The sequence below is a fragment of the Diadema setosum genome, chromosome 6, assembly GCF_964275005.1.
Source record: "Diadema setosum chromosome 6, eeDiaSeto1, whole genome shotgun sequence".
NCBI lineage: Eukaryota > Metazoa > Echinodermata > Echinoidea > Diadematoida > Diadematidae > Diadema > Diadema setosum.
This window is the reverse complement of record NC_092690.1, coordinates 26900390-27016390: the sequence shown is the minus strand read 5'-3', so window position 1 is coordinate 27016390 and position 116001 is coordinate 26900390. Positions and strand designations below refer to the sequence as shown.

Here is a 116001-nt window from a genome sequence, read left to right as displayed (position 1 = left end):
AATTTGGAGTTACTGTAACTCACTTTGCAATTAATCTGTTCTTTTAAATATGTTACAAATATATATTAGAGTAAGACAGGGAAAGAAAAAGAAGATTCATTGTATCAAAGGACACTAAAACCCAAAGAGCAACATGGATTGAATGAAAGCAGCAACATTAGTAGAACACATCAGTGAAAGTTTGAGGAAAATCAGACAATTGATGCAAAAGTTATTAATTTTCAAAGTTTTGGTGTTGTATGACTGGATAGGGAAACTACTAGAGTTCATGATGTCATGTGTGGACAACAATATAAAGAAAATAATATACAGAGAATTTTAAAAAAACATCATTTTTTCATGAAAATTACACATTCCATCAACTTGATAGGTCATACTGACATAAATTATGTTGAAGGTAGTAATTATTCCCCCTGCTTTCTAAAAGCGGTTGGTCAAGTGTTCTTTTATTACACTAGAAAAGTGAAAACATCCAGTGGGTTCCAACACCAAAACGTTGAACATTCATAACTTTTGCATTGATTGTCTGATTTTCCTCAAACTTTCACTGATGTGTTCTACTATAAAAATGTTGCTGCTTTTACTCAATCCATATTTCTCTTTGGGTTTTGCAGGTCTGCCAACATTCCCACATCCAAATCAGGGAGATTCCACACAGCAATCAGGGAGATATCTGTGTCTTACATGCATTTCAATGGGCATAAATAATTCCCAAATCAGGGAGACTTTAATATTCTCTTAATATTCAGACATGAACAGATTTTGATATTGTAACGAGCCAACCTCGTTACGGTCCTCTACTAGTAGTTTTATTCATGCCTCCTTGTTTGTATTTCATTCATCAGTAACGAAGCAGCGCCTTATTCTATTTCTTCACCTATTCTCTCACTCTATATCCTTCCGCCTGTTGCTATGTCTACTTTCTTCTCTTCACTCTCCACCTCTTCTCTTCTCTCACTGCTTCAAAATGTAAGATGAATTGTAAAGTCGCTAGAAGTTTATGCTTTGACTGTGAATGGTCATAGAAGTCATTAGAGTTGCTTTAGTCACGACAAGCATATAACTCATAGCATAACTGATCCGAGAATAGAAATCTGAAAATTAGTCATTGATCGGTATTCCAATATCGAAGTTTACGGCACTAATGACCTACAGTTGACCTATCCTTAGCTGAATTTGTTTTGCTTGGATACGTGTTATAAGTATAGAAACGGTTAATGCACATTGCATTCAGCAACTTCACACATTCTATAAGGCATTTTAGAATATTTTCAGGGAGAATCTTGCAGAATCAGGGAGACTTGGCAGCTCTGGGTTTTGGTTTCCTTTAAACTTTCCTTTTTACCTTGAGAAGTCTTATGTTATCGCGGAGCATTTTCAAAAGTGGGGGCCCACTTCCGGGTGTCATGAGCTAACAAGCAAAAAACAAAAAACAAAAACAAAAACAAAAACAAAAATTACGCCCCTTCCACTTCCTAGTTTCTTCCGCTGACAAGCGCAAAAAAAAAAAAAAGTCTTCAAAAACATAACCTTATCACGCTCACACTTCAAGATCTCTGTCGACATGCGTATTTCTTTTTAGTGCCACTTACATACTTCTGGGTTAAAAAAAAAGTGGGGGGCCCAATGTGATGACACCTTCTGTATTCCTTTGTATGGTGCACAAAAAGTGGGGGGGGGGGGAGGGAGGAGCCCCCCGGTTCCCCCTGTCCCCCCAGTTCCGCCAGCCATGGGCCCTAAAGATTAATCCCTGATCCGTGCATGAATCATGAATGGAAGGCATGCGTGTGCCTATACAGTCAGTCATGAAGACATAGACTGCTATAGAATAAGTATGCTTCATTTGTATAATAGTCTTCATTCTTTATCTTATGTATTTAAGCATTTATCTAGTGATTAAATCAAACATTCATTTTATACTCTTCTTACCCTTAACTTCACTGATGAAATGTATCCACTGTCATCAACAAAACATCCATGATAGTCCCCCGAAGTGTAAAACTATTCATTTATCAAACATTGTATTTGTAGACTACAACACACTTCTTTTTTTTTTTCTTCTTATAGAATCACAACTGCACAGTGGATCTTACGGTCAACTTTTCCCCCCACAACCAAAGTGAATATAATCATTATAAGTTTGAAACTTCATGCATCTGGTCATTCACAAGCTTAACCCCCCAAATACAGCCCCTTTTCACTGACACATTACATACCCCTTATCCCTCCCACAGTTTTCATTGTGATTTTCACCCCCCCCCCAAAAAAAAGAAAGAAATACAATAAAAAAAAAAAATGATTTCCATTGAATAAAATTGTTTGCAAAAAACTATACTAACTTATTCAAAGACAGAAAGAAAGGGACCGTTAATGGAATATACAGGATATTGGGAGAAATTTGAACAATACTCACTTAAGTCTGTCAGACTCTTTTTAAAACTACCCAGTAAGACTTTTCTCATGTTTTTTTTTCTTTTTTATCAACTACTCTAGTATCACATATTTCCACCATCTCCCTACCCCCCCCCCCACACACACACATTGCATACTTGCACTAGTAGAAAAAAAAATCAATTTTAAAGAGAAGTATGAGCATACACACATACACAACACACCCATATCGACACACCAATTCATATATATAGATATGTATATATATATATGTATATATATATATAGTATATGAAGGGTTTGTTTGCAAAAACCGATAAGTCCATTTTTTAAGATTTTGAAGTACGATCTCTGTCATAAAGTACAAAATAATACCTTTTAAATGATATATCGGGCACTACATATAAAGGTATAGTTTTAAAGTTATGGTCAAAAGAAGCAAAAATTTTCTTATTATTCTCTTTATTTTTCTTGACCTTTAATCGCAAATATCTCAATTTGGCAAATATGGACTTATCGGTTTTTGCAAACAAACTCTTCATATATATCAAATATAAATAAATACATATATATATATATATATATATATATATATATATACATATATATATATATATATATCAAAATATGAAAGTTCTGCGTCGGTGTGCAATAAATAGATATCAAGAGTAAAAACAGTCATATAAACACCGCAGGAGCCAAAAAAAAAAAAAAAATATATATATATGTATATAAAATACTCTCTCTCTCTCTCTCTCTCTCTCTCTATATATATATATATATATTGTATATATACATATGAAGAGTTTGTTTGCAAAAACCGATAAGTCCATATTTGCCAAATGGAGATATTTGCGATTAAAGGTCAAGAAAAATAAAGAGAATAATAAGAAAATTTGTGCTTCTTTTGACCATAACTTCAAAAATATACCTTTATATGTAGTGACCAATATATCATTTAAAAGGTATTATTGTGTACTTTATGACAGAGATCGTACTTCAAAATCTTCAAAAATGGACTTATTGGTTTTTGCAAACAAACCCTTCATATATATATATATCAAGAGTAAAAACAGTCGTATAAACACCACAGGAGCAAAAAAATTGGACTGACGTTTTTTTGATGAAGTTCTTTGACCGAAACGTCGGTGTTTATATGACGTTTATACGACTGTTTTTACTCTTGATATATATATATATATATATATATATATATATACACACACACACACACTGAAACACAAACATACATAAACACACACAAAGGATCATCCCAACTTATCACAATAAACACTCTGATGTCACCATGGCAAAGAACTACTGCAACGTGATAATATGTTATAGATATATTTCATTTTTGATCATAGAAGCGGAATTGTATCATGTGCTTTAATACACGTGTTACCATACAAACATATAATTTTCTTATTCATGATATAACATACAGGTGTGTACATGTTTACTTCAACTCACTTAGAATCAAACTGTATAAATTTGCTAAATATCTCTTTCATCAAAACAGACATCCATCATAAATTTATGAATGAAGATACACATTTGCCACACAGCGATAAGGTCATGTTCTTTGCGCATATGATGATCAACATAATAGCCTCTGCATCATTTTTGTTTGTTTGTTTCTTATTCTGCTTCATACATCATATGCACAAAGCAAAAACACAACTGAAATAGAAATAATTACTGTTTTTTGAAGAACATAACAAGAACTTGGCCTTTGAAGTTTTTGGTTCTTCAAAGCCGAGTGGCTACACAGGCACAAACAAATGGTGGCAACAACGTAACAGGAAGCAAACCATCAGTAAATGTACCCAAGATGATGCTAATGCCACAACCTTTCAGTACTGCCAGGATTAAATCCTTGCTGCTACAACAGAAAGGGTAGAAAAACCTCAAACAAACAAAAAACAACAACAAATAAAAACAAAACAAGCAAAATGGAACACATATACAAAAGAATACAAAAATCAATTATCCTTTTCAGAGGATGTTTGACATGATATATATTCAATATCAGTAGATGTGTATCACACATAATCATCGTTGGATGTACAGATGAAACACAAATCTAAAAAGCTTTGGCTGAGCAAACACAAAAACAAAAAACATATGAACATTGTTCATGAACTGATTGGGTTGTTAGGGTCATAGTAGGATAAGGGGAAAAAATGCTTTTAGCATCAAGAACAAAGATGTAATAAATAAGACATAATAGGCTTGTAGCAAGAGTATCAAAATATCTCAAACGACGGGAGATGCATCATATAATGATAAGGAGACAGAGAAAAAGAAGACAAGTATGAGAGGATTAGTTTCAACATGTGAAGAGGGATGGTCAACTCTTTGCAATACAACACAATGCAAATTAATAATCGCCCACAAACGAGGAACACATATTCACCAGGCAGCATCGTCAGGCCAGTCCATTCCCCCCGTTCAAGCCACTTCCAGCCCTCCCCCCGAAAGGGTCACATACAATGTTGGTCAGTCAGCCTTGGGGGCCATCAAATCACCAGCATCACCCAGATGCCCCATCTTAACTCTACAAGGCATGTTCCACCCAAACTCCACTGAAACACCTGCCAACATGATTACCAAATCTACTACACATTCTTCTTCTTTGAAAAAAAAAAAATCATGATAAAGAAAGTGACAATAAAAATAAAAGACATCTTCCACTTCTTTCTAGCACACATGAATGAATTTGTACAATGTACGTTTTCGAACAGTTCAGTGCCATTCTCATTGCAAATTTGAAATTTGGGTCGCGATCAGGGTCGCGTTTTTTTTTTTTTGATTCAGTGTTTTCACTTTAAAAAAATGTCAAAACTTTGGAGTTGCGATTATTTGCAAATAGTTGACCTTTGCATGTTATGAATGGTACAGTTAACTAGTTTATGTCACATGGCCAATTCCATACCTGGTATACTGTGGTGTAAGGTAAAAATATCAAAGAGCGACACATGCTTTGCATTGTGGGATACAGAATTTCGAAAGTTCTTGTGGTCACCATTCTCACTGCACAACTTTGCTTCTTTTTGCAAAACAACAACAAACAAAATATTGTGATTTGGATCGCAACGCAAATCTCCCGAATAAACACATTTCTGTTCTCACAGTAAAAATTTCAAAATTTGGATCGTGATCCTGGTTGCGACCCAAAATAGCATGTTATTTGGAATGCAATGAGAATGATACTTTGTCTCCACAATTCTGACAAAAAAAAAATATCACACCTGTCAGGACAGGATTTGGGTATGGTATTTTCTCGCTGTACATTTTTCCTTATAGATATCATGGTACGCTTAGTGTAAAGGTCCAGCACGCGCACAACGCACTCGATCCCGCTAGCTCGCGCAGAGCCAAATTCACTGTGCGCACGGGTATTTGTTATGTAAAATGTTTTCCCATGGGAGAACATAACAAGAATGTTCGCCCATGGGCGAACATAACGAACATACCTCCATCACGTGACTGTGTTTAGCCAATCACTAACTGGTATTTGACTAACCCATTTAATATAACCCATTGTGTGTTCTGCGCAAGGATTGACACAGAAACCCCATAGTGTTGTACACACTTTTCAAAATCCCTAGTACAATAGGGGTTAAGCCAGTCTCCTAACACACAAGAAAAATGCAATACTGTAAAAGTGGATATTTTCGCGCGACTAATTTTTCGCGCTAGGCCGGGTCAGAAGAGTTTCGCGTGTTTTTAATTCCGCGGAATCAAGACATCACGCACAGGAACGTATGGCAAGCAAAAATATTCGCGTGTTTTTATTTTCGCGCTAGTTTCTGGTTGCGCGAAATGCGCGAAAATTTCAACACCGCGAATATTTCCACTTTTACAGTATACGTGAACTTTTTATCACACATGATCATAAAACCTAGTGAGTGAGCATAATGCAGCATTGAAACTATGTATGTACTCAGCAACTTTTTTTTTAACACATTCAGCAGCGGAAACATCTCTACTCCGTCATTACCAATGACATTTTCATTTAGCATTGACACATTGGACACAACCAAAACGAATAAATGGATGCAAAATAAAACACGAAAAAATATCTGTCAACCCACGTCGGGATCATAATACTGATAAAATCTGAATGTGCATTCATAATGTACAAATGCACTAGCTTTGTGCCTTTAATCAACAGATGGGACTGGGTCAAATGATTGCAAATTTACAGTTCCGCCGGTCGGTCAATTGCCGAAACTGAGTGAGCACAAGCCTTGCGTACTAGTGTCTGTCGAAAACGCCTACGCGATAATTAATCCAACAACACATACCACGTGCAGACAACTTTTTCAATTACTAACGACAAATACACCAGCAACACGCAGGGAGAAAATACAAGCTAAACGCTGATAGCACAGTTGGCTTCTGGAGTCTTCAGCATTTCTCTGACCTGGCCAATTCACTCCACGGCATTGACCCTTTGTGCGCTTTGTGTGCCAAGTGGCACAGAAAACCCCATAGCATTGTACACACTTTTTAAAGTTTCTGGCACAGGAAGGGTTAGATATTACACATCTTATCTCTCCTGTAGAGCCTCCATAGACTCAAATGCATTCTTCAAAAAAAAAAAAAAAAAAAAAAAAATCACAATCAGCTGACATACACGTATACAATGATGTAGATTTTCTCCCTGATACAAAACCTGTTCTCACTTCATGAACACATTTTCTTTTTCTTTTTTTTTTTACTCAAGATATATCTCTCACTCACTCTCTCTCTCTTTTTTTTTGTTTTTGTTTAATATCGGTCTTTTTTCCAATATCAAGAATCATACTCTGTAACAATCACACGATTAGTGAACTAATATCTATAATCTATCATACACATACAATTTATTTCTTTTTCAATACAACATTTATATGGTATTTACAGTAACATGAAGACACTTAACAACACACGACACAAAATACAGGCATCCATGAATGTATGCTACACATAAGCTACTTGTATGGGTGATCAAGCAGGACATCCACTTATCAAATCACTTCCAACGCCTGATAAATTCTCCAAACATTCATTTCTGAGTTTGGTATCGTCACTTTTCCCAGACTCCAAGCTTTTTAGAGACATGTGACTTGCTCTGCTGGTACTCTATCATGAAAACCGTATGCAAAAATGATAAGCAAGACAGAAACCAGATAAATACAGTATGAAGATATGACCTTCAGAGTGAAGGTGCAGTCAAGTATGTCTGGGATCAGGTTTAAACACAACATATCAATTCAAAACGCTGTCGTAACAGGCATCATAAAAACAAAGCAAAAAGTTTCCAAATTATCAAAACAATCTTTTCAATATAGGCCTTGAACTGCTGACAGGAGGTAGTTCGAAGATTTCAAATTTTCATTTTCATTTTCAAATAAACATCAAAACGTCAGTCAAAGCACCAAAGTTGACAGTGTTCAAGGCTTAAAGGCAAAACATAGTTCTCAGAAGGGCTCAAAATAATGCTTCCACCATTGGGTATTTGCTTGAAATATATGGAAAGGGTCTAACAAGTAACTTGTCTGACCAATGCGATTTGATGGATAGGCCGTATGAGTTGTTCTGGAGTTTTTTGAGAGCCAAAGTGAATAATAATTTTGTTTGTAGCATAACAAGTAAAACCTTTATCGCTTTGAAGCATTCTCATAGTTCAGTAGTCGGCAAGTGTAGAATGTTTGTTTGCTAGCAGTAGTATTCAAACTGCATACAGCAAACAAGCTGCATGCGATTCAATTTCGCCCAATGGATACTGCTATGGCCCAATATTATGTCATCTATGTAATCAATTACAAAACATTACATAGCAATCGCAGCCCGGTATGCTCCCATAATCGCAATACTTATGGCGTACTTTTTGGGGGGCAATATTTTGCATTTTTGCCACTATCCAACCCAAATCATGTTAAGACAACATGATTTCACACATTTCTTGATATGCATAAGTTTCAATTTTAGTCTAAAAATCAGCAGTTTTTGCAGTCACATGGGAACTATGTTTTACCTTTGAATGCTTGCAACTTTGTCAATGTACACTTTAAATACAATAGTTAGGGAATCACATAATTGTGCGAGGAAAGTGAAATAATTTGTGATACTTTTTCAGAGGTATTGACCTTCATTGTCAAAACATTCCACCATGTCCTCATCCCTTACTCTGAAATATCTACTCACAATATTAAGCTACTATCACCTATTTTGTTGGCTTCCCATCGCCTTTAATATTTTCAAGCACTATTTGTGTTTGCTTTTCTGTGACTTAGTGCATAGAGATACATGTATTCCTTGAGCCATTAAACTATTCACTGGCTTAATTAAGAATGCATGTATGTCCATGCACTAAGTCACAGAAGCCTAGAGAGGGAGTTCAGGTTTCCAGTTTGATGACAGTCTAGTTTTGGGGTGTGTCAGAAAACACGCCAATCAGGACAGAAAACACACATTATGTATCAGAACATGATCATATAGGACAACACTTCTACATTATATGCAGGTAATCATTTTCTGTCTCTTTCTTTCTTTCCTAGGCTGAAGAGAGCTGCTTGCATATTCCAAGAACGAAGAAGAAAAACGGAAACAGCATTTTCATTATCAAATCCACAGAATACCATAGAATTTCAAACTACCGTGTAGACAAGTTGAGCAGACATCCGACATTAATTTCTCTTTAAAATCTTATTCCTGTATACAGGTTAATGGTATGGCGATGTCAGAATGGACAATCAAATCAATCCCAAGGGCATCATGCCTTTGCTTATAATCAAGCAGGGTGATGACAAGTTTCCCCCTCAGCTTGGTATTATTAGCTGAGGACCGCACACACTGTGACGGCTACACCTTGACCAAATCCAGCTGCTTACGCAGTCAAGAATTTATTACCAAAGCCGATAACATTGCGAATGCATGGATCAAATTTAATATTTTTCATACACCCATTACGGTGATTCCCACAAAAACTAAGCAATGACCAGTATGGCTACTGTATAAGCTGTTATTTTCACGTATAGATATTATCCTGAATGAGGAGGTCACAGACATTTTCACAAGATGTTTTTTTCGTGAATTGACACCAAAACATATCTTAAGTGCACTATTACCCGAGCGCATGGCAACATTTATGTGTGCTGTTAAATTCCTGGTTCAAAAGTGATTCACAAAATTTGCAAAAATAAAACCATCTTGAAAATAACAGCCTATACAGTAATGTGCAACATTCCAGCAAAATGGCATGTTTAAGCTTTCACATACAGACAACTTATTGTGTAGAACTGCCTATACCCACTGCTCTTGGCAACTTGCAGTTGACAGATTTTATTGTGTAGTTTATGTAGTCAATCCCACATACATTGTAGATTTAAAGTCTTTTGCTGGAGACAACTAGTGACACTTATCCCAAAATTTCAAACTACTCTCACAGTGGCTGAGAATTCAGACGGCATAATAGTTATATTATTCAGGGTTAAAGCAGATAGGTGTGACATTTGACCGACATGTTGCACTACTGATGTCAAAGATGACATTAAGACCTGGTTTGGAGCATTACCTCTGGTCAATAATGCCTTTCATGATCACAAATTTTCTTCTCTTTTCTTTTTTCTTATTAAAGAGAGAGAGAAAGTTTTCATAATTTGCTCCTCAGATGAAAATTGTGAAATCACAGATTGGAAATGCAAAGGTTTATGTGAAGCCTTGCACACTTTACCTGTTAACCCGTTGAGGACGAGTCCTGAGAATACTTGGGCAGGGAAATGCGTGTTCTAGCAAAATCAGTCCGTCCTCGACGGGTATGGGATTAACATGGACAGTAGTCATGTGTTCTCACTAAACATGATTTCAATTCCGGTATTTTTCTCCGCTTTTACGGAGTAAATTTTCACTGTTCTTTGACTGACACAAACACTCATAAACTACCGAATAAATGCTACATCACATGATGACATGAAAACTTGCTACAGATTTTCACAGGGAATCTTACTCTACAGGCATTATGTCATGCCTTCTCCAACATTAGCAACTAGCAGCAACAAAAGCATCTTGGACGCTGACAAAGCTCTGTCTTGTGAAAGTGTTTTAATGACCTGATTCAGGACAATCAAATGACTTTGTTATTATTATCTTCTTCTTTTTTTTTGGTTACATCTGAACCACACTGACACAGACTAGGAGGCTCATACATTTAAATATGTTTCCGAAATAACGTTTGGTCAGTCATGGTCTACATATTGTCTTGCGATCAAGTCTTATCTGATTGTTGGTGTATCTTTGTAGTCTGGATGGTATAAGCTCACTTCTGCCACTGAGTAGTAATTTGAAGTCTGTCTGTTTCCTCGCTGGTACGGACTTCAGGACCAATTTCTACGGTTGCCCGCATCATCCTCTGTGTTTCTCCTATAGCTATGATGCATAGCAGGGCACAGACAATAATGGGAACTTTTCTATTTCACCTCCTGGACGTGGACGTCGAGGCAATGACGTAATTTTAAGGAACTGCCCATGCTCCAGGTTCTCCAGCACGTCCAATGCCAGAATCGCGAACACATCTTCCAAGGATTTCACTTTCCCCTAGATTCACGACGTGAGTGATGCCATTGCTTTGTGCACCAATTGCCAGCCCACGGGAGGGGAAGTGGCCATGTCGTCATAGCAGTACGTCATGAACGGCGTGCACTGAAAATTGAAATGGGTGATAACACCGCGGACGTAACAAGTGGATTGCACCAATTTGGAACCGCTCTTGTACGAGAAAGGCGTCCACGTCCACACAATTGAAAAGTCTCTAATACCTCAAACAGCACATGTACCTCTTTCTCTTTTGCATGTTGATTGCGGCAGGGGAACAAGAGTTCGAACTCGGAGAGGTCACATTCTTTTTTCTTTTTTCTTTTTTTTTGCAGCATTCACATCTAAGACACGAATAATATCAGACTCTGAGTCACGAAAGCTGGCATCACTCAGTAATTACTGGCAAAATATTATCATCTCTTTTTTTCGAGCTTCGCACTCCACGTATGCTGCCGAGCAGTTGACATTACACATTGTTTTCGACACTGCGTGACACAGATTAACTATTCACAGACAAGAGATAGGAATACCGGCCAGGCAAATGGCCAAAAACGGGCGTGGCTCTTTAGAAGGGGGGAGGGGATGGGGGTGTGCTGTGGTGAACAGGTGGTAGGAAAGGGTGGAACCAAGGGACAATGGGGAGGAGTGGTGGAAATGGGGGGCGGGGAGGGGAGCCATAAACATCTGAAGAGGTCAAGGCGTCCTGCTAGGACTCCTCCTTCTGAATGAGCCGGCCCATTTTGGGGATGAGGTCGGCGAACTTTGGTCTGTCTGAGGGGACCATGCGCCAGCACTCCGTCATCATGTCGGCGATCTCGAGCGGGCACGAACCGGGCGGAGTCAGACGATGCCCCTCCTCAAAGAAGTCCAGCAGCTTGTTGGGCTCAATGGCCCTGCCATCGTAGCCAATGCACCTGTGGTGAATCCACAACAAGAGGAAAACGTCATGATAAAACTAGAAATGTCGCTACGGCGACTGGTATGCCTCCGCCATAATGCATGATTCTCCTAATACATGGCTCGACACTAACTTTTTTTTTATGGTGGCCCGATGGGGCCACCAAAATCCTAAATTTCAAATTTTTGGTGGCCCGAGAGAAAAATTTGGTGTCCCGAAAAAAAAACAAACAATAAAAAACATTAAAAGTCCTTTTTTTTAATGAGTCAAATATTTAAGATTTGGGTCAATCCATGTCAAATCATCCAGTGCTTGTCACCAGACCCCTCCGATTTTCTTAAAAATCGCACCAAATATTCCCCAAAGTGTCTGACAGAAAATCCCAAAATATTTAGCCCCAAGGTCAATTGGTTGCTAAGATACAGCCTCACATAGCAACCGGTGCGCATTCCAAAAAATTAGTTAAAAGAAAATTTGGCATTTTTGATTGACTGTTTTAGCTTGGATATTTATGCAAAAGTGTTCATTATCTGGAAATTGAGAGAACTTTATAGTCTTTGCAAGAAAAACCGACTGTGACGCGAAATTGACTTTTCATTAACGTGCACGAGGTCACCGAAAATGGTGTTAAATGTTAATTTTGAAAATTTTAATGCATATTCAGAAGCTAATATCTTCCACATTTCATCACCTTAGGTTCTAAAATATTATGCTGTTGAAGGCTTTGACTTGCTCAGTAATTTTGAAAAAAATCGGTGCATTCATGATCACCGTTTTTACGGAGAGCGCCCTCAAAGTTGACAAAAATGAAAAATGTGCCAAATTCAAGGTCACGGATCACCCTTCGTCCCACCTAGGAATAGCATCAATTTTTGTATATTGATAGACATTTACCTATATTATCTTGGGTTACCAAAGAAATTTTGCTCCCGAAATGTTCAATGGCAAATTTACCCCACTGAAAATGGTCGTAAACGGCCAAATTCCCACGTAATATCACATATTGGGTTTAGAGGACATTTCAAATGTCCACACTTTCAAAATGAAAAGCACTAGCCCTGTGATATTTGCAGTAGGGATAGTCTGTTATACATATTTTAGTAATATATACCACAAAACACTTTTATTACATAATAATGACCTTGAAATTTAATCCAAAATTTGATAAAAAACAATAAATCGCTCCATTTTCCTCATTGCACTGCATGTAAAGGTGTTTGGAAAGACTTTTCACAGAGCAATATTTCAAGAATTATGAAAGCTGACATTCTACCATATTAGGGTGCTAAACTATTTCTGCTCATCTTCCAGATTTAGTGTCAATTTGATCATGAATGTTATATCTTTGACCTTGAAGTGCTTCTAAAAATAGCTGTAAATTTGTTAACTACAAATTACACACACAACAGGTGTTTTATGGCATGATACATGTACTTGTTATTCTTCCACAAACACAGAAGCTTTTTATGATGTAATGTTATATACTGGAATTAATCTATACGTGTTTGCGAGATACGTTACAATTAATTACTCTGTTCTGACAATGACCCTCAATTTCAACCAAAAATGGGGATGGTAATATTTTGTGATTTTGTGTGCATTTCCTAAGGAAAACAGTGTTTTTTGTGGTGAAACTCATAAAAACTTGACCATTTTTACTATCTATCACTTTGATTGGTTAATTCTATTCTAGTTATGGTAGAAAAGTGGGCTGTGACAATTTCCAATAAAAAAGCAAAACATGGTTATGCTGCAGAAAATAAAAACAAAGAAATACATAAGAAATTCCAAAAACAAGAAAATACATAAGAATTGAAATGATTTTGAAAGTTTTCATTAGGTACAGAACAAATTCCCCGAAAAAGAAGACTCTCAGTCCTTTTAATGTGCGTTTCACAGGCTAGAATACGAATTTTTTAATGACCATATTATTATTACGTACTTTAATACAGGTCTTTATGGAGAGGAATAGGCATTTCTCATGATTTTGAAGGTCATAAATTGAGGGTCATTGTCAGAACAAAGCAATTGATTGGAACATATCTTGCAAGCATGTATAGATTAATTCCAGTATATAACATTTACACTATAAAAAGCTTTTGTGTTTGTGGAAGAATCACAAGTGTATCATGCCATAAAACACCTGTCGTGTGTGTACTTTGTAGTTTACAAATTTACAGCTATTTTTAGAAGTACTTCAAGGTCAAGGGTATAACATTCATGATCAAATTGACACAAAATCTGAAAGAAGAGCACAAATACTTTAGAACCTTAATATTGTAGGCTGTCAGCTTTCATAATTCTTGAAATATTGCTCTGTGAAAAGTCTTTCAAAACACATTTACATGCAGTGCAATGAGGAAAATGGAGCGATTTATTGTTTGTTATCAAATTTTGGGTTAAATTTCAAGGTCATTATTATGTAATAAAAGTGTTTTGTGGTGTACATTACTAAAATATGTATAACAGACTATCCCTACTGCAAATATCACAGGGCTAGTGCTTTTCATTTTGAAAGCGTGGACATTTGAAATGTCCTCTAAACCCATTATGAGATATTACATGGGAATTTGGCCGTTTACAACCATTTTCGGTGGGGTAAATTTGCCATTGAACATTTCGGGAGCAAAATTTCTTTGGTAACCCAAGATAATATAGGTAAATGTCTATCAATATACAAAAATTGATGCTATTCCTAGGTGGGACTAAGGGTGATCCGTAACCTTGAATTTGGCACATTTTTCATTTTTGTCAACTCCGTAAAAACGGTGATCATGAATGCGCCAATTTTTTTCAAAATTACTGAGCAAGTCAAAGCCTTCAACAGCATAATATTTTAGAACCTAAGGTGATGAAGTGTGGAAGATATTAGCTTCTAAATATGCATTAAAATTTTCAAAATTAACATTTAACACCATTTTCGGTGACCTCGTGCACGTTAACGAAAAGTCAATTTCGCGTCACAGTCAGTTTTTCTTGCAAAAAATATAAAGTTCTCTCAATTTCCAGATAATGAACACTTTTGCATAAATATCCAAGCTAAAACAGTCAATCAAAAATGCCTAATTTTCTTTTAACTAATTTTTTGGAATGCGCACCGGTTGCTATGTGAGGCTGTATCTTAGCAACCAACTGACCTTGGGGCAAAATATTTTGGGATTTTCCGTCAGACACTTTGGGGAACATTTGGTGCGATTTTTAAGAAAATCGGAGGGGGTCGGGTGACAACTTTTCTGAAAATTGGATGATTTGACGTGGATTGACCCATTTATGATAGTAAGAATTAGAAGTTGGACATATCTACTCATAAATAAACTTCAACAAACTTGCAACACTCACTCTCAGGCATTCATTCAGTCCTTTTCATCCATCCTTTGAACAAATTTAACTGCTAATTTCCCGCCCAAAAAGTTACGAATTTATTGACATACTTTTCAAAAAATTTTGGTGGCCCGAGGCGGGCCACCAAATTTGCCCTTTTTTGAAATTTGGTGGCCTGACTTTCATTTTTGGTGGCCCCGGGCCACCGGGCCACCGTTAGTGTCGAGCCCTGCCTAATAGGACTATATCTATAGTACATACATGTGGACAATGTGTGATGGCTGTTCCACATAATTGACAAAATGTGACCAGCTACAACAAAATGGTCCTAAAGTCGCGCACGGTCGAAGCCGTGAAAATCGAGTTTGAAGTTAGAGCATCAAAATCGGTCAAAACTTACGATTTTCTGAATTTGACATATTATTAGAGTCTGACATGTCTTCTATCATCTGTCGAAATTTTGAAGCAAAATGATGAAAGGAAAGACCAAAAAATAGCGTTTTTCTGGGCCATGTTTTTTTGGCGTTTCAACGAAGCAGAAACTGGTTCGAACATTTGGATTGAGCGCCACACATAGGCTTCGCCCCTAACAACGACCAGAGTGATCTCATTGGTCAGTTTGCTGCTTGCCGCTAACCGAAGCGTGAAGTTCGCACACTGCCCAGTCGACTGGTGCGTGCGGGCGGGTTGCGCTATGCCTAGCCGCTTCTCCTGACATCCTGGTCACTGATTGGTCGGTGAGGAGACCGCCGACGCTGTGTTTGAATGAGCATTTCGGGGGTTGCTAGGGCTTAATGCTTGCGTGTCTCTTGATTGTGATTGCGTCGCAAGGAGAACTATTAGGGCGCTTTTCTCGAAATAGTGATTTCCCAGACGTCTTGACATGCTCTCTTTTAAACATCGATATCTCCGCAGCCGATTATTTTTATAAGACGTGTTATATATCAATTTAAAGCAGAAAGATTAGGAAATTGTGTCATGCAATTTTCAAATAATCGACCTCGCCCGACTTTAGGATCATTTTGTTGTAGCGGGTCACAAATATTGAAATGACATGTTTGTCACAAATGTGTTGAATGTTCACCTTCCTTGACTAACTTTTTGTAGGTTTAATTGGATAAACGGGAGAGCATGTGTTTGGGGATTTGAGGACTTTTACTTGACTTTGATCCCTTCATAAGTTTCTGCATTGAGTAAGTTTTAAGATATGGAGAAAAAGTGTGATATCTGTATTGAATATAATTGTTACCATTTTCACCTGGCCTTTGACCTTGAACTTTGACCCTAAAATTCATAAGAGAATCACTGTCAGGCAGAACATGCATGAATATGTACTAAGTTTCAAGATAACTTGAGCTACTTCTCAGATATGGAGGACGAAGTAAAGTTCAGCAATTTCACTTGATCTTTGACCTTTTCACCTTTGACCTTTTTTTGGCAAAACAACAAACTTCCCAGAGAATCTCTATTGGGTAATAGGAGTATAAACCAAGTTAAAAAAAAAAAAAATCCTGCAGGCATTGCATAAATATGAGGGTAATACAAATATAGTAAAATTTTGAAGAGTTGACCTTGACCTTTGACCCCTGACCTTTGACCCCATGAACCCAAATTCCCTAGAAAATCACTGCCAGTCAGTACATGTATATATACTATGTCCAATGAAGACAGTTTGAACCATTTCCAAGATATGGAGAAAAAAAGTGAAATTTTAACATTTTCCCATGACCTTTGACCATTGATGTCATGACCCGAAATTCTCACCAAATTCCCTAGAAAATCACTGCCAGTCAGTACATGTATATATACTATGTCCAATGAAGACAGTTTGAACCATTTCCAAGATATGGAGAAAAAAAGTGAAATTTTAACATTTTCCCATGACCTTTGACCATTGATGTCATGACCCGAAATTCTCACCAGAGACTCTTAACTGGGTAGTACATGTATACACTAAGTTTCAAGAAAATATCTTCACGCATTGCATAGATATGTGGGAAATAGTGAAATTTTGAGCATTTGACCTTGACCTTTTGACCTTTGACCTTGAGCATGTGCACCCAAAAGTTGATAGGCACAACTTCACCCTCTCATACACATACATGCCATGTTTCATTAGGATACCTCAAAAGGTTTTTTAGTTACGCAGTCCACAACATTGATTACGGACGGACTGATGGACGGACGGAAGGACGGACAACCCGAAAACATACCTCCGGCACCACTTCGTGGCGGAGGTATAAAAACAAAACAAAACAGATAAGGGGGGGGGGAAATTAAAATAGTTTTAAGATGTCACTTGATGCACTTCAATAAAACAATTCTTCAAAACACTGTGGAACTGTGTTACAGTAGAAGGATTCAAGCAGCTGAGCGCCGATCACAGTCGACCGGCCAACTTACACTGGGTCCTGGCCATATGAGAACATCTCCCAGAGGACGACTCCAAAGCTCCAGACATCGCTCTCTTTCTGGTATTTGTTGTGACGCAGCCACTCTGGAGCATACCTAGGAGGAGGGGTAGGAGGGAGAAGAGTCAGAATGGGGACATACCACATTTCACCAATTTTAACAATAATTGTTGAAAACTGGGGGTGTTTCATAAAGCTGTTCGTAAAGTTACGAATGACTTACAATGTACGAGCGACTGGTGATCAGTTCTTGTGCTGAATTATGGAAATTCTGATAAGTATAGCACATCAGAACTGATCACCAGTCACTTGTAAGTTGTTCGTAACTTTACAAACAGCTTTATGAAACAGGGCCCAGATCTCTTTCCAAATTCATAACATGCTCTCCCTGTATTGTGTGTACTTTGTGTGTGCTGTGATGTAATATTGAACATTGCAGAATGTACAATAATGAATAGTATAATGATGATGATGATGATAATGATGCCCGCATGAGGGGTACCCCTGGATTTGCTATGAACAAACTTGAAACTACAGTCATTAATGTACTAACTAATAGTATTAACTTAGCTCTATCACTTCTGATTCTAGAGAAGATTTTTTTTTTTAAGATTCCTTAATTTTGGATTAGGCCTAATCCTAGTCATTCCGCTGTAGATACTGCATTTTTCCTTGGGGAAATTCATTCCATTGTAGATACTGCATTTTTCCTTGGGGAAATCAGTCAATTGCATGGGGTTTCCCCAGAGTATCTACATTTTCATCAATAACTTAAAAACAAAACAAAAACACAAAATGATATTTTCCAGGAAAATTGGTAGCTAGATAGACTAAAATTCCACAATGAAGGAATTTTTCAAAAGAGTACATTTTCCAGGGGCTTTGGCAAAAATATAAAATGGTGAATATCTCGGTTGTTGAGAAATAGAGCTGGATGCAGATACTACGTTTTTCCTTGGGGGGGGGGGGGGGGGCAGACTACACCAAGGAGGTACTAGGCAAGCTTGAAAAGTACCTCCTTGACTAGACTCTACATCTGCACTAATTCTGAAGAAAATCCATCAAGAAATGTGACCAGTATTGCGCAAATAAGTATGACATGGCAGTGGCATTAACACTGGTGGCGTAACACTGCTAAATCCAAAGTACCATCCAGTACACATACCAAGGAATTCAATGATAATAAGTGGTGATGATTAGCATGATATGTCTCTTACTACTAACATACATACAGCCCAAAATCTTGGAGCCACCATCTTCCGCATCTTACCATCGGATGGGCACCTTCTGGTCCGCTTTTCTCGCTCGGTAGTAATCCTTCTCACCGAAAATCCTCGCTAGACCGAAATCTGTGATTTTCACCTCACCCTCGTTGGCCACCAGGACGTTCCTCGCTGCCAAATCCCGATGGACCATTCTCTTCTCCTCATGCAGGTATTTCATCCCCTGGAGGACCACGACCAAGGCAAGAGACAGAGGCATGGAAAAAAAAAAAAAAGGCAGGGTCAGATCAAGACACCAGATAGCAAAGAGAGTGACTGGTCTTCACAAGATTCCACACAATTTCTCGGCATTATCCCTTGAAAATAATCCTTTATCCCTTGAAATAAAGTGTTGTGATGAAATACCATCTCCAGCATTGTATGTTTATTCTGCTGTGATTAGCAATAAATTACTTCACTTCAATTTTTATCTCATTCACACAATTACAGGAAGGCTGCTTTCCATTTGAATTTGCAACATCTGCATGTCCAAAAAAGCATTGAGAAGGGTCTGTTTTTAGACAAAGAGCCTCATTTTCCTCAAAAAAGCTCTCTTTTTTTTCCTTTTTATCAGCGCCACTTACGGGTCCTACTTCACAAAATAGGTTTTTGACATTCACTATCTTGTTGTACTGTACATGCAGTATCGTGAATCATATACAATTAAATCTGACATCACTGTATTAAACTGAATTCCTTACTGCATTGCAGGAAAGTTTTACTTTGTTATTTACAGTACCAACTGGTGTAGGCAGCATTTATTACAGATGCTATTTAGAGTACTGTACTTGGTATCATGATGAAGGGTGTCTTTCAGAGTATGAGACATCCCCATTGACACCATTTACATACTTTTACAGGTCTTTTGAACTTCCCTGGGTGTGACGCTGTTTAGGGGTGCAAATTTGATGTCCCATATTACCAGCTCTGCCCCCCCACGGAGGAAAGCAGTAACTGCAAAGCTGCTGAGCTGAGATAAATGCGATTTTGTGTTTTTTGCAGATTCTTTAAAAACACAGAAACATTCAAAAATAATTTTGTGGTATGATTATGCACCATACCTAGTTGTCTAACAATACCTAGGAAAAAATTATGTTTCCGTTATTTTTTAAATGTTATTTAGGAAAATGCAGTTACTGCGGTGGCTCACCCTTGATTCTGGGTAGTTTCCCCACGGAAAAAAGCAGTAACTGCAGACGGCCAGGAGTCTGCTGTTTTCCCCATGGAAAAAAGCAGTAACTGCACATGTCACATGACCATAGGAGGAGAATTGTTACCACCACCAGGTTATAAAGTTCTTCTACTTTCTGGTTAGTCTAGATCTATAAGATCTAGGACCTATCGCTAGACCTAGACTAGGTCTTGTCGATTGAATGACATTCTGTGTAAAAATAAGGTAGACACCTATGTACCCTAATTGAACTTTGGAGTGCCCGGCCTGGCCCCTGACACATGACCCTGGACTAGACAATAAAGTCAAGTCTCTTCGTCTTAGATCCTAGTCGAACTCTGACGTTACACTTAAGCTAGACTACAGGGGGGTGTTTCATAAAGCTGTTCGTAAAGTTACGAATGACTTACGAGCGACTGGTGATCAGTTATTGCGCTGAATTATGGAAATTCTGATAAGTATAGCACATCAGAACTGATCACCAGTCGCTCGTAAGTCGTTCGTAACTTTATGAACAGCTTTATGAAACAGGGCCCAGATCTATGCCCAATGTTAGTGCTAGACCTAGATCTATTACGTTAGATTAGGCCTACTGACATTTTGTCTAACACTAAACAGTTAACAATAGATTAGAATCTAGATCTACTCTGTAACGTTAGAATACTTAGATCTGGTAGACCTATTCTAAACTTTAGGGCATACTAGTGCTCATCTCCCTTCAATATATTTTCAGCTCACCTAGATTTTCTGGTTCTGGCCAAAGCCATGGCTACCATGACTTTTCCTCTGCAATTCATGATAGATTTACAGGCATGCCTGGACCGCAGAAACTGTGTGACAGCATGGTTAGCACTGGCATGATCACTCAGACTGTACCAGACCTGCAATACTGTGCATGCAAGTGATGACTGTGATGTGATGCAATGTTTAGCTAGTTACTGTATGCTGCAGAATTTATGCGCATGCAGCTGCTGCTGCACGCGTATTCTGCACTCTGAGCGCGCTGAGTCTGCCAGGTTTGCTAGTCTCCAGAAATAAGCTTTTTCTACAACTTGTCATATGATTCCCTGCGGGCAGAGTCAAGTTACTGGTGAAACAATCTTTTTATATCTACTCTCCTAAATTATGGGAGAAACTGCTGTTTACATTGTTTAAAAAAAAAATAGTAGAAAAAATAAATGGTATTAGGGAAAAAAATATACAGGAAGGACTATACAGAGTCTGAATGATAAAGACTAAATTGTTAGTTACTGCTTTCTTCCGTGGGCTTTGTTAGTTACTGCTTTTTTCCGTGGGGAAACTTGCAAAGTTGAATCAACTGGATGCAGTTACTGCTTTTTGCAAAAGTGAAAAATTGTATTTTTGGTCACTTTCATTTTTCTTTTTGCAAAACTGACCTATTAACATTGGAGAGCATTGGGTAAACTATTCATTTTTGCAAAAAAGTAAACATTCATAAAAATGTCAGTTACTGCTTTTTTCCGTGGGGGGGCAGAGCTACACCATTTAGGGTCCATTTCTGACGTGTTTTGATGTGGGCGGATAGCACCACTGTCTGGGAGCAACACCCTGAAACTGGGGATGGGGGTGCGAGCTGTGGATCTATCTACACCCACCTGACATATCTGTTGGCCAAAGAGGTAGAGTGTTGTGTGCCCCATGCGGTCCTTCTTCTCCTTGAGGTACTTCTCCAGGGAGCCAAGGGGGAAGTACTCCATGACAAGGCTGAGCTGATTGGTGCTGTCTGCAGGGGGCGTGGTGGGGGGCGTGGCGGGAGGAGTAGGGGAGATTGGAAGGTAGATGAAGACAGTAACTCACGAGGGCATTGCAGACAAATTTACGTGACAACAAAACAATGCAACTGAGTGAAAACAAATTGCGTTACATCGACGTAAATAAGCATTGAATTGATCAGTGTTTTAGTAGTAGCCATGATAAAAAAATCAAGGGTGTATGCCGTGTACATTCATTTCATGAATTTGAACAAAATAATGGCTGCATTTAGCAACTTTCGCTTGATTGAAATGCATTTCAATACCCACTTTCAAAATGTGTTTGCAAATAAACGCCCTTCGGATCAGGTTTCTCGAATTGTTGTGTTTATCATCTCTGTTGTGAGTTGATTGTGAGGCCTTGTCACTGCGCAGCTCCACTGCGCAGTTTGACCCAAAGAGCGGAGATGTGCAGTTGGCAGTGGTCCACAAAAATGCGTTTCTGGCTCAAATGTGTTTGCGATCGCACTTTTCTTGGTGTTGTAGAAACGGATAAGTATTGCACCCCATAATCAAAACAGCTTTGCATTTATCAACTGCCCAAAATTCCATGAAAGTGCTCCACTAAACTCTCCACTCCTTAAAATTATGAAACCTCTACTCAAGTTACTGTAAAAACAACAATTTTCACACAAATATTTTTGCATTCAGGCTGTGTAAGATGAACATAACATGATTTTAATTTCACGGACACTCACGCCAAGTGCATGATCACTTTAAAAAGCTCAATGTTGCTATGGCGGTTAATGGTTTTAGCAGCACATTCTATGGTGAAAGGTAACTGTTAGAGCAAACTCACTCACGGTACAGGACAAGAACAGTGACATCCTTACAATTTACTTTACTTTGAAATCAGAGATACAAAATTATATTGCATATTGCACTAAAGTAACAAGCAGAAGATCTGAGTGCTTTGCACATACAATTTCAGGGTATGAAACTACAACTTGTTACCCACATCTTACAGAAAACCCCATCCGATTTGCTTCAGTAATCAAAGAGAAATGATGATCTTTGTGAAGCAGGTTAGGAATCCCTTCCCTCCAAGTTCTGTCGCTGTGTCCACACATTAATATGCAATTCCAAGAGCATCCATGTGCTAAGCTTGGAAGAAACAGACCCATGGCATGCTTTACAAAGATCCACATTTCTCTGTGACCACTTTAATAATAACCAAATTGAATTTCTGCAAAATATTAGGTAAAAATAATACATTTTTAGATCCTGAAACAGCATTCAGACAGTTTAATCATATTGAAAGTCATCAATGTGGAAATCAAATAATAATTTTTTTTTTTGGACAAACTATGCACGGTATTTCCTTCTTTATTCCTTCTCTTCCTTGACAATCCCTTTTACCTTCACAGTAGCCCAGCACTCTGACGATGTTCTTGTGGTCACAGAATGCCATGGCCCTGATCTCCACCTGGAACTGCTCTGGCCGGCTGTCCCGCCGGTTGGTCTTTATCACCTTGACTGCCACGTCGTCATCCGGCCGCGGGGAGTGCAAGTGCTGCAGCTTTGCTCGGTACACCATGCCGAAGTGACCCTGGAACAGTTTGGGGGGAAAAAATTACGGCAACACTGAAATCCACTAACAACTATGGAACACGATCACGCAATCTTGAAACTGATTATGTAGATATTTTCTCTGTTCCTTTACATTACTCCATGTTGAAAAAGGAAGTCTATGATTCATTTTTACAGTAATAATGAAACTTATTACAATGTTTCCTTTGAAAAATAAAAAATAGTAAACATAACCATACTTCTGTAATTAATAGGTTCTTAATTTGTATACTTTAGAGTTGATCGTTTAAATGAAGATATGAATGCATCACTTACCTGCTCTAAGCTTTCTATCAAGGTCATTTTTCTTTTTTGTCAGCATAACACAAATAAATATGACTTTAGGCCCTAAATGTAGATTCTCTTGTGTACATTTTGGGAAGCTGGTATCAGATCCTGTCAGGAACAGGTTAAAGGGGAAGGCTAGTAACTGATCAGTGGGAATCAGTGGAAATGCTTGGAGATGATTGTTCCAGTCCTTATGGGATTCATTCAAGAGTTCATTGTATATCTATTGTTGTGTGAAAATGATTTGCTTCAGAACGGTCTCATATTCAAGTAATGTGCAGATTAATGCTCCGTCACTGACCAGGGACGCTAACCTGGAAGCATTAAACTGCACATTACTTGAATATGAGACCATTCTGAAGCAAATCATTTTCACACAACAATAGATATACAATGAACTCTTGAATGAATCCCATAAGGATTGGAACAATGATCTCCCAGCATTTCCACTGATTCCCACTGATCAGTTACTAGCCTTCCCCCTTAACAAAGCTGTTAGTAGGCTGTTATTTTCGCTTTCAGATTTCCGTGAATTGAGGAGACCACAGACATTTTTGCGCGATATTGTTTTCGCAAGTGGACATGAATGCTAACATAAGTGCACTATTACCCTAGCGCAGGGCGACATTTTCATGTGTTGTTAAATTCTCGGTCCACCAGTGATTTGCGAAATTCGCCGAAATAAAACCCTTGTGAAAATAACAGCTTATACAGTAAAGAAAATAGGGTTAAAACATTACTCTGCAGACCCGAGCATGTCCTCAAAGACACTTACCACTCCAAGTGCCCCTTCCCACGTCAGCTGACTGGGATGAATCCTGTCCACACCATAGATTGTTATTTCATCCTCGGGCAGAGAACACAGAAGAACAAGAAAACGAAAATAACTTTATAAAAATTGAAAAAAGAAAATCATTGGAATCACAAAGAAGCCTCAAAATGCAACATGCTGGCATACTTGCCTAATTCTGTGTGAAATTATGTATAGCATACCTCTACATATGGGTACAGTTTGTTATTCTGACAGTTTGTTAGTTTGAAGATGAAATAAGGTTTGTTAAATCCAAAAATGAAAACAGATTCCTGATTCTGAAGGCTAGTTAATCTGAAAATGAAAAAAAAAAAAATGAAGTTCATAATTTCATAGATTTATCATCATGCACTGCTGTTACGTTTTCACATGAGCGAACCTCATTTCATTTCCGGATTAACAAACCTTATTCCATTTTCGGAAATATGAACCTATGGAATGACAAACGTGTATAGGAATAATGCCACAAATGCTCGGAATAATGAACCTCATTCTATTTTCGGACAAACAAACTATCAAGCAAATACAGACGATACGGCGTCAGTGTTCAAAATCCATGCTCTTCCATTCTTTACCGTAATTTGTCAATAGCATCTCTTGTGCCAATCAAAAATGTGAAGATGGTCTACACCTGACTGTTTCATTGAATTTCAAAGCCAATAAGAGAAATGAAGTAGGTTTAAACTTTATCTCAAAATATGCCTATCATGGGTTTGTATTCACTCCATGTCAGCCACTAAACACCCCGATGTCCGACCGATTTCAAAGCCAATAAGAGAAATGAAGTAGGTTTAAACTTTATCTCAAAATCATGGGTTTGTATTCACTCCATGTCAGCCACTAAACACCCCGATGTCCGACCAAGAGAATTAACCCGTTCCATACTAAATTCTTAAATCCCCATAGACTTAACACAAAGGTAACCAGGTTCAAGTAGGGAATGGGTTTAAGGAAAGCAGCTTCACTCACAAGGTCATTATAGTCCTGGTCGGAGCCTTGGTTCAGAGCCTCTTTGATCTTAGAAAAGTCGATGACTTCCGACGCCATCGCCACATCGGACAGGCCCTCTCCCCGCATGTCGCGGCTTGGCAGCAAAGAGGTCGCGTCTGTAAAAAAACAAAAACAAAAACATTATGCCTTGACACTTACACTTTAATGACTACATACAACTGTAGCGTAAGAAATCATGGTTCGGTGTTACAATCGTTACCAGTTTGACCAACATTGCAAGCTACAAGTCTACTGCCTGTGTGATAAAACTGAGGTGGGAGTCAGTGAAAAGAACACTAAAAACTTCATTTTGAGTGGCTTCACACTCACATCAGAGATGTTTGGTCTCATGTGTGCTATGCATTTTGTCGCATGTAATACCCATTGACTTTGGAAAATGTCCAGTTTTAACCCAAACCAGGCCTAAAAATGTATTTTGAAGTATTCTCAAGGCTAAAAAGAGGTACAGCTGTATGTTTAGGGGAAGAAAAGTATTTTTACCTTTCCTGCAAAAGCAACAAACATGTGTAGTAATACAATATGAGAAAAAAAAAGAGTCAAAATACAGCAAAAAAGTAAAAGTTGACATTTTTGCTACATGTGCACAAAACATGTAGTGCATCATCATGTTGTCCACATGAATGTGGAGATCATAAAGGAGAGAAAAATGTGTTGAGAGCTGATTTTGTCCATTTCATTGAATACGTATTTGGTAGTTGTTTTTTTCCCCAGAAATCAAGAGTGTGATTTTTTAACTTGCACCTGTTTCGATTTAAAGTCTAAAACCATATGAAACCATCCATCTGCCAAAATAAAAAAAAATATATACATATTTTTTTCTACATTGCATATGTGGTTTTCATGATGATTCATCACATCCATGTACAATGTATGCAGCTGGTGTGACGGATGAATTGCACTTGCGATCAATGGACCTATCGCCACTACTATAAGACATACCCAACCGCTCATTGGTAGAGTTCTGCGCCCCTGTGTGTTCATCCTCCTCCTTCTCTTCCGGTATTAGCTGTGGTTCCGCATCCTGCAATACCATCATGTACCCGTGGGCCTGCTCTCCATATGAATCTGGATCCAAAACACACCGTAACAAATGGTGGATATCATGGCTGCCCACCTTTTTCACCCGTTGAGGACGAGTCCCGAGTATACTCGGGTAAGGGTCTATGACCCCGTTTACAGTGCAGGGCTGGGCCGAGCCGCGGCTGCCGAGCCCAGCCTCAATTGCAGGGCCGAGCCCTGCACTTTTGTCCATTTACACTGCCAGGCTCGGCCGCGCTTTTAATTCAAACCTTTCAATATTTTGTCGTAGTGGCGCTCTACTTGTAAACAAACGCAATTTGGTATAGTCTGGTTTTAGACCCTTTGCCAACTGGATTCCGTGGCAATGAAGTCGCCGTTTGGGCAAAGACCTTTTCTGAAGGAAAAATCCTTTGCAGGACAAAACCACTTTAAACTATTAAATACTAGTTTTCGACGTTGAGGGGGTTAATATCCTGAATAGCGAAATAGTACGGGCAGAAGGTTTGGAAGCCAGACTAAAATTGGCCGCCCATTTGGCCCAGTTTGCGTTTACACTGAGAAAAGGCCGGGCTCGGCTGCGGCCAAACCACCTCCAGAGACCACCTCCACAGCATGGCTAAATGCGCCGCCAATTTTGGCCCCGCATTTGGTCTTTTGCGCGTTTACACTGAAATGAAGGCGGGCTCGGCCACAGCCGAGCCGCGGCCGAGCCCCGCACTGTAAACGGGGTCTATGGGAAATGTGTGCTGTAACACTAACAGCATTGCCATTATTATGAGGGATGGAAAGGTGTATTATTGCTGGAAAAACATTTTTTCTGTTCACGAAACCTGCAGTATTTTCAGTAAAAACAATACAAACTAGAATTATCACTGAAGGTGATTAATACCCCTGCCCCTAGTGTTGCTTTATAGTATGTGATATCATGAGGGCAATGATGTTAATACCAAGTTTGTGCACTTATCGAATTGGAAACAGAATAATTTTAGTTTACTGTACAATTACAGAGTTGACACTGAGTATAAAACTTACAGCAAATGGAAACATGCTTTCCCCCACCATCACTACACTTAAAGACCATCATACACACCAAATTTGACCTTCAGAGCTTGAATGGTTTATTTTGATACAAAAATGAGTGGTTACCATGGCAACACATTGGTGTCTTGCAAAACTACACTTCTAGATCATGATACATACTAAATTTGACTTTAATTGCTTGAATGATGGAAAGTTATTTGATCTGCAAGGTTTTGGTAAAATTGTGGTTACCATGGCAACGATTTGTGTGACAAACACAAAAATTATGTGTTCCACATCTATACCTCAGGGCCATAATGCCTACCAAATTTGGTTTCAATTGCTTGAAAATTGTGGAAAAAGTTCACTCCACAGGATAAAAAAAAAAAAAAAAATAGAAATGTCGCTATGGCGACTGGTATGCCTCCGCCATAATGCATGCTTCTCCTAATAGGTCTAGATAGTACATATGGACAATGTGTGATTACATTTTCACAAAATTGGCAAAATATTAAAATGATGAGTTTGTCACAAATGTGTTGAATGTTCACCTTCCTTGACCTAGGTTTAATTGGATGATTAGGAGAGCATGTATTTGGGGATTTAAGGACTTTAACTTAGACTTTGACCCATTCATACGTTTATGCATTGAGTAATTTTCAAGGTATGGAGAAAAAGTGCAATTTCTGTATTGAATAGTAAATTGTCCCTAAAATTCATAAGATAATCACTGTCAGGCAGAACATGCATAAATATGTAGTAAGTTTCAACTTGAAGATAACTTGAGCCACTTCCGAGATATGGAGGAAAAAGTTAGTTCAGCACTTTCACTTGATCTTTGACCTTTTGACCTTTGTGGCAAAGAAAAAGAAAGAAAAAAAGAACTTTCCAGAGAATCTCTATTAGGTTATACATGCATACACCAAGTGTAAAAAAAAAAAATAATCCTGCTGGCATTGCATAAATATGAGGGAAAAAGTAAAATTTTGAAGTTTGCCCTTGACCTTTGACCCCATTGCATGAACCCTAAATTGTCTAGATAATCACTGTCAGTCAGTACATGTATATATACCTTGTTCCATGAAGATACCTTGAACAATTTCCAAGGTATGGAGAAAAAAATGAAGTTTTAACCCTAACTAGGCCGGGGGGGGGGGGGGGGGGGGGGGGGCCTCTGAGGCCCCCCCCCCCCCCTCGAGGTTCCGCGCGATGTATCGCTAACGCGAAAAGCTATCGCCGCGACGTTTCATGACTTTTTTCTTTTGAGTCTCCCGCATCTTTTGACACCAAATTTGCGATGTCCGGGCATGCGGTTCCGAAGTTGCGCATAAATATGTACGTGCATGTCAGACCAAAAATTGCTCAAAAACGTGAATTCATGTACAATTTCAATGCAAACTGTGCTTACAGGAAAATTTCATAAAAGTATGATTATTTTTGGGTTCTATTGATTAAAATCAATTAATAACATATTTTCTTGATCGGAACAATGTCGTGGACAAGTTTCATCGAAAAAACAATGAAAAACATAAAGTCGAAAAAACAAAGAAATACATAAGAAATTCCAAAAACAATAAAATACTTAAGAAATTTTTTCTGACGGCACAATTTCTTTCACTTATATTTGCTCACTACACTAAAAAGAACATTTACACAAGGAATGTGCCCATTTTGAGCTTTATTTAGTGATTTATACCAAATTGTCTGATTTCATGCATCATTATGCATAAATTAGCATAATTTAGTGTAAATGATAATTTTTGAAAAAATTAACTTCATGGTACTTTAGATTACATCATAGGCAATGCGTGTGCCAATTTTCGTCGCGATTGCGCGGTCGACGGCCGAGATCCGGAGGGGGGGCCTGGGAGGCCCCCCCGGCTCTATCATCTACCTGAATAGCCCGGCCTAGTTAGGGTTAATATTTTTACTTGACCTTTTGACCTTTGACCTCATGACCCCAAACTTTCACCAGAGAATCTTAATTGGGTAACACATGTATACACTAAGTTTCAAGGAAATATCTTCAGGCATTGCATAGATAATGTGGAAATTTTATGTTTTTGACCTTGACCTTTTGACCTTTGACCTTGAGCATGTGCACCCAAAAGTTGATAGGCACAACTTCACCCCCTAATACACATACATGCCAAGTTTCATTAGGACACCATAAAAGGTTTTTTAGTTATGCTGTCCACAATATTCATTACGGACGGATGGACGAACGGACAACCCGAAAACATAATGCCTCTGGCACCACTTCGTGGCGGAGGCATAAAAAATACGTTTACCATGGCAACGCAATGTCCAATACAAATACAAAGGACATTTTGCAAAACTACACTTAAAGAGCATCATACACACCAAATTTCACCTTCATAGATTAAACGGTTCAATTTGATACAAAAATGAGTGGTTACCATGGCAACACATTTTTCTTATATTAACACATTGGTGTCTTGCATAACTACACCTCCCGATCATCATACATACTAAATATGACCTTAATTGCTTGAATGATGTAGAAGTTATTCAATCCAGAAGGTTTTGGTAAAATTTTGGTTACCATGGCAACGCTTTGTCCGACAAACACAAAAATTATGTGTTCCACATCTATGCCTCAAGCCCATAATGCCTACCAAATTTGATTTCAATTGCTTCAAAACTGTGGAAGTTGTTCACTCCACAAGATTTCAAAGAAAACATGCGGTTACCATGGCAACGCTTTGTCAAATACAAACACAAAGAGTGTCTTGCATAACTACACCCATAGATCATCATAGATACCAATTTTGAAAATGAATGCTCAAATACTATGGAAGTTATTCAATCCACAATGTTTTGGTAAAATTATGGTTACCATGGCAACGCATTAACAGTGAATTTGGCTCTGCGTGAGCGATCGAGTGCGTTGTGCTGGTGGTTGACGTTGCGAACATGGCTTGGTATTTGACTAACCCATATGATATAACAGATGATGACTTTTGTTGTCGGGAACATGTACCAAACGTCGGACACCCTCAGGGTTGAAATGCTATTTCAGGAGGCTATAAGTCCCTTGACTTCATCTCGGGACTTATAACCTCCCTCAATAGAATTTCAAACCCTTCGGGTGGAACGTTCGGTATGTTCCCTCCCCCGCCAGTCATCATCTACATAATGAGCCCTCGACATACTCCCGGTCAGACTCTCACCATAGAGGTTAGTGTAGATGTCTCGGAGCACGCCGCGGCAGGGGGGCCTGTTCCGCGCCTCATGGCACCAACACTGCTCCATGATCCTAAAGACACTGTCGGGGCAGTCAGGTGGTTTCTCCAGGCGTATGCCGTGGCTGTAATGGTCTCTCACCTGTATGCACACAGAAAGAATCAATTGTTGCGTGTATCATAAATTGTGGTGTCTGCAATGGGATATAGCAGCACATGTTCACTGGTTTCTTCATTTGTGCAAAAAGGTGTCAAGTGTGTTTGCCATCAATGTAATTACACGGGGTATTGACCGATTCTGTGACGCAATATGTGTATTTTTGGCATGGGCAGCGCCATTACTGCGGTGTATCATCCGACCCCCCCTCCTCTCTCCCCACCCCTCTCACGCGCGCAGAATGAAAAACTGATGCATGGTTGTTTTAGCCAATGGGCATCTCGTACTGAGTGCGCGAATGCTTGCTTAGTGCGCGAACCTTTGTTACAGTTGCGCGATAAACATGTTGCCCGTGGGGTGGGGGAGAGCAGGGGGGGTCGGCTGAGACACCGCAATTTGAGCTCATGGCTGCGCCCAGTGCCATAAAATGTCTGCTGCCCTCAACGAACCCGAATCGGTCAATACAGTACATTCCATCAATTTCACAACTAAACTCTGAGGCCCGAATTCACGAAGGTGGTACAATTGAAACCATGGTTTAAACCATGGACAAAAACCATGGAGCGCCACGTGTTGCACAGAATATTTCGTTACGAATTCTGTCATTTAACGAAATGAGTATATTGTAACAAAATGACGTTTTTCATTTCGTTGATGAAATAATAATTTCAACGAAATGGCCATTTTGTCAACAAAATGACTGATTTCATAACGAAATATTCCATGCGACACTTGGTGCTCCATGGTTTTTGTCCATGGTTTAAACCATGGTTTCAACTGTACCACCTTCATGAATTCGGGCCTGAGCATTACTCAATTTCAGGATAGGCCTATCCCATGAAGATTTTCATTTGGCTTGGGAACGGAAAACAATTCAGTGGACACAAGAAATTGGAGCTCACCAAGGGCTCTGGCCCTAGATATTTGGTAGGATGTTAATAGTTACTGTTAAAGTAGGCCTACATCAGAGGGATAGTTTGCCATTTGCAGATGAAACAAAAACCCAGCATTAGTGCTTTCACCCTAATAGGGCCGGGGGGGTTGAATCACCCCCCTCGAAATTTTTCGCGACCATTCTGCTGCGCGAATTTTTTGACCGCGCCGCTTGCTGACTTTTTACTTTGAAGTCTTGCACATCTTATGACACCATTCTCGCAAAAATCGGACATACCATTACGACGCTGCACGACCTTTTGAACATGCTTGTCAGACCAAAAATCATCTGAATCAGAGCCAAATTCATGATTTCACGCATATTAATTAATATAAAATATAAACAAATGTAAAATTCAATTTTTTCTTCTACAGTTTGGTAGATTACGCGACAGGTAATGTATGTGCCAATTTTCAGGGCAATTGCGCGATCGACGGCCGAGATCTCGGGGGTGTTGAATCAACCCTCCCCCAGCCACAGAACAGGCCAAAAAGCCCGGCCTGGTTAGGTTAAGGCCTATGTATTGCCCCTATATTTTTATCCAGGATAATGCACAGAGTTGTTCCTGCACGGCACTAGGGCAGGACAATAAAGCACTAACCCTTTCCGAGGGCAGACTCGCGAGAGGTATTGCACCGTGCGACATTATCTCCCACAACGTGATTGCATAACTGAAGATATCTCCGGCAAGTGTTGGCTCCGAGTTGGTTGCCAGAAGTTCTGGGGCAGTCCAGCGGACTCTGCGGAATTAAAACAGAAGAAAAAAGCAGAATTCATTATAACCTCGATTTTCAAACCATTATTGTCACCTGCTCCTCTCATGTTTTTGTTTTACACTTTTGGACCACAGCAGCAGATTCGACTTTATAACACTGTAACTTTAACAGCATGACGGCCATAAATGAATTGGCTTCTATTAAAAATAAGAAGGAAAGATGGTTCATTGGTGTATGCAATGAGCCAGGTGCATTGCTATGTCAGGGCAAAAGCTATCAAATTCTGGTTGGACATACTGGAACTCCCCCCTCCCCCCCACCCTCCCCCCCATGGTAGAAATAGACAGCAGCAACAAATCGTTTGCGAAACTAATCATGTCACTGACATGCCTCAAGAATTTATGCTGATGATAACTGGTGCACACTGAAAACAAAGCACTGGTGAAAGGAAGCAGTAAATTTCCCACACATGTCACATAATGAACTGGAAGGTGGGGTGATATACACATGTAGGGATGATATGAACCAAGGAGGTTCAACAGCTGAAGTTCCAACTGGTTATGATCATTCAAACAGCTGTCAGTTTTAAAAGATATTCCACAGGTGCATTTGTGCTTTTCATGATCAAGGTTGAATGACATCTTCTCTACAAACGTAGGGATGATATGAACCAAGGAGGTTCAACAGCTGAAGTTCCAACTGGCTATGATTATTCAAACAGCTGTCAGTTTTCTTTTGAATGTTCAAAAGATATTCCACAGGTGCATTTGTGCTTTTCATGATCAAGGTTGAATGACATCTTCTTTACAAAGCAATCTGGAGATTCATTTTGAACTCTGGCATACTTTGCTTATTTATATTCCTTCAATGTGATCCTGCATTCTAAAAGCACAAAAAAGTTGTCAGACATGAATTCTCAGTTGGGGACAGGCTCTGACCCTTAATTCAGACGATCCCCCATTTCACGGGGGCAGTTTGGAGAGTTTTACGGTTGACCATCCACACATGCATTGAAATCCCCAGACGAAAGGCTGGTGGTTTCAGCTGTGTGTTAGGTCACTGTACGTGGCACTGTAAGGCATACGATTGTTAAAATTGATAGGAATGCCTGATTCGCCACCACATTTCGAGCATGCGCACTTATGAGGAAGACAGCTGCGTAAGAGATCAAGGCAAGTCCCCTGCCAGAATTTTGTTGCCGGACTCCACAAGCTTGCCGAGGGAGCAGAGAATGTCCCATCGAGCGTTCACATGATGGGATTGCTGGGAAAATTCCTGGCAAACGGGACATTCCCTGTGAAGCAGGGGACCGTCTGAATGCAGTGAATAAGAACAATCTCTAAGCTTTAAAATGACATACATCTCAACACAAATGGACTTTCGTATGGACATCTAAATAATGGAAAGAAAGTACACCCTCTGGAAAAGTGCTTACTGAGAAATGAGGCTTTCCAGTTCAGATTCTATTCAAGTGCTTAATCTTGCCTAGCAGTGCCTTGGGCAATGAATGAAACAAAACTCAAGATGTAAAATTTCAGAGAAATTACCTTTACAAAATCATCAGATTAGCTGACATTTTGTGAACACATTAAAAGTACATTCTATCATGACTTTCACTAATTTTCAGTGCAAAAGGATCATCGCTTTAAAAGTTATTGGAGTCGAAAGTAAGGAAAAGAGTAAAAGGCCTTTTAAGAAACCTACTTTAAGAATTTATAAATCACACACACTGAAAAGGAATGTTCTAGAAAAAATGCTCAGGAGAATTGTTGGTCCAGTGAGACAAGTTGAGCAGCGTTTTTTTTTTACCAAGTCATCCCGTCTTGTAAAAACCATGAAAGGGACTATTGCATAGGGCATCTTTTGCTTTTGTCCTTCACCAGTAGCAATACATACATGCAGTCCAACAGACAAGGGAGGTGTTACAGAAGGAGAGGAAACAAGAATCTCTCCTTTGTACCTGCGCAGAATGCCGCCGAGAAGTTATACATGTATGCTCTATGGTACAAACTGCAGTTCGACCTTGATTATCCGGCCATGTCGGGACCGGCGATCATCCGGATAAGCGAATTGACCAGATATGGTCATATGTATATAGCTGCCGTCCAAGCTGCCGTCCCAGTGCACTGGCAGCTAGGCAGGTAGCGTACCCCGCAACGGTACGGTCTTATGAAATTAGTGAAATATATCCATGAAAAGATGTTAAAGTCACTGTTTTTTCTCAATTTCTGGATGAAAAAGAAAAATCCTTCACTGCATGAATGCGTCCGGATAATAGAGATTTCCGGATAAAAGGAGGCCGGATAATCGAGGTCGAACTGTAGGTGTTTATAAACTGCTTCAATATGACAAAAGACATCACTTATATTTGTTTGCATCATTCCTAAAATACAACATACCTAAAGGAAACAGCAATTTGCTGTTCCCTTTAATATATATACAGGACCCACAAGGAGAAAAAGAAAGTAAAAAATGTTGTTCCTTAAACGGTAAAATGCTACTAAACAAGCAGAAACACACATTAATTATAGTTAAAATGATTTAACATTCAAGTGCTAAACCTGGCAAACAATATTAAGCACAAATGTGTGCAAGATGGTTGTATCCTAACTTTCAAATTAGATATCAAATCAACTTTTTCAGTCCAGGGGTATTAATAAGAAGGAGATTTGACGGGGGGGGGGGGGGGGGGGAAACTTTAAGTAGTTGTTACGTTCAAGATTACCACCAAGTTCCACAGGATTTCAACATTTCTCCTGAAATTCAGTTTAAAATTTATAAAAATCAAGATCCTCTTCTTTGGTCTCTGTAACCAAACTCTATGAAACAGCAGCTTGGAGCATGGAACATCAAAGCCAGTGAAATGATAAACATTAAATTGTCATGCTACAGAACCTACTTAATACTATATTTCTGCACAAATTGCGAAGAGATTCCACTCCTCTAACATCTCTCTGGACAAACAACACCAGCAAACAAACAACACACCAGATCAGAAAATGGCAAGTTCAGAGATGCCAAGTTCAAAAAACTTTTATGAGTGAGATTTTTATGACTCGGAGTTTCGGCGCTCGCGCGCATGCGCACGCGAACGAGGAGGGTGTCCCCCTCCCATGGTAGGGAGCTTTTTAGAATTATTAGCTCTTAATGATGCGATCTGGTGCATACTTAAGTGACTATTTTTTACTAATTTTGAAAGGCAAAAGGGAAATATACCTTCAATTGCAACTATCACTTTCATCCTTTGAGCTATGCTCCTTATTTTTGGCCCAAATTGCAGACTTCACCAGATGCGTGAGAAAAATGGGTGCCATGCGTGAGATCGTTAGACAGACCCTAAATGCTTGAGTCTCACGCAGAATGCGTGAGACTTGGTAGCTCTGCAAGTTATTCAATTTTTTGAGAGAGCCCCCAGTAGAGTCAGGGAAACTTGGTACAATGCAGCTCTGGTACAGTGTAACAAACTCTCAGTGTGCCGTGCACATGTCTGTGTCTATGCATGGCTGAGTGTGTTGTGCATGTGTGTGTGTGTATGTCTACATGAGTGAGTGAGTGAGTGAGTGAATGTGTGCGGGTGTGTGTGTCTGTGTGTACATTCTATATCAGGAAGTCGCAAGTGGATGTTTGGATAGTCTCAACTCTAAACTCTTTTCATAATATCTTTATTTGAGCTGCTAAACATGTACACGCCAAACTGAGTGATGGTGTGATCCCGAGAATTAGAGAAAAATGAGTCCTGATAAATAGCTCTCTGCTAATGATAGAGGTCAAAAGTTCACGACTGCCCACACTTGTAATTTTCGCATGCTCTCCCTGAAAATTCTGCGATCACGTCATGTATCGACTTGGCGCATAAGGGTTTAGCATCTCGAATAAAGATAAGCATGCAAAGAGTCCTGAATCTGAGCTAGCGTTTGGCTGACAATGACTGGGTGCACTTACCGTTTTAATTTGGCCCTTTCGTTCTGGTGAAGGCTGTGGTAGTAGATGCTGAACATCGGGTCGCCCAGCTTAATGTGCAGGTCTGGCGTCCCCCTCACCACCAGAGTGTTGTGGGCACTCACGTTTCCATGCACAATCCGACGGGATTCCTATCATGTGGATAAACAAAGCAAGGTACAATAAAGTTCAAGATGCAGTTAAACACTTCAGATCAACAGGATGTTATATAATGTCATAGAATTCAAACCTAAAAAAAAAAAAGGTATTTATTGAATTTTAACACGTTGACGACAGACTGACTTTGCTATAACAGGCATTTCCCATAGATAACTGCCCAAAGTTAGTACACTTGGGACTTGTCATCAACAGGTTAAAATTGTACACATTTTTACAAATAATAGCATTTTCACTAACTCGTTTTTAAAAAAAAAAAAAAATTTCTAGAGTTCAATCTATAACTATATAGTGTGTAACATACGCAACATGGACAGACAAAACTGACACATTTTTGTCTGTCCATGTTATGTAAGTTCCCCACTATTTAAGTTTAGGTATTGAAATGGTATAAAACAGTGTTCAATAGACATTTAGGTCTAAAAGCCTGCTATCATCTTTTCCGATCAATATTAGGCTATTAAGTTGAAAAACAACAAAACACTCACTATTTGACTTTAATGTTAGTACATAGATGTCTGTCCAGTGTCACATACACTATCCCCCAAATATTCGTTTTGGCAAACATTTCTAGAGATTGCTTCTTTGAAACAATTCTAAGGCAAAGTTATCTCTCATTCATTCAGTGCTCCTAAGGATCATATTGTATTAAAGGTAGGGATACCTTTTACAGACCTCCCAAAATGCAGCAAAACATTAAATATGAACCTCAGGGGACTTATCTAGGCCACTGCTGAGAAATTTGGAAGTCAACAGTTATCTACAATTTGAATAATGCACAAAACTCAACTACTCAGTAGTTCTGTGTGTCAGCCACACTTAAGCCTTTTTGTTGCAGTCTTCTGTATTTTTTTTTTAATCTATAAACACAAATCTACAAATATAAGAGCTGATGTAATAACATATAGAGTGTGTGGCAAGAATGTATATAGAAATGCTTGTAAGTTTTGATGAACTTTCTTCACAAAATATACATGATGGACACACATGCAGTGCATGGGTCTGCAAAGGTAGCCTAGTAATGTATTGGAATTTACGGTGAGCCCCGAAAAAAAAATCAATTCAAAATCTAACAGTCAATAAAAATGTACTAAATGTTACCTTCCATTTTCAATACTTTATGGGAGTTTCTAAAATGATACTCTCTTCAACATACCATTGTATTTATACAACTCTTCATTTAAGGCATGCAAATGGGATTCCCTACCTTTAAGGGTAATGCACACTGGAAACAGAAAGTGCCCTGACATCCCTGAAATGTATCATTTTGAATTGGACATACACTGTATCTATAGCATTGTTTATTTTCTATTTATATTGATGTTGTTGTTTTTGTTGTTGTTGTTGTAGTTGTTGTTATTGTTATCATCATTATTATTATGATTATAATTATTATTGTTGTTGTTGCTATATTGTCATCATCATCATTACCATTATCATTATCATTTCATATCATATCATATCACTATCATCATCATTTTTTCTATGGGTGCTCTTGCATCGCAGACAAATTACCAGGTACTCCAAGGCTCGGATGAGCTGGGTGGCTGCAAGAAGCTGCTCAGTGAGTGTCATACCACTGCCACCATGCTCCATCAGGGCTCGCAGGTATTTGTCCAGAGGTCCCTGGGAGGCGTATTCCATTACCATCATGTACCCCGCCCCGATACCTTCAAACTTGATGATGTGTGAGTGCACCCACGACGACATGCGGTCCACCGACTTGCTGAATTTCTGGATGGGGAAGAAAAAGGGAGAGATGAATACTACAGATACTTTAATAAATAGATAGATGGATGGATGGATAGATGAGTGGATAGAGATAGAGATACATTGTAGATAGATGGATGTGTGGACAGATAGGTAGATAGAGATAGAAATAGAAAGAGACAGATGGGTGGATAGATAGGTGGAGAGAGATAGAGGAAAATGGATGAATGTATAGATGGATACACAGAGATTCAGATAGAGGGAGATGGATGGATGGATAGATAGGTAGATAGAGATAGAGATAGGTAGATAGAGATAAAGATAGGTAAACAGAGATAGATAGAGATAGAGATAGACATAGAGAAAGGTAGATAGAGATAGGTACATAGAGATAGGTACATAGAGATAGACATAGAGATAGGTAGATAGAGAAAGGGAGATAGAGACAGGTAGATAGAGATAGAGATAGATACGTAAATAGAGATAGACACAGAGATAGGTAGATAGAGATAGACATACAGATAGGTAGACAGAGATAGAGATAGATAGAGATAGACATAGAGATAGGTAGATAGAGATAGACATACAGATAGGTAGACAGAGATAGAGATAGATAGAGATAGACATAGAGATAGGTAGATAGAGATAGACATACAGATAGGTAGACAGAGATAGAGATAGATAGAGATAGACATAGAGATAGGTAGATTGAGATAGACATACATATAGGTAGACAGAGATAGAGATAGATAGAGATAGACACAGAGATAGGTAGATAGAGATAGACATACAGATAGGTAGACAGAGATAGAGAGAGATAGAGATAGACATAGAGATAGGTAGATAGAGATAGACATACAGATAGGTAGACAGAGATAGAGATAGATAGAGATAGACATACAGATAGGTAGACAGAGATAGAAATAGATAGAGATAGACATAGAAATAGGTAGATTGAGATAGACATACACATAGGAAGAGTTAGACATATAAATAGGTACAACCGTAGATAGAGATAGACATAGAGATAGGTAGATAGAGAGAGGGAGATAGAGATAGGTACATAGAGATAGAGATAGATATGTAAATAGAGATAGACACAGAAATAGGTAGACAGAGATAGACATACAGATAGGTAGACAGAGATAGAGATAGAGAGAGATAGACATAGAGATAGGTAGATTGAGATAGACATACACATAGGAAGAGATAGACATATAGATAGGTACAACTGTAGATAGAGATAGACATGGAGACAGGTAGATAGAGTTAGAAATAGAGAGAAAGATAGGAAGATAGAGATCGAGATAGAGATAAAGATAGACAGAGAGATAGACAGAGAGAGAGATGGATGGATGGCTAGATAGGTAGATAGAGAAAGAAAGAGTAATGGGATTATGGGAAGACTTCAAGGATGGTTGAGAGAGGTTAATAGTCATTTCTCTTGAGGTAGTAATTACCAGAACAGTGTTATATGACAATATAATGTACTTCATCTAAAAGTAATTTCAGTCAAGTGAGGCTCCTGTTTTTCGTCAAGGTGCACTCTTAGCTCAGGCCTCTGGTACACAATTTGGGCATCCACTGCTCTTACATTGCAAACTGGTGCTGTGTGCTGCTGCAATACAATCCTGAATATTGATAGTTAACCCAAAAGCCCCAACATAATTTTGCTGTAGGCTTCATCTTTACATCCTCATTAGTTTAGCAGCTCTCAGTTTCAATGCATATTCTACACCATATACTGGAGAAAGACTGGATGGAATTGGATTAGATTAAAGGTGCACAATTTAGAGAAAGGTAACAAATTGCAAATTTGAGATAAAAATTATAACCTTATTCCTCTAAATTGTGTTGTGGTAGCTAATTTCAGGATCAGATTTACATTAAATGCAATTTAGTCAGAGGCTTTTGACAATCCAACAACTGAAATAACAATACATGATCAAATTGGTTCTCCAACGAATGATAAATCTTTATTCTACCATTTGAAAAACCAGTGATGAATGTTAAACATAGAACAGGAATAAAGAGAATCAAACCAAAGAAATACAAACCAGAGAAATATATTGCCTGGAAACTAATGAGATTAGTGAATGCACTACTCGTTATGGTCTGCTGGTAAGTGCTAGAATCTGGCATGGAATGCAATTACTTGAATCCTCAGTATACATTTGAGATGGACAGCAAACTACTGCAAAAGTGGATTTTTTGCATGAGGAATCTTTTGCACTCAGTCGGGTAAGATGAATTTGGCATGTTTTACACTTCTGCAGAACATATGAAATATTCACATAATTACTTTCGTGCTAGTTTCTTGTTTCCCGAAATGCACAGAATTTTCTCAAGTTGCAAAAATTTCAATGTTTACAGTACTCTAATAAAGCACAATCTAATTCACAAAGGATGTTCTCACTAAAACCTCCTCCTGCACTGCTATGCTTTATTGTCTCAATGACTATCCTTAGGGGCTATTGCTGCAGGGCATTGGGGATTGAGCCTACATACCACTAACCATTTTAATAACCATTTGTGTGGCCGTGTGCGTGAGCTTCTATGTCTTTTCATAACCTTGCATTTGTTCGTTTCTTCTTTTGTAAGTCCAATTCATTGAGTGGCCCATATCTCTACAGCTTGTCCTTTACAAAGGCCTCTCATTTCCCATAACAGAGTGATTTTGAACAACTATTGCCATACAGATGTTTGTTCATTTACTTCTTCCCTTTCAAATGTGTGTATAAAATATATTTTACATTCCGTTGATTTTGGGGGGAATTGTATGTGGGGAAAATATGTGATAATGGAAATGAACATTTGATTGAAGATTTGACGTTTTGAACCTTTTTGAATGCAAGGGGCAGGTCACGCTACGAGACTGACCTCTTGGATAATGCGTGAGGCGTCCTGCTTCGGCCGCTTGACAGCGACCCGCTGCCGGCACGTCCTCTGGTCCACGCGCTTCTTGAGGTCGGCCGCGTAGACGCGGGTGAAGTCGCCGTCTCCCAGGTGCCGCCACTCGCTCTGCAGCGAGAGGCTGTCCTCGGGGATCCAGGGGACGTGGAGCGTCATGTCCGGCTGCGGAGGAAGCTCCTCGTTCAGGGCGGAGTTGTCGAGGAGTCGCAACGATTTGTCTGTGACAGTCCAGAAAACTTCATCTCATTTCATATCATTTCCATACCTGATAAAAAGCATATCGTCATTTGGGTGACAAGACCTCGTATCTACAAAATTTCAAATTTCCAGGATGGCAAAAAAACCAAAAATACAAAAACAAAACATGGCAGCCTAAACACTATTTCAAATGGGATAGCCTTTCTTTTGACATGCCATGGTGGCTTCATTTTTGGGGTAGGACAGCTATGATTTGGACAGGACATTACTTGACTGATTATCTATTATTTCAAAAAAGTCATTTTCACAAAAATACTAGATACGAGGTCTTGTCACCCCAGCAATGATATACAATGAATGCAAGAACTATACGTAATAATTATACACTGAACAAGTATAGGAGCAATACAGCAACAAGGCAAGTGCCATAATTGTCTCACCCATTCGCGTAAAAGAAATCGTACGCGAATGGGATATAATAGATAAAAAGAGATATAAAAGGGTAAAAAATTATGGCAAAAAAGAAACGTGCCATAAAAACTTAACATTTGGCCCTTAAAGTTCGTTAACCCCTGCCTGTGACCTTTGACCTCGTGGTGACCATCCACACCCCATGGGACATCTACCATCCAAGTTTGGTCACAAACAGACCTATGGATCAAAAGTTATGACCCATAATAAAAACGCGCCATAAAAACTTAACATTGGGCTCTTAAAGTTCGTTGACCCATGCTTGTGACCATTGACCTTGTGGTGACCATCCATTCCCCAAGGGACAGCTACCATCCAAGTTTAGTCACAAATGAAGTTATGGATAAAAAGTTATGACCCATAATAGAAACGCGCCATAAAAACTTAACATTGGGCCCTAAAAGTTCGTTGACCCCTGCCTGTGACCATTGACCTTGTGGTAACCATCCACTCCCAAAGGGACATCTACCATCCAAGTTTGGTCACAAATGGAGTTATGAATCAAAAGTTATGACCCATAACAGAAACGCGCCATAAAAACTTAACATTGGGCTCTAAAAGTTCGTTGACCCATGCTTGTGACCATTGACCTTGTGGTGACCATTCACTCCCAAAGGGACATCTACTTCCCAAGTTTAGTCACAAATGGAGTTATGGATCAAAAGTTATGACCCAAAATAGAAATGCGCCATAAAAACTTAACATTGGGCTCTAAAAGTTTGTTGACCCCTGCTTGTGACCTTTGACCTTGTGGTGAACATCCACTCCCCAAGGGACATCTACCATCCCAGTTTAGTCACAAATGGAGTTATGGATCAAAAGTTATGATCCAAAATAGAAATGCGCCATAAAAACTTAACATTTGGCTCTATAAGTCCGTTGACTCCTGCCTGTGAGCTTTGACCTTGAGGTGACCTTCATATATGGTAAATTGTAAAACTTTGTATGACCCCTCTTCCCTCAAAGTTTGATTGGAATTGAAGCCCAGAGTAAAGAGTTATTGAAGTTTTGTAGCGTTACAGACAGACGACGGACGGACGGACGATGGACGGACAACCGACGGACGGACGACGGACAGACAGATGCCGCAGGCGATCCCTTAGTCTCCCCTCACCTCCGGTGGGTGCAACAAAAAGTGTACTATAGGCGCGGTCAGACTAGCAAAAGATCGCGAAGTTTAAGATCGCGATCTTTAAGATCTCGAAGTTTTGCCAGTGTGACCGCAAACTTCCCGCGAATCTTCTCAATCTGTTTGCGGGCAGTGTCTCCGAAGCGCGAGGCCATTGTCATGTACAGATGTGCATTGTTACATCACAATCACTAGCCATCGGACGGCCCACTCTTGCTTGCGTGCGTACGAATGGCCCAAACTTCACGATCTTAAACTTCTCGATCTTGTGCCAGTCTGACCGCACCTTATGACACTCTAAAAAGACAGAACACCCCACGAGATAATGTAAATGAAGAAATATATATATGTGAGTCTTTATATTTTAAATGTTCCAAAAATAGTTTTGTCTCATTCTGGTTAAGGTTTCATTGTTCTGGTTAACTTCATTCTGTGGAATTTATCAATCAGCTTGAGCAAAGAGTGGATTTATTTTTTCACCCCAAGTTCACTCCATGTTTTTGTGAGGCTCTTGGGGCACTGAAAGCTGAATTCAGTACCAATGCAAGAAGAGTGCATGTAATAGACACACCTTGCCCATGGTAATATACCAGCACCCCTACAATCTGCCCTGCCCCTTCTCACCAACCATTGCCCCATCCCCCCTTTTTTCAGCCAGCTCTTCATACCCTGCTGTCACACTGGGTCCCCACAATGCAGGGAAAGTCCCGTGTTGCAAGACTTTCCCCTCAAAAACCATATTGTGGATGCTCATCACAAGGACTTCTCCCCTCGTCACCATGAAGCAAGTTGGGTCCCTCAGAATTTGGAGGAGAAAGTGACCTTAGGTCATAACTGAGAGCACCTAGCTATAATCGTCAAATATGGGCATGCACAAAGTCTAGTGTCAAGTGGCAGGGGTCACCCCAAACGCGACTGCCCTGCAGCTTAGTGTAGGGCTAGTCAAGAAAGCAATGTGGCTGGTTAGTCCTAACCTCACTGTCCCCACTATGCAGGTCTTGTACCCCATTTAAAGTTCCCCTGTCTAGGAGGACATCTGAAGGACCTCTGGAGGACCTCTGAAGGACCTCTGGAGGACCTCTGGAGGACCTCTGGAGGACATGCCAGACAAAAATAAGCATTTTTTTAATACTAACTCACCGGAGGCTTCATAGAGAGAATCCCGTTTTGAGTGACCAGGGCCCCATTTCGTTAAAAAAAGGTTAGGATGGCAACTCTTGCTGGAATGGCAATTTCCAATGGCAACAGCCAATCAGGAAGCTGGATTCTTGTTGTTACCTTGACAACTGCCATTCCAGCAGGAGTAGCTATCATATCAACTTTTTATGAAACAGGGACCTGGTCATTTACAACAATGTAGCATGATGTCAGCACACGTTTCTATGGAAACCAGTGGGTGTGCCTTTCTCCTAGAAAGAGGCAGCAGTTTCTGGTGTGCACATAATGCTCCCTCAGCCACAAATTACAAATTTCACCTGAGTGTTTGCTGTGCTCACGCTGAGACCATTTAGAGTCCCTTCATCCAGTGTGAGCATGGTACAACCTCTGGAGGTTGTGCTACATGTAGACTTGTGCCAAGCAGTCTAGCACAACATTCATGCCAGACTCATGCCAGACTCACTCCAGACTCATGCTAGATGCTTTGTGCTGTGACCATTTAGAGTCCCCATCGTCTGGGGCGAACAAAGCACAACCTCTAGAGATTGTGCCTTGTTTCGGGGGATTCTAAACGGGGTATTTGGTCCAGTTGGAACACAGGGGCAGTCACTCACCCTTTGGCTCGATGGGCACAGCCTTCTTGAGTTGACCCTCCAGACACCAGCTGTTCTCTCTCTTCCTGTAATACTCCACGAAAGAGCGCAGGCTTTTGAATTTTGGTTGCTGGTCCATCCCCACATGGTCATCTGGAGGTGGGTTAAAAAAAAAAGAAAGAAGAAAAAAAAAACTTGTTGATGAAAGAGAGGAACTTTATGCTACACAACTGATGAATAATAAATACATGCAATGAAAAGAGATAACAGTGCCAAATAACCACAGAAATGTCGATGTCTGGGACTAAATAAGCCATATCATTAAAACTCACTGCATATCTCAGCCCTTTAATTACCTCATAAAACCAACACAAGGTTCCTCAATAGGATTTCCGAATTTACATCAAATTGTAAACGAGCAGATTTCCAGGTGTATTAAAGAGATCGTATCATTTTCACTGCCGGTACTCAAAGTCACAGGTTCTTTATCATCGTGAATGATGGAAAAACCAGCGCATAGGATGTCGGTTTCAATTCTTTGTTCAAGTGCACTGAGTAACCCCTAATTGTGCGTGGACCACAAAGGAAGTTATAAAAGTCTACATGACAACTATTGTGATGGGATTAACTTGATAAACTCATCATTGCATTCATGTTAATGTCAAAGTAACTGCTGCAGCATTTCCGATTCATGATTACATAATGTATGTCAAGTATCAAAACTGCTCCTGACTGATCTGTAGTTTTGTATGTTTTTTTTTTTCCCTCATACATCATATATACTTCACAATAACATACCTGCCCAATTACTGTTAATTACAGACAGACCAAACTCATCATTGCATTCATGTTAATGTCAAATTTAACTGCTGCAGCATTTTTAATTCATGATTACATAAAAAAAAAATGTATGTCAAAGCATCAAAATAGCTGCTAATTGATCTCTTTAGTTCTGTGAGTTTTTTTTCCCCCTCGCACTTTCACAATTTATAACATACCCAACACAGTTAATTACAGACAGACAAAAAAAAAAAAAAAAAAAAGCATGGTCTTAACTATCTTTTTAGTGCTAAGAAATACTCATTGATATGCTACAGGGTTTGTTAGTTGTTGTTTCTTTTTTTTTTCTTCTCCTGGATGCAACAAAACATAAATCTGCTAAATTGAGCAGAAGTACATGTACACATCCTCAGACCAAGTGGAAAATCAACAAGTGTGACTGGCTGTGGGAAATAATGTTGCAGGGTCACATTTGATTTACATACATTATTGTGTGCAATTTGCTTCCATATCACCATCAAGCTATACGAGGAAAACAAGTACCTGGAAAAGGAAAGAAAATCTTCTCATTGTATAATCATGTCCGTCCTAAAAAAAGGTAAACCCAATAGCAAGTTAGTAAGAACTTTCAAAAGACAGGTGCCTGCCGAGAGAGTTTCTGTGAAACAGATACCCCATTTATACCATTAAAGCAAAAAGGAAGTTCTGAAACCTCCTATAACAGCTTCAATCAGCCTTTCAACTCAGTATAAACAGAAAGAACTCAGAAAAGGAGATCGGGGGGGGGGGGGGGGTCATAAAGCTGTTCTTAAAGTTATGAATGACTTAAGAATGACTGGTAATCAGTTCTTGTGCTGAATTATTGAAATTCTGATAAGTATTGCACATCAGAACAGAACTGATCACCAGTCTTTTGTAAGTCGTTCGTAACTTTAAGAACATCTTCAGAGCTTCTTATAACATGCTAGGGGGTTATTGGGAAGCTGCTCTTTTGTCGACCCAGAAGTTAACTGAAAGCTAGCCAACTAACATTCTAATTAAGTTAGTAAGTAAATTCTAAGTTTCTGTCACTGTTTTATGTACAAAAGTCATGCCTTTACAATAATGTAGCTACTGGTCATTTGAAAGAAAAACAAACATATATTTGTCATACAATTTACATCAAAGCAAAGCTTGCTATTTTCTTTGCAACTTTGCTCACCATATGTCCAGCTTATCAGAAATCTGTAAAAGTTTCATAGATTTGAAAAAAAAACAAAAACAAAAACAAAAACAATGTTTGCCAAGGCATGACTACGTTGGTGTCTCAGAATAATGTGGCACACAGGGGGTTTCCACCGTGGCACATTAAGAGTTACAAAAAGAAGATACTTCTATTTAATACAGTCACAGAAAAAAGACACACTTGTGCATCCATGTGATAAAGCCACACTCTATGTTTCTGTTATCCATAACACCAGACATGTCTGGTCATTGACACTGCTGATGGTTTAACCATAGCTTACAGATGGAATACTTCTGTGGTACAGATCGAGAGTTATGGTGCAACTTTTTATCTGCTTGAAAACAAATGCACACTCACCCCCCAGCACAATATACTGTAAATCTACATAAATGTCACTCTGGGAACATCTTTTTTGTTTGTCTGTTTGCTCTTGAAACGGTGAAAAGAAAGTGTAAAATTATTATATAATAAAAAGTCACTTTTCACTGCAGTATTAAGAAAGAACCTACATAAAGGACAGGCTTCTCAACAATGATGCGCAGTGGTTCAATGACCGAAACATTATAGCACCATCAGACTGTCCACGAAAAGCTGCCCAGGGAAATGATAGCCTCCCGTCCACTATGTTTACGTAGGCACAGATTTGCGCCGGATATCCTCTGACAATGAAAATGTCTGATATATTACGCATGTTTCATATTTTTCTTGTATCAAAATGCGCAGGAAACACAGAACGTCCCCTCCAGGGCATTGTCAAAATCTCTCCTCTCCCTTTCAATCATGTTCTCGAGGCTGAGAAGAAACCACAGTTCTTTGGTGTCATTAAGACATTAAGACGTCAGTCGTTGTCGCTAGCAGAAATCCTCATTATAAATAGGCAGGGGCAGGTGAGGCGTATCATCGCTGGGCCTCTCAGAGAGAGCTATGTAACATTACACCAGCCTTATACCCTCGAGGTATACATGTTGCTTTTATTCCACGTACATTAATCCTCCATCCATTCTTTGTTGATGCCAAAGCCATTATGAAAATTTAGCGGCCGACAGGAAATGATGAATGAATCAAGCGAAACACAGGGGAGAGGGAAAACGAGGAAAAAGAAATCACATAGAAAACACATTAAGAAATGATGAAGAATACAGTATTTACGACTGACAGAGATTGATTGGTACAGAACTTATTCCCACATACACTCAGCACATTTTCTTTCTTTTTTAACCATTTTGTTTAGATAAAGTCTGTAATACAGGAGATTCAAGCATCCCTTGAAACACGTACAAAACAAACACTGGGACCACTCCCTTCTTCTTCTTAATACAAATAAAGTGCGCTTTTAAAACTTGCAATGTTTAGCCCTGCCCATTCTCATTGCTCTGAAAACTCACAATGTTTAACCTGTTGAGGATGGTTTGATTTTGCTACAACACGCATTTCCCATAGACACTTGCCCGAGTATACTCGGGACTCGTCCTCAACGGGTTAACAGCTAAAGCAGAAAGGGGAACAACCTCGTAAAGTTTCTGGAAGTATAGTCAAGTATGTTTATTGTGGCCATTGAAGGGAGATAAAAAAGTGGCTGTCATAGACAGATAGTCGCTGTAGACAGGTACCTTAAAGGGATGGTACAGTTTTGGTTCAGAAGGGGCTGGAGGTTTCTAACAACATCTTTTGATGACGATTTTGTAAGATAATGAGAAATTTCTTATGAAATATAAAAGAGCATAATCAATTATAATTCTAAGAGGACTTCAAAGTTTATTTGATGAAAATCGGATTTGAAATGGCTGAGATATCCAAAACAAAGCAATCCTAATAAAGGTGGGACCCATCTTTTTATTAGGATCATATGTTTTAGGATATCTCAGCTCTGATTTCCATCAAATAAGCAATGAATTCCTCTTAGAATTGTATGCATTTTAACATTTCATAAAGTGGTTCTTAAGTATCATGCAAAAAGTTGAAAGCTAAATTCTCACATCAACCAATACTACACCATCCCTTCAATATGACTTTTCTCTCAGGAGGAATTGTTTAAACCTGTTGAGGACTGGCTGACTTTGCTCTAACATGCATATCCCATAGACACCTTCCCGAGTATACTTGAGACTAGTCTTCAACCGGTTACGTAGCCATACACGGTGTACATGGCAGGTGGCTGCTACAGACAGGTAGTCACTAAAAGGCAGGTTTGACTGTACCACGCATGCGCTGTTTAATCCTTCAACCATTCTCAACACGTTTTTCAATCGCCATTCAATATACATTGTACTGGTGAATTAAAGGACAAGTTCACCTTCATAGACAAGTGGGTTGAGTGAATGCAACAATATTAGCAGAACACATCAGTGAGAGTTTGAGCAAAATCGGACAATCCGTTCAAAAGTTATGAATTTTTGAAGTTTCTGCTCAGTCAAGGCTGGATGAAAAGACTACTATAGCTTGTGATGTCACATGAGTACAACGATATAAAGAAAGAATAAAGAAAATTCAACATATTTCCATTTTTCTCGCATAACAAAAGAACACTCGACTTCTCTCTTTCAGAAGGCAGGGGGAATAATATTTCCCTTAACATACGTCAGTAGCAAGTCAAAGAAATGTGCACTTTATTCAAAAAGTAAAGTTTTGTGAAATTCTCTTTTTATTTTCATTATATAGTTGTATGCATGTGACATCATACACTGTAGTAGTCTTCTCTTCCAGCAGTGACTGCGCAGATACTTAAAATATTCATAACTTTTGAACGGATTGTCCGATTTTCCTCAAACTCTCACTGATGTGTTCTACTAATATTGCTGCATTCACTCAATTCTTATGTATATGAAGGTGGACTTGTCCTTTAAATGATGCAGGTACACTACCTCGAAGTGCATGCACCTGTCGTACAGCTACTGTGCATGGCACGGCCGTACACACATTTCTCGCACTTGAGGAAAAACGGATCTGGAAGTCATGGGAGTAATAGCACAATTTTCTGCGGCATGCCTTCTCATAACAGAAACCTTGCCTTACAGAATACCTTGCCAAAATTTGCTCAAAGTTAGAACAATCATACTATGACTTGCATTTCTGCTTTTCAGAAGTTTTTGGGTGGTATGAGTTTTGTCCAGATGCTACACAACTTCCACCTGCAACTCTGCGATACACTGCAATCTTTTATTCCCAATGAGAATGACCCAAATGTATTTAAATGCATGTTGTAAAGCTACCAGTCTTGATCCTAGGCGTAAATACTGGCAGTACCATGTGCTTCAGAAAATAAGAGTGGGTTAAGTTTATGAAACATTGCATGCTGCACAGTGCTACATAACTTTTTTTTTCACCCACTTGCCAAGTCAGGCAAGAGACTTTCAAATTGATACAGAGCACTTGCCTGAAGAGAAAGTCCAAAAGAATTAGAAAATGATGTAATAAATCACTTGTAAGTCAAGGACTTGATAAAAAAAAAAAAAAAAAAATCATTACATAAACAGTAGGCCTACACATTAGCCATGGCCATATTGGCAAAATATTGTGAAGTTTTAAGATCACAAATTCTTCGGGAACTTTGGTCGTCCATTCACACTGGCAGCCAAACTTCTCAATCTTTGGATCTTTGGATTGAGAAGTTTGGGTCACTCGTGTGCTTGCACAAGACAGAAGAAAGAGTATGCCATCTGACAGTGATTGATTGTGATGTAACAATGCACACAGGTGTACCCCAATGAGGCAATGCCTTAAAACCATTGATCAATGCCGCAAACAGGTGGTGGACTGGTCATGTGGCAAACTTTGTGTGAAATTTCAGTTGCAAGCATTGAAATATCCTTAGTTTGGGCGAGAGAAGTTTCGTGAGAAGTTTCAAAGGAAGTTTTAAGGTTACACAGGCAAAACTTCTATATAAGATGTTAAAGATCATGATCTTAAACTTCTCAATCATTTGCCAGTGTGACCACAGCTACTGATTCACACACTAAAGCACTCTGGAACAGACTTGGTTCGAATGAGCAGTGATGCATAGGGGCTTCTTCACGTACAAGTGTTGGAAAAGTTGCTGAAATGAAATGAAAGTAAGTTGAATCACTAAAAACAGTCTCTATCTTTGGGCTATTTGTATGGTTGACTTTGTGGGTTTATGGGGGGGGGGGGGGGGGCAAAGTGAACAAAAAAGGTGGCTTGAAATCTTTTGCTTGCCCAAATCAGCATTGCTTCAAAATGCTTGCCTGACTTTGAGTTCCACTTCCCCGGGAAGTTGGGCAAGTGCTTATGTTGCACCTTGTGACTGGAAGCAGCCTCTTTCTTTCTTTCTTATTTTTCCTGGCATAACTACAAGTCTATCATGACTTGGTAAAGATTGATATCAAACTACTGTTCTGTAAAGAAAATAATAATAATAATAGATGAAATAAAAAAAATAATAAGAAGTTGTCCGGTACCGGTATCTACACAAATTCTGAATTATTTCTTTCGATATCATCTGATACTTCTACTTTTTAAATCCTGGTATCTTTTTCCTCCCTCTTTCACTGACTGATCCATTGTAATAACTCTTTGTGACCTGGTAAAGCCTGGTATAAAATGATGCGGGTCACTGTTTCTAAACATAAAGAGAACAAATGGAAAGGTTAGAAGTAGCCTGGTAGCTGAACACTTCTTTCATTTCATTTACTGGTATTACTTTTCAACTCTTGATTTTTGGTGTTGCTTTCAGCTGACATGTTTTGACTTGACCTACGAAAGCTTGATGTGAACTACTCCCCAAAAAACAAAAACAAAACAAAAAAACAAGAAAATAAATAAATAAATAAATAAATAAATAAATAAATAAATAAATAAATAAATTAATTAATTAATTAATTAATTAGTTAATAAAAAATCGAAAAAGTATGTGAATAAAGGTAACTGTAGCTGGTGATATTTGCGTGCTTACATCATTACACTTGTATCTACAGATTCTTTGCCACATTTAATTCCTAGCCTATATATCTCAGACATACTTTGAATATACTGTAAGCAACAATAAGCAACATGCAACATCAAAATCTTGAGGTGCAGTGGGTCCGGGTATAATGATTAACCAATTTTGAAATGAATGAAATCACGACTCCTATAAAATTGTGAGTGTATTGCTATGGACCATCTGAAAACAAACAAACAAACAAACAAACAAATTCACAGTGGGTCAGCACAGTCAGATGCTCATGGTCATGTTCCGGTCGCTGTTTATTTTACCAATTTTTTTTTTTTTTTTTTCAAATTCTCGCAATAATTTGCCCTGCACAGTGTGTGTGAAGTAACACTGGCAAATAAAATCACTTTTTGCTTCCTGATGCAACACTACAGATATTTTCCTGTGTGTGAATGCAGTTTCTGTAACTAAGAAAAAAACAAAACTTAAAAAAAGTGAACTTTAAATAGCAGAAGATTGATTCCAGTGTGAATGCGGCCAATATGTTTACCGCAAACAATTATATTAGCTTCAGAAAAGAAGCCCATCTTGCTGCTGCAGCATTAAGTTTGAGGGGAGAGAAACCAGTAGCAAGATATGATTACAATCCTACAGGCAGCTAAAATCTTCCATCTCCCATTTTTTTTTTTTTTTTATTTGTGGTCTTCTTCTTTGTCTTTTTTCTTTTGCCTCCATTTATTCCTTTCTGATTTTTCTCCAGGTACAAATTGCATCTTCCATCACGTCTGACTTTATCGTCAAATTGATATATCTTGTGCTGCCTATTCTCATCGTTCCTGACCTACTTGCATTGATTACAGCCACTGGCATGTACACTTACGTCAAAAGACCATGTGTATTTTTTTTTTCTTCTTTTTTTAACCACAGAAATGGAAAAACATGCGGCTCCTCTTTCATTTCACAACAGTACTGAGAGATAGAAAGAAGAGCTCATGTGGTATAGAAACACTGCGGCTACAGTTCTGGACTACAGACAAAAAGCAAAACCTTGATCAAGGACCAACATTTTGACAAACGATCTGAGTAATACTAACAAATTAGAATTCGCAGAAACCCTTTTTGCCACCCCCAAGCCCATGACTTGGTCTTATCATCTCTACCAACAGGGTAGTGAATAAAATGTAAAACTTAACGGAATTCAGCTGAACTCGCATATTATTTGTTGCTTGATTTAAAGTCATGCCAGCTTGGAGCATGCTTAATTGGGGTTCTGAGCAAACACTTTTTAATCAAGCACGTACACAAAATCTAAAGTATGTTTAACACAGGTATCAAACAGTAAAAAAGGCCTAAATTAAATAACATGAACCCCTTGTCTGCATATATTACAGAGAATATCACACCAGCATGTGTGCTCTATCAAATGCAAAGTTGTACAGTTTTGTTTCATGAGCTACCATTTTTGCCAGTCCAGAGGACTCACATGAATAATCTGTGTAATGACCCATTTCAAATATGAAATATGAATCTCTGCATTCGTGCATATCTCACCTCCACATACCAATTTCTGACACAGACAGTCAATGCTGTTCAGATTTGGAAACGATTCAGAGTTAATTGGATTTTGAGGACAATTTTAATAGCTTTGATGAGATTTATAGCTTAGTCATTTTATGTGTTTGGCCAATACAAGGAAGACCGAAAAAGTGTTCCAGATTACATCCTCCACAGGTGTAAAGCATCGGGACTTGTAAACAAGCTGAATTTCAAATGCCATACGAAAACAAGGATCTTCTCAAATTTGACGCCCTTGACAAGTTTTAGAAGCCCCGCAGGTGCTGGTGGACAGAAGACAGTGGAAAAATAAAAAGAAGAAGAAAAAAAAGACGAACAGGAAAACATTTCCAGGGTGCAAACTGGAAGGTTAGAATAACGAATTAAGTATGGATGATACCCTAGGCCCCGCGGGAGAATGCAGGGATGGCACTCGCTGGGTCCGTGGAGATTGCTTGTGTATCAGATGAGCAGAATCAATTGGATCTCGTGAGCCAACAGCGCCCGGCCAGAGATAATTTGGGTGATATCAGACACGTTTCTTCGCGCTCATCCTTTGTTTTTCTTTCATTTCTCTCACTCTTGAGGCCTTTTTTTTTGCTAGCCCGATGCAAATACGTCGGCTTTGAATGACAAAAACATCCAAACAAAGGGTTGCATAAAAAACAAAACAAAATCAGACCCCTCAAAAAAGAAAGAAAGAAAAAATGAGCATATCGGCAAGTTTTCAGCTTTCACCGTCAGCCTTTTACTGCTTTATATCCTGTTCAAATTTTTTTTCCCCCCTAACTTCCTGCAATTTTCTCCATCACCTTCTCAAACAAAATTTGCCCTAGTGGCACAACAACACTGACAAAAGCCTTAAAATTCAGAACACCGAAGGATATAAATATGGCCTTGCCGACTATATCATACGGCATTTGCTTTCAGAATATTAAACTTGTACGTTATTAGTGCCTGGTGCAAAAGTAGAAAATTGGTCATCATCATGTGTCTGAGCACAGAATTCTAGAATAATATACAAATAATGACTGCCATGATTGGCACAATTAAAATTATGGGCCCAAGGTGATGTGAAAACCGTAACTATGCCTGAAGCGCAGCTGAAGGCATGGTTATGCTTTTCACATCACCGAGGGCCTACATGATTTTAACTGTGCCCCGAATATCAAGCAGTCATTATTTGTTTTATATACCGAAAAAAAAAAGATTCCGAAATATTGATACCGAAGTTAATATAGATTCTAGTCTCTTTTACAGCACTCATAATCAATGCTGATCGACAGCGCGGCGGTCGTATCATTGGTGCGTAGCGCGTACATGATGAGTGATCATCTATATGTGTACAGTGTACGGGGTTGCGACTGTCTCCAAACGTATTTACAGGGCACAGTAACCGCTAGTCTCTTTTACAGCACGCTGATCGAATGCGCGGCAGTCGTATCATTGGTGCGTACATATGAGCGATCTATGTGTACGGGGTCGCGACAGTCTCCAAACCTATTTACAGGGCACAGTTGATTTACTGTGCCCCGGTGCCGGGCACAGTAAATCAAAAATGGGACACAGCTATTTTCATGACTCCACTTTTAACCAATCAGATGAGAGGATTCTATATATGAGGTATATAATGTCAAACAATGACCGGCAGTTTCTGGGAAAATCGCTGAAAAGGATGCAGTGATTAGAATGCCAATCCAACAATCACTCGAAACAAAGATCTGCAAGGATGAAGAATACAGGCTAATGTGTCACTCCACAGAACAATGTCATTCCATGATTGTGACCTTGAACAAGTGTAAAGTACACTGTAAATTCATGCTTGAGCAAGCAATTATTGCATAAAGGGGGAAGTCCATCCAGGAAATCACTTTGTGCAAATAGGAGCAACAACAACAAAATATATTGTAATTTTGTGGACACTGAGGCAGAGCTTACTACTCTCCTGGCATGTAAAAGAAGCACTAAAACAAAAACATATACTTCGGTCAATTACTCAGCAAATAAGTTCCCTGCACAGTTCAAAGTCATCAAAATTGGTCCACTACAGCACAACCTATACATGTAAATGCAGAGGATTTGTCTAATTCTAACTTCTTTTGCTTGAAAGAGACTTGTGTGCCAGTGTACACTGTACATCCCTGTGTGCCATTGTCATCATTCTTCTGGCTATTCTGTCTCCTTCAATAAGCTGAAGATTCTTACAGACTGTGTTACGTGTATTTACATTATAATACAGTTTATTTACAGACATTTACAAGCACATATCAAATATTTGTGTTTGAATTCAGTGCATTTTTTGTGTAATAATGTATTATTTGATAATGTTTGTAACTGTTTTACATTGATATAGCAGATGGGTTACGCCATTTCCTGACCCACTTCATCTGACACACTCTTTCTGACACACTTTTTTTGCCATTCATTTTGTACACGGGGCAGTTTTCATGAGACGGCCTCTGTTATTGGCAACTGTGCTAATGAATATTCATCAGCCTTGCGATAATTTTTTCATAATGAGTCACTCGGTCTGATTCTGTGTCTGTGATTGGCTTTTAGCTATTGACTTACGCGTGATATCGATCTCCTCAAGGGGGTCCATGACGATATCTGATTACCAGTGTGCGTGTGTGTGTTGAATTGCGTTTTAATAGGGAGTTTTCGATTGGGTGAACGAGAAGGACGTGCCGCCGAGCGCAACCGTACGTCAAGGCGTCACGTCTGTACGTTGACCCGCTGCTAAAACACATTTCGATTTCGGGCGCCGGCGTCACGTCTCGTGGCGTGTGCAGGAGGTAACCAGGCCCTGTGCCTTGCGTGCATATAAGCGGAATTTGTGACTCGTTTCTGTACTTGTAATATTTATTTTGTCTTTGACTAGATGCGTATCCTGGGAGGAATTATGTGGATTTTAAAACATGATGCATGGTAAGACTACTAGGCAAATGCACTGCTGCACTGGCTAGGCCAAAAGCACCAAAATCTGTTTGCGTACAGCATTACGTGTAAATGCATGTGTGGGACTACGGTAGGCAGTTGCAAAGTGCGAAACAGTGAAAACGGGCAAATAAAGTAGGTACCAGAGGCTGTAGTTTGTATGTCAGCGATACTGCTGTGACGTATCAAGATCATAAGCTTTCATGTAATTAGAATATAAATATTCTCTCGAAAGAAAAAGGAAAACAGGTGAACTGAGCACGGATTTCCCGAGAGTCATCGTGCTCTTTCGCACGATACCCGAGAGGAGTGTGACGTCATAGCAAGGTGGGTTGAGCGCGGCGCAACCGATTTGGGTGGACGGTGATAACCGGGGTGAACGCGTTCGAAATTTGTGCGATGAGCCGAGGGTCGACACTCGCGCATGCGCAGTACGTAAAAACTACGTCATAACAGGGTGACGCCTGGCTCAACGTGCAAATCGAAAAGTCCCTAGTGCCAGTGAGTGTGGCATAACTTCTGCAGGTTTCCTGTCCATTTCTCTCTCTTTTTCTCTCTTTTGCTTTCGTATCATCTTATCTCTGTTATTCTTAGAGTACAATCGTACTACCACAAGTGTTTTCCCCCATTTTTTGAAGTGATTATCTCGTTTGCAACAATTTAGAGGTGAGTTTTTGTTCGAGTGTTTGTTGAGTTTTTTGATTGAACACGATGTAGATTATCTACGTGTGTGCGAGAACATTCATGGTACCCACTCGTTTGTTTCCGTGTGCATTTTTACCGTACAGTGTCTTCATCGTTCGTCTTCCAAGCAGCGAGTTTTCACACTAGTTTTCCTCAACGTAGTTTTTTACCTCAATTTTTTTTTTTTTTTTTTTGCGGTGCAAGATGTTCAGTGTATTTTTTCTACGGTAAAATGCCATCGTTGATGATCTCCGTGTATTCATTACTAGTTTTCCACCTCCGTTTCATTTTGTGTACAACTAACATTGATCTAAAGTCTAACGTAGTTAGCTACAAAGTCTGCGATGTCTGTATGCTGATTAGCCCGACCAGACACCGTTACGTACCATGTACAGCGACTGGGCTGTGTATAGTTATATGCTGATGTGTTTTTGTGAGCTGGGAGTGACTATGGTGGGAATGATATTCAGGGTTTTGCTGTGGTTGAGATGATAGTGATGATGATCATAATGATTCTGGTGATGATATACGAACCCTTTTGATGATGCAATTTATTTCGTGTGACCATGACGTTGATCATTGATGGCGAGAACGACACGAGTAGCCTAGCCTAGGCCAAGGACGAGAGTGACACTGTCCACGGGGGCTGTTGCTCGCTCATGCACAGGAGTGGTCTAGACCTAGAGACCTGCATTTAATCAGTTTTTTTTTTAACCTTTTGGTTGTTCACTTGGGTTAGTGCTCTAAAAATTCGTTTCTCTAAAGAAACTCGACCAAAAGCTTGACAATAAGGTTGCCTCAGGGCTATTCTTTAGTAAATATTAGATCTAAATGGCGATGCTAATTTAGTTTTCATTTTAAGAACTCGATTATATCCCATTTTCTTTGCTCATTTTTCAAATGATAAATTATTTAGAACTGTAAATTTACTTAAATTCTGATGTACTGCATTCACCATTGTAAAAATCAATAAAAAAGAGCCCGCTGAGCAGGTGTTTCATTCTATCCTTTTCATTTCCTTCTTATCGTGTTGGTTTCCTTCCTGTCACTTCCTTCTTTGACCCTGGACGGAAGAAAAAAAAAAATCCCATCTTGCCATGTAAAGACAGAACACATACCATCATGAAATATTATGACATTAGAATAGTTTTAAAAGATTATGTAAGTCATCAAAATTCTTGTGTGTGAAAATAGATAATAAATAAAAGGTGATTTCTTACAAAGCAGTTCTTTCAAATGTCCAACAGCCTCAGAACAGCTTCGATAATGAAGCTAGTGAAATCTCAAAACTATCGTGGCAACAAGTGATATTGATAGGAAATTCTGACAAAAACTGTCACAACATTTGATGTTTAAATTTGTCTAGTTTTATTGGATTAGGTCATGAAACTATAAATGCCACCGATAAAATCACAATCGCTCTCAATTTGAACAGAGGCAGTAGGGTAGGAATGACTCAGCAAACAGCTGATTATTTATGCGTCGTATCCATGGGCAACTGCGGGGTAACTGGAAGAAGACGCACGAAGTTTAGACTTGAGTCAAGAACTATTATTTATTATCAATTTTTTATTCAAAACATTTATTTTCTTTGGATTTCAAAAAAAAAGGTCAAAATATTTCATATTACGCTTCTTAAATGTATTATGAATATAAATATGAAGAATTTTTATCGTGATTTCATGAAGAATTAGAATTATTATGAATATATAAACACTAGACGGGCTGAACAATGAAGTCTAATTTTGCCCCAAGAATTTGCAGCCCACCGTACGTGCTGGTGGTGCATTCCTAGCGTTCTTGCCGCACTCTCCCAGCCACGTGCAAGCATGCATGCAACAGTCACCAACAGTCACATAGAGTACATGTTTAGCTACTTCACCGATCTCACTCCTGATCTCTTGCAAAGAAAACCTTTACAAGTGTAGAAAATTCTCTCGAAACTAAGCCAGACGTGAATTTGGAACATACATTACAGTGTCAAGACCTTTTCAGTGGACTTTGTTTTCGCTATTTGTCTGTTTAGCTCTCGAATGTACGACTTCTTACGTCTGATTTGTTTTTTACCTCACAACGTGGTACTGTTTTTTCAGCCCCATGCTTCCTCCATATGCACACATGTTGTAAACACACACAAGCCACCGGCACCGCGATCGAAGTTTGAGCGATAGCGATAACATGTGTGGAGCAGACATGCGGATTTCAGCACAGATGAGTAGTTGAACGTATCACGATTGTAAAACAAATATTTTTCTATGTCTCTGCCAATTTGAATTAGGTTATCTAATCATAGATGGATTACGATTTTATTCTAAAATAGATTAGCTATGGCAAGAATTTGCTTACATGAGAGTTATTTGATAACATTGCAAAATAAAACCCCCGTCATTGAATGGAATGTTCCAGAGCTATCTCGGGGGGGGGGGGGGGGGGGGGGGGGGGGGTTGGGAGCATGAATACCCTTCGCGTGTAGATCGCGCCGTAGGGAAGATCGCGCCCAAGTTCACTGCCGACTTACTAGGCAGGCACGAAGATTACTAGTACACAGAGGCCCGTACGTGGATGGGTTAAGCAGCTGAAAAAAAAAAAGGTACTGGAAGCCCACGTAGTAGCAAGGCCTACACGTGGATGAGGTTAGAAATTGCCGCGCGCCTCCAGCTCACCAGCTCCTGGCCGCCTCTTATTGGCCGGCCTTGAGCGCGACGTTCGACAAGCCATACCATAGTCTTGAATATTCATTAGCACAGTAGCCAATAACAGATGCCGTCTCATGAAAACTGCCCCGTGTACAAAGTGAATGGCAAAAAAAGTGTGTCAGAAAGAGTGTGTCAGATAAAGTGGGTCAGGAAATGGCGTAACCCCCCAAGTTCACTGCCGACTTACTAGGCAGGCACGAAGATTACTAGTACACAGAGGCCCGTACGTGGATGGGTTAAGCAGCTGAAAAAAAAAAAAGGTACTGGAAGCCCACGTAGTAGCAAGGCCTACACGTGGATGAGGTTAGAAATTGCCGTGCGCCTCCAGCTCACCAGCTCCTGGCCGCCTCTTATTGGCCGGCCTTGAGCGCGACGTTCGACAAGCCATACCATAGTCTTGAATATTCATTAGCACAGTAGCCAATAACAGACGCCGTCTCATGAAAACTGCCCCGTGTACAAAGTGAATGGCAAAAAAAGTGTGTCAGAAAGAGTGTGTCAGATAAAGTGGGTCAGGAAATGGCGTAACCCTATAGCAGATTCTGGGTACATGCACTGGTCGGAGAGGAAGGCCTTGAGCCTCGGTGATTAAGTTTGCCTTTTCCTCCCCTGGCAAACAGCGACATGCAGCGGGGATCACCACAATTTTTATATCATGTAATACAAATTTCTGTTTGTATTCTATGTCCTTTTGTATGTTGAATTGCCAAATAAATAATAATAATAATAATGATAATAATAAACATGAAGAACAAGATAGCGACTGTGATCAACCATTAGTTGGTTATGGAATGCTTCCATAGATGACGCTGCAACAATTTCTGACGACAGGGAATTCTAGCTCCTTACTGTTCTCGGAAAGAACAAATGGCGTTGCTATTCAGTTCTCGAGTATGGTATCTGATAGGAATGCGGTTGCGTGGCTCTCATCACCTGAGTAACCCGTTTGATACTATAGTCCTGTGCCGAAAGATGAGTATTACAGATTATTGTGTATTTTGTACATCATGAGTAGCCTGTCATTTTCTCTGCCCTCGCTGTTCCAGAATGGTCCAATCAAGTATTCTTGCAGCATTTTGGTGACACTTGAGGTATTACGGTAGCGATTCAAAGTGAATCATTCATCATTCTGAGACTGGGAGGCAGGAGCTCTTTTGGAAAACTTGCAACATGAGCCCTTCTGCTATAAATACAGTACAGCTACATGAATTTGTACAACTATTGAGAAAATTGCAAGCTTTACTGTGATATAAATTTTGTGACAAAGCTATGTTTTATTTTTTTTTTTGTTGCAAATGGTCAGTATTCAAAAGGGGCACAGTTAGGAGTTTGATGAAACTATGCAAAGTTATCGAGTTGTTTCACAAATTGGGCCTGCATGCGATCATGGCACACAAAGAGTTGAAAACATGAAATTCTCAAAATGCCACTGGTTGCTTAACCCCTTGAGGACGAATCCAGAGCACACTCAGGCAAGCATCTATGGGAAATGCGTGTTGTAGCAAAATCAAACCGTCCTCAACAGGTTAAAGAGATGATGTAGTTTTAGTTGAGATAGGAATTCAGGTTTTAACTCCTTACAAAATAATTAGAAACTTCTAAACATAAAACACTGCAGAGCATACAACTCTAGGAGCAATACAAAGTTTATTCAATGAAAAATTAGTTTTGAAATAGATGAGATACCTGTACTTTGTTTCATGATATCTCTGCCATTTCAAAACCAATTTTCATCAAATAAAACTTTGAATTCCTCTTGGAATTGTGTGCTCTTTGATATTTCATATATTTAAGCAGACACATAAAAACTTAAAACCGGAATCCCCATCACAACCAAAACTATACCATCCCTTTAATACGATGTATCAAACTGAAATTCTAAGAAACTTTTGTCATTCTCCTTGATTTTTTTACACTCCATCAAAGCCAACTTAGTATGCTGGAGTGTACAATTATGCAATGTCATTGTACGCTGCAGGCAATGAGTAAGAGCCAATAATCTCATTAGGTGATACGCTATCAGCGTATCACCTATTGTGATTGTCAAAATCTCTCTTTATTTCTTTTTATTAGGTGATACGCTTTTAGCGTATCACCTATTGTGATTGTCAAAATCTGTCTTTTTTCTTATTCTTCTTTCTTTCTGGCCTATTTTGTGTCGTCAATATCTCAAGAATGACATTACGGAGTAACATGACATTTTCAGTCAACATGTCTCATGACAATATCTAGCCACAATAAGGTTTTCATGACAGTAACGTATCTATGACGTCATCTAGGCGCCATTTTGTGATTTTCGGACCATGTTACATGATCGATCATAACTTCATAACTAAAGGTCCTTTCTGTATCAGTTTTTGTGGACATAAAGTTCAGGTCACGCTCAATCTTTCTTTCTCTGATGCTAATTACCTAGGACGTCATCTAGGACGCGTAAGCGCGCGTCAAACATTTAAAAGGCTCAAAACAACTTTCCAATGGGAAATCTCGAAGTTTCAGACAATTTTAAGCGTTTCAAACAATTTTGCGCGTGCGCGTCCGTCCGCGCATTTTCGCGCGCACAGCGCGTCAGTAACATGAAAATGCACATTTTTTGACTGATCTGGATTCCTGATACTTTGAGTAACAATATCCATTGATTTCTGATCGATTTTGACAAATAACAAAGCAATGCACTGGCGTCAAAGTTGAAATTTCGCGTGCGCATCTATGTGCAAATATAGTGAAAAAACATGTCTTTGTTTATTTCGCCATAGCTCTTTAAAACGTCAGGTGACCCTATGTTTTTATTGCATATTACAAAAGCATATGAATTGAAAATAACGTTTCAAGTATCATTATTTCCATAATTACAATATGACGTCATCATATCGTCATCTGAAATCAAAAAAGTGGAATTAATTTTTTTAAGGTACTGTTTCTGACATTCATTTGCTCGTATCTCTCTTGTTTAAGCTCAATATTATCCCAAATTCAGATATGTTGTACTTTGAACATTTGCCTTTTAAGTCCATGTCATGCTTTTGATATTTGATGACGTCATCATACCTTAAATTGTGATTAAAGGTAAAGACGCAAAATCGGACAAGTTTACGTGTATTGTCTATGGGAGGTGATTTTTTTTAAAAGCATCAATTGACTTAACAACGTTTAAGCACCTTTATCTCAGCTGATTTTGCTTCATTTCCTCTGAAACTTTAATATGTTGTAGCTGAGACAATAAGCTGCAGTAATCATGCATTTTATTCTTTGAAATTTCCTCATCAGATTGACAATTTTGCAGTTTAAAACTGAAAATGAAAATGGAATGTGGACAAAACGATTCCCCATGTATCTTTCACATACATAAGTTTACGTTCCCCATATTTTCTCGTCGAGACGTATGGCCGAGTGGTTAAAGGCGCCGTCTCAGAGACGTGAGATTGCGGGTTCGAACCCCACAAGATCACGAACATTTTTTTTTGTATTTTATTTTTTTCTTCAATTTTGTATTACATATTCGTCCATGTAGAAATCACGTTCGTATATAAACGCACCTATACACACACAGAGACACACACACACGCCATATCCCTCTTTTTTGTGTGTTGGAGACCACATTGCTTCGACTGCAGCAACATTTTGCAGGTTGACTTTGTCAAACCGATCATAGTATGTAATGACGACGACTGAGGTGTTGTACTTTGAACAATTGTCTTTCAAGACGATGTCATTGTTTTGTAATTTGATGACGTCATTACACTGAAAATTGTGATTAAAGGCAAGGTATCAAAACCAGCCGATTATAGATTTATGTCTGCGGGACGTATTTTTCCCAAGTTGCCAGAAATGGCATAGTGACCTCAGTCGTTACAGGGCCGCTTCTCCGTCTAGCAATGCAATAGATGTTCACCAGGCCACGTTAGTTGAGTGGGCATTGACTTTCCCCCTGTTATATCTATACATTGTTTTTTTTTTGTCTTACCATTTCCGTGGATGACCCGTGGCCGAGTGGTTACAGAAACGGTTTCGCATGCACGCTCAATATAACTTCAAGGTGCCTATATCACATTCTTTTCTTTGTCGATCACAGATGACCGTCATCTGATGACCACAAGCGTATCACCTAACTCGTCCTCAATGTGACGAGTTTTCATGTCTCGTTCTTCTTTCTTTCTGGACAATTTTGTGTCATCAATATCTCAAGTGTGACATTACAGAATGACATGACATTTTCAGGGAACATGTCTCATGACAATATCTAGCCACAATAAGGTTTTCATGACAGTAACATGTCTATGACGTCATCTAGGCGCCATTTTGTGATTTTCGGACCATGTTACATGATCGATCATAACTTCATAAATAAAGGTAATTTCTGTATCATTTTCGGTGGACATTAAGTTCAGGTCACGCTCTATCTTACATTTTAATGCTAATTACCTAGGACATTATTACGCGCGCGTACGCGCGCGTCAAACTTTTAAAAGGCTCAAAACAACTTACCAGTGGGAAATCTCGAAGTTTCAGACAATTTTAAGCGTTTCGCGCGTTCGCGTCCGTCCGCACATTTTCGCGCGTAGTGCGCGTAAGCAACATGAAAATGCACATTTTTTGACAGATTTGGATTCCTGATACATTAAGCAACAATATCCATTGATTTCCGATCAATTTTGACCTATAACAAAGGAATGCGTTGGCGGCAAAGTTGAAATTTCGTGTGCGCGTCTATGTGCAAATATAGCGAAAAACATGTCTTTGTTTATTTCGCCATAGCTCTTTAAAACGTCTGGTTACCCTATGTTTTTATTGCATATTACAAAAACATATGAATTGGAAATAACGTTTCAAGCATCAATATCTCCATGAATACATTATGACGTCATCATATCATCATCTGAAATAAAAAAAGTGGAATTAAATTTTTTAAGGTACTGTTTCTGACATTCATTTGCTCGTATCTCTGTTGTTTAAGCTCAATATTATCCCAAATTCAGATATGTTGTACTTTGAACATTTGCCTTTCAAGTCCATGTCATAGTTTTGAAATTTGATGACGTCATCATGCTTTAAATTGTGTTTAAAGGTAAAGACGCAAAATCGGACAAGTTTACGTGTTATGTCTATGGGAGGTGATTTTTTTAGAAACCATGCATTGACTTGACAACGTTTAAGCACCTTTATCTCAGCTGATTTTGCTTCATTTCCTCTGAAACTTAAGTATGTTGTAGCTGTGACAATAATCTGCAGTAATCATGCATTTTATTCTTTGAAATATCCTCATGAGGTTGACAATTTTGCAATTTAAAACTGAAAATGAGAATGGAATGCGGACGAAACGATTCCTGATTCATCTTTCACGTACATAAGTTTACGTTCCTCTAATTTTCTCGTCGAGACGAATGGCCGAGCGGTTAGAGGCGTCGTCTCAGAAACCATGAGGTTGCACACGTACGGGTTCGATCCTCACAAGAGCACGAAAGAAAATAATTATTTTTTTTAACTTTTTTTTTTTCTTCAATGGAGTACTACACCTTCATCCATGTAGAAAACACGTTTGCATGTAAACACACCTATACGCACACACTCACACAGTATACCTTTGTTTTGCGTTGGAGACTGCATTACTTCGACTGCTGCAAAATTTTGCAGGCTGGGCTTTTTAAACTGATATAGTATATTGTAACAAAATGAAATTTGTTCATATTAATTCAGTAACACAATGTAGTCGTGGTTACTTTGTGCTGATTTACACATGTAACAAGCTATACATTGTAAAAAAGGTATTTGCATTGTTCCTTTAAGTCAGTCTTCTGTATTGATGATTATTTGTCAATTAGTGGTTTTTGTGGAGTTTCAGATGGTGATAAAAAGTATGAATGATAAGTGCAGCGATAATTCCTACAGTAAGTTCAAAGTTGTGTTACAGATGTTTGATACATACATTTAGCATTGTGTGTGTGTGTGTATACGTGTGTATACAGGTTGGCCATATGACACATTCTAGACAATTAATCCTAATTAATTAGCAAACGTGATCAGCTATGGAACTGAATATGGTACTAATGTATGATGTTAATGACTCTAATTAAACTGTGACGAGTTTAAAGGGATAGCATAACTGTGTGTAAAAATAAGGCAATTATAAGGAAATTTTAGGGGAATTTGATAACCATGCCTATAATAATTTCATACAGGTTATAATACCTGCCTCATATTCATGTGATAGATCGTCATGTCAATAGCAAACTGACAACATACGATGAATGTGTTATATATTGAACAACTGTCTTTCAAGTCCATAACATTCCCCATATTTTCTTGTCGAGACGTATGGCCGAGTGGTTTAAAGGCGACGTCTCAGAGACGTGAGGTTGCGGGTTCGAACCCCACAAGATCACGAAACAAAATACTTAGCTATTTACTGTTTTTTTCCTCAACTTTGTATTACATATTCGTCCATGTAGAAATCACGTTCGTATATAAACGCACCTATACACACACACAGACACACACACACGCCATATCCCTCTTCTTTGTGTGTTGGAGACCACATTGCTTCGACTGCAGCAAACTTTTGCAGGTTGACTTTGTCAAACCGATCATAGTATGTAATGACGACGACTGAGGTGTTGTACTTTGAACAATTGTCTTTCAAGACGATGTCATTGTTTTGTAATTTGATGACGTCATTACACTGAAAATTATGATTAAAGGCAAGGTATCAAAACCAGCCGATTATAGGTTTTATGTCTGCGGGACGTATTTTTTCCAAGTTGCCAGAAATGGCATAGCGACCTCAGTCGTTACAAGGCCGCTTTTCCGTCTAGCAATGCAATAGATGTTCACACGGCCACGTTAGTTGAGTGGGCATTGACTTTCCCCCTGTTATATCTATACATTGGTTTTTTTTTTTTTTGTCTTACCATTTCCGTGGATGACCCGTGGCCGAGTGGTTACAAAAACGGTTTCGCAAGCACGCTCAATATAACTTTAAGGTGCCTTTATAGAATGGGTAGCGAGAATCCTGCAATCTGATTGGTCGAGAGCTATGTGCTCATTTTTACTGGCTGCACGCTGAGTCACAGTGGTAAACATGTTATCGCGCACTTAGCAAGAGTACGCGTACTTGTAACAAAGGTTCGCGCACTAATGCAAGCGTTCGCGCACTCAGCTTGGCCATGCATCCAGTAAAAACTTATGCATGGCTGGCCATGCATCCAGTAAAAACGGTAAGTACGGGTATGCATGCCCTTTACGGAAAGCCAAAAGGAAATGCATCCAGTAATTTTGTCATCGGGTAACACGATAGAAAACTGGGTTTTTGACAAGAAAATTACCCATTCTATAAATCAAATGACGCACATGTCTTTTCGTGCGTCAGTCGGAATATAGTGTGCATGCGGTAACTATGGAATTTAGCCTAAACCCACTCGGCTTCGCCTCGTGGGTTAAGCATTCCATAGTTACCTTATGCACACAATTCCGACTGACGCACTCAGACCTGTGCGTCATTTGTATAATATCACATTCTTTTCTTTGTCGATCACAGATGACTGTCATCTGATGACCACAAGCGTATCACCTAACTCGTCCTCAATGTGACGAGTTTTCATGTCTCGTTCTTCTTTCTTTCTGGACAATTTTGTGTCATCAATATCTCAAGAATGACATTACGGAATAACATGACATTTTCAGGGAACATGTCTCATGACAAAATCTAGCCACAATAAGGTTTTCATGACAGTAACATATCTATGACGTCATCTAGGCGCCATTTTGTGATTTTCGGACCATGTTACATGATCGATCATAACTTCATAACTAAAGGTCATTTCTGTATCATTTTCGGTGGACATTAAGTTCAGGTCACGCTCTATCTTACATTTTAATGCTAATTACCTAGGACATTATTACGGGCGCGTACGCGCGCGTCAAACTTTTAAAAGGCTCAAAACAACTTACCAATGGGAAATCTCGAAGTTTCAGACAATTTTAAGCGTTTCGCGCGTTCGCGTCCGTCCGCACATTTTCGCGCGTAGTGCGCGTAGACAAAATGAAAATGCACATTTTTTGACAGATTTGGATTCCTGATACATTAAGCAATAATATCCTTTGATTTCCGATCAATTTTGACCTATAACAAAGGAATGCGTTGGCGGCAAAGTTGAAATTTCGTGTGCGCGTCTATGTGCAAATATAGCGAAAAACATGTCTTTGTTTATTTCGCCATAGCTCTTTAAAACGTCTGGTTACCCTATGTTTTTATTGCATATTACAAAAACATATGAATTGGAAATAACGTTTCAAGTATCAATATCTCCATGAATACATTATGACGTCATCATATCATCATCTGAAATCAAAAAAGTGGAATTGATTTTTTTAAGGTACTGTTTCTGACATTCATTTGCTCGTATCTCTGTTGTTTAAGCTCAATATTATCCCAAATTCAGATATGTTGTACTTTAAACATTTACCTTTCAAGTCCATGTCATAGATTTGAAACTTGATGACGTCATCATGCTTTAAATTGTGTTTAAATGTAAAGACGCAAAATCGGACAAGTTTACGTGTTATGTCTATGGGAGGTGATTTTTTTAGAAACCATGCATTGACTTGACAACGTTTAAGCACCTTTATCTCAGCTGATTTTGCTTCATTTCCTCTGAAACTTAAGTATGTTGTAGCTGTGACAATAAGCTGCAGTAATCATGCATTTTATTCTTTGAAATCTCCTCATGAGGTTGACAATTTTGCAATTTAAAACTGAAAATGAGAATGGAATGCGGACGAAATGATTCCTGATTCGTCTTTCACGTACATAAGTTTACGTTCCTCTAATTTTCTCGTCGAGACATATGGCCGAGTGGTTAGAGGCGTCGTCTCAGAAACGTGAGGTTGCACACGTACGGGTTCGATCCTCACAAGAGCACGAAAGAAAATAATTATTATTTTTTTTACTTTTTTTTTCTTCAATGGAGTACTACACCTTCGTCCATGTAGAAATCACATTTGCATGTAAACACACCTATACGCACACACTCACACAGTATACCTTTGTTTTGCGTTGGAGACTGCATTACTTCGACTGCTGCAAAATTTTGCAGGCTGGGCTTTTCGTCCATGTAGAAATCACATTTGCATGTAAACACACCTATATGCACACACTCACACAGTATACCTTTGTTTTGCGTTGGAGACTGCATTACTTCGACTGCTGCAAAATTTTGCAGGCTGGGCTTTTCAAACTGATATAGTATATTGTAACAAAATGAAATTTGTTCATACCAATTCAGTAACACAATGTAGTCGTGGTTACTTTGTGCTGATTTATACATGTAACAAGCTATACATTGTAAAAAAGGTATTTGCATTGTTCCTTTAAGTCAGTCTTCTGTATTGATGATTATTTGTCAATTAGTGGTTTTTGTGGAGTTTCAGATAGTGATAAAAAGTATGGATGATAAGTGCAGCGATAATTCCTACAGTTAGTTCAAAGTTGTGTTACAGATGTTTGATACATGCATTTAGCATTGTGTGTGTATATACGTGTGTATACAGGTTGGCCATATGACACATTCTAGACAAATAATCTTAATTAATTAGCAAACGTGATCAGCTATGGAACTGAATATGGTACTGATGTATGATGTTAATGATTCTAATTAAACTGTGACGAGTTTAAAGGGATAGCATAACTGTGTGTAAAAATAAGGCAATTATAAGGAAATTTTAGGGGAATTTGATAACCATGCCTATAATAATTTCATACAGGTTATAATACCTGCCTCATATTCATGTGATAGATCGTAATGTCAATAGCAAACTGACAACGTACGATGAATGTGTTATATATTGAACAACTGTCTTTCAAGTCCATAACATTCCCCATATTTTCTCGTCGAGACGTATGGCTGAGTGGTTAAAGGCGACGTCTCAGAGACGTGAGGTTGCGGGTTCGAACCTCACAAGATCACGAAACAATATACTTAGCTATTTTACTGTTTTTTTTTTTTCTTCAATTTTTGTATTACATATTCGTCTATGTAAAAATCACGTTCGTATATAAACGCACCTATACACACACACAGACACACACACACACGCCATATCCCTCTTTTTTGTGTTGAGTGGGCATTGACTTTCCCCCTGTTATATCTATACATTGTTGTTGTTTTTTGTCTTACCATTTCCGTGGATGACCCGTGGCCGAGTGGTTACAGAAACAGTTTCGCATGCACGCTCAATATAACTTCAAGGTGCCTATATCACATTCGTTTCTTGTCGATCACAGATGACCGCCATCTGATGACCACAAGCGTATCACCTAACTCGTCCTCAATGTGACGAGTTTTCATGTCTCGTTGAATTTGAAATGGTGTTGCTTTCAAAAAAGGAACACTGGAAGAATGTGACCAGGGTCCTTTTTCATGAATTTATTATTATTTTTTTTCTTTCTTTAAAAAAAACAAAAAATCAGGAAAACAGACATTTCTTTTCCTGTCAACTTCAGCTTGCTTCAAACCAATCTGGTAGATTAATATCCGGGCGTGATGCTACATTGTAGGTAGTGGTCCTAGCCACAAAAATAGATAATATTACATAGCGCATTATAGGATGAATTTAGCTATTTAACACTTGGGCTGCATTTTATCAACTTTCCCATGTTTGAAACCTGTTTCAATACCCACTATCAAAACACATTTGCAAATGCTTTTTGGATCGCGTTTCTCGAATTGTTGTGTTAATTAACTCTGTTGTGAGTCAACTGGGAGGCCTTGTCACTACACTGCTCCACTGTGCAGTTTGACCCCAGGAGCAGAGATGTGTAGTTGGCAGTGGTTGGCATAGGCAGGTCCAAGCAGCAGTATATAAGGCCGTGTTTATGCTTCCCCTTTTCGGGCCAGAATCAGCGTTTTGAAACGTGATTAGTGCAAAACGCTGTTGCGTTCATGCTCACTTCTATAGAAATGCTGATTAAAAACGCCGATCCAAAACGCACAAAAAGGTGCGTTTACGATCGGCGTTTCTGACTATAAATCACGTTTGATGGGGAAGCATAAACGCAACAGTGTTTCTAAACGCGTTTACAGTGACGTCATCTAAACGCCTTTCCGGTTCACATGAAAAAGCGCGCGCCCGGCCAGCCAGCTACCCTTGCCTGTGCAGTTTTCCCATGTACTGTGCATAAGCATGTCTTTCCCAGCTGCTCTCCCAGGCCAGGCCACCGATCGCAGCGTGCGCAACAATTTGACCTGCCTCTGCTGAGGTCAGCGAAGCAATCGCAAACGCTCTTTCCAAGACTCGAAGAAAGTGAGCATAAACAGTGCTCCCGTGAACGGCGTTTTGAATCAGCATTTTGAATCAGCGTTTCAAAATGCTGATTCTGCCTTCGCAAATTGAGCATAAACACACCCTAAATGTATTTCAATGCGACTTCGTGTTTATCAACTACAGAAACATGTTTCTGGCTCAAACTCCTCTGCGATTACACTATTTTGGGGATTTCAGAAATGTGTTTCCAATCCCACAATCAAAACAGCTTTGCGTTTATCAACTGCCCAAAACTCCCTGAAAGTTGCTTTGAAACTTGAATTTTGTACCAGAAGTGCATTGATAAATGCACTCAAAGAATGACTGATGTAACAGTGTAACTCACACTGCTTTAGATATTAAACATGGAAGAATATGAATGAAATATGTTTTATAATATAATAATTCATGGTGTGCTCTGTTGAAGTCACTGATCACAATGTATGACTAGATGGCTTGCTTCAAATCATAGTCAAAGTTTGACTGCACTTTGAGCTATGATCAATGACACACACAGACACATGTACACATATGTATGTATGAGATGGGACTACAGTTGCAATGATTGCATTATAAAACATACGAATAAGGATATCCCTTTAAAAAAACAACTACATCTTTTCCTTTCCTCACAAAAATATGCAACCTGTGCCCTGCTGCATTTAAAAAGACTGCACTCAAACTTAAGTCAGGTATCAGCCAATCAGAATTGAGTATTCATAGACTTGTATGTTTGATTTCAAGTTTTATACAACAGGGCCCTGACTCACATTGACCAACAAAACAGAGTTGCAAGGAGAACGGGTGTGAGACACTCCAGACAGCATGCAGTTTGCCCCAGAACCTGGGACACCTGCAGCAGATGTACACCAAAAATCAACGTCAAGCGAACTCCTGGTTTTTTGTGTGTGTGTGCGTGTGTATCACTGCATGGATCTACTGATTACAGTTGAAAGACCTACCTCTAAATTCTATGACTGAATCTGATGAATCTATAAAACACTGCATGCAATCAATTTCTTTCCTATCCACTCAGCATGGAGGCAGGGTTTATCATGCCCCTAGCTTCACCTACAAAACTGTAACTCACTACGTACTATGCACATCACCGCATTCAATACATTTTCAAGTAGTTTTTACTATAATGGTTGAATTAATGATTTCCCTGCTGTTGCAGATATGCCTGGAACCCTTCCATTATTGTCATTCTGCATTTTCTTTTTCTTAAATTATCATCAGTATCATTATAACTGTATTACTATCAGTATTGTTATCATGTCGTACATTAATAGTATATTGTATTAACTATACTGTAATTATTAACATCATTGTCATTAATCATAATTACAACAAATGTAACATTATTAATATCACTACTAAAGATGTATTTATGATTGATCTGTCGTTTATATTCCAGGGTTGGAGTCCCCCCATTCAGACCCAGGGTCCAAGGTCCAGGGTACCGGCTATGATGTATGGAGCCATAAATCACCTGCTGGATCTCTGGGCTCATCTTAATGAGATGGACCGCTCCTCTTAACCCGCTGAGGACAGACTGATTTCGCTACAACACACATTTCCCATAAACACTTGCCTGAATATACTTGGGGGGGGGGGGGGGAGGGGGGGACTCGTCCTTAACGGGTTAATATTATAGAGTGCAGGGCATATCTCTCCAGGATATTAACCCTAACACAAGTGTCCTAGCAATTTAAAGAAATGTACTGTGCCATATCATGGGTAGTTGTGCCATACCATATTAACCTGTGCCATGGAGCTGTCATGTTGCTCTTATTGGTTTTGTCTCGCTTGTTTGTTCGTGACTGCTTGCAAAAAATTGTGAATGCGCTTCATATCCTATTCTCTGATCTCTACAGTACTTGTCCAACTTCGACTTCCAGCTCACTACTGTCCTTCGACTGTTACGATTTCTCAAAATCTTGCCACAACTTTCTTACTCTAGGTCCAGTTTTATAACTAAAATAGATCTACAATTCTGTATGATTATACTTTTGATCTTTTACAGACCCAGTAGTGTAAAGGGGAAAGAATGTTGACCTGATTGGACTGATCTTCATTTGCTACCAACCTGCATAGCATTCATTTGCAAACCATCACCAGTACACGCCTGCAAGTGCAGAGAATTGCCCGTCAGCGAATAGATGCATTGATGCATATTATATGCTCATCGGTTGCAGGGAATAATTTTCCAACTCACGCAATTTCACCTGATGAACAATATTTCAAATGGTATCGTGTACACTTTCTATGGAAGGAAACTGCTACACAAAAGATAGTTTGTGTAGCAGTAGTGTAAGAATGCATAACAAATTGCGATGCTATACCAGGAAAATCATTCCCTGAGTTGAGTGTGTACTTTCATAGGGCTCAGTAAAAAAGTTCTATGCAATTCGTAACAAAGATTTCCAAATTTATTCGAGTCGGGCCAGCCTTCCCACGGTATGGTCTCCCAACACCATTACCACTGTCTATAAGGCCAGCTTGAGCCTGTCACAGATTGCCCGCAAACCTGCATATTGTATTCAAGCAAACATGCAGACAAACCAAATCTCACCCTCATAATGATTGATCTTGAAGTTCTTCAGCTCGTGTTCGATGCGGACGGTGAGGCAGTAGCTGTTGTGATCCTCCGGATTCTGCCGTATTAGGTACATTCCCTCCTGGCGACCTGCTTCCTCGATTTTCTGCTTCGCTTTCGACAGCCTTCGTGATGAGACAACAGGAAGGAAAACAGAGGAGGAAAAAAAAAAATACAGCATCGATAACTTTGTTGTTAGATTTGTAGGGTTCAGACAGTTTTGGGGTCTTTCATTTGTTTTAGCAATAAAGTCTTTGGTTCTTTTCACTTTTGTTTTCAGGGAATTGCCATGAACTGAAGATATAGCTCAAGTAAACATGAATGGCAAAGCAAGTGATGATTTTAGAAGACTGCCCTGCGTGAAGTTTTGGTGATGAATTTATCTTCAGAGAAACTGTCTGAATTTTGGTTTGATTTTTAAAACATTTACAGGCAAATGCTTTTAATATGAAATTTTATGGAAAGCAAGGATTTACTACTTTCCTGGCACACAACAGAATCACCAAAACAAAGATAAATTCCATGTTTTGCACCTAAAAAGTCTTCTTTTCCCATTTTCCAGTGACTAAAACAAAATCTTTTATCGCTGGACCATGCATTTACAAAAGAAGTAATGTCACAAGAAAACAGAGGTGCACTGACATTTTTCTCAACACTAATCTGAAAAGTTCTCCATAGTTTTCCTCCTGAGTATGTGTGCTGGTGATTTTTATCATAGATATTACTAACACTGACGAAGCAGCAATAATTTACGTTGATGAAGTAGTTAGGGCAATTTGTCAATCATATCTTGTTCCCAGATTAGATTACTAGTCTCTTTTAAAGTTACCGTACTACATTTCAGAAAAAGAGATGTATACTAGCCATATCTTTGGGATTATGATGTCGAAACTGCCATTCACTTTGATAGTTAAACTCACTCAATAAGTGAGTTTGGTTCAATACCCTCTTCAGACCAGAACTAATCTGCCTCTTTAACTTTCTGTACATTTTTGTTGGTGTTGTGGTCACATTAAGACCGTTGCAAACACACAGCACATAGTCTGGGACTTAGGACCTCATGTGAAAGTTTGTCCATACAGGTCACAGACTCATTGGCCCGAATTCACGAAGGTGGTACAATTGATCATGGTTTAAACCATGGACAAAGACCGCCGTTTTTATTGGGCGCCAAGTGTCGCATGGCCTATTTCATTACGAAATCAGTCATTTTGTAGCCAAATGACCATTTCGTAAATGAAATGACCATTTCATATAAAACGAAATGACCATACATGTATTGTTAAACAAAATGACTGATTTTGTAATGAAATAGGCCATGCCACGCTTGGTGCCCCATAAAAAAATGTGGTCTTTGTCCATGGTTTAAACCATGGTAACAATTGTACAACCTTCGTCAATTTGGACCATTAGGTCACTTGTGGCTATGTTCATCAACCAGTGGGATGTGACGCTTGTGCAGGTGAGGCGTGATGTCTTTAAAAAAAAAAAAAAAAAAAAAAAATTATTCCATTTAACTGGGCCTCAAAAAACTTTGTAGGTACAAAAGCTGGGCTGGGGTAAAAAAAAGAAAGAAAGAATGGTTCCGAAGTACAGACTTACGGGATTGGTCCGTGACAACGGTTTTTCACCAACTGGACTAGCGAGGGCGGTGCAATTTTCTCATTGAGGTAATGGTAGTAGTCAACGAGGAGTCTGTAGTAGCCATCGATGAGACTCGCGAAGGACTTGGCCTCTTGTGATGTCTTCATTTCCAGGAACTATGGAAAGAATACCCCAAAGAGAAGACCGGGATAACATAGAAATTAAAATCAAAACAAAAACAGAACAAGCTCAATAGTCAAGGCGTAGGGACCCAGAAAAAAATGACTTCGTTCAACCCACCCTGCAGAAAAAGTTTGACTGCATGGGGTGGTCGGTTGGACCCTCTGGAATACCCCTAGGTAGTATGTGATTCCAAATTGTGGTATCAATAAAATTTTACAGGCCACTTTCGTTGCGACAAGACCTTATTGTTCGAAAAAGAGTCTGTGCGTGCCAAGAACTACTACACGCACCACTAGCACTGCTACAGGCGCCAGCGCCAGTGGTGCGTGTAGTAGTCTTAGGGCACGCAGACTTTTTCTTCGACAAACAAGGGTTTTTGCCTGCAACCTAACTTTTCATGCCAAGCTGGGGTCGGTGTAGTATAGTTTCTAGACGTTTTTATTTCGTCTTAATTTTTCCGAGTTGCAGCAAGCTGAGTAAGGGCGCATACCTAGTGATTGAAATGCCCGAACTGTTTTGTTTTTGTTTTGTTTTTGCTTTGCTTTTGTTTTGCTTTTTCGGGCGTCGCAATCACTGGGTATGGGCCAGTGGGCTTCTGCACATACACAAGCTGCAAGAGAAAAATAAAGATGAAATAAAAACGGGTAGAAACTAGACTAGGGCCGGTGATGCTTGTCGGTATAAAATGACAGAATAATCACAGTTTTTTTGCATTTACTTCACGAAGAATTCATCAAAATTCCATTAAACCATATAAGTACATGTTGCTAGAGATGTAAGCAATACAATGGGATACATGGTAAGGCAATATTGTGCATGGTTACCATGGTAACCAGATACCTACAGGTGATTGGTAACCCTAAAATGCCTACTGCTGCAAACTTTGGTATTTTTGTTCATGTTTTTAGATAGATGCAATGAAAATAAAAAACATTTTTATTGATTATTGTTAAAAAAAATTCTGTTGCCATGGCAACCAGTATTATCCAATCAGGATTCAGCTCTCAATAACTTAAAAACTAAAGCCCATAATGTCAGAAAGCTCGATATGCATGTCCTTCTGCATAAGTGTACCGAATATGGGAAGAAAATATTGAAGTATTCTCAAGTTACAGCAAACTTTGTAAACAAAGGCATATAAAAACACATTTTGAGTAAACGGCCATTGAAAGGAAGATATCATTTTCGAATAGTACAATGTATGAAAAAGTTGCATCCATCGTACTTTGAACACAAATTTGACTTCAAAGTACACGCAAATGTAGTTTTTAGCAATGTATGGACACAAATTTCCCTTAAAAATATATGTGAATACAGAGAGCAATCAAGCCAATGATATTCTAATGTTAGCTCTTTTGAGTATTCACAGAGTGATGGTTATTCGAAACAACCTTGGAAAAGAGCAGAGGAAAGGTCCCCGCAGATAACCCGCACATGACAGTACCTAGTATGAATCTCGCCCGTAGTTACCTGGAGTTGCGCACGCAAGTCCCATTTACCCGCAGTCAAGTTTAGGCCCTGTCACCTTTCCGGGCAAGCTACGCGGGCTTGTTACGTGTGGAGATTTTCCTGCACGCAGGACAATTTTTGCGGGCGGACAAGGCTTTGGACGATTTTCATGTGCGTCCTACATGCTGCTGGGAGTGCTGGACCCGTGCTACTTACGTTCGTCTTAAGTGCATTCCATGTGACCTGCGTGTCAGGCGCATGGGTGGCGAATGAGGGCTGACAACTTGGTGAAGGAATCCTTCTAAAGGAATTCGATTTGCGTAGATTGACGGCAACTTACGTACTTCAAGCGGATCAACTGCTTGCGACTTGCGGCAGCTACGGGCTGCTATTCATTTAAATGATGGCCCTTGACTACAAAAGCACATGTACAATGTATGTATGCGCTTTTGTGCAACATCAGTCCAGGGCTATCATTTGGGAACAGGCAGCATCTACATGTATGGTGGTTTTAAAGGGTTAATAAGAAAAAAAAAAGTAGGGAGCGTGAGAAAAACAAACTATAAGGCAAGGAGACTGTTGGTCTTCTATATCTATTAAAAAAGTTTGAAGAATGTAATTTATCGATGTCAGTTGTTACTACATATTGCGCAAATGTCTGAACTCCACCTGCGGGCCATATTTTAAGGAAATTACAAGTATCAACAGAACCCGCAAAGCTAGCAGCCAACCCTATTTGCAAAGTATGTGCAGGTACTTTCAGCAGCAGCGTCGGTAAATTTCAAGTTTTTGTCACGAAGTCCTGATGTGAGGTCCATTAACTGTTGATGATAGGCCAATGCTTTTACGCTGAATTGCTTTGATTGGATTTCACTCGGGAGATTAATGAACATTTTACTCAGAACTAACCCCAAGAAGAAAGGACACATAGGGATACCAACAACAACAAACAACCATAAGGCAAATTGAAGCAAAGCAAAGCACAACAACAAAAGTCAGCATTCTCCGAAATAACCCTGATGCTCTCTTGAGTCCCTGCAGATTGGCAAAAAACAACAACAACAAAAAAACCCTCTCCGATAATCCAACCTTGAAATGACCTATAGGTGACATTCATTAATCACTCAACCTCCTTCGTGTCTTGCCATGAAGTTAAGATATGCTCAAAGCCTGTATAATCCAAATGCCTAGGGACAAAACATAACATGATACTGTACTGTAGTTCTGTCCGTGCCCACACATAAGAACAATGAAAATTCATGATATTTTGTGTACAAAATGAAAGGGGAGTGATCCAAACTTGCATCACACAAGTTGCCAATTTGTCTACTTTCTAGAGTTTTGTTACAATTTAAAACTTGTTTTGTCTGTCTGATTTTTTTTTCTTCAGATTTTTCACTTGATTTACTTCTGTGATTTTTCTCTTTTCATGCCTGATTTCATGTCTGATTTTTTTTTTTTCAGAATTTTCACTTGATTTACTTCTGTCATTTTTCTCTTTTCATGCAAAGAAAACATAATACACCTAGGTCGATCCTCCCTTTGATAGCACACAGGGTATTGCTATGAAAAAGATGCTTACAGGCATCATTTACCATTTGCAGATGAAACAAAATCCCAACATTAGTGCTTTGGAATAGTTCTAAAATGTCAGTTAGGGATAGAAACAACCACTGTAAAAAAATGAATCCGTATAATTGATGTTGAATATTGCTCAATACACAAAATGTGAACAATAATTATAATAAAAATGTTTCCAGACTAAACCGTCTACAGTTATGATTTATTGAGAAAAAATACTGATATCTCCTTTTATTTTAGGTTTCATTGCAAAAAATTTATACTGTAGAGTGTTTTGTGATACAAGACCCACACATAATATGCATCAAATGTGATATCTTGAATATTTTTTTTTTTAAATCACTGCTCCCAATTGTAAATAGGAACTTTAACGTCCCAAATTTTCAGTTTTTGTTTTTGTTTTTTCAGACATACAGTGAGTTCTTTATTAAAGGACAAGTTCACCTTCATAAACATAAGGATTGAGAGAATGCAGCAATATTAGTAGAACACATCAGTGAAAGTTTGAGGAAAATTGGACAATCGATGCAAAAGTTATGAATTTTTAAAATTTTTGTGTTGGAACCGCTGGATGAGGAGACTACTAAGGCTCGTGATGTCATATGAGTACAACAGTATAAAGAAAATGTAAAGAAAATTCAACATATTTTCAAATTTTTCGCATGATAAAAGAGCACCTGACTTGCCTCTTCCTAAAGGCAATGGGAATAATATTACCCATAACAAATGTCAGTAACGAGTCAAGGGAATGTGTACTTTTTTCAAAAGATGAAATTTTGTGAAATTCTCTTTATATTTTCCTTATGCTGTTGTACGCATGTGACATCATACACTGCAGTATAGTCTTCTCATCCAGGGGTGACTGCACAAAAACTTCAAAAATGTATAACTTTTGAACGGATTGTCCGATTTTCCTCAAACTTTCAATGATGTGTTCTACTAATATTGCTACATTCTCTCAATCCTTATGTTTATGAAGGTGAACTTGTCCTTTAAGCAGTGACTGCAAGGAGCACATGAACAATTTGCAAAGAATGCAAGTTAAAAAAAAAAATGGCAAGTCCAAAATTTACATTTTAGTCTGCAAAGTACTGTAAAACGAGGAATGTTCGTGTGCATTTTAATTTCGTGAATTTCGCGAGCGCCACGATTCGCAAAATTAAAATGCACACGAAAGTTCTTGTCTACAATGTATGCATTGAATGCCAGTGGCAGTTTGCGAAAATTTCATGCCACAAAGAAGGCCGTCGCCGCCAATTCGCGAAAAATTCATGCCGTGAATATATTATATTTTACAGTGTGGCCAAACCCACAAAGGGCTTAGGAAGCTTTGTCAATTATTCCTGGGTGTCATTTTTTGGTTCGGCAGTAATCAAAAAAAAAAACACACAAAAACAACAACTTTTAAAATTAACTTTTTTTTTTTGGGGGGGGGGGAGGTTGGTAGGGATGGAATGAGGGTTCATTTATCAGCATTTGTGTGTCTACATTGTACATGTATAATGTGATAATTTATGTTTACATGTTTACATGCTTGGGTTGTACGTTAAATAAAGGACAAGTACATTGTACAAACTGGTGTTGCACTTTGAAGTATAAGGACGTAGATGTACACTGTACATAAGGTATTAAATTTCTCAACACATCCTTGATTACTGCTAGTTGCTCCGTTTGCTTGCTTTTGTGTTTCTAAAAATTGGAAGTACAGAGTTAATAGTTCTTGTCTTGGGTTATACAGAAATTTCAGTATTTGTTGGCAAAGTGACTTGAGTTAGAACTTTAAACAAAGGATAAAAAAAGAGGTACAAACTGTACACTATAACAGGCACAGGTAAGAAGTTTATGAACATGTACTGTAAAAGAGGAATGTTCACGTGCATTTTAATTTCGCGAGCGCCAAGATTCGCAAAATTAAAATGCACACGAAATTTCTTGTCAACACTATATGCATTGAACGCCCGTGGCAATTCGCGAAAATTTCATGGCACTATTAAAAGGCTGTTGGCTCCAATTCGCGAAAATTTTGTGCCGCAAATATATCGTCACTGGGGCGACAAGACCTCGTATCTACACAATGTCAAATGTTCAGGAGAGTCAAAAAACCTGGCGGCCAAAGCATTGTGGCGAATGGGAGAACCTTTCCTTTGACATGCCGTGGTGGCTTCACTTTTGGAGTAAGACAGTTGAGATTTAGACAGGACATCACTTAAACCATGATTGGACCATTAATCAAAAAAGGTCATTTTCACCAAAATTGCAGATACAAGGTCTTGTCACCCCAGCAACGATATCATGTTTTACAGTACATGTTTTTAAATCCCATCACCCCTACTACTGAGCCAATCCTTAGCTTGTCTGTTAAACCTGTTGAGGATGGTTTGATTTTCTACAACATGGATTTCCCGAAGACACCTGCCTGAGTATTCTCGGGACTTGTCCTCGACGGGTTAAAAGTAGCTGCCTAGATTGTACCTTCAAGGGGGGAAAACAAAAGTTAAGGTACCCTCGAAAGAGGAAGTTGTTTTGAAATTTTGAGATAGGGATGTAAATATTTGAGCAGAATTCTAGACAGAGGGCACAAGAGGCACGGCCGCCTTGATGTCTGTAAATTATCTACTGCTCTGTCTCTGAGGGCGCCTCAACATACCCCATCCTGTCACATGATGGTAAAACCTGTTGTCTAGAATGAACCCATATTTTGATCTGTATGCACATGCACTGCATATTTGCTTTACTGGAAACATAATGACATTGTGCATTATCAATTATGATATTGGCGCAGAGTCATTCTAAAGTCTATTCTACAAGTGACTTTGATTTTATTATTAAAAAAAAAACAAGAAAAAAATAATTCGCTGTTTGGGTCTTTAGCATTGTTACTATATAATTTTTTGGTGTGTAAATGTTTGTTACTATTTTCATTTGTACAAAATCAAATGAATGAATAGTAACTGAACAATGAAATGAAGTCAAGTGAAGTCAAAGATGTTGGCCATGTACCCTATAGAGGTCAGACGTCACCAGGTGCACATTTGCCCCCAAACATGCACAAAACGTTCTGAACAATACCTCAAAAAGTATTCTAACAGCTTGCTGATATGCCATAACTGATCGGAATAAGTCGTAAAACATATATATGCGAGGCATTCTCCAAACTGTCAGGATTTGTTTTCGGTTTCAAGATTTTGTGTGCATTTTGCACATCCTGGGAGGTTGTGCGCATATTTATGACAAGGCTTTCAAGACATTTTCAAGAACAAGTCATGAGCAAATCACAACCCAGTGACTGGAAAACGTTCACAAAAATAAAGGGTCTACACACACACACAGTTTTTACCACCACACATCAGTTTATGGCTGGTCATGAACTCGGCATAATTGTGTGTGTGTGTGTGTGTGGGGGGGGGGGGGGGGTTAAGGAGAATACACCAGACTCCCTCTTTGCCGGGGAATAGGAAACAGCCTTAATGAGAATTATCTCTCCCACTTAATGTGGGCAATTACCTTTCAAGCCTGATATTTAGGATATAAATGACGTTTAAATCATGCATGCTCTTGGATGGATGGCATTTCTATCTGGGAGCCACTTTAGCACTCTGTCATGGAATTTTTCCGCAGAAACGGCACACCATTTCCCCATAATATCTGAAACCAACTATTTCCCATAAATACAATCATGCTTTCTTTCAGCGAATGCTTTTGCCAGACTACATGTAGTTGGAAATATTGACACTGAGGTTATACAGAAACGTGCTGACCTAACAAGTGTGCTTCCTTCTCAATGATGAATTTATGGTATTATTCCAATGAGTATCTGGGTAATGAGACTATTGAACTTGAATGTTCCTTGAAAAATCTTTGACAAATGCTTGGAATACAATATATACTTCTTCATCTGTGGCTATTAAACATCATGTCTGACAGGCCATGGGGAAAGTCTCATGCAAGCTTTCATTCAACGGATAGACCTATTCTGTAAAGTATAACAAAAAATGCCCTTCACCCTTGAGGACGAGTCCAGAGTATACTCGGCAGTATTGTGTCTATGGGAAATGCGGGTTGTAGAAAAATCAGCCTGTCCTCAATAGGTGAACAACCACAAAGCTTGTCGGAGACTTGCCCAACCTAGCAATACACTGAGCAAATTCCTGCCTATGAAGCTTAAAGGGATGGTACAGTATTGGTGGAGATGAGAATTGAGTTTTTAACTTTTTGCGAGATACCAAGAAAATACTTATGATGTAGTACAGAGCATACCATTTTAAGAGGAATTCAAAGTTAATTTGATGAAAATCGGGTTTGGAATGACTGAAACATCCAAAAACAAAGCAAAACAAAGCGATTGTAATAAAAAGTGTGGGTCCCACACTTTATTAGAATCGCTCTTTTTTGGATATCTCAGCCATTTCAAACCCAATTTTTATCAAATAAACGTTGAATTCCTCATAAAATTACATTCTCTTTCATATTTCATAAGAGGTTTCTCATTATCTCACCAAAAAATGTTTGAAACATGAAATTAGGTCTCAACCAAAACTATACAATCCCTTTAATGGGAGGGAGCAGGAGAACGAAAAGCTTCATTACTACAATAACACCAGGCTGTTCAAAAAGAAACATCCATCAATGAATTACAGAAATGGTCTACAGATTGACAAGTTTGAAATATTAACATAGACGTCACGCAGGATGTTTTATAAATGAGCTTTTCACTGCACATCGATTACTTTACACAATTCAGATTTACAGGGGAATGGAACCCAAATATATGTATAATTTCAAACAAAAAATGGTGTAAATGACATAAATGTTGTCTTGATTTGATGTACAGTTGCAGGATTCTCCTTACAGCAGCCACAGGGATAGGTATTTTTGGTCAAGATGGTTGGGCAAGCAAGTGAGGTTTTCGTGATACACTGACTGAAATTGAATGATTGAACAAATGGTTTTGCTATGCATGACCATAATGCAAGGGAAGCATTGAATCAGTGTTTGCAGGTTTATAGCATTAGCAACCAGAGTACCAACAGCTCGGATGGAGATTTGACCTGTGATATCAACAGAAGTATGTCATTGCTGTGAGCTCTCTGCAGTTATCTACTTCAATCAAATAGACAAATACGCGCAGAAGAGATATTATTATTTGCATAATGTAATGAAATGCCACAGGTGTCAACCTGTGAGACTCCCTGGGGCGTCTCGCGACATCCGCTTGGTTCCATAAACAGTTGGTATGATAAATTGCCATTTATGATTATTTTTCCAGCTACTTTTGCACACATGTTTCTTTTCTGTTGTCTTAAGTGGAATCAGGTGGTTTCTCTTCTGGGCGTCTTGGGAGTGATTTGATGCTCGATTTCTATTTATCTCCTGAAGCCATTTTTCAAGTAATTTTAACTTCTTATGTACATTATACCACTTGTTCAACATTTCTCCTGATTTTTTTTAAATAGCACATACATGTAGATATGCTGCTTTGCTTTAGTTTTTACGATAAGTTGATCTTTTTATTCTTTTATTTTAATTTATTATCACTTCATATCTTGCTCTAAACTGTACCACATCTCTGTAGGATGCATGATGTTATCCTGTTCAATACTGAATTCTGAAATGCCCATATATAATACACAGGCCACCAAGTTCCCGTATGTAATGGGTTAAATGTTCTGGGGGAAACATAAATCTTTGAAAGATGACAAACCTTTCTTGCATTTTTCCATTAGACTAAATACAAGTAATACTGTTTCCACAATACCACTCATGTGATTTTGCTGTATGGAATTTAATCTCAGTACAACTCCACACCATATATTTCCATAGGCGTAGTCAGACTGGCAAAGATCAAGAGGTTTAAGATCGTGAAGTTTTTGTGATTTTTTTCTTGTCCAATCACAATGGCAGCCTAACTTCTCGATCTTTGTAATGAGATGTTTTGGTCATTAGTGCATGAACTAGTCATGTGACAATGATCGCGCAGTTTGATTTTCTAGCGGCCACACTGTGGCAAAAGATTGGGAAGTTTGGTGGGGGTGGGGGAAATATCCCTAGTTGAAGTGGGAAGTTTCACAGGAATTTATGCGGGGAAAATATGCCGAAGTTAGCAGTCACCCTGGCAAAACTTTGAGATTTTAAAGATCACAATCCCAAATCTCCCGATCCCTCACCAGTCTGACCGGGCCTCATGTTACTTTTTATATCTTGAAAGGATGCAGCTTGCATTTTCCAGTAGTCAGAAATTCCGACAGCATTCATCCACAGGTGCTATTTTCTGTTGGTGTGAGTGAGTGTCGTATTGCAGCTGTGATTCTATAGGCCGGCCAGCCAATGCATTCAGCAATTCACTTTGACATCAGAACACCATGCATCAAATTTCGGCTCGGTCACCACGTACCCTTCAGCAGTAGTGGTGAGATACAAAAGTTTTCCTTGAAGTAGGACTTTGTTTCATGAATGCTCTGGTACTCACTCTGTCCTTCTACCTGACTGCAACTCATTGAAGCTAACCAAACTTTGGTAATAACGATCTCCTCACCTTGATTTCTACTCACATCCTGTTTTAGCTTCTCAACAGCTTCCCCCTCTACATCCAAATATTGTACAGTGTACACAACGTATCACAGACATATCCGTCGTCATAGAGGCAAGACTACGTCAAGCACAAAACAAGGCATTCAAAGTTCTCATTCAGCACGACAGAATTGAGATTTTCCAAGAACTATACACAGCCATTCAGTGAATCAGAGTGTAATTTCGTTCACAAGCACAGTCCAGTACCAGTACCTCATTCCTTGAACTTGAATATTTATGACGCACTTTTCCTGAAGTCTTCTACTCCGCTCACTACTGCAAACTGAGAAATAAGGAAATATTGCTCTTAAAATTTGTTTTCTTTGTTGATCATTTCAGGTGTACGACAACCACACAACTGCTGGCTGCTATTGCCCAACATTACAAATGAGCCATTCTCCACTCACACTGCACTTTGTTTTTTCTACACCTTTCACTCTATTTTCTCCAATCTGTCTGCAGATCAGATTGCACTCCACAACATTCTTAAACATCATTAACTTTATGAAATAGCTGATTAACACTATTGATGTAAGAAAAGTTTTTCTCCTCCCCAAACTATTTAGAAATACATGTTAATGCGTTGAAGGGATAGGTTTTAGTTGAGAAGGGGATACAGATATACAATTTACTTTTTATGAGATAATTAGGAACCACCTATACAAAATGTTAAAGGGATGGTACAGTATTGGTGGAGATGAGAGTTGGGTTTTTAACTTTTTGTGAGATACCAAGAAAACACTTATGATATAGTACAGAAAATACCATTTTAAGAGGTATTCAAAGTTTATTTGATGAAAATTGGGTTTGGTATGATTGAAACATCCAAAAACAAAGTAAAACAAAGCGATCGTAATAAAGTGTGGGTCCCACACTTTATAGAATTGCCCATTTTTGGATATCTCAGCCATTTCAAAACCAATTTTCATCAAATAAACATTGAATTCCTCATAGAATCATATGCTCTTTCACATTTCATAAGAAGTTTCTCATTATCTCACCAAAGATGTTAGAAACCTGAGGTTAGGTCTCAACCAAAACTATACATTCCCTTTAAAGACAGAATTCAAACAAATTCTATGAGGAATTGAAAGTTTATTTGAAGAAAATCACTTTTGAAATGGCTGAGATATCCAAAATTAAAGACGTCAAATTAAAAGGTGGGACCCACCTCTTACTAGGACCCCTTTGTATGTAATTTCTATATGGCTGTTATTGGATATATCTCAGCCATTTCAAAACCGATTTTCACCAAATGAACTTTTAATTCCCCTTAGAATTGGTTGCTCTTTAATTTTCATATAGGTGGTTCCTAATTATCTCGTAAAAAGTTAAACCTAAATCTGCATTTCAATCACATCTATACCATGCCTCTGTTAAAGCATATTTTCTTCTGGGTCAATCCACATCAGATCAACCAATGCTGTTAACCCAACCCCTTCAATTTTCTTTAAACTCACGCCAAATGTTCCTTCAAGTGTCTGACGCAAGATTCTGAAATGTTTTGCTCCAAGGTCAAACGGTTGCTACGATACGGCCTCCCTTAGCAACCAATGCGCGGTCGAACAATCAAGTTTAAATAAAATTTGTTATTTTTGACTGACTGCTGCAGCCAAGTTAGATGAGTTACATTGCTCATTTTCTGTAAATTGGAAGAACTTTATGATCTTAACATGCACAGTGTGTTATGGCGCAGATCTGACTATCCGTTATTGTGCAAGAGGTCACCGAAAATGGTGTTGAGCATCAAAGTTAATGTTTTTGGGTGCATGTTTCGAAGCTGAGAAACTTCAAAATTCAATTAGCTTAGAACCCAATATCATTATTACTCTCACTTGCTCTACAGACCAACCAAAAATCGGCCAAAAAGTATACATTGTTTTCTTGTAGGGCGCCCTCAAAGTTGGATTTTTTTCAAAAAGTTGCCAAGTTCAAGGTCACAAATCACCACTAGTCCCATCAAGGAGTGACACCAATTTTTGTGTACTGATAGACATTTACCTATATTTTCATGGGTTAATGAAACTTTTGTTTAATACTGAAATTTCTAATAGCTGGTTTACGCATTCGAAAATGGTTGTAAACACCCTAAAATCAATGTAAAATGGCACATGGGGTTTTTAGCACATTTCAAATTGTGCTAAATCAGAGATGAAGTGACAAAACACAATGGTATCTTCTGTGATGATAGTCTGTAATTAGTACCTAAGGGGTATACATCACAAGTCATATTGTCTTATTGGCAATTACCTTGAAAATTTTCCATAGCAATAATGGTGTTAAAGTGTAACACATCATGTCTGTCTTTAAATTAGAACCTGTAATTTTTGCCTCATGACATGAAACTTACCTCTGATAATCTTGAGTGTTGTGACTTTCATCACACTGAGTTACAAGTTGTAGAATGAAATATTTTCAGAGAGTTTTGAGGTTGAGAAAAAAAATGTTCGAAACACCAACATTTTCTGGTCCCATACGTAACGGCACATATTTTCTCTTCTACGATATAATTGTCGAGGTCATTTTTCTCCATTTTTTTACATGATTATTCTTCTCCTACATATCAATCACCATGGTAAAGTTCAATATGATCAAATTAAATTAACACTATTTTTCAGGTCATAAAAGTCTCTGAATGTCCCATACGTAACGCGCGCGTTATCTTGGACTTGCCCATATGCATAATATTGGGTTCTTAAAGCTAACTGAATTTTGAAGTTATCAGCCTCGAAACATGCACCCAAAGTCGCTCAACACCATTTTCGGTGACCTCTTGCACAATAACGGATAGTCAGATCCGCACCATAACACATTGTACATGTTAAGACCATAAAGTTCTTCCAATTTACAGAAAATGAGCAATGTAACTCATATAACTTGGCTGCAGCAGTCAATCAAAAATAACAAATTCTATAATTTAAACTCGATTGTACGACCGCGCATTGGTTGCTAAGGGAGGCCGTATCTTAACGACCGTTTGACCTTGGGGGAAAAACATTTCAGAATCTTCCATCAGACACTTGGGGGAACATTTGGCGCGAGTTTAAAGAAAATCGAAGGGGGTCGGGTTACAAATTGTCTGAAAATTGGTTGATTTGACGTGGATTGACCCTTCTACAGTATTAAAAGTACAAGTACTTTGTACCCACTTTGCACATCTACTACTTACTGATAAGTCATATGGTAGTCAAAATGTTCAGTCTTTATTTTTCCTTCCTCTTTTGACTGAAACTTTCCATATTCTTTCAAGATTGTTCATTAAAAAAAAAAAAAAAAAAAAAAAAAATCTTACATCCACGATATCATAATTTCATAAGCTTTGATAATGCATCCCCTACCTCCAGGCAGTAAGAAATGTGCTAAAGGATATCATTGAGGATGGTGTATACATGCATATCATTATAAAAGGCACAAACTGACAGACTTTATACATGCAACAAATTCTGTAAACCCCACTGATTATTTCATTTTTTTTTCTCTGCAAAGAAATCATAGCCATGCCATATTTCACTGTATGTTCCACAGCATGAAGCAGAAATAGACAAATAAAAATTAAAATCTTCCTTAGCATTCAAGGGCGTCCAAATTGTATAATTGTAAAGGCCTTAATTCTCTTCTCTATTTATTACTCTCTCTTTCTCTCCCTAAGAATATTGTTGTACTTACTTACTTACTTACTTTTTGTCCTTATGAACAAACGTCAAAACAGGTAAATACCCTCCAGGTTAACCCTTTAAGGCCCCATCCCCCCCCCCCCCCCCAGCCCAGCAACGAAGGCTCTGTATAAATGGCCCTCTCTCTATAAAGAGATGGTACAGTTATGAAATATAACTGAGCATATAATTCTAAGAGGAACTTTATTTGATCAAAATTGGTTTTGAAGTGGCTGAGATTATATCCAGAAATAAAGAGGTCCTAATAGAAGGTAGGACCACCTTTTATTAGAACCACTTTGTTTTGTTTTCTGTTTGGATATCTCAGATATTTCAAAACCAATTTTCATCAAATATTTACAAAACTTTAAATTCCTCTTAGAATTGTATGCTCTTTAATATTCCGTTAGTGGTTTCTGATTATCTCGCTATTTAAAGGTTAAAATCTGAATCCCCCACCCCAACCAAACCTATACCATCCCTTTGACATCAGACAACATACATGTACCTAATGTCACTGCCTTTGTGGTATTTTAGAATATGAACCTCTATATTCACAAATCATATTAAAAACAATACCATTGATGTCTGTTCCCCAATATCTACAAAAGCCTGAAAAGAGACTAACAATTGCCCATCATGAGAGATGCTCTTTATATGAAAATCAGGGCCTACGCACTCTCTGCAATCGGGTATCACCTTCCTTTTTCCCTCAAACAGATGCTAAATTTAGCTTCCAATGACACTCCCCACAGGTGGAAAAAATCACAGAGAGCTAATTCGCTTCTTACCCCATTGATTATCTTCAGGGGATCACCTGACGTTGTGCCGATACCATACAGCGCTCTACATCCTCTGCACTCTGATTCGGCAGGTACAAGGCACTATGGAAGGCCACCTGAAAAAATAGTGCCCAGTTTCTAGGTAGAACTTTCTTTCATTATCATATGAAAGACAGTGGGTCCTTTTTCAGACGAGCATAAAACAACAGCTTGCCATTCTTTATTAAAGCATACTCAGAAATGTGTCACATGCTATTCAAGTATTAGATTTTCTGAGTACAAAAAGCATACCAGATTCATGCTGCTCACTAACGTGATGATATTCAAGTATTAAGTTTTTCCGAATACGAAAAGCATACCAGATTCGTGTTTCTAAAATCATGTTCACCAGGTTGTCGTCTAGTGATGTCTTCTGATTGAGATTTGCTCCAATGTGGATGTGCCAGTTGAGTCTGAATAATTTACCGTCTTTGATACATGATGAAGGAGATGTGTTCAGGGGCCCTACAGCTTGTATTGACCTTCTATTCACTTCCATCAGGTTGCATGTATGATACATAGCAGACTCTTGCATAATGAGTGGTCTCAAAAGTTGTGCGTTTGATCAGACTGTGGCATTTTGTTTGGGATGGGATGCCGTCTGCTGTTAGCACCTGCACAGGAAAGTCGGAACACTTCCCCAGTCTCATGAAAAATTTAGTTGAAGGGAAGATTTGGGATTGGCTGAGATGGGGCTTCCTATCTTTGTAATTATTATCATCTTCTTTTTCTTGTTTTTTTTTGTGAGATAATGAGGAACTACTTACAAAATATGAAAGAGCACACAAGTCTAAAATGGAATCAAAGTTTATTTGATGAAACCTGGTTTGAAAAGGCCAAGGTATCCAAAAATAAAGTGGTCCCCATAAAAAGTGGGAAAGCCCTGCACTGCTTCATCATATGCTGAGAACTCTAGACAACACTATGGAAAAGCACCTGAGGAAAAAAAGAAAGAAAAGGAGGAGAAGAAGAAGAGGAAGAAAAAGAAGAAAAGAGGCCCCCTGCAAGAAGCCATCAGCAAGAATAAAAACAGTTTCAATGTTTGTCCAAAATACCTTCACCCAAAACTGTCTTGGTTTGTTTGCATGCATTTGTTTTAGAAGTACTACAAAAAGGCAAACTAAACAGCAGAATAATATCTTGGTTTTCAACTCACAATTCAACATTTATAATATCCATTACATATTGGTACAGTTTCAAACCCACATGTATGAAAAAAAAAAAGTTTTAATGTTTGTCCAAAATACCTTCACCCAAAAATGTCTTGGCTTGTTTGCATGCATTTGTTTTTGAAGTACTGCAAAAAGGCAAACAAATGGCAGAATAACTCGAAATCCAACATTTATATCCATTACATATCACAGCTTTTAAAAACCCACATATATGGTCAATTGCTCAGGGCAAATTTAATCAGGCTCAAACCAAATTTTGCCCCCCCCCCCCCCCATCGAAAGGCACCACAAAACCAGAAAAGTAACAAACAAAAATACGTCACTTTTATATGAAAAAATTAAGTGGGGGACATTTATGGTAGAACTGTATCTCAATTTCAGCCAGCCAAACAAAAGCATGTGAAGGATGCACGAACGGTCACATGCTTAGCACCCCTTTTGGCCCCATCCTCCTCCTCTATTTATCAATCATGAACTTCATATCAAGTCACAATCATGAATCAATTATTCTTATCCTTATGATCAGAAATGTCACTACTAGAGCATTGTTAAAAGGGGTCAAGATCTCCCCCCCCCCCCACCCTAAAAAAAAAAAAAGAAAAGAAAAAAAAAGACCCCAAACTGTCAAATTCATATACAGGGGGAAATATATCCTTGTGATGCCAAAAAAGTATCTTTGACATGGTTTTTATTTGTATTTCACTGATACAAAGAAAAGAATTATATCAAATGGTAGTAACAGCATTGATAATTTTATAGCATTTTAGAGTCTAGAAAACTGCCTGAAGTTTGATAATTTCCTGGTTTATTTTGAATGTAATTCAGTGACCATTCATAACTCTAAAATGAAACTAATTTCTTCAATGACAGTTCTTTCTTTTTCAAATCTGGGAAAGTAGACCCTATTGTTTTCATCCATACAACTGTGTAAACAAACATGGTATGACACTGTTTAACCATGGGCAGAACAAACTGTTGACAATTTTTTTTTTTTCCCTGAAATGTTTTTCTTGTTTTGCCTAATTACCGCAACCGCAAGAAGGCTTTAAAACACGTATTGTGATACCCGTTGATGGTCCTCAAACGATCATAGCTTGGCAGTCTTCTCCTCTTACGCGGCCGTATCAATTTCAAGAGCCTTTCTACTTGTAATCAAGTCTGACATTTCAATGCAATTCAAGCATCCCCCTGATTTCCGTGTGTCCGCACATCAGACTTGCCCCATTACCATCGGGCAGCCAGCAAAACAGAGTCCCCAAAAACATCTTCAGGAGCATTCACATTAGAAATACTGTGATAAGTACATGTAGCGGTCATAAATACCACAGTGATTTGTTTACACCATTCTCACTGACCAGACACCATGGTTATAGATATACTGTGGTAATTTGATTGGTTTTGTTCTTATTCGCGAAATACTGGCATATTTCTAGCCAAACATTGCATTTGATACGATAATGCGGGCATCTCCCAACGTGAAAATACACAAAGTGTGTCAGGTCATGCGAGAACAAGAACTCCCCTGATCATACACAATGAGCGAATATTTTGTGACATAATTCCCACTCAAATCCTGCATGCACAATATGCACAAAGTATGAATTGCCACCCTAAATACAGCTGTACCATGGTATTTTGTGGTGTATTTGCCTTCACATTATGAAATGCCATGCAAAACAATGTAAAAGTGGATATTTTCGAGTGAGTAATTTTTCGTGCTTGACTGGGCAAGGTGAATTTAACATTTTTCCATTATCACTGCAGAATCAGGAAATAAAATAATTATAAAGGTCATTAAAAATCTGCACAAAATCATAATGACAACTCACCCATATCTGTCATGGAAAGGCAACATACTCATGGATAAAAAGTATTGCCAATCTAAGAAAAACATAGCAATTTTACCGCTTACGAAAAAATATATATCTCACACAAACAATATCTGAAAAACAGTGAGCTCAAATGAAAACAATCATTAACTCTGCCCTATCAAACAGCAATGAATAGCAAATATTAATGAAAAAGATCTGCAACAAACCAAAGAAATTTGAATTCTGGGATTTGTTTGAACAAAGTGTCTAAATTTCCTCATTGTGAACGCTTACCAAGAGTTTTATTGCTCATTCTGCTGTCACTGAATTCATGCATATTTTGCAGGGAAATCCCCTTTTACTAGACCACTCTGGGAGTTGGGCACTCTAACAGGAATATTCATTATTTTATCTCTCATCCGGCCAGGTGGGATAGCACTCTATTCCTCTGAAACTCTGGTGTAGGAATCTTCAAACCTTACCCAAAGGCCCGGAGTACTTGTTGAATGTGCTAGCAATGAGTGCATTCACATTCAAATTACCATTCATGTTGAAATACCAAAGTAATTCGTTTGCACTGTTCTCGTGGGCAGAGTACCATGCAGCATTTCTGGTAATTACTATACAGTATAGTACACTTGTCCGTATCTCCAATGGATAAAAGACAAGATTTATCATGAATGTCAGATCACATGAGAAATGGATGCATGTACCCTCCTGTACAATGTTATTGTTTCCTGAAACAATTCAAACTTGCTTGCATCAATACACACATTTCGCTGCAGGGTAGAAAATTTTACTAACACCTCCGAATACTACGGTTGATACACGGTGCAGGATTAGGATTGTGATTTTATTAGATATTACATTCACACCACCAAAGTGTGAAAAAAATGGAGCTTTGAAGGGAACTCTAGGTCTACATTGAGTCCTGTGCTTGAAAGAAAGAACAAGAAGAAAACAGGTTTTATACACTGCAAACCTCTGTTACATTTTAGGACTTTCAAATGGGAAGGGCACATAATCTACCGAAGTGTGCCCTGTGCGGCCCTATCATTCTCACACTTTGGCAGCAAACATGACTTGAATGCACAAAATTCCAAGAATTTTACCTTCTGGGCATAAATACTTGAATACCAGGCACAAGACAACTACCAGTAATGGACTCCTTTGGAACTACACGTACACTTTCCTTTTCTCAGAACAGACCACCAGAAAACCTACACTCTATATTCAATGACAACCATGTAGTTGCAAAAGAATATAGTTCATACACAATTACACACTGCACAAATTACTGCAATAAAAATAAAACATTACAAAGAAAGTACATGTAAATACCTGTAGACATATAAACAAACAAAGACACAAACTACACAACAAACACAAGAACAGGCAATTAATCTAGAGAAACTTATTGTTATAACCAACAAGAAATTAATACCAGTATTCTCTTTTTCTCCTCTCTGTGAAGATAATGAGTGAAATAATCAATCAGATCACTAACCGTGAAACAATAAGATCGCTGAAGGTGAACTGGTACTCTTTGTGCATGCTTTCCTTTGCCCATTTTTCACATGATACTTGGTAAATCGCACAATGCAGTTACACTGGCATGGATCTTGCTTGGCCTCAAGTTGACTGGTACACAATGTAGATTCAATACCACATATATGTAGTAGCTAACTTCAGAGTTCTAAGCTGAGCCCAAAATGAGATGTCACTATAAAACTCTAAACCAGGAACTGGGCAAATGATCTTGTAGTTGGCTTATAAAATACTTTATATCAGAGTTACTATAAACATTCATAACCACAAGACTTTCTCATGGTTCAGTCACAGAGTCACGAGTGATGCCCATTGACAAAAACTACAAGGCATACTAGGACTGATAAGCACCATAACATGAAAGGAGCTCACAGCTGAGAAACAACTTCACTCATGAATCTTTGATGATAGTGGCGATAATCAATTACAAGTTCACTGAGTGAACACAGCTTTTATCTCTACCAGGGGGGTGGGAATTTCTCTTCCCACCTCCCTGTCTCTACCATGCAATGAAGAAAAAATGTAGACACTTTAATATTTCCAAACACTTTGCACTGTTCAGTTGGGGTGATACCTTTGATGGTCCAACTTGACAATCATATGAGAAACTTCATCAAAAAGTTGGGGTTTTCAGCCAGTATAAAAGCAAAAGCAGAGCAGATACCTTGTTGTTCACGAGCCAAAAAATGGGTAAATATTGAGGGATCACGTTGAGAGCCTGCAAAATATCCCCACAATTGAAATTGAAGGTATCAACGGAGAGGACCATTTCATTTGACAGGCAGGTATAATTGGAAACTAAAGGCGAGAGGGTGGAGAGGGCAATGGAGGCAGGGAGGAGGGAAGGTGGATATGGATACATGGCAAGGAAGAAGTCTCCCTGGATGGTACTGACTATGGCCCTTTTCATACTGCTTGAAACAAAAGCGTCAATAATCTGATTTAACCCTCTCACACCCGACCACTTTGTAGACAACACTCTCTTTGTGGAACAGATCCTATCCAGAGCATGCCAGTTGGGGAAACAAATAGCATTCCGGCTGATGATTAATTGACATAACCTGACATTTACAACTCTGGGAAATGTACTCCACTCACACCACCACTGAGGATGCCTTTCCAGCAAGTCTCGTTGCCACGGTAGCCAGCAGAGGTCAAGGTGGATGCACATGATATTTGCACCCTGGGCTTTAACAACATTTCTAAAAGTGGAAAATATGTGTAGGCCCCTACAGGCAGATCCTCTGGCATGGTGGCATCTTACATTCAACTTTTATGAGTTGTTTCATGAGTGTATGATTGGTATGTTTACTGACCGTGACCATCTAATAACAAGTTGGTCCAATATGAGAAACTTGTTCTAGAGGCAAGCTACTACCTGTACCTAGGCAATGTCTTCTGCACATTCACATGATTTTTATGAAACAAAATTAAAAAGAAATGGTCCATGAAGTTGAGGCAACTCTCCTTTGGTGGTGATGTGAATGTCACACCTTTCGCAAAATTACACATTAAGAAGACACTGACATTTAAACCATCAAAGAAGAGCCTAGGGGAGAAATCAATACCATGCATAATGTGATGACAAGAGGCAATATATAGGACCTTCATTGCAGTTCAACTCAGTGCTTTCATCTTCATCTTCATCTTCAATCCCAATAATTAGCAAAGGAATTGATGGTGAACTTCCATGGACCTGCTAGAAGAAAATCATTTTTTTTTTTTTTTTTTTTTTTTTTGCTGCATGACTTATCTCCTTGTATGCTACTTTAACCCGTTGAGGACGAGTCCCGAGTATACTCGGGCAAGCGTCTATGGGAAATGCGTGTTGTAGCAAAATCAAACCGTCCTCAACGGGTTAATAAACTTTCACACCATTACTTTTTCATGACAGGCAAATTTGTGGATGTATTAAGTGAAAAGTTTTGTTCTTTCCTTATCTCCCCATACACTTGTGTGTCCTAAATGTTCTGCACTACTTCAGGAGGGCCCCGGAATTGCACAAATTTCCATCCTGCAAAACTATTCCTATCTTTACACTGAAAGTTTTTTTCTTTTCCTATTGCTGTGACACCTCCGTCAATATTGCACGAGTACCATAACTAAAGAGTCAAGGTCTGACTGGCTCCATCATGAATTCAGATTTGCAAAACCCTGTCTTTTCTTTTGAATGTGAACGGGATTCATGAGAGACTGAAACTCACTCCACAGCAGGAATGTCTGGGTGACTGGTGTCACTTTGACTTGGAGCGTTTCACACTTTTGAGAAGATGCAGGCCTTAAAATTGTGTTCGTGTCAATGGCCTGTATTCTCAAATGTTTGTTAAGTGCAGTATACATACATATATTAGGTGTGGCTGTCATTCTCATCGAGGTATGAATTCCTAGGCATGATATGAGTGAACACTATCCATGACAAAAACTAGAAGAACCATGGTCTAAATACAAATACTGTGCATGTCACAGCCTAAACTTCGAGCATTTTAATTGATACATTACATTACCACAAGTGACACTCAAAGGCACCATTTAATTCTGCTGCCGGTTTGCAAAATTCAAGCAACATGGTACTCACGCTACCACAAAACTGTAGTTTAGGCTTACACAATGCAGCTAAAGATTAAAGGGATCGTATAGTTTTGGTAGAGACCTAATTTCAGGTTTCTAACATTTTTTAGTGAGATAATGAGAAACCTCTCATGAAATATGAAAGAGCATGTAATTCCATGAGGAATTCAACTTTTATTTGATGAAAATTGGTTTTGAAATGGCTGAGATATCCAAAACAGCGATTCTAATAAGTGTGGGACCCACACTTTATTACCATCGCTTTGTTTTACTTTGTTTTTGGATGTTTCAGTCATTCCAAACCCGGTTTTCATCAATAAACTTTGAATTCCTCTTAAAATGATAAGCTCTGTACTATTTTATAAGTGTTTTCTTTTGGTATTTCGCAAAAAGTTAAAAGCCCAATTCTCATCTCCACCAATACTGTACCATCCCTTTAACTTGCACTTTTAAACTTTTTAATGAAAACGTAAATTTCTAGTTTTACAGTACCTGTGTATAAACGTATCCATGCATTTATCATGACTATCATATCAGGAAATAGAATGTACAGTGTATCACACCGTTTTTACAGAGTTCATAAATATTACACTGTACAGACAAAACAAACTAAAAAACCTCCTGTCCCCATAAAAAGTTGAAATCTATAGTTTATGCCCTAGATTGTTTTCAGGTTTGTTCTTTAGCTATTGAGTTGTTGTTTTCTCTCTTTTTTTCCCCTCGGGGAGGTTGGATGGATTGACTTACAATCAATCAATTCTTTTTAAAGCTATATTATGGTAGCCGATGGCATGCAGTATAAACAGCATCAGCAATAAAAAAAGATGAATTTGATAGACCAGCAATGTTGAACAGACTGCAGCAAGAGCAGAATGAGGCTTGATCAATTCAATCAAACCGTTGAGGGTATCTGAAATTGAATCCATGGTCAAACCGGGAAGCGGTTAATCTAAAAAGTCGGTCGACTTTTATGCAAATGACACACGACACAAAGTTTGTGTACTGTGCTTAACTTTCTCCCCATCCCCTCCCCCCCACCAACCCCCCCCCCCCCCAAAAAAAAACCCCAACAACAACAACAACAAAACAGACGGAGACAAAAAATAAAGAGATATAAAACATATAATGCACTTGTAACATTGTGGGTTGTACTTTGAGGAGCATTCAATGTCAGGCAGTTATGTGTATGTCAGCAAAAAAAAAAAAAAATAAAAATAAAAATGCCTAATATTGCAATATCCCAGAAAAGTCAATGTGTATTTCTTGAAACTGACTGTTTATGTCACTCTCCTTGGTATTTTCCGACAAGTGCAACCAATGTTTAATTGTTTTAAATGATTCAGCAAACAGAATCTACTCCCTTTCCAGCAACAGCAGAATGTTAAAAAAATATCATTCGGCCCATCCTCTCCCTTTTTGTTGTATGATTTTTCTTTTTCTTTTTTTTTTTCTTTTTTTTTTCTTTTTTTTTTTTGGGGGGGGGGGAACAGAGAAAACAAAGGTCACTCTGTACATATCAAATCGAACAGCATGCATGGTCACCCTGCATATTGGATTTGGTAATATTGCAAAGTTTTTGTTTTCTATGGTTTTATATAATATACTCACACCTTGTCAGTTTAGTTTTTTGTTATTAAAACAAAACAAAAGCAAAACCAAATCAGTATCAAATGTATTGATCTATTTGTGTTGTCCAATTCATGAATTATATTGCTGGCACAGTAAAAGAAAAATTCAGTTTAAACAAAGGAGCATCCGCCCTTCGATTGCTTTCATCAAATTGTGATGAGGTATGCCATTGAAACTAGCAAAACCATTTAAATACAGGGCCAAGTCTCACAGATAAATTATTCATATCATCAATTTACTTTCTATGACAATATTGACTGCAAAAAAATAAGTGCAACATGAAAAAGAGGAAGATTGAATTCATTTCGGCCTGATCACCTGCAGTAGCAAATAAAGGGTTTCAGGCGTAATGACTGTAACACGTACATGTTCTTTGACACATGGTCGTTCCATTGAATTTGTGTGCAGACGCGTGACCTCATCTACATAGCGGGTACAAATTCTGCATACATTGTACTCAGCTGCAAATGGGTAAACATTGAAATGAGTTCAGTTATTGTTATATTACCCCTCCTACAACTGCTTAAATTCATATGGGGTGGTAGTAAAGGAGTGGAATCACTTCACAATTTGTGGATGTTTGTTGTATACAGATAATGCATACAGTAGGTTCCACGGCATTGAATGCTAATACATTGTAGCATTCCACTGGCTTTGATGTTCCATGGTCCGAGCTGCTCTTCCAAGAATTTGGATATAAAGACCAAAGAACAAGTTCTACATTTTAACCCGTTAAGGACGAGTCCCGAGTATACTCGGGCAGGTGTCTATGGGAAATGCGTGTTGTAGCAAAATCAGTCCGTCCTCAACGGGTTAATAATGTTACGCTGTATTTCACAAGGAAATCTCGACATCCAGCATGGAACTTGACTGCAATATGCTAAAGTAAAAAACATCCCAACTGTTTTCAATTCCACTTGACTGTTTATACCTAGATGGACTTAAAAAAAAAAAAAGAGACGGAAAACAGTGCTCATGAAAATTCAACATACTAGTACCGTATTACTCTTTTGACATAGTGAGTGCTAAAAAGTAAAAACAACAACTACAACAACAATGCTCCTGTTCTCACTTGCCATGGTTAATTCTGGACTTTCAAAGCCCCATGAATATACATGACCATTCATCCAAGCAGTTTTGTTTACAAAATACAGCTTGATACCATCCTGATCAAGTTGTGGTATTGAATATTGATGAGAGTCTTGCCTGGGATTGGTTGCAGCGCTTCCTTACTTTATAGCCCACACCATTTCTATTATTAGCCCATTGAGGACGAGTCCTGAGTATACTCGGGAATTTGTCTATGGGAAATGCGTGTTGTAGCAAAATCAAACCGTCCTCAACGGGTTAGAAGTGTTCTCACTGCCTTTCTTTGTAATAGCATTGCTATTTGGTGCACTGCACCTCAATTTGGTGCTACACAACCCTGTCGATTTGTGGGGCTAGATAGCTCTCTACTATCTATTAAAGAGAAAGAGAATTGAGAATCACAAATACGTACACTGCGTGTATCACATGCAAACAGAATGCCATGGAAGAGATTTGAAATGCCTTGTCTGACATTATATCCTCCATTATATTACTTGCCTCATTTTCACAGCATCCATGAAACTGTTACTCACGAAAAGCCTAACAAGCAGATAGAAACTTTTGTACAAGTTTATGGAATAGGGGAGCAATACTAGTGGTACACATGTACATGTAGAAAGAATGTTGATAGTGTACACTGTACATGTATGACGGTTTGCCATTAGACTATTTTTCCTTTTCTAATTTCATTTTTTTTTTTCTGCAAACAGCAACAATTAGGAAGAGCACCACTTAAGATTGAGTTGCACTAATTGCCACTAAAATACAAATTGTATGATAACAATTTTGGAGAGTATTTGTGAGAGTGCAGAATGGTATTACAACAAATCAACAATTTGCATGATCTGTATGTGACAAAACAAAATCATATTTGAAGGATATTGTATGATTGACATAATTTCTCTGAACTTGCCCTATAGAGAATTCTCATAAAACCTGACTCATTCCTTTGTCTATGAACTGGAATGAGGTTAAAAAAAATACAGAAACAGTAGTATTAAACAGACTGTATGGAAGTTCACATTCATTCAACCGATCCCAGCTTGTTGGTTTAATGGAAGGAACTAAACAGCCACAACAGGGAAAACCAGTCTTTCCAACACATTTTTTATCTCCATATTATTCGTGGAAATGAAAGCTATGGAAAAGGCCTACATAAAATGGTCATATATACAAACAATTACCTACCTTTGTTAAATTCTATAAATCAACATGAGTAAGATCTCCTTAGATTTTTCATCTCCTTCCATCCCCCCCCCCCCATCATGAAAAAACAACAACAATTAATCAACAAATGACATTTCATATATCGCAGCCATTCATAATGTACACCCCCAGGTCATCCCTCTCACAGGGCACATTCAAACGGCCATTCCACGAAAAATTTGATGGGGGGGGGGGAAATTACCGTTGCACCTGTATGTTCATTGTGTTTTGCATCATTTGACAACTCATGACTATGGTGTGAGTCGTCTCACATACATGTACATGGTACATGGTTGCATGTTTAATAATTGACTCCAAACCATCAATTAGTGTATGAACTGTCCGCTACAGTCTAGCACTCACCGTAATCAGCGGATTAAGCCGTGCATTCAAGGCTATTCAATGCCAGACCGTCTGATTGCTCATGCGTATCAACTCTGCCATTGAATTCATTCAAATCCAGCATTTTACGTGAAGTACAGCCACAAACAATGAGTAATGTAGCATCATTCCGTCTTTTTGTACTTGTAACCAACTGAAATGTACTGTAGCTGCCTGAATTGTATGGCTTACAACGACTGTCTCAATGCCAAATCCTGATTGTTAGACTGTGCTTCATACTAACACGTAGGCCTACACCTTTGTACCTGCCACACAGCACTTTACTCAATAGGCACATCATATAAAACCATTCAAAATCCTGTAAGCTTGGTGACGCTTCAAAAGCACAATCATTGCACATCAATTTACATACCACATTGTATGGTAATGGCATGAGTGTAACAGCTGATGTTACATGTAGTTGTACAACTTTTAGTAGATGTACAACTTTAATAGTAGATGTACAAGTATGCAACAGCACAAACAAGTGGAACAAAAATATATATATAAATATTATTCACAAGGAGACTGTTCACAATATCATTAGTCTGAAAATGGAGCTAATCTTACAGCAAAATATTGCTTTTAATACACTGTACATCTGGAAATGCTTATTGTGTTTTATATGTTACAATGTAGCGCCTACAATAATCAAATGAAAGAAAGCAAAGCAAAATTACATAAACTTTGTACTTGCTTGAAATTGCCAAACCCTTGACAGGGTTTCAAATGGATTTGTTGGTAAAATCAATTCAAATCCTTCAATCCCACTCCTGAAGGCTACTTTCTGTATTTCTATTCTTCTGGGCTTCAAGATACAATTAACAATTTCAAAGCTTGTGCAAACTTTGCCAGGTTATTTCAAAACTCTAGAACTCTAAAATCATTTCAGTACTTCCTTAACAAACATGCAAACAAACTGATGGCACCCCTTTTGAGCACACAGTGTGGATCTCCAAGGTTATTTCCTTAGGCCAAAAAAAAAAAAAAATTGTTGCATTGGCGTAACCCGCCCGACCCTAAAAATTCCGCCGACCCCATGTTTTTTTATTATTATTATTTTTTTTTTTTTGCTATCGATATCAAATATCTTGTTGATTGTGATCGCGATCGCACAAACCCGGAAGTGGAAACGGCTCTGGGGATATCGGATGTACGAGGGAGAGATCTAGCGCCTCGCATTTAAAGCCTTCCTTGATCCGTACGTCATCTGTTTCCAACACGGACATGTACTCTAACAAGATTTATTCAGTGTATACGTAGCATTCAGACTGCGATGTATTGTGCACAGTTTTGCCATAGGTTTCTTGTGTGGAGAACTTACACGAATCTGTATATGTGGGACTGTAATAGAGATCGCCGTGTGCGATGAAAAGATCGTACATATGGGTCAATTTGCATCTATCTTATCTAAGTCAAAATAGTAAAATATGAAGTGAAAACATTCAGGATAGGGATTTCAACATCTTTAAATTCTGTGAAGGGGTATAATTCCAGTAATATCGGCCTCATAAATGATTTGTAGAATAGATGAACACAGCACATTCGGTGCAGCAGTTGTAACTGTTTACTGAGCTGAGCACGAGTTTTACACGTAAAATGCAGGTAGCAAAAAAAAAAAAAAAAAAAAAAAAAAAAAAATCCGCCCGACCGACCCTATTTGAAAATCTCATGTTACGCCAATGCAACAATTTTTTTTTTTTTGGCCTTAGTGTGAATCAGCCTTGATTTCTACAACTCTCTAGCACAGGCTAGCCAGGCAAAGGAACATCACAAAACTTCCGCTAACAGCAACTACAGTAAATTCGGAAAACTCTGGCCTGAATAGGACAGAAAGCTTCCACTCCCATTCAGTTTGAATATCAAATAGAAAGTGATCAGACACCTGTATTGAAAACATGCAATTGAAATTTACTGTCATCGTAGAGCAATAAAGAGTGTTGCTACCAAATGTATGGTAGTCAAAGAAAAGCGACATTTGGCTACATTACATCTTCTTTTTGAATGATTTTTTTTTTTCCAGTACAGTATACTACTTGTAATACTTGCATACAGTGTAAATTCAAGAATGCAGCATATTTGGGTAGTAAATTTACATTCAGATGCAAACATTTATGTACAACCATGTACATGTTAGCTGTGAGTCATTCAGGACTTTAAATGCACATTCTGACAATATGCATGGAGGTTTCATGGTATAAAATGCATTATTAAAAGTAACCAGACTTGCTTCCTCAGAACTCATACATTTACTGTAGGTCCTATAGCTTACATGTTTGTATTAAACGACCTGAAAAAGGGGAGGGGGTGATTACAGCTTTGTGCAATACCATCAAGGCATCAGTTTAGATGCACAGTATCTCAGTGCATTATGTAATATTCAAAGACTCTCATATCTTTGAATAGCTTGAATTCTAATCTCTATGGAATGTCCACATGTTTGTTCTTTCCAATGTTGTGATTATACACACTGCACATGAATATCATCAAAAAAAGACACACAGCAAAAAAAGGTACACTTTCTTTTGTAAAAAGGGAACAGACTAGGCTATCACTATAGAGATATCTATGGTCATCACAAAAAAAGGTACACTTTCTTTTGTAAAAAGGGAACAGACTAGGCTATCACTATAGAGATATCTATGGTCATCAAAAAAAAAGGTACACTTTCTTTTGTAAAAAGGGAACAGACTAGGCTATCACTACAGAGATATCTATGGTCATCACAAAAAATGGTACACTTTCTTTTGTAAAAAGGGAACAGACTAGGCTATCACTACAGAGATATCTATGGTCATCACATATCAACGCACACAATGCAAACACATTCATGCACACATGCATAATGCACACAACCACTCATATCAACTACAGTTGTAACATGGGAGATTTGTCCATAGCTCCTGTTTTTGTATGCATGCACCATTTAACACACAAAACACAATGGTGGCTAGACAAAAGACAAAAAAAAAAAAAAAAAAGAGAGAAAGAGAAAGAAATCTCCTACTGTGGGAGTGAAGGTTACCAGGCTACCCTGGATGTCCAGGGGTCCCTGAGCCCTGCCCTGGACGCGCCCTGGATAGGAGGGGCCTAGGGATAACTAACCATGAGAGGTGCTATCATGGCCATTTCACTCCAGGAAACAAGTAGCATCCTCACACCTCGCAGATCCCGATGTTCATGAGGTAGTGTTTATCACGTAAAACATTGGACTGCACTTCTCTCTTCATTGCACACATAAATGTACAGTGTGTATTGATCCATAGGGGTCAAATACTAAACTTGCGAAGGCAGAATCAGTATTTTAGAAACGATGGTAAAAAACACAGATCTTAACAAAATGCCGTTCAGGCTTAAACTTTTTTCATGCTTGAGAGAGAGCCGATTTTGCAAGCATGCATTCCGCACTGTTAAAAAACTATGAACCCTAATGAAACAAGCTGCTAGGCATCATATGTGTATTTCACATGAACTGGAAGGCACTGAGCTGATGTCAGAATAAATGCCTTTGTAGTACATTGTAATTATTCGTTTATGTTTCGTGCAAAACATATACAGCATTGCAGATCACAATGTGATTTGCATTTATGCTTCCCGTTAGAATGCGTTCAGAGAGAATTACCAATTAAAACTACAGGAAGTTTCTTCAGGTTGTAGTACTCTACACATGATCAGAAAGAAAAGGGGGAAATAGGTATAGTGGGGGGGGGGGGGTGGGGAATAAATTATCAATCCATGAAAGGGAGACCATGCACCACACTGCAGATAACTTTACACCTTGTTTACACTACTGTAGACTAAAAAATGACTATGACAACCAGCCCCGCCTTTGATTCAAGGACATTTGTCAGATGATCAATCGGTATTAAATATCCTTTATAATTCTCGTCTGACATTGCTGAAATCTAAACCAAATGCTGTTTTGTTTTTTCTCTAAAATTTCTTATTTTGTCACGGCATGCTTTCAAAACAATATTCTCTTCAGGGAAAGGCTTCGTGTCATTTGAATAGAAAAACGAGACAGAGATATAATATGTAGAGAAAAAAATATACGAAAGACAAAAAGCTGAGGCAATATGAATGCACAGAAAAGGCAATTCGGATGCTGCTCCTCCTTTAAAGGACAAGTTCACCTTCATTAACATAAGGATTGAGAGAGTGCAGCAATATTAGTAGAACACATCATTGAAAGTTTGAGGAAAATCGGACAATCCGTTGAAAAGTTATAAAGTTTTTAAAGTATCTGCACAGTCACTGCTGGATAAGAAGACTACTACAGTGTATGATGTCACATGCGTACAACGATATAAGGAAAATAAAAAGAGAATTTCACAAAACTTTACTTTTTGAATCAAGTGCAAATTTCTTCGACTTGTTACTGATGTATGTTAAGGGTGATATTATTAGCCCTGCCTTCTGAAAGAGAGAAGTCGTGTGTTCTTTTGTTATGCAAGAAAATGGAAATATGTTGAATTTTCTTTATTCTTTCTTAATATACGTTGTACACAAGTTATGTGACATCACAAGCTATAGCAGTCTTTTCATCCAGCTGTGACTGAGCAGAAACTTCAAAAATTCATAACTTTTGAACGGATTGTCCGATTTTCCCTAAACTTTCAATGATGTGTTCTACTAATATTGCTGCATTCACTCAACCCACATGTCTATGAAGGTGAACTTGTCCTTTAATTTGCAATGACTACAATAGGTGCCGGTTCTCTGTCAGAAGTTCTGGGCCCAATTTTATATAAAGTGGATAATGATTGCAACTCTTGCTGAAAAGACCATTGTCATGGTAATGACAAGAATCCAGCTTCCTGATTGGCTGTTGCTATGGGAAAGTTGCCATTCCAGCAAGACTTGCAACATGCTAACATCTTTTATGAAATGGGGTCCCGAAGTAACGCATACATGGTCCTTACTCTGTACTTCAGTGAAGTTATACGACATCTTGACTACTGAACTTGAGGTGGACCTTCAGCACTTTCTACCATCTCACTATTAATGAACATAACGTTGTACACACACCACCACTACCGACATTGTAATATATCCTTTTTAATCCTTGCAATTCCATGGTGGAAGTTCACAATACGTATTTTGATTTTTGGTGACATTGACATTGAACAATGACCTCATATCACATCTATTTTACATGGTATACACAGCACAACCGATATTTAATTTTTCCTCCTCTTAATTCAGCGGAAGCAAGACATCAACTACTGGATATGGCAAGCGAAAATATTTGTGTGCTTTTAATTTCGAGCTAGTTTCTGGTTGCACAATATGATAAAAAAAATTTCAACATCATGAAAATTTCCTCTTTTACAGCATTGGGTTTCATTCTTTTCTAAAAGCCTCTAGAAGCTTGATGAGCTCATAAAAACTATCGAAATACTTTTCTTCCACTTCCTTCTGTTGTCCAACTTCTTTCGAAGATGATAAACAGGGCGGCAAAACAAATCATTCATCCTTTCACTCGCAGTTGCTGTTCATCAGGAAAAGCAAGAGACCTGTCAATATACCAAACATCTGGCGCATTGCCACAGGAAAACGCCGGACTGGGGTGGGGTGGGGGAGGGGGAGGAAGAGAAAAGAATGCATGTTGCATTCTCAAGAAATGTTTATCACAGAGTTTGGTGCAAAGTGAGACGAAAGTACTCCCAACAGTCGCACTGCTGCCACGTTGCGCTTTCCTGTTCCATCTCCGACAGAGCTCCTCAGAATTCCTCCCACGCTTTTTAAGGAGATCGGTAACAGTACGAAAAACCCATTTTCCCAGTATTACAGCATCCAGAATGTCTGTGGGGTGTAAATGTCATCTGGCTACTGAAATACTAAAAATGGCCATTACAAACAGGAGCTCAGTCCTGCATAGCTTGAAACACAAAACAGTTGTACAACAGTAGCTCAAGTATTGCGCAATGACAAGGCAGGCACATGTGCTATCACAGCGTGCCACTGGAGACAAACTACACTGTAAAGGAGGATGTCCCAAATGTAACGTAACAGTATCACAATCTTCTAGTTTCAACATTCGTCATGTACCTACTAACAGAGCCCTGTACTAAACCTGGACAGCTCCCTCACTCTTCTCCAATTATCCATGAACGCTGCATCGGATACCATTCTCTCTCTGTTCTGTGAGCCTATACAATGGTAACACAAGTTTTTTTTTTGTTTTTGTTTTTGTTTTTGTTTTTTTTCTGGTTGTTAAAGTTGTTTGATTGCATTCTAAACAAAAATGCACCTACCCACACTACACAGTACTCCCATATTTGTTCGAGACATTTCCAAAAAGGAATGTACAGTCAAACCTGCCTTAGCGGCCACCTCTCTATAGCGACCACCTGTCTATAGCGGCCACTGAAAAATCCCCCTGAGAGAAAAGCCATGTTAAAGACCCTGTGTATAGCGGCCACCTGTCTAACGCGGCCAGCGGCCACAAATTTTGTTTCCCGCGGTAGATTTTAACCTGTCTATAGCGGCCAAAAACCCGATGGAGTGGTAGCCGAGCTGATAATTCAGGGTGTTTTTCTGCTTTTTAGCTGTGCCAGTCATTTCTGGGCAACATTCAGTGATCGCCACCGTTGCATTTATCACTTATTCAGTCACAATAATGCACTAATTCATGACTGTGCACATGCTACATCTAGTGTACTGTGCAACAATTTCCATAAACACCGGCATTGTCCTATGCATGATACACACGTGTGCATACGTACACACATAAATGTACGTATGTATATACAACGATGATACATGTACATGTAGGCAATGCACACAAAGTTGGATTACCTGTCTATAGCGGCCACCTGTCTATAACGTCCACTTTTTCCGTATCCCTTGGGTGGCCGCTATCTGGTTACAGGTTTGACTGTACGATCAAAGATGCTACACCACGTAGGATCTTTTGTATGATTTTCCAGAATCGCAAAACGGAAGTATACATCCCAAAAGTGATCAATCTGTATGGTGAGGTATTATTGCTGGATATGGGCTATGCAATGAGGAGAATTGCTAAATTTACTGGTCTGTCATGACTGGTAAAGTAATGAAATTAACATTGTCAGGGCCAAATGAAAAAAAGAAAAAAAAAAGGTCCAGGACCTGTAAATTTAAGGTTTGGACCAGCAGGAAATACTGGTTAGTGTGCAGCCCTGCTGTAGAACTGTAGATATCTCCTGTATCAATGGGAATAAGCAGGGGGGTAACTATAAATGGTACTGAAGTATAGTTCTGCCTAGACTTACCATGGGCGGAGTTGATCGGCGGTTGATTTGGAACAAGGTGCTATCGTTTTCTTTTGGAGGGTAGATGGTGATGTTGATGATGTCCTCAAATTGAAACGAATCGTCTGCCTGGACATCTTCCTATGTGCAGACACAAGAGGGCAGCAGATAATACTTTTGAATTAAGGATGGGTTCAAGTATAACATGTGGACTGAGTGAATGCATATATCTTTAGATGTCACATTTGGTAAAAGTTTGAAGAAAATCAGAAAATCCATTCAAAACTTATCAATTTTATAAGTTTTTGCACAGTAACAAGTGGATGAGAAGACTAAAACAGTTAAAATTATGTCACATGCATCATTCTATAGAATGATGATGATAATCTTGCAGATTTTAATCCTTACCCCTTTTCCACATTTGTTTATCTTCTGAACTCCTTTGCATCCGCCCACTTCGTACACATCGCCACCGTTTGTGGTGAACTGTTCCGTACCCCAGCTTTTCGTCTCTTCGCTCAGCGAAACCAGAAACATGATCTTGAAGGAGAACGCGTCCAGCGTGTCCGTACCAAAGTTTGTCAGGGCGCTGCGCACCTTGCGCCGCAGCTTGCGCTTGTCCCACCAAGAGAGGCCAGAGTTGAGTGATTTTGGGAGGAAGTGGCTGAAACGCATCCTCCCGTTCAAGTTTGCCACATTAATGCCATCCTCTTTGACATGCTGCATGAAGTCGAGCACGATGAGTCCCAGCTTCTCCTCCGTGCTCAACTCGATCTCGTCGTTGCGGAAACTGTCGCGGTACTGGCGGAACATGTAGCTCACCACGCACTCCTCCAGCAGGGAGAAACCCGACGAGCCGTTGCTGGGGTTGGCCGTCAGCGTATGGAACCTGATGCGGTATACGAGCTTCTGTTCGCTCCCGGAGGCCGGGGCCGCGATGGGTTCTGAGGGGCACAGCCATACCTTCTCCTTGGCATCGTACAGCCCAAAGAGATTTCCAGTCAGCCGTGGCACCCCGCAGTGCTGCGCCACCAGGTTGCACACCAGCTCAGCATTCAGCTGATCATTCCATGGTATCTGCAGCAGCGGGAGCTTTTCGTCCCCGTAGTGCCACACCTCGACGCAGTTGGAGTCCGGCCGCGTCTGCTCCACGTGGCTTCTGGACGACGATGTGCGCGAGGGAAGAAAGGGCATGGTTGTTAACATGCGTCTGATATTTATCTTCTCCGTCATTGAAACAAGTGGATATCCGCGCACAGGATGGAGCAAGTTTCACCGGTGGCCGCCTCTCACAAAAGGCACGGGACAACAATCCCGACAATTCCAGACAAGCCTCTCCGGCAGAGAAAACACTGGCAGTGTTCAAATGGGCTTCATCTCACCAAAAAGTTGATGCATCCCAATTGATTCCTACCAAGGAATAGCTGTGTCTGCTACATCTGTCCTGCCATTCAGTCTGACCATGTTACATCTGGAAAAAAAATGTTTGAACAAAAATAATTGCAATGATAACTAAAAATGGCACTCCTGCTATCAAGTTCAAGTATAAATGATTCAAAAATGAATTTACAACCTACCTCCATGCCGATAAACAGTCTCCAATATTCAAAAGCGTATACTATTTCTGAAATGTACACATTATGCACACCTACTACACAAGGCCTCAAATCGTAGTTTCCAAAGCAATTACAGTGTACAAGGTATAAAAGTATACACTATTACAGATAACAAAACAGTGCTGATACACCTGGGTGCAGTGCACACAAATCAGCAACCAGCAATGATTGATACCCTATCAAAAGATGTTCCATAAAATTTGATGGATTAAAAAAAAAAGAAAATATTTGAAGGATGTATACAGCTCCACCCACTTTTGTTTGAGGTAAAAATGCTGTCATTTGTGTCTATGTGCTTTGAATTTCTTGGATCATGAACTTTACTCAGGACTGCAAATGTTGTGGAATGAATTCTCTATAGAATACATGTAGTTTGCACAACAACCTGTGAATTCTCTGAACTGTGAATTTCTTCATTCTCAATGAAGAGCTGTAATTGCGAATGTGAAAACCTGAAGTAGTCAATTTAGAGGTCTTTACACCTACAAAACCCCTGGAATTGTATGACTGAGACCCTAGTTTGTTTCAACACATACATTGTACAGTCACTATGCTGTATGAAGTTGTTTACATAATTAATTCTAGGGTTACACACATAATACCAAGCACGACCTGTGATTGTTTCGCTGACAAGACATTTGCTCCTGCGACAATTGCTGCGGTCTTATTTTCTCCAAGGACTTGGGGTTAGGGTTGTGATAGGGTTTTATGTTTAGTTTGATATGAGGATTAGGATTAAGGTGAGGTTTAGGTTTGTGGGTAGAATTTATGTTTGGCTTGGTTATGTTTTGTTTTGGTTGTTGTTGTTGTTGTTGTTGTTGTTGTTGTTGTTGTTGTTGTTGTTGTTGTTGTTGTTGTTGTTGTTGTTGTTGTTGTTGTTGTTGTTGTTGTTGTTGTTGTTGTTGTTGTTGTTGTTGTTGTTGTTGTTGTTGTTGTTGTTGTTGGTTCTTTTTTTGTTTTTGTTTTGTTTTGTTTTTTTTTTTTTTGGGGGGGGGGGGTGTCATCAAGGTTCAATGGTACCAGAACCCTCCCCCCTTAGTTGCCGACAGCAAAAATCACCTGTTGTTCATGAGGCAGTGAATAAATTCCCCTCCACACGGTTATTAGACAAACAAACGTGTGCATAAGATGTATTCAATACAACTGTAATACCCATTTCCTGTTACACACAGACTACAGCCATGCGTTCAATCTCAACATTGCATGCAAGTCAAGGAAGGAAGTTCACTTTAATAAGTTTCCACAATAATGTTCAGGGTAAGACTGTCTCCATTACAAACAGGAAATAAAAATCACCACCAACAGAAAAACAAAAACAAACAAACAAATAAACAAAACAAACAGATGAACCAAAGTAAACTACAAGTACAGTGAAATGAAACTTAAGAGGATATTATTGCTAAAACAGGCATTTCTATAATGGGAAAAAAGCAACTAAAAAAAAAAAACAAAACAAAACAAAAAAAGAACTTGCTCTGTCGATGTCCTTGAAAGTGAAAACACAAACTTGTTGCTACAACGTACTGCATGTCATAGTTGCTACTAACAGACATTGATTCTCATTGGAACATGTTTGAAGAACATTCAGTTTTGATATATTACGATCAACCCTTCTTCTCACAGAAAGGTACTGTTCTCGTTTGACACTTCAACAATCTTCACATTTCTTGGGCACTTCCTTCAAAACCCTGTAAAATCCAGTGGGGGGGGGCACATTATTTGTGTCCCCTACCATATCTTCATTTGCCACTCCTATCCCCTTGACCCAATTTCACCAAATTTGATGACTTTTCCTAAAAATCTTAATTGCAAACATTTTGATTATATAATCTAGCCATGTTTGCCAATGCTGAATGCCATGGCAACCGTAAAATGACAACCATGTCCATCAGATTTTGCATGTTTTTCTGTTCCAATTCAGTCAACAAATTATGAATGAAATGGGGTTTTCTTGGCTGTAATTTACTGAAGGACCAAAATGTGAAGTCAATAAATGGTTGTGAATTACCCTGAAATAGTCTTGTTACTATTTCAATGAGTATTTTCTTTATTTTTCATGTGACATACACTAATAGGCATCAAACAATAGATATAATAGAAATAATAAATAATAGAGCATTTTCCAAAGAATACCCTTTCATTTTGTGTGGCTAATAAAAGACTACCCTTTTTATTTTGTGTAACCCTCTACTCTAAGGCCAAGGGTTAAAGGTACTGTTTACCATTGGGAGCAGTGATTAAAATACAAAAAAATACAATGTTCAAGAGACTTCTGTTCTACCACAACATCAAAACTGGACCTCTTGATGAAGCTACAATGTTTGCGCCAAAACAAACACATGTATTTTCCCCTCTGCTCTAAATCTGGAAGGAAGCATTTCTAGCTCTTCCAAATTGGGCACACTTTTTTTGAAAGAGAAATTCAACCTCACCACCCACAGCTCATCCCTTCTCTATCAAACTGACATTCTTCATACACTTTGCATAATAGGACCTATATATTTGTAATGAATTCTTCCCTGAATTATATGGTATATTACATACAGTAGGCGTACTATACATCCTTCATTGGTAATCAAAAAAAAAAAGGGGGCCTTTGATAGAAAGGTCCATTTCATAAAAAGGGATGTGAGACCTTCAGAATCTCTACTCTTCCAATGGACACTGCCATTATTATCAATTACCCACAGCAGTACATTTACCTTCCAATTTTGTCAATCCCAGTAGCAGCTACAGTAGCTTCACCTGTACCTCTTTTGTTGTAAACTTAAAGGCAAAAAGATTTCTACAGCGGGGGCGATATTTTGCGGATAAAACACCTTTCCCAAAGATGCCATGTAATACAATTACGGTATTAGCACCATGCAGGATTTGAACCAAGAACCTCTTTTGTTGAATACTTAAAGGCAAAAAGATTTCTACAGCGAGGGTGACTAAATTTTGAGTTGATAGTTAAGATATTTGGAGGGGCATTTTGCGGATAAAACACCTTTCCCAAAGATGCCATGTAATACAATTACGGTATTAGCACCATGCAGGATTTGAATCAAGAACCCTCTTCCACTACACATGGTAGCCCTTTCAAAACGACCATATCAAAATGCTGTGCATTCCTATGATGTGTTTTTTAATAGCAGCAACCATCGCACCAAAATACATTATGTACTCCTACCTGTTATACAAATTTAATGAGGTACATGTAATAACGCCATGGTCTCACGTCGGCAATTGACCAATCTACAAAAAGTGTACTTTTGCATGCACTATACACATCACACGAACACACAAACTATTGTAGCTTCCCTAAATCAATGTGGATCTCATGTACTCTAGCACATACAGTACATATTCACTATATAAATGGGAAAAGCATGCATCTTTTGCGTATTTTTTTTTCTCACTTTACCAGACACCATCTTAATTTCTAAACCTTTTACCATCCTGTTCCTTTGATTTCACACATGCCACATTGCATTTTCAAGGCTTACTCAAAATGGGAGTGAACAAAAATTTGCACTGCAAGCAGGAAACTGATCTGGAAAACACAGCAACCGGTCAAGATCACTGCCCAGCAGATGACAGACGGTCAAACACAAACTTTGTGCCTACAAGAGTGTATGTAATCACTCAAACAACACAGAGACTGACCTCTGACAGAACCAAGAAGAAGATACACTGTACATGTATATACTGTACCACTGCACCTGTAAAATTATCACATTTTAATACTGTATCACAAGTTTTCAGAATGGCTATGATCCTGTTGCTGCAGTTTTAAGGGGATGGCTAGTAACTGATCAGTGGGAATCAAAGGGAATGCTGGGGATGATTGTTCCAATCCTTGTGGGATTCATTTAAGAGTACATTATTTATCTATTGCTGTGTGAAAATTATTTGCTTCAGAATGGTCTCATATTCAAGTAATGTGCAGTTAAATGTTTCCAGGTTAGCATGCCTGTACAGTGACGGGGCGATCGTTAACGGCCCGTCAACGATCCTGGAAACATTGAACTAGTATATGATATAAAATAAACAAATAATGGGCATACACACGGTACTCATATGTTTTATGTTGTTGATGTTTACTATGTAGCTATAAGCACTGAATATTAAATCAGTGTAAAATGTCAATTTAATGCAATTAGTTGATCAGTAATGTAAAAACAACCCAATGCAAGAACCATTCATTAATTCCACTTCCTTCCATACACTGTGCATGGTATTTTGGAGAGAGGTCACTATGCTACTGATAAACAAATTTATGCATCCAGCAATGAGCCAAACCCACCTTCTTCATGTACAGAAATGTACAACGTACATTGTACACATGTTCTGTTAAATAGTTATAATCTTATTTCAACTGTATGAATACAATGTATAAAACTCGCCTTAAAACCACATAGATTAAATAAAACAAATGTTACCTCTGACATATTGTGGTACAGTAATTATTAGGTCTGTTTTTATCTGTATGTGTATGTATTCAGGGTAAAAAAAAGCAGAAACAAGAAAATACAATGTACAAATACATTGTAGATTTTCATAGCTTTCTTAAAGTCAATCAAAATATTCCCTGTGATCACAGTCAAGAATTAACACTTTTGTAGAAATACTTACAAGTGTATTGATATTATGTTTTCTACTTTTCTAACATCGTTCCCCACAGAAAAGATATTAAAGAAGAAACAAACTAGAAATGTTGATATGGCGACTGATGCCTCCGCTATAATGCATGATTCTCCCAATAGGCGTATAGTACAATGTCTTCACAATGTGTGATCCATGACAGTTTCACATAACTGGCAAAATATTGAAATGACAGGTTTGTCAGAAATGTCTTGAACTGGGTTTGCTTTTTTAAGAGTGCAGGTACACATATATGGGGAATTGAGAATTTTTACTTGAATTCCGACAGACCTTTTCATATGTTTATGCATTGAGTAATTTCCAAGGTATGAAGAAAGAATGTAATGATGGTACAAAATTGATTCTTTTTTTTTTTTTTTTTTTTTTTTAGGGGGGGGGGGGCATTGAAACCTGGCCTTTGACCCATAACTTTTGACCTTTGACCTTCTGGCTGGAAATTTCCCAGAGAATCTCCATTAGGTAATGCATGAAACTAATAATGCAAGCATTGCATATAATACTAGTATATGAGGGAAATAGTAAAATTTTGAGATGACTTTGACCTTTGACCCCTGACTATTGACCCATGACCCCTAAATTCCCTAGATGATCCCTGTCAGTCAGTACATGCGTATGTACCAAGTTCCACGAAGATACATTGAAGGGCAATTCCGCGGTTAGTAACGTTACATTTGAACAAATTTAGATATTTGTTTTTACCACTAAATTACCATTTATTCACTTCAAGTCAAAATTATGTCAAAAACATGTTCATCCTTCCCAGGTTTATGATACAGAAAAGAATGAACACAATCCAAGAAATATTAGAATTGCTATAGCAACTTAAAGGGCTGGTTAGTAACGTTACGAAAAAAGGACATGACAAAAAAATCAATGTCTTGTAACAAAAAGTGTGCAAAAATTCAAGTTACTTCAAACAAAGTGTTGCATTAATTTCAATTATTGCATCATGACAAATGTTCATGCAATTTTTTTTAGCAGTTCGACCAATAATTTTTTAGACCCCCAAAAGCATGGTTAGTAACGTTACGGTTAGTAACGTTACATTTGTCCGGAGTAATTCCGCAGGTCATTTCACCCTTTTGTAATTGACAAAATGTCACATGACTTCTGGAGTATTTAAATGTATTCATCTTTTACCCTTTAGCAAAACTTTGAGGAAAAAATTTCAAAGGAACCCAGTGTAATTTGCATTTAAGTGAATTTCAGCGTCCCCAGTCCCACATGTACATTTTAAATGATGGTTTTAGATCTCACAAAATCAATGAATACGAAAAATAAAAACTACTGAATTTGAAAGACCCTAATGATTGGTGAACATCCATGGCATTAGTTGATACCTAGATTAAAGGGTAAGATAAAGAGGCACATTTCTTTTATCCATGTCATGTCCACCTAACTGCGGAATTGCCCTGAACCATTTGCGAGAATTTAAGTGATATTGCAACATTTTCACCTAACCTTTGACCTTATGACATGAAACTCTCTCTGGAGAATCTCTACGCAGTAGTACATGTCCACACCAAGTTTCAAGAAAATACCTTTGGGCATTGCATAGATATGGGGGAAATTGCAACATTTGTAGCATTTGACCTTGACTGTTTGACCTTTGACCTCTTGCCAATGTCACTAAAATCTACTCAACTAATTGTCCTATCATACATCATCCTTGGACCAAGTTTGGTGAAAGCTGCTTCATCCAGTTTTGAGTTATCACGTAAACAGATAAATTTTAGGATTTGACCTTGATCTTTGACCTTTGACCTCTGTC

The 116001-nt window shown here is 38.7% G+C and overlaps 4 protein-coding genes across 4 annotated transcripts; all 4 read right to left on the bottom strand.

Annotated features, from left to right (window-relative positions):
• Window positions 1-9594: 9594 nt before the first annotated feature.
• On the bottom strand, window positions 9595-23356 carry LOC140229486 (tyrosine-protein kinase ZAP-70-like). The gene is made up of 5 exons (XM_072309739.1): window positions 23172-23356; window positions 21657-21784; window positions 18878-19053; window positions 17600-17704; window positions 9595-11891 (listed from the first exon to the last, which is right to left on the bottom strand). Exons 1-5 carry the CDS (start codon window positions 23347-23349, stop codon window positions 11684-11686), a joined length of 795 nt encoding a protein of 264 aa, XP_072165840.1. The 5' UTR covers window positions 23350-23356; the 3' UTR covers window positions 9595-11683.
• Window positions 23357-25312: 1956 nt separating this feature from the next.
• LOC140229487 (uncharacterized) lies at window positions 25313-26551 on the bottom strand. Its single transcript, XM_072309740.1, has 2 exons — window positions 26431-26551; window positions 25313-25586 (listed from the first exon to the last, which is right to left on the bottom strand). The coding sequence occupies exons 1-2, from the start codon at window positions 26525-26527 to the stop codon at window positions 25321-25323; spliced, it is 363 nt and encodes a 120-aa protein (XP_072165841.1). The 5' UTR covers window positions 26528-26551; the 3' UTR covers window positions 25313-25320.
• A 2611-nt stretch (window positions 26552-29162) lies between these two features.
• On the bottom strand, window positions 29163-43820 carry LOC140229677 (megakaryocyte-associated tyrosine-protein kinase-like). The gene is made up of 7 exons (XM_072309919.1): window positions 43706-43820; window positions 41251-41501; window positions 38176-38394; window positions 36487-36635; window positions 32430-32568; window positions 30708-30879; window positions 29163-29167 (listed from the first exon to the last, which is right to left on the bottom strand). The coding sequence occupies exons 1-7, from the start codon at window positions 43818-43820 to the stop codon at window positions 29163-29165; spliced, it is 1050 nt and encodes a 349-aa protein (XP_072166020.1).
• Window positions 43821-44105: 285 nt separating this feature from the next.
• Window positions 44106-109161, bottom strand: LOC140229676 (tyrosine-protein kinase JAK2-like). The gene is made up of 7 exons (XM_072309918.1): window positions 108376-109161; window positions 107989-108108; window positions 75093-75250; window positions 73467-73615; window positions 44854-44985; window positions 44703-44754; window positions 44106-44172 (listed from the first exon to the last, which is right to left on the bottom strand). Exons 1-7 carry the CDS (start codon window positions 109159-109161, stop codon window positions 44106-44108), a joined length of 1464 nt encoding a protein of 487 aa, XP_072166019.1.
• Between the last annotated feature and the right edge of the window lie 6840 nt (window positions 109162-116001).

Excerpts from the sequence above, each read along its gene's own strand:
- LOC140229486 (XM_072309739.1), bottom strand. The coding sequence starts at position 23,349 with ATGGTGTACCGAGCAAAGCTGCAGCACTTGCACTCCCCGCGGCCGGAT. Across the intron at positions 21,785-23,171 it reads AGTGCTGGGCTACTGTGAAG|ACAGCACCAATCAGCTCAGC; the intron begins GTAAAAGGGATT and ends CGCCCCCTGCAG. Across the intron at positions 19,054-21,656 it reads TTGGCCAACAGATATGTCAG|GGGATGAAATACCTGCATGA; the intron begins GTGGGTGTAGAT and ends GTGGTCCTCCAG.
- LOC140229487 (XM_072309740.1), bottom strand. The coding sequence starts at position 26,527 with ATGATGGTATTGCAGGATGCGGAACCACAGCTAATACCGGAAGAGAAG. Across the intron at positions 25,587-26,430 it reads CTCTACCAATGAGCGGTTGG|ACGCGACCTCTTTGCTGCCA; the intron begins GTATGTCTTATA and ends GTTTTTTTACAG.
- LOC140229677 (XM_072309919.1), bottom strand. The coding sequence starts at position 43,820 with ATGGTTTTTGAGGGGAAAGTCTTGCAACACGGGACTTTCCCTGCATTG. Across the intron at positions 41,502-43,705 it reads GGGGGATGGGGCAATGGTTG|ACAAATCGTTGCGACTCCTC; the intron begins GTGAGAAGGGGC and ends GGACTGTCACAG. Across the intron at positions 30,880-32,429 it reads CGAGTCTGCCCTCGGAAAGG|GTGAGAGACCATTACAGCCA; the intron begins GTTAGTGCTTTA and ends GTGTGCATACAG.
- LOC140229676 (XM_072309918.1), bottom strand. The coding sequence starts at position 109,161 with ATGCCCTTTCTTCCCTCGCGCACATCGTCGTCCAGAAGCCACGTGGAG. Across the intron at positions 73,616-75,092 it reads CGTTGTCACGGACCAATCCC|GCTGTCGAAAGCGAAGCAGA; the intron begins GTAAGTCTGTAC and ends CTCATCACGAAG. Across the intron at positions 44,986-73,466 it reads CAAGATCAATCATTATGAGG|ATGACCATGTGGGGATGGAC; the intron begins GTGAGATTTGGT and ends ACCCACCTCCAG.